The following is a 144,179-nucleotide window of genomic DNA, read 5'->3' as shown; positions in this document are numbered from 1 at the left end:
GGATGGTCCGTCAGAAATTTGTCCTCAAAATTAGCAACGTACAAATTGGCTATATCAGGAGCCACAGAGGAATCCATTGCTGTTCTCTTTATCTGTTGAAAAAAAACAAAAATAGTTATTAGTAAGTGCAATGCTAGCTAGGGTCAAGATCAGCCTGTTAGGAATGTGTTTGAGTGTTATGTCCTCTTTTTTTTTTTTTTTTTTTTTTAGAATAATAATATTTATTTAGCAACAATTTATGGACTGCCGACCAAGGAAACAGATTCTTCTCTCGGAAGGTTTATTTATTTTCCGCCTTTTTGAAGGAATTCACTCAAGGTGGTGTTATTAGATAATGTTTACTTAAGTATGCAGAATCCTCACAGTGTTCCCGATAAAGACTTTGTAGTGACTTGATATCCTCAAAGGTAGTACCATCTGGCAGAGAGGAGATTTCAACTTCTGCAAACGAGTGTTACGTCCTCTTAAAGTTTCTTCTATTACTTGTAGCACTTTGAACTGGGGAATATTGGTATATAAAGAGTCAATATCTAATGTAACCATCAGTGTGTCCTCTAGATCGCCATCAAACTCCTGTAATAAATTAATCATATGTGTTGAATCCCTAATGAAAGACTCTATCTTGGGAATGTATGGCCTAAGGAAAAAATCAGTGAAGATGGATAATGGTTCAAGAACTGAACCATTACCTGAAATAATTGCCCTGCCAGGTGGATTGGTAAGTGATTTATGAATCTTCAGTAATACGTAGATGGTAGGTATAACCGGGTCAGTAGTTAGGAGGAAAGCAGCTTCTTTGTGTGTTATGTATCCAGCCTTAGATGAGAAATCCACTATAGAGCCAATGTCTTTTTGCAATTCTAATGTAGGGTCAGAAGCTAGAGGTACATAATACTCTTTGTCATTAATCTGTTTCTCTATCTCAGTTACATAGTCTGATCGATTCAATATAACTATTCCGCCACCCTTATCGGCAGGTTTGATAATGATGTTTTCGTTTCTTGCCAAATTGCGCATAGTTAGACTGAAGTAACGAGGCCTTTTCTTCTTTTCAATATTCTGAAGATCCTTCTCGACACAGGAGTTGAACGCTTGTATTAGCGGGTCTAAATGACCATTGGGCACCCACGTTGATGGTTTTTTAACAACTGAGGTATCTGTACTGATAGGTGATTTAGAAAAACAATGAATAATTTGAAGTTTCCTAGAGAATTTGAAGAGATCAATCCTTATCTGGAAAGCATTGTATGACTGGGTAGGCACAAAGGTCAAGCCTTTTTGTAGCACTGCTTGTTCCTCGGGTTCAAGAGGAGTATCTGATAGATTGAAGATAGGTACATTTATCTCCAACTGTCCCGGTGTGGTGCCCTGTTCGCTGGTATGTATGGTCTTCTGGTTCCTCTTCCCCTTCCTCTCCACGTATCTCTCTGTGGGAATGGGTATGGTCTCTGTACTGGGCCAAAGGGAGGGTTCTTTAATCGCGGAGGGATCTCTCGCGTATTGCTCGGCCAAATTTTCTCTAAAAAAGACATCGGTGGTTGAGCTGTACTTTGGATTGGCAAAGATCTGATGATTCTTCTGTTGGGTTGTGCAGGAGGGATGGGTGATTCCATAGGGCTATTAAGCGGAGATCCGTATTGTTCACCGGATTCACTTCTAACTCGTTTTCTACTTCTACTCCTTCCTGCGGATGAATGATCCCTTGGAGGTGTAGTGGCAGTCAAGGTGGAAAAAGGATGGTTTGGGTCCTTGTTGTTATGGTCCTTTTTCATATTGTAGGGTCTGGCTATAGTCTCCCTCATCGCGCATGAATTTTTTCTTTTTTGTTTCCTTAAGGTCAGGCTTAATAACTAAAAGTCTCTTTTCTATGTCAGTATTATTCACATCAAAATTAGGGTCTTCTTTTTTAAGGATGCTTATTTTTTCACTATACCTTCCCTTAAGAGACATGCTGTTCTCTGTCTCTGCAATTAAAATCATTAAATCCAAAGCACATTTGTTTAAAATACAACACCTTTTATCTAAAACTTTTTGGTTGTCTAAAAACATGGTAGGTTTCTTTATGATGCGAAGACCTCTAGGGATCTTCTTTGCTCTACAATAATTGATCATACTGATAAAATGTAGGTCATTTCTAATAATGTTCTTTCTGTGCTCTATAACATCTTTCCACATATCCGTAAGTGTATCTTGTGGGTGAGGAACCTCATCATCTGTGAGGTCTGCTTCTTGTATGAGATGATTCAGGTACTCATCATTATAAGTCAATACGTCATCCCATGCTTTGAAGGCCATGGCACCGATAAAAGTACAATCCAAAAAGATACCGCACTGGGTGTGGAGGTACCACACAGAGTGTGGAGGTGCATTTAATCCCCACGAAACAAAGTAAAAGAAAAACAGAGGAGGGGTGGGGAAGATAGGCTCTTTCCAAACAATGGAAAAGACATATGATTTTGAATAAAAAGTAATGTTTATTACAACAAGTTGACTCAGCACAGCCCTGTTTCGGTGCCGTGGCGCCTTCTTCAAGAGTCTATAAACAAATATAAATCATGAATAATGCAAACATAGGCAACCAATAATAAATTTATAAAGCAAACAAATAGCAATCAATAATAAATATATAGAAAAACAATAATAAATATATAAAAAAACATTTTGTGAAAGGAATAGCAAAAATAAAAAAATGGAAAAATAAAGGTCATCATAACATATCAAAGATACAAAAACAAGATCATAAATATTAAAATACACTTAAAAACACATAATATTAGACACTGAAAAAGGTGTTGCAAAAGAAGCAGCCATAAAGAGCCGTCAGAGATAAATTGTATAATATCAAGTATAGTTATAAAAAATTGAGCAATAGTTCACCCATCTAAAGAGGCAGTGCAGATATTCTTCACATAAAAACAATATATATATGGAGTTAGCAATATGTAACAGCTAGGATACAATACTTGTTAGGGTTTAAAATAATGGGTTGAAGATGTAGAATTCTCAGTTGAGAGACTATATATAAATATATGAATATATATTTTTTAATTTTTACATTTGAAACAAAGGTAAAAATGGTAGTGAATACATACGGATGAAGTGTATGAAAAAGGTAATGAACAAGGTAAAGTCATGCATGTGTCTTGATAGAAATGTAATAAGCATAAAGAGTAAAGTTAGCTCATAATATTTCACCAGTATTTCGGACCAATCAAAATTTAAAAATAAAAAAAATAAATATAATGTTATCACCACAAGTGTAACAGGTGTGTGTGTGGGGGGGGGGGGGGGGGGGGGTCTGGGTCTGCCTGCCTGAAGTGCACTGCACCCACTAAAACTGCTCCAGGGACCTGCATACTGCTGTCAGGGAGCTAGGTATGACATTTGAGGCTGGCAAAAAATATTTTAAAAGTTTTTATTTATTTTTTTAGGGTGGGAGGGGGTTAGTGACCACTGGGGGAGTAATGGGAGGTCATCCCCGATTTCCTCCGGTGGTCTTCTGGTCAGTTCGGGCACCTTTTTGAGGCTTGGTTGCAAGAAAAAATGGACCAAGTAAAGTTGGCCAAGTGCTCGTCAGGGACGCCCTTCTTTTTTCCATTATCGGCCATGTGTTAAGCACGCCCCAGTCCCACCTTTGCTATGCTTCCGACATGCCCCTGGGAATTTTGGTCATCCCTGCGATGGAAAGCAGTTGAGGACGCCCAAAATCGGCTTTCAATTATGCCGATTTGGGCGACCCTGGGAGAAGGACGCCCATCTCCCGATTTGTGTCGAAAGATGGGTGTCCTTCTCTTTTGAAAATAAGCCTGTTAGGGACAATAGGATATTGTTGAAAAGCCCATCTGTCTATGGAGGAACACAACAGGTAGAGCCCCCTTTATTTTATGTTGCTCTCCTTGGTAATAAAGCCCCTAATTTTACATATTTGGATTACACAACAGCTTAGGGAAATCAGAATGGGTGAAACTGAACAAAAGACAGATTTGTATATGGATGATATTTTGTGGCATCTTTCAGACATCATGAAGGCCCCATGCCAAAGTTTGATAAATTGGAGGAGTGTAGAAAAATCTCAGAAAACAAAGTCAATAAAGGAAAATTGGAAGTCATGATATTAAATCAGGTTTCATTTTATGAATGATGTTTGAGCAGAGGTCCCACCATTCTATGATGGTATGAATGAGTTTTATCTTTAGTTGGGCAATTTGAGTTCACTCTGAGCATCAACAATATTATTAAATATTATTTTTGTGAAGGATATTGAAAAAATAGGGTTTCTTTTTAAATAGAAAATCAGGGAGAAAATGCTGAGATGAAAAGGAAAGAACTCAGTTGGGCATGGAGAAAGGTGTAAGGCAACTTGGGGTGGGTTTGCCTAAAAGTTGAATTATGAGGTCTTGCTTATTAAACTTAAAGAGAAGGCATGGTAGTGGAAGAGAATTAATATTAGCTGGTTGGAGGGCTAATACGATCGGAAATGAACTGGATCTGTAGTTCTTTATCTATACCCTGTGTTGCCCATTGTTTTGCTTTCATCCTTTTTTCACTCTATTAAGATATTGAGAGGATTCTTATGGAATAATAACAGAGCTAGATTTGGGCTTAGAACTCTTCAGAGACTTACAGGGGAGGAAGGACTTGATTTACCCTACTTTGCTAATTTAGATTTTTTTTAAATTTAAAATAACAAAGATCTTATATGCTGCTTATGGGATTTGTGAAGTGTATATACATAATGTACATTGTATTTATGCCCTCAGTGGTGACTCATTTCATATAGGCATACTTTTTTTTCATATCTCCTTTCTAATTTCCTGTCTTATATCTCAACTTCCTAATCTCCCATTTCCATCCTCTGTATTTGCACCCACCCAAATCATCACCTACCTTCTGACTCTCATTCTTCACCAGCCCCAGCTCCATAGCACCTTCCATGTCATTCAACCCCTCCTGGCATCAAACCCCATTTTTTCTCTTACCTCTGCCCAGCCTACTCCTGCCCCCTTTCACCTCCTTTCCAATCCCATTTACACAGTTTCTTACTCCAGCTCCCATCATTCCTTTACACCATCTCTGTCCCTTATGAGCCCTTCCAGATCCTTTATACCATATTGCCATCCCTCCCTTGACACTTCCCCTCTTCTTATCCACTCCTATCTCTAAAGGCTTCCCCTTTCTCACCCTCTCACTTTGACACAATTCCTCTCTTCCTGCTCACTTTCTTTAGACATTCTTGTTGCCCGGGTGTCACTAACAGCTCTGTAGAATGGGTGTGGCCACAAGGGGGCTTCATTGGCCTGGGCCCTTCAACTTTGGGTTCAAACCCCTTACAAAATTATATCACTGGATGCAGGGATGCCCAAGCTTGGCCAGTAAAAGAGATTCTCTGCCGGAGTCCCCGCCCATGCTGCCTGAATAGCAGGAAGTCAATAGGGTGCTTCAGCTGCCAATACCAGCATTTCCACACATGCTGTTCGGAATCTCAGCCTGGATAGATATGTTGTGGTGGGGGGGGAGGGGGAGAGAATATAGAGAAAATATGTAGGACCCTCCTCCCATGACAAAAATGGAATTCTGGCTACACCCATGCCATAGAAAATGCCACAGATTTTCTTTTCATTATTTTCAGGTAGACTTGCCATATGGCAGCATAGGGTGGATAAAAAACCTAGAAGTTTTCCTGCTTGGTACCCAGGTAGGATGCTCTCAGGGAAGAGTAACTATAGCACTACATTTTGGCACGCCCAACAGCTTTCTGAGACAGGAACAAAGAGAGAGAACACTAAAGAATATTAACAACTATTACTCCTCTTCCATCATACACACTTGATGAACAGGAGCATCCACAGGATATGTAGTACAACAGCAGTTCAACTACAATGTTATACTGACTGGCTTTACCTACTCAAGGGAATGTACAGGTCAAGGTCAATCAGACTGGTTTTGTAGTAGAATGTTAGGAAGCACAGGAAGTATTCATACTATCTTGGATGCAGGCAATACGTCTAGAAAACGCTCATGTCCTGTACTGTTTATCACACCACATGTTACATCAATAAGTCCATAATAGTTGCTGCTTTTACCTAGTCATTTTGTTACCAGTAGGTAAAATAATTAAAATGCCTTTTTTTAAGTGTTTTTTTCTTTATAATGCTGAAATTATGTGAAAAGCATTACAGAAAAATCAGGCTTATCTATCACAATGAGCTCTCCTTGTATTCATTGGCACAATATGTATTCATAGGAGCAAATCCCAGAGTATGTGCTTATAAAAACTCGGTTCAGCAGTTCTGGTAAAACTGACTTAATTTTGCCTTAAGTGTTATGAGAACTACTTTGCCTTTCTGTTTATAAATGAAAATATGACTGATTCATACAAATCATTTTCAAATAGTTATTTTAGTTCAAAGGATTAACACCCTTCTGTGATAAATGTCCTTTAAAGAAATGTTAAAAGAATATGAGTTTACAGTAGATTGTATTTCCTTGAGAAGGTATAGGGCAGTATTTCTCAAACTTTCATCCAGTATGACCCCATCATTTTAACAGCCAAAATTTTATGTGATTCCAGAATATGACAAAAAAACAAACCCAAAATACCAGGTCTCTACTGTTCTACTAAGTAGTGGCTAGTACAATTCACTTTTAACATTTAGGAGGTAATTCTATAAAGTGGGAGCCAATATTTTTGAGCTGATTAGAATAAGTGCATATATATATATATATATATATATATATATATATATATATATATATATATATATATATATATATATATATATATATATATATATACAGTGGGGGAAATAAGTATTTGATCCCTTGCTGATTTTGTAAGTTTGCCCACTGACAAAGACATGAGCAGCCCATAATTGAAGGGTAGGTTATTGGTAACAGTGAGAGATAGCACATCACAAATTAAATCCGGAAAATCACATTGTGGAAAGTATATGAATTTATTTGCATTCTGCAGAGGGAAATAAGTATTTGATCCCCCACCAACCAGTAAGAGATCTGGCCCCTACAGACCAGGTAGATGCTCCAAATCAACTCGTTACCTGCATGACAGACAGCTGTCGGCAATGGTCACCTGTATGAAAGACACCTGTCCACAGACTCAGTGAATCAGTCAGACTCTAACCTCTACAAAATGGCCAAGAGCAAGGAGCTGTCTAAGGATGTCAGGGACAAGATCATACACCTGCACAAGGCTGGAATGGGCTACAAAACCATCAGTAAGACGCTGGGCGAGAAGGAGACAACTGTTGGTGCCATAGTAAGAAAATGGAAGAAGTACAAAATGACTGTCAATCGACAAAGATCTGGGGCTCCACGCAAAATCTCACCTCGTGGGGTATCCTTGATCATGAGGAAGGTTAGAAATCAGCCTACAACTACAAGGGGGGAACTTGTCAATGATCTCAAGGCAGCTGGGACCACTGTCACCACGAAAACCATTGGTAACACATTACGACATAACGGATTGCAATCCTGCAGTGCCCGCAAGGTCCCCCTGCTCCGGAAGGCACATGTGACGGCCCGTCTGAAGTTTGCCAGTGAACACCTGGATGATGCCGAGAGTGATTGGGAGAAGGTGCTGTGGTCAGATGAGACAAAAATTGAGCTCTTTGGCATGAACTCAACTCGCCGTGTTTGGAGGAAGAGAAATGCTGCCTATGACCCAAAGAACACCGTCCCCACTGTCAAGCATGGAGGTGGAAATGTTATGTTTTGGGGGTGTTTCTCTGCTAAGGGCACAGGACTACTTCACCGCATCAATGGGAGAATGGATGGGGCCATGTACCGTACAATTCTGAGTGACAACCTCCTTCCCTCCGCCAAGGCCTTAAAAATGGGTCGTGGCTGGGTCTTCCAGCACGACAATGACCCAAAACATACAGCCAAGGCAACAAAGGAGTGGCTCAGGAAGAAGCACATTAGGGTCATGGAGTGGCCTAGCCAGTCACCAGACCTTAATCCCATTGAAAACTTATGGAGGGAGCTGAAGCTGCGAGTTGCCAAGCGACAGCCCAGAACTCTTAATGATTTAGAGATGATCTGCAAAGAGGAGTGGACCAAAATTCCTCCTGACATGTGTGCAAACCTCATCATCAACTACAGAAGACGTCTGACCGCTGTGCTTGCCAACAAGGGTTTTGCCACCAAGTATTAGGTCTTGTTTGCCAGAGGGATTAAATACTTATTTCCCTCTGCAGAATGCAAATAAATTCATATACTTTCCACAATGTGATTTTCCGGATTTAATTTGTGATGTGCTATCTCTCACTGTTACCAATAACCTACCCTTCAATTATGGGCTGCTCATGTCTTTGTCAGTGGGCAAACTTACAAAATCAGCAAGGGATCAAATACTTATTTCCCCCACTGTATATATATATATATATATATATATATATATATATATATATATATATATATATATATATATATATATATATGTGTGTGTGTGTGTGTGTGTGTGTGTGTGTAGGTGTACCATGTGCATGTAAATGCCAAAATTCCACCTAAGGGCTATTCTATAAATATGCACATCTTACATAAAGCCCTGTTTTCTAAAGTGCTCTAGCATTTTTAGTGTGCAGTAAAAATTAGTGCATGCTAATGCTAGAGACACCCATAGGAATATATGGGTGGCTCTAGCATTAGTGTGCACTAATGTGCAATGTATAAAATACTATAAGTTAACCTCTAGCTTATAGGCATGAGCACTTATACCAGATCTATGGCTGGTCTAAGTGCTTGCACCTAAATGAAAGGAGCTATTTTAAAGGTGACAAACCTTTGTTATAAAATTACATAAAAGTAAGAGGAAAAGAAGGATGCTCTGGTTCTCGAAAATAGCTGAAAAGGTAAGGGAGAGAAGGTTAGTCTTCATACATTACAGGATGATTCAGAAAGAGGTGGGCAGGCAAAAATACCAGAAAAAGCTAAGAGAAGCTGGAAAAGCTGTCAGGAATGTGAAGAGACTGTCACTGAAATGCTTTGATGTTTCACTTATGTATACTGTTATTTACCAACTTTTGTTTATTTCTGATCTGATGAAGAAGGGTTACCTTCAAAAGCTAATCAAAAGTGTGTTAAGCTAGTCCAATAAAAAAGGTATCATCTTATTTTCTTTTCTATGTTTTATTTCTATTGATTACCTTTAAAAGTGGACTAACATGGCTACCACACATCTCTGTTCTCAAGACCTGGGTATGGACCAGAGAGAGTTCTTGTGTCCCTTCTTGATGATCTGCACAGAAACTGTGATAGGGGATCTGCCTCGATACTATTATTGCTAGATTTGTCAACAGTCTTCAGCAATGTGAATCATAATATCTTGCTTACAAGGCTGACAGAAACAGGTATCAGTGGCACAGTATTTCCATAGTTGAAATCCTATTTCACAGACAGACAACAATCAGTTCTGTTCAACAACAGCATATCATTACCTTGGGCACTGAACTGTGGGGTGCCACAGGGATCCATACTGTCTCCCATCTTGTTAAATATCTACCTCAAGTCTCTGGCTAAGCTACCCTTTGAACCAGATCTACCCACAGTCTTGAGTAAACTGCCTGCCTGCCTAACCACACCTCAGGAATGGGCAAACTCTGCCTGAACCCAAGCAAGACACAGATTCTTTGGGTACCTAACCCAAGTGGGCAAATACCTGATTTCAAAAAACCTTTTTGGAAGTATGAACGCCCGTAAATCACAGGTCAGGCATTGTGGGATACTGCTAGACTCATCACTCACTCTGATCCCACAAATTCAAACAACCTTTAAAAATTGTCTTATCACCTGTGGCAGCTATGCAATCTCTCTCCACAGTGGTCATGATAAAATTACAACTAGACTACTGTAATGCCCTGTACACTGGTCAAACAAAAAGAGTTTGCATCAGCTCCAACTAATTCAGAATGATGCAGCATGACTGGTAGAAGGATGCAAATGGTGTGACCACATCACACCGTTCCTGCGAAAACTACACTGGCTACCAGTACCTTACAAGGCTAAATTTTAAACTCTGATTTTCAAGGTCCTTAGACAAAATGAACCAGAGTGCTAAAAGAATAAATTAGTCTTTTACACATCTTTAAGACCTCTAAGATCCTCTCAAGGAGCATCACTATCTGTACCTTAATCAAAAGAACTTGTACAATGTGATACCTTTCAGCGAGCCTTCACAGGATTAGCCTCCACTTTCTGGAATTTACTCCCAGAGTGGCTACATCCAACTTGAGACTACCTCTACATCAGGAAGCAGGTGAAAGCCTAGCTCATCTCCCAAGCCTTTAATATATAGGGTGACTGGCTATACACCGCTCTGCACCTGGACTAGCTTGCTACACACACTGAGGTCCTTTTACTAAGCCACGGTAAAAAGTGTCCTGCAGTAGTGTGGGCTTGTGTTTTGGGTGCGTGATGGATCATTTTTTTACTGCGGCTGGGGAAGAATGGCTTTTAATGGGCAGGTAAATGGGCACTGAAATTAGAACGAGCGCTCGCCTATTTACGGCCTGAGCTTTTACCGCCACCCATTGATTTAGCGGTAAGGGCTTACACTCTACCCATGTGGTAACCATACAGTGTGCACCAACTGCTGATTACTGCCGGGAAAGCCCCCCACGGAAGAAAATAGAAAACTATTTTCTACCACGGGATTCGGTGTATGCCAAACTCAGAATTAACAATGGCCACACGCACTAGCCCAGCAGTAGTACCAATTTGGTACGTGCTACCCACGCATTAGCCCTCCCGCACCTTAGTAAAAGGACCCCATTGTAACTTAAGCCAGTTCCTTATATCTTGTTTAACTGTACAAAGAGCTTGCATTGAGTTTAACCACCCATCTATTTATCCCAACTGACTCTTTACCACCCATCTTGTCCCCATCTATATAGATGCACTTGATCTCTTGGGTACATGGTAAGCTGTATTGTAGAAAATCATTAGCATCATATCTGTGTTGTTTGAATGTTCTAATGTGTGCTTATTAGATATTTCAGCAGTAGTATGCTGGCATCGTATCATATCTGTTACTTGAATCTGTGCTGTTAAATGTGTATATTTTTGATATTGTTTCATGGTAATCTTATTATTAGGTTTTAATTTGCTGTTCTCAGGTTTACCTCATTTACTTTATCTATGTTTATATTTGGTCATTTTTACTATTGTTATGCTGTTAGCAAAATTGTATATTTTATGTTAAGCTGTACCTGCTGTACACTGCCATGGGTGAATCTCTTCATAAAGATGGTTAATAAATCCCAATAAATAAATATAAACCACTTTGGTTGTATAACACAGAAGGACAGCATATCAAATTCATGACTCTTTACATGGACTGCATCTAACGAAAACTGAAACTAAAAGCCAGGTACTTTTTCAATGGCTGACTTTATGCCACACTCGGAATGACAGCTGGTTGTTATAACTCCAAAGAGAAGCTAATTCCTAAGGAGCTTATCATTCCAGACTTAAATTTCTGCTATACTTTTATATCATAAGTGTTATTTGGAGCACTGTGTTTACCATATGAACTACTGTGCAAGACCATAATTGCATTACTTGCAATCTCGCAGTACAAAATAAATACTTGACTTAAAGGATTCTAATGCAGCTTGTCTTGCTCTACCATCATGATATTTAGGTCACCATGGGTTTCATAGTAATGAGATTCAATACATACCTGCACCTGTTATGTGGCTCCAGACCCGCCCTCACTCATGTTAACACACTTCTCCCTAAATGCTATTTCAGAGCAGAGGAGTGGCCTAGTGGATAGAGCAGTGGTCTTGACATCCAGAGGTTCCTTAGTCAAATCCCATTGCTGCTCCTTGTGATCTTGGGCAAGTCACTTAACCTTCCATTGCCTCAGATACAAACTTAGATTGTGAGCCCTCCAGGGACAGGGAAATACCCAGTGTACCTGAATGTAACTCAGCTTGAGCTACTACTGAAAAAGGTGTGAGTGAAATCTAAATAAATAAAATAAAAATAAATAATGGGTATGTTAAATTATTAGCACATGCACACACAAAACGTTTTAGAGCAAGTTTTAGTGAATAGATCTATACTGTCTCAACAAATCAGACTCATTAATACCAAGCTTTTAATTTCATTCTCCCAAATTCTCTGTTTTTATCATAGAGCATCATTAACATCTGGTATACAGTTGTGTCAGGTTATAAGTACAGTGAGGTAAATTCTATAAGTAGTGCCTAAAAATTGGTGCCGATAAGGTGTCACACTTAGCTTGATTCTATAAACAGTATGCATCCTTTATAGAATCGTGCTTAGTAGTAAGCTGCGCCTAACTGTAGGCGCCTGCAATTAGGCCTGCTATAAGCCGGCTTAAATACTGGTGCCTAAGTTAGGTGCACTTTGGGCTGATTCTATATCAGCTTGCATACAATTTTGGCACACCCTCATGAATGTCTGTAACCACACCCCCAATTAGATACACATGATAGGATTTATGTGCACTCTGTTATAGAATTGGATGTGTGCACAAATTCTAATTATTGCCAATTAGTGCTGATATTTGGTTGCTAAATGCCAATTATCATTGCTAATTGGTTGTTTATCAATTAAGTTGTGTGCACAATTTGGGCATGTGCCCAAATTAGTGCATCCAACTTGAGGCACCATTTGGGGCAGTGTCAATATGCACAGGGTGCTGAAATGTTTTAGATAAGTCTCACTAGTTATGGTGGTTTTGTGTATTATTAGAAAACCTGATGGTATGGCTTGAATAAGTTTGGGGCCTGGAAAAAAAAATAAAAAGGAAGATGAGGCCTTGTGGAGGACAGCATTGTAACAGAATTTAAACATGCTAAGGACAGACACAGAAGGGGCAGATAGAAATATGATTGAAAGACCAGAGAGAAGTAATGGGTCAGATGGTATTAGTTTAAGTATGAGAATGTATATGATTAGCTACATGGATTGGTAGAGAACTACAGAAACAGAATTTCATCTGAGTAGATTAGATGGACCAATTGGTTCTTATCTTGCACTGTTTACTCTGCTACAGTATGTTACTATTAAATCTCAAAGAGTGTAATCATTCATCACTTTATTCCCAAATACATGTTGTAGTATTCTGACATTATGGAGGTAATTTTATAACTTGGCACCTTGATTTAGGAGCTACAGTGGGGCGTGCTTAACACCAATTCTATATTGGCACTTAGGTGTGCCTAAGTGGTTATAGAATACTCGTGCAAACTCACAAGTGTATGCCAAAAAACGTAGATGTAACCGTTTACACCATGTCACTGGTGGGTATAAATAGTCATGTCCAAGTGCACCAAGTCACGCATGTCACCTATCCACCCTTACCTATTTGTTTGTTCTTGAGAAAGTCTAAATCCCTGGTTACTTACTGCACGTGTATTAACTTGTTTCTCAAATTTATTGTAATTTGTGTTATATTCTCTATATCATTATGTTTTATTCACTTGTTGTTTGTTCATAAGCCACATTGAACTTGAGTCTATTTCAGGCTAATGTGGTGTATAAATATCATACATAAATAATAATAATAAATAAATGTAATAAATAAATGTAAGTGATAGTATTCTATACGTTGCATGTATTACTTGGTGCCACGTCTATGCTGCGCCATGTTTATACCGACTGTGGCATTACACACTAGAGCACTTAGGTGCTACAGTATAGAAATGAGCCTACTGTACTTATGCACAAAAATGCCAATTAAAGGTGCCTTTGATGCATGTAAGTAGCACATACTCTAGGTGCCAGCTCATAGAATTGCCTTACATTTATTTTGTAATCCACTTTGCACAGAATATGAATTAGGTAGAACACAAAATATGACTAAATAAATAAAAAAAAACACTTCCAAGCTGAAGGAACATCATCTTGATGAGTAATAATTTTGTAAAGAGCTACCCTCTCATTTTAAGATACTTATACCGTGAGTCATTGCAATTTCTAAGCAAGAAATGACAAGTTTCCAAGGAATTTCTCTGGGTGGAACAGGTAATTTTATACAGTCATTTTCATGCATCTTTGGCCTTTGTGAGGGAGTGAGTGGTAAAGTGGCAGATGCCCTAGGAACACTTCTTCACCGATCTTACAGTTTAGCCACCTTAGTACTAACCTGCCATGTTGGAGGCTGAGCCAGAAGGGCAGCCTCAGGCCACGTGGTGGAAAAATGCCAAGGAGCACAAAGGCTTGGGGCAAGAGGTCTCCTGCAGAGGCCCTGAGGGCAACGATCCTCAAAAGGTGATCTGGCTTAGGCTATAGTATCTGGTAGAGTCCCCTAGGCATGAAGGATGGATCATAGCCCAGCCCTTGTATGCTGATTGAGAAGAAATCTGGAGCTTTTGTGTGAAGGAATTCCAGGGTTGAATGCTTGTAAGAGAGAAGACTGCCAAGGTAGGCTCAGAATCCTTTGGTTGCTGAACTATGGTTGTGTGTAATGAAGACACTATATGGAAGAGAGTAGCTATGCCAGATGTGGACTATTGAAAGTGAGATTGTGAGTGAGAGACTCCATGAAGAGTATTGAACATCGGAGGAAATAGGCTTGTCTTCTTCCCTTGTACATAGTAATAAAGTGTTCCTTTTTTACCTGCCACTGTTTTCTGAGGGCTCCATGTCTTGCTTCCTTGCCAAGTCATGCTATCACAGCTTTATATAATACCTTATAAAAGTACACATGTTAATATGAAGGTACATACTTTGCTTGTAGGCCTACAGAGGGGCAGAGTTTGGGTGGAGTTTGCAAGTACATAGGTTATGAAACCCATTAATTTACATGGGTGTTCAAATAATCTATGCAGGACATTTATATCCACTCAAGAGCAGGTGAAAGTGTCTACGCCTGTAAGATCAGTGCAGTTTCTGCTGCTAGTATTTTAGAAAGACACATAGGTGTCTATGAAAAAAAGGTTTAAGTAAGTGCCTACTTGCCCTCTGAAACCAGGTATCATTTTATAATATTCCCCTCAAAGTTTTTTAGATGAATTCTAAGTCACAAAATATGAATCAGATAATGATTTCTAAACCTGAAGACACTTTAAGGTTTATCAAGGTAGAAAAAAAACAGCTTTCCTTTCAGCCACACCTTTCTCCTGTTCCTTTCCCTCAGCTCTTCATTCCTCAGGAAGGAGTTCTCCCTCTGTCACAAATCCTCAGTTGAACAATTTTTATGCATCAAATTTAATGCCACCAGGGCCGGCCCTAGGGTTTCTAGTGCCCTCCTGCAGTCTATTAGTCGGCGCCCCTACCCATCCAGGGGCGGAATCACTATGGCTCCGCCCCCACAGTAGACACACCCCTTTTACCAGCCATGGCATAATTGAAAATATTACACCAGTGTAGAAGAAAAATAACTTAGCACACAGAGCAGGAATTAGAAGAACAGACAGTCTTGCCAACTCTGAAAAACAATGTGTTATCAAAATTTCAGAATCTAACAAACAGATCCCTATTCAGACACTTGGCCTTGCAGTCACACATGTAGAACAGAGATAGCCCCTCTTCAAATTCTTCAAAAATTAACCTGAAATCCTAAGAAGTTAGACTCTGCACGCAGCACAATAGCCTTCCCATCCAGCACAGCTTAGGATCTAGCTAGGGCAGATTTAATCAGCATAAACTAACATTTTCTACAATCTGAGTTGGACAGAATAACAGGAGTTACTGAAGTGGGAATGAGAGATAGGAGATTGGTAATGGTTAGGAATTGAAAGCAGGCATCTAGCTCTCCTGTCCTGTGAGTTGCTGTGTTGGGGGGGGGGTGGGGGGGTGGAAAAGGGTGGGTCAGGTGCAGCACTAAACAGCAGTCTCTGACAAAACAAGGGTCCAGGCTCTGCTGTGCTGTCTCTGAGCCCTCTCTGGGCTGGATTCCAGCTCCTCGTTTCACTCTCAATCCCAATGTGTTGAAGGGGTGGCTGCAGAGAATACTATGCTGCTGCTTAGCTCCTGAGCTCAGCCAGGCAGAGTGAGTGCCTGGGCTGGAGCCTCCTCAGGCTTTCCTTCTTGCCCTGAAGCTGCTTGTCACCGGGGGGGGGGGGGGGGGGGGGGGCAGGGGGCAGAGGTTAGCTGAGCTTCCACAAGTTATTTCGGAGCCAGATTCAGCTGCAGCAGTGACATCCTCTGACAAACACAAGGAGGATATTTCTCTACTTGGGAGGGGGGATGGGACAGGGTGCTTAGGAGCCAGACTGAGATGAGCTGCAGAGATTAGATACTGAAAAACAAAAGCCTCAGCAGAGCTTGCTTGCTTACAAAGTGGCGCCCTTGAAGGCAGGCGCCCCCCCCTGCAGTGCTTACCCTGCTTACTGGGTTGGACTGGCCCTGAATGCCACTACCAAAAATTAATTACCATGTGGATTTTTAAAGACTTACTAATTATTGAAGAGTAAAGGGGCCCATTTTTGAAACAGAGAAACATCCAAAAAGTGGCCCAAAGTGACAGAAGGACTTTTTTTTTTTTTGCCAAAATGTTCAAATCGCTATTTTTGAAACTCATAGCTAAAAGTTAGACATTTTGGCCTAGATCTGTTTCAATCATGAATAAGTCACAAAAAGTGCTCTATGTGACCAAATGACCACTGAAGGGATTAAAACATGACCCCTCCCCTTTTAATCCCCCAGGTGAGTACTTCTCTCTTCTGTGGCCTTCTTCGTTGCACCTACTATTTCTAAGTTTATCCAAATCAATAAAGGAAAATCCTACCTATTACAATGCGCTTTCCCTGTGTTTTCCCTCTGCTGTCACTGTATGTAATTCCATGCTTTCTTTCCCTCCCAATTTTTCCCCCCATAATTTTCAGTCACTTCAGGCACATCTTGGACCTAGAACTGAGTCAAAACTAGCAGAGTTATCTTTTGGCCAATGAGGTCTTAGCTAGTACTTTTCTTGAAGGCAGCTGTGTCACTGAAGGCAGGTTTATGGTGCTTCTGTAACTGTCCTCTAACCACTGAAACATTTAAATGCTTCTGGAAATAGTAGTTACCAGTTTTCTCACATTAGGAATTATGCTAGCAGTACTGGTACTCTGTCTCAAAAGCAAAAGAATTACTGTAGACTTTCCCTGCTTAAGAGTTTTTTTATTTTTAGAACCCTGTAGTCTGGCGTAGGTTCTTTAGTTCAGACCCACAGGCCAGAAACACAAATGCTTCTGAGCTATCAGTTTTCTTCCTGAACTTCAACAATCAGCTTTTATTTTATTAAATTTCTTTCTTTCAAACACTCAAGAGACTGCTATTTCTCACGGGACTTTACAGCTTTGCCTCTCTCATTCACACACCCAACATCTGAGTGTTCCCTGACTTCTCAGAGTATTACTTCTGCTATATTTATATTTATATATTTAGGTTCAGTAAAGAAACGCTCAGCTCTCCCAGCTTTCCTCTCTGAAGATTCCCTCCCAACTGCCAGCCTGAGCTGTTTAGAATCTTACCCCAGCTAGGCAGCAGTCTATGGACGGGAGCACAGGTTCTGCAGCCTGGTACTCCTTCCAGCCCAGCACTGCACTATTCACTCAGGGGCCCTTTTACTAAGCTGTGTAAGCACCTGTGCATACCCAATGTGCGCCATTTCCAAGTTACCGCCCGGCTACCATATGGCCCTTGTGGTAATTTCATTTTTGGCGTGCATCCACTACGTGCATCTGAAAAATATTTTGTATTTTCTGGTGTGCATCAGCTACGCATGCCAAGTGGCATTTGGCGTGCGTAGGTCATTACTACCTGGTTACCGAGTGAGAATTTAACACTAGGTCAATGGCTGGTGGTAAGGTCTCAGACCCAAAATGGACGTGCAGCTATTTTTATTTTGCCACACGTCCATTTTTGGCAAAAATTTTAAAAAGGCCTTTTTTTACAGATGCGCTGAAAAATGATTCTGCGTGTGCCCAAAACCCATGCCTACATTACTGCAGGCCATTTTTCAGCACACCTTAGTGAAAGGACCCTTCAAAGAGACTTTCCAACAAGCTCTCCTTCCTAACTCTTTCCATATTTGCACTCCATGTACCTTGCCACTGGTCAGAATTGCTTAAATAAAAAAAAAATTAATAACATTTAGGGGGTATTTTACTAAGCTGAGAGCATTTTTAGCTTGCGGTAGAAATTCCTATGGCATCTTGGCATTTACTACCAGCTGATTTCTACCGTGAGCTAAAAGTGCTACCATGGCTTAGTAAAACACCCCCTTAGGTAGCTGTGGCTACACCAGTCATAGACGTCATGTAAGTGCGGGCACCTATATGTGGCAGGGATGTGCATAACTTACCATATTCTGTACATTCCAAATTTATTTACACTTTCTATTCTGCTCTACAGACATGTCATCTAGGTGGTTCACAGATTAAAAAGGAGAAAAGAAAGAAAGTGATCGACACAAAATAATACAGTGTTGGGGAGGAAGACAGAACTACAATTCTGATAGAAAAGTTGGGGAGGATCATACAAAAGGCAACAGTGGCGTATCTCGGTGATAAATTGACAAGATCGTCAGCAGTAAGGGTAAATTTAGTAGAAAGCATCCTGAAATAAGAATGTCTTCAAATCGACGTTGAATCAACCACTACTACTACTACTTATTATTTCTATAGCGCTACTAGACGTACGCAGCGCTGCACACTTGAACATGAAGAGACAGTCCCTGCTCGACAGAGCTTACAATCTAATTAGGACAGACAAACAAGAGATAAGGGAATATTAAGGTGAGGATGATAAAATAAGGGTTCTGAACAAGTGAATAAGGGTTAGGAGTTAAAAGCAGCATCAAAAAGGTGGGCTTTTAGCTTAGATTTGAAGACGGCCAGAGATGGAGCTTGACGGTACCAGCTCTGGAAGTCTATTCCAGGCATATGGTGCATCAAGATAAAAGGAACGGAGTCTGGAGTTAGCGGTGGAGGAGAAGGGTGCAGATAAGAGAGATTTACCCAGTGAACGGAGTTCCCGGGGAGGAATGTAGGGAGAGATGAGAGTGGAGAGGTACTGAGGAGCTGCAGAATGAATGCACTTATAAGTCAATAAGAGGAGTTTGAACTGTATGCGGAAACGGATAGGAAGCCAGTGAAGTGACTTGAGGAGAGGGATAATATGAGCATAATGACCCTGGCGGAATATTAGTCTTGCAGCAGAATTTTGAAGAGATTGAAGAGGAGAGAGATGGCTAAGTGGGAGACCTGTGAGAAGCAAGTTGCAATAGTCTAAGCGAGAGGTGATAAGAGTGTGGATGAAGGTTCTGCTAGTGTGCTCAGAAAGGAAAGGGTGAATTTTGCTGATATTATAGAGAAAGAAACAAAAGGTTTTAGCAGTCTGTTGAATATGTGCAGAGAAGGAGAGGGAGGAGTCGAAGATGACCCCAAGATTATGAGCTGATGAGACAAGAAGGATGAGAGTGTTATCCACATAAATAGAGAATGGGGGAGGAGGAGAGGATGGTTTAGGGGGAAAGATAAGAAGCTCAGTCTTGGTCATGTTTAGTTTCAGATGGCGCTGAGACATCCATGCAGCAATGTCAGACAGGCAGGCTGATACTTTGGCCTGGGTTTCAGCTGAGATTTCTGGTGTGGAGAGGTAGATCTGGGAGTCATCAGCGTAAAGATGATACTGAAAACCATGGGATGAGATCAGAGTACCAAGGGAAGAAGTATAGATGGAGAGGAGAAGAGGTCCCAGGACAGATCCCTGAGGTACACCAACTGACAGTGGGATAGAAGCAGAAGAGGATCCACTAGAGGATACACTAAAGGTACGCTGGGAGAGATAAGAAGAAAACCAGGAAAGATCAGAGCCCTGAAATCCAAGTGAGGACAGCGTATCAAGGAGCAGGCTGTGATCAACAGCGTCAAAAGCAGCAGATAGATTGAGAAGGATGAGGATAGAATAGAGACCTTTGGATCTGGCTAGGAACAGATCATTGGAGACTTTAGCAAGCGTTGTTTCAGTTGAATGAAGGGGGCGAAAGCCAGATTGAAGTGGATCAAGAATAGCTTGAGATGAAAGAAAGTCAAGGCAACGGCAGTGAACAGCACGTTCGAGTATCTTGGATAGGAAAGGGAGGAGGGAGATGGGGCGGTAGTTGGAAGGACAGGTAGGGTCTAATGAAGGTTTTTTAAGGAGTGGTGTGACTACGGCATGTTTGAAGGCATCAGGAATAGTTGCAGTGGACAGTGAAAGATTGAGGATATGACAGATAAATGGGATGACAATAGGAGAGATAGTGTTAAGTAGATGGGTGGGAATAGGATCAGAGAAACATGTAGTTAGTTTCGAGGAGGAAAGAAGATCTGTAGTTTCCTCTTCAGTGATTTCAGAAAAGGAAGAAAAGGAGGCAGGGGTTGGAGGGTTCAGAGAATGGACTAAGGGATGGAGAGGTGGAGGTGACCTGGTTGAGATGTGAGGGCAATGAAGTCCATAGTAAGGGACCTTGTACTGAGAAAACAGTCTCTTATTTGTTCATGGACAATCTCTTTATGGTTGGGCATGAATAGGTGATTTTGATGTGGAGGGGCATTTTCAATATGATTAAGTCTGACTTTGGACATTTTGCTCTAAACAACCAAAAGCTGAATAAGAAATATGGCCATTTTCGAAAAAGGAAAACATTTATATTTTTGTTTCAAAAATGGTCATTTGCTAGATGTTTTGTGCTGAAAACATTTGTCTTTTTGGTCCATTTAAAACAAACAAACAAACAAACAAACAAAAAAAGGTAAAGTGAAAAATGTAGAAAATCAAGCCATTGGGATGTAGGTGGAGACAGCATGTTTAGTAGACTGGCCACGCAGACATCCCAGGAGAGCTGTGGGGCACCCTAAGAGACACTGCTGTGGCCTTCATCTAAAAGCTCCTTGGTGCACATCCCATCTTCTCTGCTCAGCCCTCCAAATCCCACCACCCCTAATTGTATACCACTACAATAGCTCTTATGGGTGAAGGGGTCACATATATGTGGGTATAGTAGGTTTTTGGTGAGTGTGGGAGGGCTCACACTTTCTACCACAAGTATAACAGGTAGAGTGGATTATGGGCCTGGGTCTCTCTCTCTACAGTGCACTGCACTGACCACTATACTACTCCAGGGACCTGCTTGCTGCTCTAATAGAGCTGACTATAACAGCTGAAGTTGTCCTAGAGGCTGGTAATATTTTTATTGACATATTTGGGGATGGGGGTGGGAGGGGGGTCACTGATTACTGGAGGAGGACGGGGGGGGGTCATCTCTGATTCCTTCCGGTGGTCATCTGGTCATTTAGGACACCTTGTTGTGCCTTATTCGTTCTAAGAACCGGTCTAGATCAAAACATCTTAGTTTTAGCCCTAGATGTTTTTGTTTTGTTCCATTATGGCTATAAAATAACCTACTGTTAGGAATTCCCCAAGCCCATCCTAATCCCACCTCATCACACCCCTTTGTGATTTGGACACACTGCAGATAAATTGCATAGATACTTGTCTGCAAAATAGGTCTTGAAAATGCCAGTTTGGACATTTTGAGAAGAAACCTGTCCAAATGCTCCTTTATGACACTTTTTTTTAAAGGTTTTTCTCTTTCAAAAATGCCCCTCTAAGGGACCTAAGGGCACAAGTGGGAACATAATGAATGGTATAAGGATTCTTCTGAGAGTAGTGTTTTAAAGACTAATAGAAGCAATTTTGAAGTAATTCTATGTTGGTTGACAGCCAATGAGCTGCTTTCAAGTGTGGTAAGATGTGATTATATTTGCCAATGTATAAGTAGGAGCCCTGCTTACGTCCTATAATCTGCCCAAATACATGCTATGTAAATTAAATGAACCACAATTATGCTCTGCTTGTCCGATATTTCTCGACCTTATATTACGGTGGTCAGTAGGATAAGGGAGTAATGATAGTATCTATCAGATACGCATACTCGCCTCCTCTTTGACTGAATAATTCAATGAGCCAAGCATACAAATGGGGGCGGTACCATAATCCTTATCAATCCAGTTTTACACCTTTTGGCATTAGTCCTTATTTTATTATCAATCGATTTTTTTAAAATAATATTTTTTATTTTTTCAGAAGTATTCTTGTCTTTTCTTTGTATTTTGCATTTATAAACAATTGACATACTATCTTTTAAAATCAAAAAGTACTTAGCTTTTAGCTATGATCAGATATACATGAAAAAATAAAAAATATTATTAAAAACTTGATTGAGAATAAAATAAGGACTAATGCCAAAAGGTGTAAAACTGGAATGATGAAGATTATGGTACCGCCTCCATTTGTATGCTTGGCTCATTGAATTATTCAGCCAAAGAGGAGGCGAGTATGCGTATCTGATAGATCCTATCATTACTCCCTTATCTTAATGACTACCGTAATATAAGGTCGAGAAATATAGGAGAGGAAGAGCATAATTGTGGTTGATATAGCAGTTAGCTCCCTTCACTGTTTAAATGCTGATAGTGCCTTGTTAATCGTGTAAATTAAATGGGCATTTGCAGAGTAGCACTTAGGCACATAGCTGACACTTTTGTGGGCATGTGTACACCTACATGGGTGAGTGCTAGCATTCTAAACATTTCCGTGTGCAAGGGGCGCATAAATGCAGGTGCCTGGATTATAGAATTTCTCTTATAGTATCTTAGTGACATGCTATGGCCACAATAAGATTCTATTGTAGATAGTGCTGTGTTTTGCTAGGCGTGCATATCTTGAACAGACTTGTTACCTTGCCCCATTTTATAGGAGATGAACAGAACTTTGTATGAATTCCTTGCCACTGTCATAAGCAACTTTTATATTCAGGTAGCAGCGTTGAAGAGACTTTTTTTATTGGTTATTAGAGAACACTTCACTGATGCATACAGATTTATCTCTCCCAGGTGATACAAGATATAATAGCTGGGCATGATTTATTTTCTTTTCTTATTGAACTCTTTCAGGGAAAAAACTATGACAACACGCACGTCTATTCAATCCGTGATCAAGTGGATATTTGTACTATTAAAAATCAGTTCAGTCAGTCAGCACTCCACGTATCTAGTAGCACTGTAGAAAAGGAAGAATAATAATTGTTCAGGTGTTTGGATATATCTTTCTATGTTACAGCCTTTAATTTGCCTTGTTTGTGCAGTTGGGCCAGATTCTATATATAGCGCCTAAAAAATCCACGCAGTAAATATTTCCGCCTATATGTCACATTTAGGCGTGGTTAATAGAATACACTTAGTTGATATTCCATCTCCTAAAACTATGTGCATCCATTTACACCATCAAAAATGTGTAAATCACTGCTCATAAATTTGCATGCACTGTGCCTTATTCTATAACTATGCGTGTAAATTTCGGAATGCCTAGAATATGCCCATTTCCCCACCTATAGCCATGCCCTTTTAGAACTGTGGGTATTAGAATTTAGGCGCAATACATTACAGAATAAGCTTAGCGAGTTGTGCGCGTGAATTCTAATTATTGTCAATTAGTGCTCATTATTGCTTGTTAAATGCTGCTATCAATGCTGATTAGATTGTTAAGCCAATTAAGTTATACTCATAGTTAGTTACATAATACACCTAGATTTCAGCAGAGCTGAATCATGAAAGAAATTTGATTGCTCCTTTGGTTGACTGCTAGGAAGTATAATGAGTGGAAGACTTCTTCTGATGTATGACAAATATGAACAAATGAGATGCCAAAGAGCAGCCATTGGATAGCCACAACAGTAGCACAGTTTATACAGTCCAGTCTGTCTGGGAAATGGTAGACTGCAGTTGTCTGTGATATGATCCAGTCTTCTTTGGGTGACTACAATCATACCTTGGACTGTTTTTAAGTTTCCACTGATAGAAAATATATGCATTATCCAACTTCATTCTATAAAATTGGGTGCCCAACTTTACGCTCAGCATGCAAAGTTGCATGCACAATTTATAGAATATGTTCAGTTGTGTGCATAACTTAATTGGAGTTAACAGCCAATTATTGACAAATTTGTGTTAATTGGCATTAATTGGAACCAACTGTCCATCTCATGTCAGGATAAATCCTTCTCTAAAAGACATGTGAGATGGATGTCCCTGTGCTGAAAATGCCCAGCATGAACTTCCATTTTAGAAATTAAAACATCCAAATTATGTCCTGGGGAGAAGGACAAGGAACATGGACATCTGTATGGCTGCACAGGAAAGTCCTTCTTATAAAATGACCCTACAGATGTCCATGAAGAGCAGAGGGGTTGTCTAATGTTTAGACCAGTGGGCTGAGAATCAAGGGACCAAGGTTCAAATCCCACTTCTACTGTTTGTGATTCTTTCTTTCTTTCTTTCTTTCTTTCTTTCTTTCTTTCTTTCTTTCTTTCTTTCTTTCTTTCTTTCTTTCTTTCTTTCTTTCTTTCTTTCTTTCCCACCCTCCCTCCCTCGTCAGCCTTCCAAATGCACAGGACAGCACTTCAATAGCCTTCAGTCATGCAGGTGACTTATATATTCAGATACAGTAGGTATTTTTCTGTCCTTGGAGAGCTCACACACACACAAACTGAAGTTGGATTTGATTCAGGGTCCCTTGGTTCTCAGTCCACTACAGTAACCATTAAGCTACTCCTTAGACCTGCATATTGCTCTGTTCAGCATGTTTCTAATACCTGAAGCTATTATGCTGGTATTCCTTGCCAGTTACACATTCAGAGGAGAGGGAGGGGGCAAGAACCACTGGAGGATTTAGGAGGTGTTGTGCCTTAATCCCTCCAGTGAACAGCTGCTCAATCAGAGTACCTTTCTGTAATGTGGACATACCAAGTACCAGGTCTAAACAACAACTTCCATCATTATAGATATGGACATCCCTTCACCTTCTGTGATTGAAGTTGGACATTCATATTTTGGGCCCTCTCTAGTCCCACCTAAAACATTCCCAAACCAAATGGATATACTGTAGTGTTAGACTTCTATCCTGCCTTTGTAAAACTGGGCTTTGGATATCCGTGCAATATGGATGTCTAAATGCCAGTGTTCAGATGACCAGAAAAAAGAATTTAGTTTCTAAAATAACCACCATTGTATATAAGCAAATTCATTCTGAAAATGCTAGAAGCTTAAAATATTGACTATTGTAATAGTCTATACCTTGGTTCACCCAAAAAAACTTTAGACAGAATCTAATTATTTTAGAACACAGCTGCCATTCATATTTTATATAAGAACCATTTATTTATAACTTTGCATTGGTTGCCTATTGATGCAAATATACAGTTTAAGGCTTTGTGCTTGGCATTTAAGATTACACATGATCTTTGTCATTTGTATTTCTCTTGGTATTTATTACTTCAGTCTTGATCTCATACTTCTCATCAGCTCTGTACATATCAACTTCAATTCCTTTCTGTTTCTATGATGAGAAAAAAGTAATTTATCACAGTTACTGTTCCATGGAAGTTGAGCCTAGAATATGGAACTCTTCTCCAGTATAGAGATGTACTACAGACATGTTTTCATAAGTTAAAAAAATTATTTAAGATGTGTTTTATTTTCTCAGTGTTATTTTTAAAATCTTGGGCTGGGATGAAATTGTTTGTATAGTAGTATATTTATAAAATTATTTTAATTCTGTTCTTGAATGTAATGCTGTAGCATTAATCTTGTTTTTTGTAAATTGCTCTGAACCATTCATGGTCATAGTGGTATATAAGCTGTTATGTTAAAAATAAAATAAAATGGAGAGTTAGAATATATAGCACTAATTGAAAAGATAGATATAATAGGCATCTCTGTGACCTGGTGGAAAAAAGATAAACAATATGACATTGTCATACCTGGGTATACATTATATCACAGTGATAGAGTGGATCAAATTGGTGGAGGAGGTAGCATTACATATTAAAGAGGGCCTTGAATCAGATAGATTAAGGGGGTCTTTTACTAAGGTGTGCTGGAGTTTTTAGAGCATGCTAAAATAGGTGCATGCTAAACGCTAGAGATGCCAATCAGGCTTATTTTTGAAAGAGAAAGACGCCCATATTTCGAAACAAATCGGGAGATGGGCGCCTTTCTCCCGTGGGCGCCCAAATCGGTATAATCGAAAGCCGATTTTGGGCACCTCCAAATGCAGTCTGTCATGGGAACGACCAAAGTTGACGGGGGCGTGTCAGAGGCGTGGTGAAGGCGGGACTGGGGTGTGCTTATCAGCCGAGAAGTGATGGGCGCCTTCGGCTGATAATGGAAAAAAGAAGGGCGGCAGTAGCGAGAATTTGTGCCACTTTTTGGACCCGTTTTTTTTTCACGAATAAGTCCCCCAAAAGTGCCCCAACTGCCCAGATGACCACCCAAGGGAATCGGGGATGACATCCCCTGACTCCCCCAGTGGTCACTAACCCTCTCCCACCCAAAAAAAAGAACTTTAAAAACTTTTTTTGCCAGCCTGTATGCCAGCCTCAAATGTCATACCCAGCTCCATGACAGCAGTATGCAGATCCCTAGAGCAGTTGTTAGTGGGTGGAGTGCACTTCAGGCAGGTGGACCCAGGCCCACCCCCTACCTGTTACACTTGTGGTGGTTAATGGGATCCCTCCAACTCCCCCCCCAAAAAACCCACTGTACCCACATGTAGGTGCCCCCCTTCACCCATAAGTGCTATAGTACTGGTGTAGAGTTGTGGGGAGTGGGTTTTGGGGGGATTTCAGGGGCTCAGCACCCAAGGGAAGGGAACTATGGACTTGGGAGGTATTTAACTGTTTTTTTTTTATTTTTTACAAGTGCCCCCTAGGGTGCTCGGTTGGTGTCCTGGCATGTGAGGGGGACCAGTGCACTATGAATCCTGGCCCCTCCCATGACCAAATGCCTTGGATGTGTTCGTTTTTGAGCTGGGCGGCTTCGGTTTCCATTATCGTTGAAAACCGATACCACCCAGCTCAAATCCGATGCGTTTGCCCGGCACCAACCGTATTATCGAAACAAAAGATGGACGTCCATCTTTTTCGAAAATATGGTCTGTCCCGCCCTTTTGCGTACCCGTCCTCGGAGATGGTCGCCCGTGGAGATGGGCGTCCGCTTTTGATTATGTCCCTCAATGTATTTCTATGTATTAAGTGTTGTGAAGGATCTTCAGACTTTATGCATCCTGGCTGTTAAACTTTGCTTTTCAAGCAGTCAGGTACAACTCCTCATTGATCCTTTGGTGTATATATATTATATACTAGTAAAAGAGGCCCGTTTCAGAGCAAATGAAACGGGCGCTAGCAAGGTGTTCGTCGCCAACACCCCTCCCTCCTTCCCTCCCTGGCCAACCCCTTCATTATTCTTCCATTGCTCCGCCCCCAACGTCATGATGTTTGACGCGAGGGTGGAGCCCGGAGCGATTTCCCACCCCCCCCCCCGCCTCCCTGCCTCCCTCCCTGCCAACCCCTTCATTGTTCTGCCATTGTTCTGCCCTCGAGGGCGGGGCCCGGAGCGATTTCCCACCCCCCCACGCCTCCCTGCCTCCCTCCCTGCCAACCCCTTCATTTTTCTGCCATTGCTCCGCCCTCCACCACGAACCTTCGAACCTTTTTGAAGGAAGTCAGGGCTTGGCTTCACTGACGTCAGTGTCCTCAGAACGTTGAGGGTGAGTTTTATTATAGTAGATATATATATATTTTTAGTGTATATTTTCTTTGAACCACTTTCTTACTTTTAGTGCTCAATTCTTCAGCAGTCTCATATTTCACTTTAAAACTAATTTCTTGTTTACCACAAATTAATATTAAGCATATTCAACTACTTAACTGGCAGCAAGGTGCACAACAACAGGAACCTCAACCGACTTGGCCAGGTTTTGCGACATCGTCAGGGCGAGGTTCTTTTTCACTCTACTGTTTCCATCTTCTTGTTTAACAAAATGGCTGCCATTTTCTTAAACAAGAAGATGGAAACAGGAGAGTGAAAATGGTATATCTGTCGCTTCTTTCTCAATAACATCAGCAAAATTCGCCCTTTCCTATCTGAGCACACCACCCGAACTCTCATCCTCTCGCCTTGACTACTGCAACCTACTCCTCACTGGCCTCCCACTTAGCCATCTATCCCCCCTTCAATTCGTTCAGAACTCTGCTGCAAGTCTTATCTTCTGTCTGGACCGATATGCTCATATCACCCCTCTCCTCAAGTCACTTCACTGGCTCCCAATCAGGTACCGCATACAGTTCAAGCTTCTCCTATTAACCACCAAAAATGCACTCAGTCTGCAGCCCCTCGTTACCTCTCTACCCTCATCTCCCCTTACGTTCCTACCCGTAACCTCCGCTCACAGGACAAATCCCTCCTCTCAGTACCCTTCTCCACCACCGCCAACTCCAGGCTCCGCCTTTTCTGCCTCGCCTCACCCTATGCTTGGAATAAACTCCCCGAGCCCATACGCCCAGCCCCCTCCCTGCCCATCTTCAAATCCTTGCTCAAAGCACACCTCTTCAATATCGCATTCGGCACCTAACCATTATACCTCTATTCAGGAAATCTAGACTGCCCCAACTTGACATTTTGTCCTTTAGATTGTAAGCTCCTTTGAGCAGGGACTGTCCTTCTTTGTTAAACTGTACAGCGCTGCGTAACCCTAGTAGCACTTTAGAAATGTTAAGTAGTAGTAGTAGTAGTATATCAGTGAGTGGATCCATGATGATGCATGAGGCTGATAGACATTACAGATCTAGTTCCTGATGCTTCTAGGTCTGTGTAGTCAAAGGGTCAGATAGATTTCTGTGAGGAAAAAGGAAGAATATTAGCTTGGAGAATGAATGTGGGAGGTGTTTACTAATCTGTAAGCCACTCTCAAAGTGATTATTCTTGATTGTCACAGAAGGTAAGTATGATGATAGGAGCTTAGAAAGTGTGCATGTTATCAACCCAGGCATGTAACGTAGTGCTCATGTGCTATCTGCCCTATGTGTTAAATGCAGGGCATGCTCCCTGCATGTACCACACAGGTTATGCACTTAAGCATTAAGTTTGGTATTAATATATAGTAATTTCAAATAATATCACACTTTTTAGTAAAAACGTCTTTAAGTGATACCCTTAAGTAGTAACCATGGCTCTCTCTCCCACTGAGGCTTGAGAACATGGCCTCCATATTATTCTCAGCTCCACCTTTCCAAGGAGCAAATTCAACTTGGGGTTCCAAATGGGGACCATCTGCATGGTTGGCTATGATCTGTCATGCCTTTTTAATATATGTCAGTGGTCAAGGCTAGCCTGAATGGAAGGGATGTGTACCTCTTTGAACAGATAACTATTCAATAATCATGTTTTAATTGTCCAAAACTTCTTTTTTTGAATTATTTTGCTAAGTAATTTATGATTCTTGTCACTTTCAATTTGAATCTGTTTTATCCTACATGCTTCTTATTCAATGCCTAGGTTAACCACTGTGACAACAGGAATGAATGAAAAAAAAATCTCTGAACCTTGAAATATTTAACAAAATATAATTTTTATGCTATTGCTTCCTGAGCATGACAATAAGGATAGGCAAAATCAAATTACTTCTTCCGATGAAAGTAAGCAATCAATGTCACCCTGATATAATGTTACACTTTCATGCCTATATTTCTGCCTTACCGTTTTCCAAGATAAGTTTAACATTTGTGGAAATAAATTTAAAGTCAGAAAGCCATTTCAATATGAATAAGAATGAAGGGAAAAAGCTATTGGGGAATATGAGTAGAATACTATTTGAAACATTTCTTTTAAAAAATACAGTTTCATTTCATAACTCAGTCTGTTACTAAGCATAGGGAAAGAATAATAAGAATGCTAGAATGGATCATTTATGGGAGTTAATCTATACAGTTAGAGATGCAATGTTATAACACAAAAGTTGGCATATTTCAGAAAATCAAACAAGCTGTAGGTGATACCTTTTCACTGGATTAAATCAATACATCTGTGACTAAGCTTTGCAGAACTGTGCTCTCTTCATTAGTTCAATGAGGGAAAAGCACTATGAACTGGATTTAAATTAATCAAAAGAGGCATATTTTGAAAGCACGTAGACTTACAAAGTTACATGGAGGGGCATTTTCAGTTGGACTTTGGACTTTTTACACTAAACGTCCTAAATCTGAATAGCAAATGTAACCATTTTTGAAAAAGCAAAACATCTATTTTTTTTTTCAAAAATACCATTTGCAATAAGGTTTTGTGTTCTTTGCATTTGTCTTTTTAGGCCATTTTCAAAAATGAAAAATGTACAACTGAAAAGCATAGAAAATCAAGCCATTGGGATGTAGGAGGGGTCAGCATTTTTAGCAGGCTGGTCCCCCAGACATCCCAGGAGAGCAATGGGGCACCCTAGGGGGCACTGCTGTGGACTTCATATAAATGCTCCCAGGTACACACATCTCACTGTTGCTCCCTTATCTTGTCTGCTGAGTCATCCAAAACCCACTACCCCCAACTGTACACCACTGCAGTAGCCCTTATGAGTGAAGGGGGCATATATATATGGGTACAATGGGTTTCTGCTGAGTTTTGGAGGGCTCAAAGTTTCCACCCGAAGTGTAACAGGTAGGGGGAAGTATGGGCCTGGGTCCACTTGTCTATAGTGCACTGCACCCACCACTACACTACTCCAGAGACCTGCATGCTGCTTTAATGGACCTGGCTATAACTACTGAGGCTGTCTTAGAGGCTGGTGAGTATTATTTTTATTCACATTTTGGGGGTGGGAGGGGGTCAGTAACAACTAGAGGAGTAAGGTGGGGTCATCCCTGATCCCTCCAGTGGTCCTCGGGTCATTTAGGGCACCTTTTGTGTCTTATTTGTTAGAAAAAACAGGTCTAGACCAAAACGTTGAAGTTTTCGCCCTAGACATTTTGTTTTTGTTCCATTATGGCTGAAAAATTATCCAAGTGTTAGGCATGCCCTAATTCCACAACATTCCTGCCTCTGAAATGCCCCCAACATGCTCCCTTGTGATTTGGATGCACTTTAGATGAAATGCATTGATAAACGTCTGCAAAAGAGGTTTCAAAAATACTGTTTTGGATGTTTTCAGAAGTAATCCATCCGAATGGAGCTTTATGACACTTTTTGGATGTTTTCCTCTTTCAAAAATGAGTCCCATAGTCCACTAGGCATGAGCCCATCTGCATATGCCAACTTGTTTTTGGACTCTTATTGCTACATATTCAAGTGAACTGACACGATAACCACAGTACTTGGCATATTTTAGGGATATCCACCATAAGGAAAAACAAAGCATGTTTCTGATTTGAGCATAAATTATAGGATAGATCTATGAAATAAAACAAGATTTGAGCTGAAAGCCAGTCAATTCAGGTCTGGAGTCAAGCATTGGGCAATGTGTGCTTTAATATATACTGTAAATACGTAACAAAAATGATTCAAAATTATCCTACTTTGTATGTATTATTGTATGTATGTCACTTGATTTGCCACCTTTCTACTACAAATCAACCAAAGTAGTTTACAATTAAAGTTCAGCACTTATCATAATTCAAAAAGAAACATACACCACAAAACGGTTATCAATCTAAAACTAGTTATCAAACATATATACATAACAAAGTGGCCCGTAACACATGGTTAGTATATGCAAACAATCTACAACCGAAACATGATAAAGCACTTTGCGGTATTTTGCCTGTTTGTGAGTGCTAACCTGTGCGTTACTGATTTAAAAAAAAAATATTATTGGGAAGGGGCCATATCAGTTGGAGAGTCAGTATGGAAGTGTTAACCAGCTAGCACATTATACTTAACAAATGCTAAGGGTCAGCTTCTGTAAATGGCATTTAATATCTACATGCATCCAATTAACGTTCCTAGCGCTATTCTATATAAGTACATATGTACTGCCACACTGGAACAGACCAAAAGTCCATCAAGCCCAGATTCCCATTTCCAACAGTGACCAATCCAGGTCACAAATACCTGGCAAGATCCCAAAAAAGTACAAAACATTTTATACTGCTTATCCCAGAAATAAGTAGTGGATTTTCCCCAAGTCATTTTAATAATGGTTTATGGGCTTTTCCTTTAGGAAGCCATCCAGACCCTTTTTAAACCCCGCTAAACTAACCGCCATTACCACATTCTCTGGCAACAAATTCCAGTGTTTAATTACACGTTGAGTGAAGAAAATTTTCTCTGATTCGTATTAAATTTACTACTTTGTAGCTTCATTGCATGCCCCCTAGTCCTAGTAGTTTTGAAAACAGTAAACAAATGATTCACGTCTACCCGTTCCACTCTACTCATTATTTTATAGACCTCTATTATATCTCTCCTCAGCCGTCTCTTCTCCAAGCTGAAGAGCCCTAGATGCTTCAACCTTTCCTCATAGGGAAGTCGTCCCATTCCCTTTATCATTTTCGTCGCCCTTCTCTGTACCTTTTCTAATTCCACTATATCTTTTTTGAGATGCGGTGGCCAGAATTGAACACAGTATTCGAGGTGCTGCCACACCATGGACCGATACAAAAGCATTATAACTGTCATGTCCCCTACCTTGACACACGTGGTGTCCTCGAGTGGCATGGGGTTCCGTGCTGCCTTAACCGGTGCAGCGCACGTTACCAGCTCTCTCGGGCGGCGCAGCCTTTTGCTTTTTCAGTGCTTTCACACTCGCTAGGCGTTTGATTCAATCCTGGATACTCCGTTCCGCCTCCCTGTCCTGCTGGGGATTGGGCATTCTCTCGGCCTGTTTTCTTTGGCCCCTCCCCCTTTCTTCTCACATGGCCAATCGGTTGCTTCCTTCCCTCTTGTTTTCCCTTGCTCCTCTCCTAATGGCCGACTGGCTTTTCTCTCCTCCTTATCTCTACTCTATGGCAGTTCTTGCTCACCCTGCTAGGCTCCTGCTGATGTCAGATGCCAGCACTTTATCAGCTGATCTTTCCTTTGGCTTCATGCTGCGGCTGCTACTCTGGTAGGTCTTGCTTTGTGCTGCTGTGTGCTACTTTACTTGCTCTCGTTTCTGTAACCTGCTGTCTGTTTTGACTCAGTGTGGACCTTGACTACTCGCTGAGCCTGCTGCATTCTGATTGCCCTCTGTGCTTCTGTCGGGTCCTGTACCTAGATCTCTCTTCCTCTCGGCTCCTGTTCCACTTGGCCCCTGCTCTCATAAGCCCTGTCAGCTGCCTGCACCTAGGGGCTCAACCTCTGGGGAATGGTGGTCATCGCAGGTGAAGTCTCAGGGTTGCCCGTCCGCCGATCTATTTCAAGACACTTCTGGGTGCTGCTTGGCTTAAGGACTCACGAGTCTGACAATAACATCCTTACTTTTGTTTTCCATTCCTTTCATAATAATACCTAATATTCTATTTGCTTTCTTAGCCACCGCAGCACACTGAGCAGAGAATTTCAACGTATCATCAACAATGACACCGAGATTCCTTGCTTTGCATAGCTATAGTTTAGGTTCCTCTTTCCCACATGCATCACTTTGTACTTGCTCACATTAAATGTCATCTGCCATTTAGACTTGTATGCCCAGTCTTGTATGGTCCTCTTGTAATTTTTCACAATCCTCTCGCGATTTTAACAAATTTGAATAACTTTGTGTTGTTAGCAAATTTAATTACCTCACTAGTTACTCCCATCTCTAGATCATTTATAAATATGTTAAAAAGCAGCGGTCCCAGCACAGACCCCTGAGGAACCCCACTATCTACCCATCTCCATTGAGAATACTGATCATTTAACCCTACTCTTTTTTTCTATCCTTTAACCAGTTTTTAATCCACAATTGGACACTACCTCCTATCCCATGACTCTCCAATTTCTTCTGGAGTCTTCCACTTTGTCAAACACCTTTTGAAAATCCAAATACACAATATCAACCGGCTCGCCTTTATCCACATGTTCGTTCACCCCTTCAAAGAAATGTAATAGATCGGTGAGGCAAGATTTCCCTTCACTAAATCCATGTTGGTTTTGTCTCATTAATCCATGCTTTTGAAAATGCTCTGTAATTTTGATCTTTATAATAGTCTCTACCATTTTGCCTGGCACTGACGTCAAGCTCACCGGTCTATAATTTCCCGGATCCCCTCTGAAACTTTTATTAAATATTGGAGTTACATGGGCTACCCTCCAATCTTCTGGCGCCACGCTCGATTTTAAAGATAAATTACATATTACTAACAATAGTTCTGCCAGTTCATTTTTCAATTCTATCAGTACTCTGGGATGAATACCATCTGGTCCAGGAGATTTGCTACTCTTCAATTTGTCAAATTGCTCCATTACATCCTCGTGTCTACATTTAGGTGTGGCCATTTAAGCCACTGAAAACCTGGTGTAAATACCTGCAGCTAAATGTAGGCATGTTCCCACAAATTCTATAACGATGCATGTAAATTTGAGTAACACCCCGACACGCCCATACTACTTCCATAGCCACACCCATATTCCCTTTTCAGCTACGTGAGTTGGAATTTACGTACACCTCTTTTTAGAATATGCCTAAAAAGAAACGTGTAAATTCCAATTATTGCCAATTAGTGATGATAATGTTGTTATTGACCAATTATCATCACAATTTGGCTTGTTACTCAGTTGAGTAACATGTGTAAATTGGCCACATGCACAATTTAACGCGCACTACTCACCACACCTTATATAGAATCTGGTCCTAACTGGCTAATACAAAGTTAATGTTCCCGCATTAATTCTATACAGGAACCTCATGCTAATGACAACATTAAATGCAACATAAAGTAGACGGTGACTCATGTCTGTCAAGATGGGAGTAGCAGATGAAAAGTCTTTATTAAGGCACCAAAGTAAGACCTGCTGTACAATATATTTTAAAACTCCACCGATAGTGCTACGTAGCACACAGTAAAATCCCATTTTCCCACATGATCAGCTCAGATTCTAGAGCATTTTAGTAAAATGGCCCCAGTTTGAAAATTAGAGTATAGCCCCTTTACTATGGTGCCCTCCCAGATTGGTGTCTGCTCACACAATTCCTAAAACTTGATCGACTCATAAAGGCTGACTTGGAAAAAAAAAGATCTTTCTTAAAATAACCCAAACAGGTTTCCAGTCATAGATGTTGAGGGAAGAGAGTTCCACAGATCAGGGGTTTAAAAAGATAAAAGCAGTTTCCCTCTCAGCCAGAAGTTCAGTCGGTTGCATTAAGGTAAAAACTATCTCAGATCCACTGAAGGCTTGTCCTTTATAACTTTTCTTCATTTATGAAAACAGAGATTTACAAGGCAATAGAAGATTTACCTTGTTGGGGCTATATTTCAATAATTAAAACTAATTTCTAATTTAGATCTGTTCCAAATGCAAGCCATAAAGCTGAGCAATGGTTGATTCATCTTATCTTGACCTTGGATGATAAGGAGCTAATTACTTTCCTGCTAGCAATTTTTTTCCCTAGGATACAAATGCAGATATATTATGTCTGTCATGTTCATAAGATCATCAGTTGCAAAGTTCAGCAATATCCAGGAGCAGAGTTAGTGATTTAAAATCTGTACTTTTGATACTCAACAAAGACCAAATTGCTTTTTAGGTGTATTTCATAAAATGTGAGACTACCTGTTGTAGAGAAGCCTGAAGTTGTGACTGAGTGATATAAGGTTTTTAAGAAGAGGGGAGGGAAAGGGGTATAGGAGAGAGGGAGGATAGAGAGTGCAAGGGAGGACAGGGAAGAATAATGGATGAGATGGAAAACATACACACTTCACCTTTATGGTACATTCCTTTCCTTTATTCCCACCATCTCCACAAACACTTGTACCCCTCTCCTGTAGTCACAGACACATCCAGCACATAGGGGTCCTTTTACTAAGGCACGTAGGCACCTACACATGTACAATGTGCATCAAATTAGAAATATCACCCGGCTACCGCGTGCTCTGGGTGGTAATTCTAATTTTTACGCAAGTCTGATACACATGGCAGAAAATATTTTTTTAATTTCTACCTCATGGTGCTATCTGGGCGGTACCTTACTGCTAAGTCAATGGGTGGCGGAAAGGTCTCAGGCCCAAAATGGATTCGCACCAATTTTTATTTTGCCGCACATCCATTTTCGTCCAAAAAAAAGGCGTTTTTTGCAGGTGCACTGAAAAATGGACCTGCGCGTGTCCAATACACACGCCTACATCAGCGCAGGCCATTTTTTGGCGCGCCTTAGTAAAAGGGCCCCGTACTATCTGCACACTTCCCAACCACATATCCCACCTTCCCCCCACAGATGCATACCTATACATACACACACATGCCTTCTACAGTCATAAACAAATGCACTGTACCATACACACACTCGCACTCACAGATCCTACCATCCTAGAGAGAAACACTTCATGCCTCTCCCCACTGTGTCCCCCACACAGACATGTCAGTAGAGGAAGAGGAAACATGCCAGCATGCTAAACTGTAAGCGTGCACACTCTAACTTCTTTATTAGACATTATGATTTCTTTTAACCACAGCTTCTGCAAGTTTTGTGTTGCTGTATTATAAAGACACATAGAGGGGCATAATAGAACAAAAATGTCTATCTCCATGAAGGTTTATCTCCGAGAACGGGTCCGTGAAGGGGCGGACCGAACCGTATTTTCGAAAAAAATAGACGTCCATGTTTTATTCGACAATTTGTGAGCTGGGCGTTTTTGTTTTTCAGTGATAATGGAAAATGAAAGCGCCCAGCTCAAAAATGAATAAATCCAAGGCATTTGTTCGTGGGAGGGGCCAGGAGTCGTAGTGCACTGGTCCCCCTCACATGCCAGGACACCAACCGGGCACCCTAGGGGGCACTTTTACAAAAACAAAAAAAAAGGTAAAAGAGCTCCCAGGTGCATAGCACCCTTCCCTTGGGTGTTGAGCCCCCCAAATTCCCCTCAAAACCCACTGCCCACAAGTCTACACCATTACTATAGCCCTAAGGGGTGAAGGGGGGCACCTGCATGTGGGTACAGTGGGTTTGGGGGGCGGTTTGGAGGGCTCCCATTTACCAGCACAAGTGTAACAGGTGGGGGGGATGGGCCTGGGTCCACCTGCCTGAAGTCCACTGCATCCCCTAATAACTGCTCCAGTGACCTGCATACTGCTGCCAGGGAGGTGGGTATGACATTTGAGGGTGAAAATAAAAAGTCGTGAAACGGCATATTTTGTGGTGGGAGGAGGTTTGTGATCACTGGGGGAGTCAGGGGAGGTCATCCCCGATTCCCTCCAGTAGTCATCTGGTCATTTAGGGCACTTTTTGGGGCCTTATTCGTGGAAAAACAGGGTCCAGGAAAAGTGCCCTAAATTCTCGCTAAAAACGCATATTTTTCTTCCATTATCGGTGAAAGGCGCCCATCTCTGATCGCCCGATAACCACGCCCCAGTTCCACCTTCACCACGCCTTCGACACGCCCCCATCAACTTTGTCTGCATCCGCGACGGAGTGCAGTTGAAAACGTCCAAATTCGGCTTTCGATTATACCGCTTTATTCGTTTTTGTGAGATAAACGTCTATCTCCTGATTTGGGTCGCAATATAGGCGTTTTTCTTTTTCAATTATAAGCTGGATTGGTGCCTAAGGGGCTCATTTTCAAAACAGAAAAACTTCCAAAAAGTGGCACAAAGCGGCATTTGGCCATTTTCCCCAAAAATATTCAAATTAGAGAATTACACGGGGATAAAATTTGTCCTTGTCCTTACCCCATCCCTGCAGGCCCTGTCTCCGTCCCATCCCTGTAGGCCTGGTCTCTGTCCCCGCAGGTTCTGTTCCTGTCCCCGCCCCATCCCCATGAGCTCTGTTCTCATCTGCAGAAGCCTCAAACACTTATGTTTATATACTTTTTATTAAAGTATAAAAAGGATCAATATGCTGTGCAACTGTTATGTATAAATTACAAACAGAAACAATAATAAAAACGAGCAGCTATAATAACCTTTCCACCACTATCGCCACCCTCTACTCTTCCAACCCCAGCAATAGCTGACTTCTACTACCCCAAGGAATCCTAACCCACCCTGTTAAAATGCCCAGGGGTACAAAATACAACCTGTTCTGTATGCCTTAGAGGGTAGAAATATGCCCCTACGAACCACTGTTATGATTTTTGATATGTGTGAATGGATAAGAAGTCATCAACAATCTCAGGATTCAGTCTAGCTCTCCTGTCTTCCACAGTTCCTCCTGCAATAGAAGATGGCTTCTTAGAAGATGTGCTGGTAGCAGGAGGTACAGGATATCCCATGCAAATTTTGCTAGCTGTGGTCAAAAAATAAAAATATTGTCGTCTGTATCAAACATAAATAACAGTCCAGTTCATTAACAGGCTTCAAAGTAGAAAGTGACATGGGGACAAAGCTTGTCCCTGCCCATCCCCATCCCCATGGGATCTGTCCCTCATCGTCCCCGTGGGCTCTGTCCCTGTCCCCATACCCGCGGATACCGTGGGTCCCCGTCCCCGTATCATTCTCTAGTCCAAATTGCTATTTTTGAAACCCATTTTAAGAAGTGTTTCTCTGCAGTTCACATGAAGTGCATCCAAATCACAAGGGAGCATGTGGGGGCAGGATTTGGGTGTTCCCAACACATGGACCTTTCTGTCATAATGGAGCAAATCCAAAACGTCCACGGCTAAAACCCAGATGTTTTGGGCTAGACATGTTTTAATAATGACTAAGTCACAAAAAGGTACCCAGAAGACCACTGAAGGGATTAGGGCATGACCCCCTTACTCCCCCAATGGTCACTGACCCCTCCCCCAAAATATGTAAAAGTAACAGTACATAGCTTTAGATGTTATGGTCAGTCCTATAAGAGCAACAAGCAGATCCCTGGATTATCCTGGTTGTCAGTGCAGGCCCTATTATTTTTTTTTAATGGCCCCAAAAGATAGATACACAGAGCATAACAACGTTTTGCAAATGGCCATTTTTGAAAAAAAAGATAGACGCTTTTCAGGTTTGAAAATGGCCATATTTGCTACTGGATTTTTTGATGTTTTCTGCAAAACGTCCAAAGTTAGATTTAGATGTCATATCGAAAATGCCCATGTGCCTTTCTAAAATAGCCCCAAAATAAGCACCTACTTGGCCTCCCTACCTTGATAACCTTACCCTCTATATGCTGACCACAAGTGAGTGGAAATGAACTTGCAAGGTCTTTCTTTTTAACTCTGTTTTTTGTCTGTTGAAGCTAAACACATGCTGATGAATCCTATTATAAAGAATAATAAATATCAATGGGCTCTGCCTATCTCAACTTGTGTAGGCACAGATGTTAAGAATACAGCTACAGTCATCTGTATCTGGAGAATATAGTAGTTATGTGCATCTCAAGTGTTGATATTTGTGCCCTTGGCAAATTTCCTTTTTTGCAGGGAAAAGCCAATAAATGTTCACATTATGCCTTGTCACTCAACTGAAGCACTTAGTTGATGGATAATAATCAGAACCCCAGGGCTTCCTGTGAAAAAGTCTTCATTGTCACTATGGGCAATGGTTACTGATGAACCTGTAAGGCAGCAATGTAATAGGATACAGAGGAAAGCGAACCATTCCAAAAATATTCATATTCCCAGAACATCTCTAAAACTTATGCATAACGTTCTTCCCAATAAGGAATCTCAGGTGGCAATGTGATAACATTGACAGGATGCAGAAAAATCAGCATTGCATTAATACCATTGTTCTGTGAGCATTATTCCTGCAATTGTGAGGTTTTTCTAAAGGACCAAGTGTAATGTACATTTTATTATCCTATGCATACTTTATTTCTTATCAATGTTTTAAATCATTTTAAATATAAATGTGATGCAATTTCAGTAAATATGCTCTTGCAAGCAAAGCCCACAGCCAACATGATACAATAGGCCCAAAGACATGAAGATATAACAATATAAATCATCAAATATGACATCATAAAAATATGAAGAAAATAAAAAAATATATACCACTATAAAAATCCCCACTGCAATCTGACCCTTCCCCTACTGTCACTAAGGGGCTGGAACAGGTCACATAACTGTAACCCCTAAGGGGTTAAAAAAAATCTTACCTGGGCTCCTCCAGAGAGAAAAAAATAAGGGTTCTGTTCAGTGACATCACTCTGGGACAAAGACTGAGCAAGCTGAGACCTGGTTGCCTTGGCAACAGCTTGCTGGGCAGTTGAGGAAAGGGCAGAGGCAGCTGAGGAGAGAAGCCCTGTGAGTGTGTCTGTGGCTGAAATAAAAGTGGAGGTATTTAAGAAATATTTGAAAGGAAATTCAAAGGTTAAACAGGGAAATAATAACTTTGTAACAAGTGTTGGTGTTTCCCCTGATGAACAGCTCTCAGTTAGAGAGAGACTGTATGCTGATTTAATTGGTGTGTGAGTGATTAGGTGAGTGAAGCTTGATAGAAAAAGTGTAAAAGTACGCTGGCCAAATTTGGGAAGTGTGTAAGGGGTGTACCATTGGGAATGTCTCTGTATCTTTGTGGAGAAAGTGATGGTGGGACTAGCAGTGAGGTATGTAACTTAGAGTTTTGGTTGGAGTGTTGGTTGTGTTTCAGAGTGGTGGTATATGTCATTGCTTCTGCCCATTCTAGTTCAGGGAAAGTAAAGTAAAGGTAGCCTGCCGGGAAGTGAAGGAATTTTTCAATTACTTTTATTTTCACTAGTTTGATTGGCCACAGTGTTTGTATATTCATTTAATGACACCTAGCACAGTTCCTGGAACAGTAACAGGAAGATAGGGTTTTCTCTCCAAATTTAATTTGGTTAAGATAGGTTTAGGGAGAAGATCTACAAGGAAAAGAAGAAGAGAATTGTGAGCCACTACCTCAAATAGAAGATAAATTCTGTTGGCCCCCCACGCAAGAAAGAGTTCTATACCTCAGCTTTCATCTGGAGAATAATTTACTTGACCACAGCTAAGTAACCATGAAATGCAAGTGAACACAAAGAATCAAATTCTTTGGAAAGGAGAAGAACTGTTTTATCTTAATAGGAAAGGGGTGTTATTAATAAGTATTATAACAGAAGAATATGTATCTGATACTGGGGAGAAGCTTCTGTTGTGTGTGGGTGATTCTGTCTAGAAACAAGGGAAGGAAAAGTACAAGGGTTTGCTAATGTTAACAAAGTAATATCCGGGAAATAGAAACATAATTACTAATTTTGTATCTCTTCTAAATGTTTATTGAGTTGTTGTTATAGAAAAGAATGTAACTGGGTATACAAAGGGGTTCAACTGGAAGTATTATTGATTGTCTTAAATAAATTGTTTTACTAGTTCCATCTCGCTAGTTTTATTTGTACCTCTTCTCCGCTTCTGGGTGATACCACCTGGTCCAGACTACATTTACAGCCTAAACCAGAACAAGTTGGTAATTCCAGCTTAAACCAGGAGTGGGGGAGGGGTTTACATAACAAAACTAACATAATAAATATAATTCATAACATAGGGGGCCATTTTACTAAAGGGTGTAAAACCCTTAACACATGGTTAGCACACACATACAGGCTTCCGTAGAGACACATCATAGTGTTTTGCACTATTTTGCCTATTTGCACATGCTAACCCATATGTTACCTATTTATAAAAAAATATTGTTGATAGGAGGCATGTCATGGGTGGAGATTGGGCATGGAAGTGTTAACCAGCTAGCATGTTATAATTAGCATGCACTTACTAGCTAATGTAGGGTTAATTCAGGATCACTTAGCACATCCTAAACAGGAGGCAGTAAGTGCTCCAGCACTAACTTTCTACAGGTAAATCTTAGCTTAGTCCACAGTAAAATCCCGCATTGCCACATATTAAGCTCAGATTTTACCACACTTTAGAAAAAGGCCCCATAATAATAATACCATTACACTTCACTCCCAAAAGCTATATATATATATATATAAATTCAAACAAATATGATTAGGTTTAAGTCTAAACAATCTAATCACCATCAGGAATTCAAATAGCAATAGTAGTAAATTACAATAAAATGTATCAATATCTAATCTATAATACAACAGAACTCAGCAACACTCTATTAAAAAGGGGAAAGCCTACTTAGTGTTCTGTAGAACAAAACTAAAAACATTTCCTTCACGCTCCTTTGTTGTTAACCTGTTGCCCCTTTCTTGGTTGTTTCAACAACCCTGCTACTGGGAAATGACATCACTGTGTGGGTGAAGCCAACTGTCAGGTGACAAGAAAAAACTGTACAATCCAGCCTCTGTCTGAGCATTCAGATCATTAAGAAGAACAAAAGAACTGTTATACTTGGTCAAACCAGTGACCTACCAAAGCTAGCAACTGGTATCCAGTAGCAGCTAGCCTGGATCACTTGATAGTACCCATCCAATACCAAGCAAGAATGCCCATTCCATGTTGCTTCTCCTAGATAGAATCTAAGGCAGCAGTGGGCAGTGGTGTACCAAGGGGGGGGGGGCAGTGGGGGCGGTCTGCCCTGGGTGCATGCCACTGGGGGGGGGGGGGGGTGCTGCGTGCGCCTGTTCTTCGTTCCATGCTTCCTCTGCCCCGGGGCAGAGGGAGCATGGAACAAATGAAGGACAGGCACGCGCGGCACCCCCCCCCCCAGAGGTGTGCACCCGGGGGGGGGGGTCTTTCGCGGGGGGGGTCCTTTCACCGGGGGGTCGCGCTGCACCCGGGGGAGCGGGGCGCATCGGCAATCTGCCCCGGGTGTCAGCCCCCCTAGGAACGCCACTGGCAGTGGGCAACCTTGATCATCCAGGGCTGCAATCCAGTTGGGTTTTCAGGATTTTCCAAATGAATATGCATGAGATCTATTTGTATACCCTGAAAACACAACTGGATTGCCCTCAAGGACTGAAATTGCCCACTCCTGGTCTAAGGTTATTGGTCTCAATAGTAGTTAATGGATCTTCCCTCCAGAAACTTCTCTAATTTGGAAAACTTTTTTTCAATTTGTTTTCTATTTTTAACCAGTTTCCAATCAACAAAGGAAATTTCTTCCCAGCCTATCATTTTTCAATTTCCTTAGGAACATACCATAAAAGTGAGATAAATCTAACCAGAAAAATCAAATGATTTGCCAAACTGAGTATAGAGCAACACACCATAAAGTAAGGAGAAAAGACCTCAGTCTATCTTAAGTCCAAAAATAATGTAATGGTCAATTGGGATTTAAATGACCCATGAGATATATAGAAGCATCCTACTAGAAGGTAACAACAAACAAGTGAGAGCAGTGGGTCCACATACACACAAAAAATCCAGAATACACACAATACACATTTTTATTAAAACTCAGAACTCCACATGTTTCTGTTGATACCCTTTATCTTACTAAACTGGCCACATAAACATCCCAGCAGAGCAGTATGGTAGCCTAGGGGCCAGTGCAGTAAACTTCATATAAAAAGTCCCAGGTACACATCATATCATAACCCCCTATAACAGGGTGTATGTCCCCTCACTAGGAAAAGGATCACCCCAAGAAAAGATAGTATTTTCAGATCCTTACCATAAGACTACTCAGGTCTAGTCCCCACTATTATGTTTAGGGGACGGTGAGGCAGTACTCTTTGGCAGAGGGGAGCCAAGAGGGGGAAGCTAACCTCTTCTGGGGTTGGATTTGACTTGCATTTTTGGCAAGCAGTGCTTGGATAAAATCAGCTTGCACTTCAGCAAGTGGACACCCCCTTATATTTTATAGTAAACCTTCCAGGAATAGCAAAACATGTACTGTATCCAACTGTACACCACTACAATAGCCCATATGCTTGCAGGTGTCACCTATAATAATAATATTATTATAAAAACCTATGTTTTATTTTTATTAGTTACATTTGTACCCCGCGCTTTTCCACTCATGGCAGGCTCAATGTGGCAGGCAATGGAGGGTTAAGTGACTTGCCCAGAGTCACAAGGAGCTGCCTGTGCTGGGAATTGAACTCAGTTCCTCATGACCAAAGTCCACCACCCTAACCACTAGGCCAGTCCTCCACTATGCAACAGTTCAGTAGGTATTTTGTGGGTTTGGGGGCACTGACACTTTCCAACACAAGTATACCAGTTAGAGTGGGATATGGATCTGGGTTACCTTCTCTACAGTCCATGGCACAAACCACTAGGGTATTCCAGAGACCTGCTTGCTGCTTTAAGAGGGATGGCCATTGTATCTGCAGCTGTCATAGAGCCTGGTATGTACTGTCACTTTCATGTCTTAGGGGTGTGTGAGGGGGACATAAGAACATAAGAATAGCCATACTAGGCCAGACTAATGGTCCATCTAGCCCTGTATCCTGCTTCCAACAGTGGCCAATCCAGGTCAAAAGTACCTGGCAGAAATCCAATTAGTAGAACCATTCCATGCTACCAAGCTCAGGGAAAGCAGTGGCTTCCCCCTTGTCCATCTCAACAACAGACTATGGACTTTTCTTCTAGGAATTTGTCCAAACCTTTTTTTAAAACCCAGATATGCCATGTTGTTCTGCAGGACCTGGGGGGAGGGTAGTGGGTAAGATAATGCAGTCTGAGGTGTGGGTAAGGAAGTCATCAAGGAACTGGGTGAGGCAGTTTGAAATGGCAGGCTAGGTCAGGCCCATGTTCAAAGCTAGGACAGTCTGGAAGCTACCAGTGGCCAGTGTTCTGTCTTTTGACAGCCTTGCCTAAGTTACAGTGGAACTCTGGAATGAGTTAATGTTTGTTATTATTTCACTGCTTGGTCATGTGAGCTAGGCATTGTGTGTAGTGTAGTTTGTTAGTGCAACCTCTCTTGCCACCTCATTGACAAGCTCTGTTTCTATTGGTCTTTACCTTCTCCTCTGGGCTTGTGTGTGCCCTACTTTCTGGCCCTCTCTCCGTCTCCTCTATGATTCTGTTTCCATTTTACTTTCGGTCAGCTCATGTCCTGTTAAACGCTCTGAAGAGAACTTGGTTTTTTACCTTGGACATATCTTTATGTTAAGATATAATATTTCCAGCAGACCAGCTCTAATCCTCTCCTGTAAACCCAGCTGTGTTTTTTCACCTGTTCAGCAAAGCTGGGTTTCTCAGATTTCTGTCTCCATCCACTGAAGCAACTGTCAGAATCACAAAGTCTCTGTGCCATGAGGCAATCTTCTGAGCTGCTGACTGTGAGTACATTGTTGTGTTATTCAATAAAGAAAATATCAGAAAAGAAAGAGACCTCAGGTGTGCTGGTATGTCAAGGTTAACTGCAAGATACTGAGACTTTCAGGTAACAGGTCTTAGGAGACTTGTACAGCCAGATAAGAGAGGAAGGTGGTGACCTTCAGGTGGACAGGGATTGGATTGTTCCTACAGGTCCTGGGTTGAAAGAGGAGTTGGAGCTGTTTACACAGGTGCTGGATAGCAGCCCTGTCAAAGCACTGCCATAGCATGGGCCACCAGTGCATTCAGTGGATCCATATCCCACCACCACAGGTGCAACCCACTAACCCCAGACAAACTGCTGGGCGCACCTCTACCTACCTACCTATCTAGTGAAACCCAGCACCAACGAACACCACCCAGCACTCACACTCCTACCACCAGTACACAGTGCATACACACAGCAACAGCAATCACTCACTCTCCCACCACTGACAAACAATGCAGTCACACACAGCAGCAGCACACAGCAATCACTCTCTCAGCAACAGCAAACACTTGTGCCATACCTACTAAGCACTCACTCTCCCAGCAGCAACCAACAGTCCTCATACACGCACAGAAACCCAACAGGTAATGGGGTATAATGGGAGGTGTGTGGGCTGGGTGCAGTGAGTGTTTGGGGGGGGGGGTGGTGGCAGGATACAGAGGAAGGGGTGGCTGTGGCTGAGGAGGTGAGACATAGAGGAGGGAAGTCAGGGATTGTAAGGGTGACAAGGTTCAGACTAGGGAAACAGATAAACAGTAACACAGCAGTCAACAACTCTTTCTCAATAACCAATGCGCTTAGCTCTCCACTCTCCAACTCCACAAAATCACAAGTCAGTCAAAAGACAAGTTGACTCTTTCTTTAAATGCTTTTAAAGCAGGTCTAATTAGAGATGTTTTTCTTCCCGCCAATAGGAAATCAGTTTGCTCTCCATTATGGGATGGAGACCTTCATTCCATAAGACCATGTCACGCCCCTTCTGGAGATGCTCTGATTAGAGGTACTGGCACTTTAGACCGTTTTTTCCTTTTATTTGATTATACACTTCGGACGTCTTTCAGTGAGGAATACATCCATCTGCCTTTGTGCCATGTTTTGGATGTTTGTTTTGAAAATGAGTCCCAAAGGGCTCACATAGTATTCCTGCGCTTACTAGGTAGCAGACACTTATGTGGATGTGCTAACTGTTTAATGCCCACTCTCTTCCCCTTGACATGCCCCCTCCAAAAAAATATAAATATTTTTAGTGCTCTGATTAGCATGTGATAATTTGGCAGTTACTGCAGGATGCTTAAGTGTGTCATGCAGTATGCCATTTTAAGCTGTGTTAGGTGTACATTAGTACCTAATGAAGCTAATGAAATGGCCCCTAAATCAGCTGGAATGCTTTTTTTGAATTATGCTTTGCTTTTAAATGTGTAATTAATAAAACAAGTGTTTAAAATCATACAGGTGGATTTTTCTGATTGTATGTTGCATTGGTTATGATGTATTTGCACATCTCTGTTGGATCCCCACTTCCTTTGAACTGTACTGTGTCTTTTTAAAGACAGCATGCATTTTTTTAGCAACATAGGTTGAACTCTGTTCTGACCATCTAAACAGACCCCTGAGGCAGACACTTTGCCGAAACATGTTGTCGTGCCAGTCTTCCAAGGAATAAAGGGGTCCTTTTTACTAAGCCACGTAAGCACCTAAGCACGCCCAATGCACACCAATTCTAAGTTACCGTGCCCTGGGCGGTAATTTCATTTTTGTCGTGCATCAGAAAATATTTGTATTTTCTGGCATAAGGGTGGTAATCGGCATTTGGATGTGCATTGGCCATTACCGCCCGGTTAACACGTGAAACCTTACCGCTAAGTCAATGGCTGATGATAAGGTCTCAGATCCATAATAGATATGTGCTAATTTTCATTTTTCCACACGTCCATTTTCGGCCCCCCCCCCCCCCCAAAAAAAATGACCCTGCGTGTGGCCAAAACACATGCCATTTTTCAGCGCACCTTAGTAAAAGAACTCCAAAGTGTTATATTTCATCCATTCGTCCTTCTATAGTTCTTCTGAAAGAGCTTTGCTGGCTTCACTACTCTAACCCGGCGGTAATTGGGCAGCACTGCTGGGCATGCCTACTCCTCACCCCCCCCCCCCCCCCCCATGCTTGGAAATATAAAACTATTTTCTGGCTAAGAAAACAGAGCATGACAAATACAAAACTACTGCCAGGCACCTGGGCACATTGGCGGTAGTCCTGTTTTGCTGCGCCCTACCCGCACTGTAGTCCTACCACCAATTGATGAAAGGGCCCCATTGAATAGCAATAATGCGTGTTATATTACCTGAATGCATATCAATATTAGTTACCATGATATATATAGTAGTGAAAGGCAAAGCAAGAAAATGCATTAAAAAAATCTCATTACTATGCAAATTGAATAACACAGCTTGTTGGAGTTACTTTTCTTGACTGGGAGCATCTTAATGAGGCTAGGCAATCAATGACAAATCACCTTCCTTCTCAATTCCCTCCCCCACCTTTATCATCAAACCTCTATTAAGTTCTCAATAATCACAACCTGCCCCGTCCTTTAGAGGCTCCTTTCTAAAAAGACCCGCTACCCTCTTGTAGGCTCCCTTGGGTTTACCTGTGGGCAACCCTGGGGTATGGGCAGTTATAATTTTAGCATGATTATTATTTTTTTTGCACAACACTCCAGTATTTAGCCATTTCCTTCTGAGACTCCCAGCATATGGTCTTTCCAGGTTGTCTTCAATCTGATGGTTAACCATGTGCAATGCTGCTTATTTTTCAAAATCTGACTGTTTAAGGCTTACAGTTGGAGAATGTCAACCTTTTAGAAGACCTGTATCTTTTCATTAGTTGGTGTTATGATCCTAGTTAAGAAAGGCAACTATGCTTCTTTAAAATAGAATTTGGTTGGGAAATTTTGGAATGTCTTTAAAAATAAGACACAATTGTGAACCGTGCAGGATTAAGGCATAGGCAAACTAGGCATTGCCTAGAGCACAAATATTCCAGAGAAGCCTTCTCAAATGTGAATTTCATTGGCTCCCAAGGCAGATATTTACCCTGATACAGAGTCACCACTACTCACAGAGGTCTTTTTCTTCTTGCCACCCCCTGGCATTTTCTTTCAGTCAGAAGCAAGAGGCAGAGCATGGTACTTTATACCTGTTGCTTTCTCCACTGCTGTTTTCCTTTGCAGGCAAAATCATGTGGAGTCCATTTGTGGGAGTTTTAAATGTACTTACAGTACAGTGGGAGAAGGGAAGGGGGCACTCAAAGCACTTGCTTGCCTACGGCCCACCAAAAGGTTAGTCCTGCCTACTAGTGAAATTTGATGGTATGTTTGGATAGAGTAATAGAAGAGAATTTGTAACTGCTGGATTACCTGCTTTTCTTAACATGCTGTTAGAAAGGATAGAAAATGTTCCCATAAGACTGAATGGGTATCATATACCTACTGTAGTACTCTTGACTGATGCTAATGAGCATTACTGCAAGATAAGTGCATAGTTAGTGGTTAGGTCCCATTCAGAATATTGGAACTTGCATTATTTATCATGCATTAATCCACATTAACAAAACATTAATGCAATTTAGTGTCCTTTAACACATTAGCCCAGGTTAGTAAATAGAGTCATAGGAAAAGATGTGAGAGAAGAGCCATAAGCTCAATCATTTCACTTTCAGGTGAAATAGCTACATTAGTATTCTGCTCACATTTAAAAAGGAAATGACTCATTTTCCAGCAAGGGATGACTTCCATGTCCTCAAAAGTTCCATCTTATTTTTGTTTTTCAGAAGGCACCAGAACCTACTAAAACTCCAAATTTCTCTGGAAATAATACAGGGACCCTCTTGCAAAGCTGCCGTAAGCACTAACATTTGTTTACTGAAGTAGAAAATGGCTTACCATGGGGCACGCTGAGGCATCCATGGTAATTTTTGGATGTGTGTGCACTACCCACGTTAAAAAAATGAAACTTATTTTTTAGTGCTGGAGGCGTGTCTAGGGAGTGGAGAGTGGGCGTGTTCTGCACTAATCAGTTAGTACAGCTACATTGCTGCACGCTAACCAATTAGTTTGTGAATCCTTACTGCCTATATAATGGGTGGTGCTAGGCGCTTACACGCTAATGTCCGTGCACTAATGTGGAATATAAGGGGTCCTCTTTCTATGCTGTGGTAAAAGGGGGCCTGTGTTAGTGTTAGTGCGTGCTTTTCATGTGCACTGAGGCCCCCTCTCACCATAGCGGGTAAAAGGCTGTCTTTTTTTTTCCTGAAAAGAAATGGCTGTGCAGTAAGTGGTCATTTCAGGGGGGAGCACTTACCGCCACCCATCGAGGTGGCACTAAGGGCTCCCGTGCTAACCCAGTAGTAACCAGGCAGCATGGCGCTGCCCGATTACCGCCGGGTAAGCACCAGCACTCCAAAAATAGAAAAAGGATTTTCTGTAGCCCCGGAAATGGTGCATGCTGGGGTGGGAACTACTGCCAGGCTCCTGCGGTAGTTCCAGAATGGTGAGCGGTAAGCCCGTGTTGGGCTTACCATTGCATAGTAAAAGGGCCCCTAAATGAATAAACTAAAGTAAGCTAATTAGTGCATGGTCATTAATACAGAAAATAGAAAAATTGTCCATTTTACTCCAGCAGTAAAATTAGCTTTAGCATGCGGGATTGATCCATGTAAAGACACGCTAAGGCCACTTTTTACCGCTGTTTGGTCAAAGGGTCCCATAGATCCTAGAACTGTTGCCCAAGTAAATAAAGAACCTGAAAGTTTATTGGAGATTAGAGAAAGCATCCTATATAATAATTCTCACCTCCAACGTTCTATGCTTGGGACCATGGCTCCCTGGGTGCAAGTGGTCTGCGAGGCAGACACGCACTGACGTCACTGACGTCAACACAGCTGATTCCAAGGCAAGGGGAGGAGTAGGGAAACACGTGCAGCATGTTTCCCTACTCCTCCTACTGCCTCGGAATCAGCTGTCACCCCCCCCCCGCGCTACGGCCCCCTCGAAACCCACCCCTCCCGCGAACCTGTCGATCCCCCCCCCGGAACGCCGAAAACCGCACCCCCCCTCCCGCCGCTGTTGTGCACTACCTTTGGGTGGGTTCCTCAATCATCTTCTCAGAAAGTTTAACTCCGTGCGTCTGACGTCAGATGCACGCAGAGGAACTTCCAGACAAGATGACTGAAGAACCTACGGGAAGGGAAGAACAACACGGCAGCGGTGGTGGCAGTTTTCGCTCGCAAGGGGGGGGGGACGACAGGTTCGCGAAAGGGGGGGGTTCGAGGGAGCCGTAGCACGGGGGGGGGGGGGGGGGGGAATTGCCTGCCTAAGGCCCGTTTCCTTGCCTACAGAAACGGGCCTTTTTTTACTAGTCTTTTATAAGTTTTACATGCTCTAGGGTTTCCCTTAATCCTTTGATGTTTTTTTGTTATCAACAGACCATAAAATGTAATGTAATGCATCACGAGAAATGTGTACTTTAAATTCTTTACTGCTCTACCTAGGAGAAATTAATACTGACGTTTGTAATTTGATGAGTCCAATATGAACCACGCAATGGTTAGAAGCAAGAAATTCAATGTATATTGTCATGTAAAGTAGATTATTAGGACATGCTGTTTTGCCCTGTATCTCATCTTTTGGATCATTTACCAAGAAACAGAAACACTTCAAATTAAAACTTAAGCACCATTGCTAAAGGACAGATATGGCAAAATTATACAGCAAGGCAGAATTTATAGGTCTGCCTCTTCCATTTTTCAATTTGATATGTTGCATCCACACTCTATCACTAGTGCAGAAATTACTTAGTTTTCATATGCATTGAACCTGCTTTCATTTTTTATTCAAGTCTTTAATGCTGTAACCTATCTACTGCAGCAAGGAGGAGAAAATATGCTGTCAAAGATTCCCAATTGAGACATACTTAAATGACAAATTTAAGCACATTTAGAAGCCCTTTTTCTAAGGCATGCTAAGCAGTTAGCATGTGAATTAGCATATGGTAATGGCTAGCACAGAGCCACACGCCACAGTAAGCATTACCGCCCTGGCATGACAGCACGTGCTAATTCATGAAATACACTTTCACTGATGCAGATAGGAAGCAGTAAGGGCATCCACGCTGTAAGAACATGTACTGCATGGTAAAGACTTTCTGTTTTGGACTCTCCTTGTTTGTCTTGAACATGCTAGAAACACCAACAGTTCGCATACAGGCTTTTCACTTACCATATAGTAATTTTGGCACTTACCACATGAGTGGCAAAGCTTTACCACATTTTAGTGAAAGGATCACTTAGGTTAAGTTACTCAGGGGTCCTTTTACTAAGCTGAGGTAAAAAGTGTCTTTAGTGTTCCATTGCACAGGTTTTTCCTGCACGCTAAGGCCATTTTTTATTTCAGCCATAAAAATGGCCTTTTGCATTTTTTCTATTAATGGCCATGCACTAATGTTGGCATTAGCACATGGCCATTAAAAGTTGTACTGTGTAAGCACTTACTGACACCCATTTAATAGGTGGTAAGGGCTCACATGGTATCTGTGCGTTAACCAATTAACGTATGCTAATGTAGCCAGAATGCCCACTCTCTTCCCCAGACACACCCCTCTCAAAAAATATTTTTTAGCATGCAGTTAACATATACAGATTTGACCATTATCAGTGACATTTAAGCATGTCTCGCAGTACACCATTTTAAGCTGCATTAACACCTAATGCAGCTTACTAAAGGTGCCCCTCAGGCTCTAATTTCTATGAACCTTTTTCTTAAATATTTTCTGTGTTCTTTCACAGCAACTTATTCTTCAACGATTGTTCTTCTGTAACCTGCTTTGGTATTAAAATGGCATATACATTTATGAAATAAATAAACAAATAAACAAACAAAGGTTTCTCTAGATACCCAACATTAGAATTTAGCACCATATAGGAAAAACACAGCAATATTTCCAGCAGAGCTGGTATTGAGTACCCTAGGCAAATCTTAAACCTTACATCCCCCACAATTAACATTCATGCCCCTAGCCTGCAGCCAGTGGTGTAGCAAGGGCGGGAGCGGTCCGCCTCGGGTGTCAGCGGGTGGGGGGGGGGGTGCTCCATCGAGAGCCGACAGCTCTCGTCTCCTGCCACCACCCCTGCCTTTCTTTTAAAAATCCATGCAGCGACGCAGGCAGCGCCTTGCGTCTACCCTGTGTGTGCTGTGAAGAGAAAATCGCCTCGCTGGCGTCGGGCCTTCCCTCGCTGTGTCCTGCCCTCTTCTGAGGTAACTTCCTATTTCCTCGAGGGCGGGACACAGTGAGGGAAGGCCCAATGCCAGCAAGGCAATTTTCTCCTTTCACAGCACACAGAGAGCAGATGCGAGGCGCTGCCTGCGCCGCTGCATGGATTTTTTAAAAAAAGGCAGGGTGGTGGCAGGAGAAGAGGGCTCTGTCAGCTCTCGACGGAGAGGGGACGGGACCGGGTCAGGGGGGCTCAGATGGGAGAGGGGGAGCTCAGAGGGGAGAAGGGGACTGGGGAGGGGAGTGCTCAGATGGGAGAAGGGATCTGAAGCTGGAACTGGGGTCTGACAAGGGGGCAGGAGGGAAAATGGGTCCATGCCTGGGGCAGGTGGAAGAATGGGTCAGGGGCTGAAAAGGGGAGATGCAAGGCATGTGGTGGATGAAGGGGGCTGGAACTGGGGGCTGAAAAGGAGGGTAGTTTGGATAAGGGGGCTAGTACTGGAACTGGGGGCTGAAAAGGGGCAGGGGCTGAAACTGTGGGGACTGGGGGCTTTAAAGGGGACAGGGAGAACTGGCTGAGGCTGAAGCTTGGGACTGGTGAGAGAAAAGGGCTTGGGTTAAAACTAGGGGCTGAAAAGGGGACAGGGAGAAGTGGCTGGGGGCTGAAGTTCGGGACTGTTGGGAGAAAAGGGCTGGGGACTGGTGGGATAGTGGGGCTGAAAAGGGGGGGCAGGTGGGAGATGTGGGCTGGGGCTGGAACTAGGGGCAGGTGGAATAAGGGGGCTTGAACTGGGGGCTGAAAAGAGGGGGCAGAGAGAGAGGGGACAGACCCTGGATGGAAGGGGGGAGCATGAGGGAGGGCAAACCCTGGATGGATGGGAGAGGGAGGGCAGACCCTGGATGGATGGGAGAGGGAGGGCAGATGGATTGAAGGGGCAGAGAGAAAGGGCAGATGGTAGGTGGAAGGGGTAGAGAGAAAGAGGGCAGACTGGGGCAAATGGTGGATGGAAGGGGCAGAGATAGAGGGCAGATGTGGATGGAAGGCAGAGAGAGGGCAGATATTGATGGAAGGAGGAGAGAGATGGCAGACTGGGGCAGATGGTGGATGGAAGGGGCAGAAATAGAGGGCAGATGTGGATGCAAGGTAGAGAGAGGGCAGACAGTGGATGGAAGGGGCAGAGAGAGAGGGCAGACAGTGGATGGAAGGGACATTAGAAAGGGCAGACACTGGATGGCAGAGAGAGAGAGAGCGAAGACAGATGCTAGATGGAAGGAAGACAGTGAAAAGAAGATGAGGAAAGCAGAAACCAGAGATGACAAACTTTAAATAAAATATATATTTTTATTTTTTTTGCTTTAGGATGTAGTATTGTAGCTGTGTTAATAAATGTTTATAAACAGAACATGTAAATAAGGTAATCCTTTATTGGACTAATTTTAATACATTTTGACTTAACTTTCAGTGAACAAAACCCCCTTCCTCAGGTCAGAATAGGATACTGTAACAGCATTATACTGTATTGACCTGAGGAAGGAGATTTTGGCCTCTGGAAGCTAAATGTATTAGTCCAATAAAATGGTATTATTTTATTTTCTGTATTTGTTTTATTTCTATTTGTTAATTTGTAAAGTGGTGATTAGTATTTGTTAGTTTTTTCAAATTTACATCTGCTGTCTTTATATTTTGCACAGTACTAGGGGACATTTTCTGTTTTTGTGGTGTTGCATTGTATGCAGAGTCTGGCATCGGGGGTTCAGTTTAATTTTTGTCTAAATAGAAAGTTTATGATTACTTATTCTATAGTGGATTAGGGTGTATCTGTGTTTGTGAAAAAGACATGGCTTTCGGTTGGCATTGACTGTGCAGGATGGACCATCTGTACTAATCTGTCTGTTTTCGTTTTACAATAGGTGAATTGATTTTCTAGTTTTCACTGTAGTGTTTAAGATGCTTTCCTTTTCCTTGTGTGACTCGTACAAATTACTGCTTATGGTATGGTAGAATTGCTCTATAGGTCCTGAGTGTTTTGTATTCTCGGTATGCCTAGTACTGGATTTGAGGGTTGTTAAAAAATGACCGGCCCCGGGTGTCAACTACCCTAACTACGCCACTGCCTGCAGCCACCCCCCCCCCCCCCCCAAGATTTTGATAATTAAACTCAACCATCATGATCACCACACAAAAGTCCTATGAAAATGCAGGTAAGTATGCACTGATAGTTCTTTCAATTTGTGGTTTGTGTGGCTGTCAGCACTTATTGCAGCTGCTGTTTACTTCGCCCAGGAAGCTGCTGCCCTAGGTGCTGACCACCCACTCTTTCCTAATGGTTGGGCTGGCCTTGATTTCCAGTATAGTATCCTATAGAGTCATCCCATCAACCCTTAAAGAAAACGTTTCAATCATAGTGTTATGAAAAGTCCTAATTTATAACTAAATATATTGTGCAAGTATAGTTTTGTAATGGTCAGGAATTTGCAAATAATGGCTGTATAGTCAAACACATCTTAAAAGCTTTATATGTGAACCTGATTACTCAAGCCATTTTTAACAATGGGCAAAAGGAGAAGCTGCCCCGGGCCCCCTTCATAAAGAGAACCCAGTCGACCCTGTTGCCCTGACCTCTTCCCCTATAATTTAGCACTCGGCTGGTGCTTCTTTCCTTTTGCTGCCTCTACAGAACTGCATCCCATCAGTGCTGGTTACCTGAATGCCTGCACCGTGTCCATGCATGGCTACAAATGACCCGCTGCATACTCTGCTGCCTGGCACTACTGAATAGCCCACACTTCTTGTGGCTGCTGTTGCCTGCCCCTCAATTGCTCCGCCCCCTTCTCTCATATCAACTGCATCAGCTTCAGTGTCAGCTTTGGCGGATCATAGAGGAGCATTGAGCAGGCAGCAGGAGTATAGAGTCAGTGGCAGGTATGTAGAGGAGTTTGGAGCAGGGATCACAGCATGGTGGATAACTAATGGTCCTATGGAGAGTTTCCCAAAGGATGAAAGAGGTGGTGTAGGGAGACACTGTATATCATTGCTGCACCCTCTGTTCATTCCTGTGGTAGGCACTCTGCCAAGCTTTGTTGCATTGGAAGTGGCTGTCTGTACAGGAGATGGCAGGGGATGTGGTACTACTACTACTACTTATCATTTCTATAGCGCTACTAGATGTACGCAGCGCTGTACACTTGAACATGAAGAGACAGTCCCTGCTCAACAGAGCTTACAATCTAATTAGGACAGACAAACAGGACAAACAAGAGATAAGGGAATATTAAAGTGAGGATGATAAATAAGGGTTCTGAACAAGTGAACAAAAGCATCAAAAAGGTGGGCTTTTAGCTTAGATTTGAAGATGGCCAGAGATGGAGCTTGACGTACCGGCTCAGGAAGTCTATTCCAGGCATAAGGTGCAGCAAGATAAAAGGAACGGAGTCTGGAGTTAGCAGTGGAGGAGAAGGGTGCAGATAAGAGAGATTTACTCAGTGAACGGAGTTCCCGGGGAGGAATGTAGGGAGAGATGAGAGTGGAGAGGTACTTAGGAGCTGCAGAGTGAATGCACTTATAGGTCAATAAGAGGAGTTTGAACTGTATGCGGAAACGGATAGGAAGTCAGTGAAGTGACTTGAGGAGAAGGCTAATATGAGCATAACAACACTGGCGGAATATTAGTCGTGCAGCAGAATTTTGAAGAGATTGAAGAGGAGAGAGATGGCTAAGTGGGAGACCTGTGAGAAGCAAGTTGCAATAGTCTAAGCAAGAGGTGATAAGAGTGTGGATGAGGGTTCTGGTAGTGTGCTCAGAAAGAAAAGGGCACATTTTGCTGATATTATAGAGAAAGAAACGACAGGTTTTAGCAGTCTGTTGTATATGTGCAGAAAAGGAGAGGGAGGAGTCGAAGATGACCCCAAGGTTACGAGCTGATGAGACAGGAAGGATGGGAGTGTTATCCACAGAAATAGAGAATGGGGGAGGAGGAGAGGTTGGTTTAGGGGGAACGATAAGAAGCTCAGTCTTGGTCATGTTTAGTTTCAGATGGCGCTGAGACATCCAGGCAGCAATGTCAGACAGGCAGGCTGATACTTTGGCCTGGATTTCGGCTGAGATTTCTGGTGTGGAGAGGTAGATCTGGGAGTCATCAGTGTAAAGATGATACTGAAAACCATGGGATGAGATCAGAGTACCAAGGGAAGAAGTATAGATGGAGAAAAGAAGAGGTCCCAGGACAGATCCCCTGAGGTACACCGACAGTGGGATAGAAGTAGAAGAGTACATTTTGTCCAGCAACTGGCAGTGAAAGAGAGGGAGGATTGTTCTGGACTATGGTGAGTACAGCATTGGGGAGGTTTTTGATTTCAGCCTCCCTGAGTGGGATGGTTTTTGGTGGGGGGGGGGGGGGGTTTGGACAGTAAGGTTTTCTTTCTGTATTAGTTAGCAGATATTATTGTTTGTTTTATTGCTTGTTTGTCTTGTTGCAAGTTCCAATAAAGACAATATGACACATACACACATGCAATCCAAACCCTCCACAGTCACCTACCACCCCCTTTCTAAACCCCACCTCCCTTACCCCTCTCTCAACCCTAACACCTGCCCCCCCCCCCCCATTGCGACCCATAGATGGAGAAATCCACCGCTCATTGTGATGGAAGTCCTGAGATCACTCTGGACCTCCGTGCTCACTCCCAAACTAAGGCTATGGCACACAAACAAGTTTCAACCTGAGAATCAACAGTAAAAGTTAAATCAGCCCACTCACCAAATAACAGTGTTTGCCACAAAACATAGAGCATCCCACCTGAAAGCTTCCAAAACCACCTCACTACTGTTCCATGGAGCATCAACTGTCCACAGAAGATAGAGTTCACACAAAGTTCTGAGCTGCTTGAATGGTTTCAAAGACTTCCACTGCTCCTCTGTATACATCTTGAGTTCCGTGGGGTAAAGAAATAAGAAGTGAATCTTGCGGTCGTGCAATGTATTGCACAAGGGGGTAAATCTGTAGCGATGCTCTAATAAAGCAGGAGAATAATCCTGAAAAACGAGGCTTCCTAATGGAAAATTCCATAGACCATTATTAAATTGACTTGGGGAAAATCCACTGCTTATTTGTGGGATAAGCAGCATAAAATGTATTGCGCTTTTTTGGGATCTTGCCAGGTATTTGTGACCTGGATTGGACACTGTTAGAAACAGGATGCTGGGCTTGATGGACCTTTGGTCTGTCCCAGTGTGGCAATACTTATGTAGGATTTGCTCTCCATCATAGACAAACTGGCCCTGGTTTTGCCGGAACCAGTACAGCAATTCCATTTCTTGGGCAAAGTTCAGGATCCTCACTATCATCATATAGTTACTTCTCAGAAGTCTAGAAGCCAGTCCTTAGGAGCGGACCAGGATGCAGATTTAGCTCAATATCTCTGGCTCACAAAGCAATACAAGATGGATTCACAGCAAGGCTGGAGAGAGGAGGGGTCAACTCAGCCTTGCCAGGAGAACATTGAGGCAGGAGGAAGAGTAGCCCCGATGGAGTTTGTGGAGCAGGGAGAGCTCCATCCTGTGTCAGAGTTACCCCTCCTTTTGGGAGAGGAAGAAATGGAAATTTCTACCAAATGAACTAAGCAAACAGGTCAGTGTGTAAATACCTTGGAGCTGCAACTAACCCACACAGCCCCAGCAGGCGGTACTGGGAGTTTGCCAGTTACCAGTAGTTAGGGTTACCATATGGCTCCAGAAAAAGGAGGACGGATTGAGCCAGCCGGGTTTTACTTCCATTGCTTTCAAGCAATGGAAGTAAAACCCTGCTGGCTCAATTACTTCCATTGAAAGCAATGGAAGTAAAACCCGGCTGGCTCAATCTGTCCTCCTTTTGCTGGAGCCATATGGTAACCCTACCAGTAGTAGGAGGGTGAAGGGGCAGGATCCAACTGCAGGGCACACTGGGCCTGTCAGAAAGTGTGTGAGATTTACCAAGTGCACTTTAAACTGGCAGTTTTATTCACCTGTTTTTTTCAGTGTTACAGAGCTACACTTTGGAGAGGGAAAAGTTTAAACTCTTCCTGTGTTTTTCTTTCCTGCTGAACTTGGAAATGGGAACTGGTGAGCTTGAAAAGCTTTGCCTGAGGGGAGGGCTGATCCACATTCTCCCCAGTTTTCTTTTGAGGGTTTTGTGGACTGAGATATGGACAAGCTCTTTGGATTATAAAAGAACTGCATATATATAGAATATAATTATGAGGCTTCCCTTGTTTGAGGAAATTACAGCCAGAGATGTGGAAGTTTGATTGATGCTGGCTTTACTTGGAACTTTTTTTTTTTTGCCATTGGAAATATTCAGCTTGGAAGCCCGGAAATCCTGGATTGGATTGGCATTCGGATCTTTCATTTTTTTTTCCTCTTTTTGTTGCCATTACCATTACCTGTACCCCAGCTATCAGAGGAAACCAGAGTGTCCTGATGAGGTTCCCGAATGGTGTCACACATTCTTCTAGAAGCTTTCTTGTTTACAATTGTGAATGAATTTTCTTTGGTTGCTCTTTTGAGCTGGATTTCATTTTTGTAGAGATTGAGAGTTACCGTGCTCTTCTAATGTGTATACTGAATGTGTGTTAGGCTGTTGTGGTTGTGTATTACTCTGGATATTAAACAGCCTTACAACTTTTTGTACAGCTCTGTTTCATAATATGAAGAATGGTTGATGGAGTTGAGATAACTAATGGAGTATAGGATGATGCAGTTTAGCAGGCTATATTTTTGTGGTCTTATCAAAAGTAATGTATTGAAACTTGTTTTCCTTTTCTTGTGTTGTTACCCTTGTATCATCACACAGAGTGTGGCATGGTCCACGTCACCTTTTCTAATCCCTTTTACACTCTACATCAGAGAAAAAGAACAAAAAACTGACAAATCTAAATTCTAATCTGGTCCAGAATTTCATAAAGCAACCAGTGTTCAAAATATGAAGGCTTTCATTCAGCAAAAAGGAGCAAATTCAATAATTAGAGTTAAGTGCATAAAGTCCTTGGGAAAATCATCAAGTCCCATCTCTGTGGGGTCTTGCCTCCACAAGCATCAGGTGCAGTTTATCAGTATTCACCCGTGAGTCTCAAAACTCAGCACAAGTCCTTATAACATGTTGGGTTAGGGCTCAGAAGGAAAAAACCCAAAAAGTTTCACAACAGCAAGTTCATTATTAAGCATATCACTTATTGCTGTCACTAAGCTTTGCCCCCTCCCCCAAAGGATTTATGCAAAACAGCACAGGAAGAGTTTAACATTTCTTCCAGCAACAAACTTTCAATTTAAGTCTGTGACAATTTATGTGCTTCCTATCAGGGGTGTAGCCAGACCTCACAATGGGAGGGGGCCAGAGCCCGAAGTGAGGGGGGGGGCACATTTTGGTCTGCCGCCCCGCCGCCACCCCCCACCACCTCACCTCCCTGCTGCTCCCCACCCACTGCCACAGCAAATAATTTAGCTGGCTTGGGACCCAACCCCCCCCCCCACTCGCTAAAGCCTTGTCCAGCGCCAATCTCTGGCACTGCTGCGTTGCCTGTCCTGCTTGCTCTTCCCCTCACATCCTGAATGCTCCGTTTAGTGAAATTGAGCATGCATTAGATACAATGCTAATGCTTTTTCTACAATAAAACTTACCATATTATGGGAACAAGATGCGTGGTACATCTTCAGCCTGTTCTCTCAGAGGAAGTTCCTTTCTCCCTCCTCCGTCTTCCGTCCTCCGCGTATTAAAAAAGGAGGACGGAAGACCAATGACAGCTGGCATGGTTAAAAAGTGAGGTGAGGTGAAGGAAGCTATTAGAGCTAAAAAAAATATCCTTCAGATAATGGAAGAAGGAATCGACTGAAAATAATAAGAAACAGCATAAGGAATATCAAGTCACATTCAAAGCACTGATAAGGAAGGCAAAGAGGGACTTCGAAAAAAAGATTGCGCTGGAGGCCAAAACACATAGTAACATTTTTTTTAGGTATATTAAAAGCAGGAAGCCAACAAAAGAATCGGTTGGACTGCTAGATGACCGAGGAGTAAAAGGGGCGATTAGGGAAGACAAAGCCGTAGTGGAGAGATTAAATGAATTCTTTGGGTGGGATACCGGTGCCAGAAATGGTATTTGAAGCTGACGAGTTGGAGAAACTTAATGAATTATCTGTAATCCTGGAGGATGTAATTAGGTAGTTCTACAAACTGAAGAGTAGCAAATCTCCTGGACCAGAAGGTATTCATCCCAGAGTACTGATAGAACTGAGAAATGAACTTGCAGAGTTATTGTTAGTAATATGTAATTTATCCTTAAAATCGAGCATGGTACCAGAAGATTGGAGGGTGGCCAATGTAATGCCGATTTTTTAAAAAGGTTCCAGAGGAGATCCGGGAAATTATAGACCGGTGAGTCTGACGTCGGTGCCGGGCAAAATGGTAGAGACTATTATAAAGAACAAAATTACAGAGCATATTCAAAAGCATGGATTAATGAGACAAAGTCAACATGGATTTAGTGAAGGAAATCTTGCCTCACCAATCTACTACATTTCTTTGAAGGGGTGAACAAACATGTGGATAAAAGTGAGCTGGTTGATATTGTGTATCTGGATTTTCAGAAGGTGTTTGACAAAGTACATCATGAAAGACTCCAGAAGAAATTAGAGAGTCATGGGATAGTGTTCTATTGTGGATTAAAAACTGGTTAAAGGATAGAAAACAGAGAGTAGGGTTAAATGGTCAGTATTCTCAATGGAGAAGGGTAGTTAGTGGGGTTCCCCAGGGGTCTGTGCTGGGACCGCTGCTTTTTAACATATTTATAAATGACCTAGCGATGAGAGTAACTAGTGAGGTAATTAAATTTGCTGACGACACAAAGTTATTCAAAGTCATTAAATCGCGGGAGGATTGTGAAAAATTACAAGAGGACTACGAGATTGGGAGACTGGGCGTCTAAATGCGCATATCCAGCAGATAGCAAAGACCTGTCGCTTCTTTCTCTTTAAGATCAGTAAATTTCACTCTTTCCTCTCTGAGCACACCACCCGTACTCTCGTCCAAGCTCTCATTACCTCTCGCCTTGACTACTGCAACCTACTCCTCACTGGCCTCCCACTTAGCCATCTATCCCCCCTTCAATCCATTCAGAACTCTGCTGCACGTCTTATATTCCGCCTGAACCGATATACTCATATCACCCCTCTCCTCAGGTCACTTCACTGGCTTCCAATCAGATACCGCATACAGTTCAAGCTTCTCCTTCTTACCTACAAATGCACTCAGTCTGCAGCCCCTCATTACCTCTCTACCCTCATTTCCCCTTATGTTCCCGCCCGAAACCTCCGCTCACAGGACAAATCCCTCCTCTCAGTACCCTTCTCCACCACCGCCAACTCCAGGCTCCGCTCATTCTGCCTTGCCTCACCCTATGCTTGGAATAAATTTCCTGAGCCCTTACGCCAAGCCCCCTCCCTACCCATCTTCAAATCTTTGCTCAAAGCCCACCTCTTCAATGTTGCTTTCAGCACCTAACCTTTATACCTTTCAGGAAATCTAGACTGCCCCTATTTGACTGACTGTACATTTGTCCTTTAGATTGTAAGCTCCTTGAGCAGGGGCTGTCCTTCTATGTTAAATTGTACAGCGCTGCGTAACCCTAGTAGCGCTTTAGAAATGTCAAGTAGTAGTAGTAGTAGGTTCCACGTTAGGAGTCACAGACCAAGAAAGGGATCTAGGTGTTGTCGTTGATGATACGTTGAAACCTTCTGCTCAGTGTGCTGCTGCGGCTAAGAAAGCAAATAGAATGTTAAGTATTATTAGGAACAGAATGGAAAACAAAAATGAGGATGTTATAATGCCTTTGTATCGCTCCTTTGTACCGCACCTCGAATATTGTGTTCAATTCTGGTTGCCATATCTCAAAAAAGATATGGTGGAATTAGAAAAGGTGCAGAGAAGGGCGACGAAAATGATAAAGGGGATGGGATGACTTCCCTATGAGGAAAGGCTAAAGCGGCTAGGGCTCTTCAGCTTGGAGAAAAGGCAGCTGAGGGTAGATGTGATAGAGGTCTGTAAAATAATGAGTGGAGTTGAACGGGTAGATGTGAAGCGTCTGCTTACGCTTTCCAAAAATACTAGGACTAGGGGGCATGCAATGAAGCTACAAAGTAGTAAATTTAAAACGAATCGGAGAAAATGTTTCTTCACTCAATGTGTAAATAAACTCTGGAATTCGTTGCCAGAGAATGTGGTAAAGGCATTTATCTTAGCGGTGTTGGTGGCAGGGGGAAGAGGGGTTGATGGTTGAGAGGCTAGGATAGGGGAGGGCAGACTTATACGGGGTCTGTGCCAGAGCCGGTGATGGGAGGCGGGACTGGTGGTTGGGAGGCGGGAAATACTGCTGGACAGACTTATACGGTCTGTGCCCTGGAAAAGACAGGTACAAATCAAGGTAAGGTATACACATATGAGTTTATCTTGGGCAGACTAGATGGACCGTGCAGGTCTTTTTCTGCCGTCATCTACTATGTTACTGTCCTGCTTATAATCGAAAGAGAAAAATGCCTATATAGTGACCCAAATCGGGAGATAGACGTTTATCTCACAAAAACGAATAAAGCGGTATAATCGAAAGCCGAATTTGGACGTTTTCAACTGCACTCCGTCGCGGATGCGGACAAAGTTGATGGGGGCGTGTCAAAGGCGTGGTGAAGGCGGAACTGGGGCGTGGTTATCGGCCGATCAGAGATGGGCGCCTTTCGCCGATAATGGAAAAAAAATATGCGTTTTTAGCGAGAATTTAGGGCACTTTTCCTGGACCCTGTTTTTCCACGAATAAGGCCCCAAAAAGTGCCCTAAATGACCAGATGACCACTGGAGGGAATCGGGGATGACCTCCCCTGACTCCCCCAATGGTCACAAACCCCCTCCCACCACAAAATATGCCGTTTCACAACTTTTTATTTTCACCCTCAAATGTCATACCCACCTCCCTGGCAGCAGTATGCAGGTCACTGGAACAGTTATTAGGGGGTGCAGTGGACTTCAGGCAGGTGGACCCAGGCCCATCCCCCCACCTGTTATACTTGTGCTGGTAAATGGGAGCCCTCCAAACCGCCCCCCAAACCCACTGTACCCACATGTAGGTGCCCCCCTTCACCCCTTAGGGTTATAGTAATGGGCAGTGGGTTTTGAGGGGGATTTGGGGGGGCTCAACACACAAGGGAAGGGTGCTATGCACCTGGGAGCTCTTTAACCTTTTTTTTGTTTTTGTAAAAGTGCCCCCTAGGGTGCCCGGTTGGTGTCCTGGCATGTGAGGGGGAGCAGAGCACTACGAATCCTGGCCCCTCCCACGAACAAATGCCTTGGATTTATTCATTTTTGAGCTGGGCGCTTTCATTTTCCATTATCGCTGAAAAACAAAAACGCCCAGCTCACAAATTGTCGAATAAAACATGGACGTCTATTTTTTGCGAAAATACGGTTCGGTCCACCCCTTCACGGACCCGTTCTTGGAGATAAACGCCCATGGAGATAGACGTTTTCGTTCAATTATGCCCCTCCATGTGTTTTAAAAAGGTGTGGATGGCTTCCTAAAGAAAAAGTCCATAGACCATTATTAAATAGACTTGGGGAAATCCACTATTTCTGGGATAAGCAATATAGAATGTTTTGTACTTTTTTGGGATCTTTCCAGGTATTTGTGACCTGGATTGACCACTGTTGGAACAGGATGCTGGGCTTGATGGACCTTTGGTCTTTCCCAGTATGGCAATACTTATGTACTTATGTAGTAGGATTTCTATAGTCACCTCTTCCTTGAGAGAAGGGGCCCGTCCCTTTCCCCTCTTCAGCCTCACTTTGATTCTCAGCTGTACTGTTTAGTGAACCAGGGGAATTGGGCTGGATCTAAACGCTGGCCCCTCCTTGGCTCTTTTCCCTCTAGGAAGGCACTGCATGTGTGAATTGTCCCCCCCCCCCCCCCTTCCTGAGGATGTGCCAGGTTTTTCTCCCTTCCAGGGGTTCTGTGCCTGTCCTGGGGAAGAATAGAAATAAGCACTATTGAGAAAGGTTTAGAACTTTATAATTACCATGAAGGCAGATATCCAATCTCCCCTTCTCCTGCTGTAGCCTTTTAAGGAGTACATCATCAGCTACCAAGGTAAATTCTTTCCTCCTCCAATAATATTTGTGAGTGGCAATCATGTATGAAAAAGACAACAAGAAGACCAGGAGGGTATCCTATACACCACACCCTATGTGCTAAAAAAGAACCATTATATATTCATAGTAATGTGGTAGTGTAAAAATGGTCTCTCTGATACTTAAGTATGATTTTACACTAACAGGCTTATTTTCGAAAGTGATCACCGGCCATTTCCCGACATAAATCGGGAGATGGCCGGCGATCTCGGAAAAGCGGCAAAATCGGTATAATCGAAAGCTGCTTTTTTGACAGCATTGCCGCTTTCCCGTCGCCTCGCCGGCGAAGGTTCAAAGGGGCGTGTCACCGGTGAAGCGAAGGCAGGACATGGGCGGGCATGGGCGGGGCTACCAGATGGCCGGCTTTAGCGGATAATGGAAAAAAAAGCGTCGTTAAGCAGTATTTCGCCGGGTTTACTCTGTCCTTTTATTTTCACGACCAAGCCTCAAAAAGGTGTCCCAACTGACCAGATGACCACTGGAGGGAATGGGGGATGACCTCCCCGTAGTCCCCCAGTGGTCACCAACCCCCTCCCACACGAAAAAAATAAAAATAAAGCACTTTTTTGCCAGCCTCTATGCCAACCTCAAATGTCATACCCAGGTCCCTGACAGCAGTATGCAAGTCCCTGGAGCAGTTTTTAATGGGTGCAGTGCACTTCAGGCAGGCAGACCCAGGTCCACCCCCCTACCTGTTACACTTGTGGTGCCTACTGTTGAGCCCTCCAAACCCCCCAACACCCACTGTACCCACATGTAGGTGCCCCCCTTAAACCCATAAGGGCTATGGTAATGGTGTAGAGTTGAGGGGAGTGGGCTTGGGGGGATTTTTTTATAACATTTGAAGCTAGCTATTTCAGGCTACACTGATTAAAATATGATATTAATTGTTTCTAAAAAGTAGCTGGTGTCATTCTGTGAAATAATTCCAAACAGAAAATTCAGTGGGAAGCCAGTACACTGATTAGGCCTGTTTTCACACAATACGCTTTATACTTCCTTTCTGGAAGTGTTTGTATCACACCAATAATATAGCCTGAATGACAGGTGGATTGTAATCAGCAGTTGACAAAATAGCAACCCAAGCAAGTAGTCATAACCATAGATATAATGCTTTCAAAAGATAGATTGTACGCAGATACTTGGATTTTTAACAGCTCTGCTTGGCAGCGGGAACTATTGGAAGATATACAGTAACATTATGTTCCTTGAACTAATAACCTCTTGAAAGACATAAGCAGAAGCAAGGAGACTCATTAAATCAGCAGAGCTTCTATCAATATTGACAGCTTTTTGATTCAAGTTTGACAAGAGTAATATCACCTGGCATTATGGCTTGAATTGCAGCTGCACTCTTTCCAATCTACATTCCTTCCAGGCTTACTATGCTGCTATTATATTTTTCTAGTCATCTAAGGATTTAGCATAGCTTATTCCATGGCATATAAATCTGTACAAGGATTGTCTGCATCCTAATTTGAATAGAAAATATAGTAGTGATCAGAGTTATTAGATGCTTTGACTGCATTTTAGCATATGTGGGTGAGACCAAATAAACAATAATATTGAGAGAGTGCAAACTACAGAGTTATCACAAATACTGTAATATATTTAAAAGGCAATTCTATAACAAGGCACCTAGAATTAGGCACCTTGAGTGCCTGCTAGGAGCCTATTCTGAAAAGTAGCTGCATATAATAAATATGAACCACTTTGATTGTACCACGGAAAGGCGATATATCAAATCCCATTACCCTTTATTTTATAAAATAACATATGTGCCTACTTTCTTATATAGAATACTAGCCTGAATATGAATATATATATGCCTAGAAGTTAGGAGCGAGCACTTACATAAACCATAGAGCTGATGTAAATGCTTGCACCTAAATGCTGGAGACACATGCATAAGGTATAGCATTCTCTAAGGTATGTATGTAACTGTGAACTCTGCCCAGGCCCCACCCCTTCAAATACATTCTATATAAATTAAACACATATTAATGGAATAGCACTAGCACATACATGCCAATATTCTGCCTGTCTGTGCACACATAATTAGCTTTATACTAGTATTCTAATCATTTATATGCTTAACAGATGCGTAAGTGTTAGCACCTGTGTTATGAAATTGCACTGTGTGCCAAAAAGCATTGGTCTTCACTCTTAGTACTCAAGGTCTGCCAGTGTGTCAGGTTTTCAGGATATCCCCTAATGAATATGTATAACAAAGATTTGTATACAATGGAAGTAGTATGCATGCAAATCTCCATCATGCATATTCCATAGGGATATCCTGAAACCCTGACCCATTGGTGGCCCTCAAGGGCTGGGAATAAGGACCAAGGTCATAAAATATAATAAGTTATATGTAAAATGTAAATATTTACTGTCTTATTTAAGATATGATTTATTTTAATAAATTACATCTCACTGAAGGATTGACTCTTTGTAGATCATGATACATTTTATTAGGCAAACATAAAAATTAGTAATAGACATTGTAACACATGAGCATTTGACACCAGATCATAGATGATATCAGAAATCTAATGTATAGCAACATTTTTGAATAACTTTGTTCATCCAATGTAATCTAAACTAATCTACATTTTATATTCTGCCAATGCCCCAAGGCACAAAGTGGATTACAAAAAGGTTACATGCAAGATACAAATAAAAAACCAATCCTTAAGAAGAAAAAATTAATTTAAAAAGTCAGTTAAAAATTTGCTAAATAAAAAGGTCTTTAAGGAGTGTTGAAAAACTAGATAAGGCTTCAAAAGTCTTAAATTCCTAGATAAATCACTCCGAATTGCCAATATCTGATGGCTAACAGAGTCTTCAAGTAGTTTTTTTTAGAGCATATTTTTTTTCAGAGGAAGAAAAAATAAGATGGGGTAGAAAATTTGAATGTGATGACACAGGGTTAGTTGAAAAAGAAAACAAATTAATTAAATATTCTGGACCCAAACCCTCTAACAATTTATAGAAAATGCAAGCCAATTTAAATTCTGTTCTTCTAGAAAATGGCAACCAATGCTCTTTAATCGACAATGGAGTAGCCCTTTCAAATCTATGACAATGAAACATTTTGCTGCTGCATTCTACAAGGTTTGCTACATCAATCTCAAATGTTTAGTGATACCTGAGTATAAACTATTACAACAGTCAAGGTGAGACAGAATCTGGACTTGAACCATAGGGGAGAAATAAGTATATAAGTACATATGTGTTGACATTCTGGGACAGACCAAAGGCCCATCAACCTTGTTATCCTGTTTCTAACAGTGTCTAATCCAGGTTACAATACTTGGCAAGATCCCAAAACAGTAAAACAGATTTTATGCTGCTTATCCTAGAAATAAGCAATGGATTTTCCCCAAATTCATCTTAATAATGGCTTATGGACTTTTCTTTTAGCAAGTTATCCAAACCTTTTTTAAACACTGCTAAACTAACTGTTTTTCCCCACATTCTCTGGCAATGAACTCCAGAGTTTAATTACATGTTCAGTGAAGAAATATTTTCTCCAATTTGTTTTAAATTTACTACTTAATAGCTTCATTGCGTACCCCCTAATCCTAGTATTTTTGGAAAGATTAAACAAGTGATTCACGTCCACCGAATCTATTCCACTCATTATTTTATAGACCTTTGTCATATCTCCCCTCAGCTGTCTCTTCTCCAAGCTGAAGAGCCCTAGCTGCTTTAGTCTCTCCTTATAGGGAAGTTGTCCCAGTCCATTTATCATTTTTGTTATCCTTCTCTGTACTTTTTCTAATTCAACTATATCTTTTTTGAGATGCGGTGACCAGAACTGCACACAGTATTTGAGGTGCGGTCACACCATGGAGCGATACAAAAGCATTATAACATTCTCATTTTTGCTTTCCATTCCTTTCCTAATAATACCTAACATTCTATTTGCTTTCATAGCAAAACATAAAGAACATATTGAATGTAACTGAGAAAGATTGAAAAACCTTTTTTTTAATAACATAATTATTGAGATCCCATTTTAAGTATTAGTCCCAGAACTTTAGTGATTCTATCAACCTGGATAGTAGTGCTAGTTGGTAATGTTTCCAACAGTGGCCAATCCAAGTCACAATTACCTGGCAAGATCCCCCAAAAGTACAAAACATGTTATGCTGCTTATCCCAGAAATAGTGGATTTTCCCCCCCAATTCCAATTTAATAATGGTCTATGGACTTTTCCTTTAGGAAGCCATCCAAACCTTTTTAAAACTTTGCTAAGCTAACCGCCTTTACCACATTATCTGGCAACGAATTCCAGAACTTAATTACATGTTGAGTGAATAAAAATTTCCCCGATTCATTTTAAATTTACTACTTTGTAGCTTCATCACATCCCCTAGTCCTAGTATTTTTGGAATGAGTAAACAGACACTTCATGTCTACCCTTACCAACTAACTCATTATTTCATAGACCTCTATCATATCTCCCCTCAGCTGTCTTTTCTCCAAGCTGAAGAGCCCTAGCCGCTTTAGCCTTTCCTCATAGGGAAGTCATCCCATCCCCTTTATCATTTTTGTTGCCCTTCTCTGCACCTTTTCTAATTCCACTATATCTTTTCTGAGATGCGGCGACCAGAATTGAACACAATATTTGAGGTGCGGTCGCACCATGGTGCGATACAAAGGCATTATAACATCTTCATTTTTGTTTTCCATTCCTTTCCTAATAATATCTAACATTCTATTTGCTTTCTTAGCCGCAGCAGCACACTGAGCAGAATGTTTCAACGTATCATCAATGACAACACCTAGATCCCTTTCTTGGTCAGTGACACCTAACGTGGAACCTTGCATGACATAGTTTCAATTCGGGTTCCTCTTTCCCACATGCATCACTTTGCACTTGCTCACATTAAACATCATCTGCCATTTAGTCTCCTAGTCTTGTAAGATCCTCTTGTAATTTTTCACAATCCTTTCGTGATTTAATGACTTTGAATATCTTTGTGTCATCAGCAAATTTAATTACCTCACTAGTTACTCCCATCTCTATATGTTTGTGCAGCGCTGCGTATGCCTTGTAGCGCTATAGAAATGCTAAATAGTAGTAGTAGTAGTAGATCATTTATAAATATGTTAAAAAGCAGTGGTCCTAGCACAGACCCCTTAGGAACCTCACTATCTACCCTTCTCCTTTGAGAATACTGACCATTTACCCTACTCTCTGTTTTCTATCCTTTAACCAGTTTTTAATCCACACTTGGACACTACCTCCTATTGACACTGTAATAATTCGGAATGAGTAGGATCTATACTCAATAATATTTCACTATCCTACCTATTATGCAACATGTTTGAGGGACACTCTGGTAGGTAACACAAGAAAGTGGAGAAAAAAAGACCTCAGGTCATTCGGCTACTCCTCGTTCTTAAAGGACAAGCCTTTTGTATAATGAGGAGGCCTTATCAGTCATAGGTCTTCAAAAAAAACTCCACAAATTGAATTTCTCATAAACTTAACCATGAGTCCCAACAAGCAGATACATAGGAGACACAATTTTCATATATTAAAGCTTGCCAAGAGTACTTATCTCAGTGTGTAAATTCTTGAAAAGTCCAGCCTTCTCCAATGTGCCTACCTCCTATCCCATGACTCTCCAATTTCTTCTGGAGTTTTTCATGAGGTACTTTGTCAAATGCCTTTTGAAAATCCAGATACACAATATCGATTGGCTCATCTTTATCCACATGTTTGTTCACCCCTTCAAAGAAATGTAATAGATTGGTAATGCAAGATTTCCCTTCACTAAATCCATGTTGGTTTTGTCTCATTAATCCATGCTTTTGAAAATGCTCTGTACTTTTGTTCTTTATAATAATCTCTACCATTTTGCCTGGCACCGACGTCAGGATCACCAGTCTATAATTTCCTGGATCCCCTCTGGAATCTTTTAAAAATATTGGCATTACATTGGCCAGCCTCCAATCTTCTGGTACCACGCTCAAGATAAATTACATATTATTAACAATAGTTCCGCAAGTTCATACTTCAATTCTATCAGTACTCTGGGATAAATACTATGCAGTACAGATTTGCTACTCTTCAATTTGTCAAATTGCCCCATTATATCCTCCAGGTTTATAGAGATTTTATTCAGTTTCTCTGACTTATCAGCTTTGAATACAATTTCTGGTGCCGGTATAGCTCCCAAATCTTCCTCAGTGAAGACCAAAGCAAAGAATTCATTAAATCTCTCCGCTATGGCTTTGTCTTCCCTGATCGCCCCTTTTACCCCTCAGTCATCTAGTGGTCCAACCAATTCTTTTGCCGGCTTCCTACTTTTAATCTACCTAAAAAATGTTTTACTATGTGTTTTTGCCTTCAATGCAATCTTTTTTTTCAATGTCCCTCTTTGCTTTCCTTATCAGCGCTTTGCATTTGACTTGACATTCCTCATGCTGTTTCTTACTGTTTTCGGTTGGTTCTGTCTTCCATTTTATGAAGGATTTTCTTTTAGCTCTAATAGCTTCCTTCACCTCACTTTTTAACCATGCCGGCTGTCGTTTGGTCTTCCGTCCTCCTTTTTTAATACGTGGAATATATTTGGCCTGGGCTTCCAGGATGGTATTTTTGAACAGCATCCACGCCTGATGTAAATTTTTGAACCTCACAGCCGCTCCTCTAAGTTTTTTTTTCACCATTCTACTCATTTTATCATAGTCTCCTTTTTGAAAGTTAAACGCTAACGTATTGGATTTCCTGTGTATACTTACTTCAAAGCTAATATCAAATCTGATCATATTATGATCACTGTTATCAAGTGGCCCCAGCACCATTACGCACCAGATCATGTGCTCCAGTAAGGACTAGGTCTAGAATTTTTCCTTCTCTCGTCGGTGGGTGTGGTGGGGTGTGGCAGGGGATGGGGCAGTGGTGTGACAATGGGCAGGGTGTGACAGGGGGTGGGGAGATATTTTGTTTCTTCTTTTTTCTTAGGACAAATATGGTAACCCTAGAAAGAGAAAGAAGGAGTAATGTGGAACCCAGCCTTTACTTATATACGAGTAACAGCATTTTTAGTCCCAAAACTGTCTTTGACTTATATGTGATCATGATTGACTGTATCAAAAGCTGCAGTGAAATCAAATTGCAGGAGCAGTAAATCAATACCTTTGACTATCAAATTCTTGGCATCAGAGGCCAATGCAACTAATAATGATTCTGTACTATGCAGTGTTCTGAGCACAAACTGTGTATGATTCAAGCAATTACTGTTGCAAAGGAAATCTGTTAATTATTTAGCCACTACTGTATCTGACAGCTTTGCCAACAGAGAAGTCACACTGAAAGAGAATTTAGTTTAGTTTTTGTTTGTTTGTTTATAATTGTAGTCATTCTAGTCCTGGAAAATAAATCTGAACTCATTAAAGATTTTAAAAAATTAAGACACGAGGTCCAGTCTTACTTATGAAGAAATATGCTAGCATTTCTATGAAGTATATCTTTCTATCATTTCCAGCCCAAGCTAAAATACAAGGGAAGGAATTTATACCATGAATTGCAGAAAACTGGAGTGCTCATTACAAATAAAGGTGTATTTTCAAAGCCCTTAGACTCACAAAGTTTATTTATTTATTATTCATTTATACCCCACATTTTCCCAACTGTATCAGGCTCAATGTGGCTTACATCGCACCGCAGAGGCGAATGCCAATGCAGTAAATTAATCTAATACAATAATAAATCTACAATTGAAATAATAGGGAGGAAGGGGAAGGAATGAAAAGAACAGGGGAACCAGGGGAGAGAACTTAACCAGGGGAGATATGTAACTTTATAAGTCTATGTGCTTTGAAAATGAACAATAACCCATGGAACTCCTATGGAACTTTGTAAGCACAAACGCTTTGAAAATGAGCCCCATAGAGAGGCATAATCGAACATGAATGCCTATGTGTAAGAACGTCCATCTCCGAGACTGGGTCCGTGAATAGGCGGGCCGAACCGTATTTTCGAAAAATATGGATGTCCATCTTTTTTTTCGAAAACACCATCCAGCTTATAATTTATCTCACAAAAACGATTAAATCAGTATAATGGAAACAAAATATTCAGTACGTCTGGGTCGCTCGTATGGTCAGAGAGAAACGCCCAAATAAGGGGCGTGTCGGTGGCGTGTTAGGGGCGGTGATGCGACCTGGTCGTGTACAACGTATCACGGATAGCGAAATGGATCTGGTTGGGCAGGAGCATGGTCGTCATTTGTTGGACCCCAAATAAAAGTGACCAGAGCAAGGGGGAAACGTCTTTAGACCCAATAGCGCTTGTGTGGAGTTGGAAAGTGGCGAGATCGGTGTTGGGAGAGCTGATTTGTTGGTTGCAGAGAGAAAGTTGAGTGTGTTGAGTACCTGGTACGTTCGTCTGTGTGACCTGCCTCTGTTGTGACTGACCGACTGACCGTTTGACCTTTCCCTACTCCTACTCCTTGCTCTATCAGTACCTTCCCCTTCCCCTCCCTCCCCCTATCCCTCTCCAATAATCACTGTTCCCACGTGTATATTGTATTCCCTGACCTCCGTTTGTCTCTGTGTTGCCTGTGTGAGTGGAAGAGGGCGTGGTGGCTGGCAGTGAGAGGCGTGTGTGTTGTGCGTGTGTTATTACTACTACTAATAATACTTGCACTGCTGGGAAAATGGATGCACTTAATGCACTGGTGTCTGGCATGGTAGAGGAAGAGGGCACACACCGCAGGACGTATGCACGGCCCCGAGTCTATAGGCCCCGCACCACCTTCCTACAACTCACTGACCAGCAATGTCTTACAAGGTTCAGGTTTGATAGGGACACCATTGTGCAGCTTTGTGAGCAGCTGAAACCCCTCCTTCAGCCCCAGACCCGTAGGAATAACCCCATCCCTGTCCATCTCAAAATCACTTCCTCTCTCTCTGTCCTGGCCACTGGGAGTTTTCAATCTGTATTAGCTGCTAACACAGGGCTCACCCAGGCTTCTATTTCACACTGTCTCACCCAGTTCCTGCATGCCTTTCTAACTCACACCTCTCACTACATCACTTTCCCCACCACCCCTCAGGCTCTGCACACCAACATGGCTGCGTTCTATGCTCTTGCTAGATTCCCCTCAGTCATAGGTGTGATTGATTGCACACACGTCGCCCTCAGACCCCCCAGGGCACACGAAGCCACCTACAGAAACAGGAAGGCTTTTCATTCCATGAACATGCAAGTTGTGTGTGATGCCCAGGGGGAGATATTAGACGTGTGTGCCAGGTTCCCCGGTTCCACCCACGATGCATACATCCTACAGCACTCGGGCATCTACCGCAGATTTGAGCGAGGAGAGTTCACCGGTGGATGGCTACTAGGTAAGTTCAACATGGATGGACCCATACCTATACCTCCTCCACTGGGCAGCCCTCCGCCCTGGCTTCCTCCACCTCACTCCACAACCCACTATCCTTATCCTCCCTTCCCCACCCCCCTGTACCTGCTCCAAGCAATACACACTCATCTATCTCATTCTGCTTTTCTCCAAACAAAGGTGACCGGGGCTACCCGCAGAGGACGTGGCTCATGACCCCCGTGGTGCATCCACAACCAGGCCCACAAGAAACTTACAACAGGAGACATCGGAGCACCCGGGGAATCATTGAGCGGACTTTTGGAATGGTCAAAAACCGCTTCCGCTGTCTGGACCGGTCTGGAGGGGAGCTCCTCTACAGCCCTGAAAAAGTGGCCAAGATGTTTGTTGCCTGCTGCATGCTGCACAATTTGGCTCAGCGCAGAGGACAGCCTCTCCCAGAGGAGGCACAGCCACCAGAGGAGGCCCCAGATGAGCAAGAAGAGGAGCCCCCTCCACCCCCAGCCCACAGAGCAGACCTCAATGCTTACCAGCTTGGCATAAGAGCAAGACAAAGACTCATTGAAACAAGTTTTGCGTGAAAGTAAGTGCACATTTATTGTGTATAACTGCATAAGTGCATAGGTGTTCAACCCCCCCCCCCACCCTCACCCTCCAGCATGTGATAACATCACTTTCCCCGTCCCCTCCCCCGTCCCCTCCTACCCCTCCCACGGACTTCCTGTGCAGTTGGTGCTGCAGGGGGAGTATTGTCATCACTCTCAGTGCTGCTCCCACTGTCCTCCTCCTCGGCTTGGGCTACGGAGTGGAAATCTGGCCACTTTGTTGGGTGTAGCCTGGCCACAGGACCCAGAATGGGAGATGGTTTGGTGGTGGGTGCTGCAGTAGTCGGTGCAGAGGCGGCAGATCGCAACGCCCACCTCTTGGCTGGTGGTTGCTGCCCACTGGAGGAGGATGTGGAGGGCAGGTCTTGGTGCTGCAGCACGGCTGGAGTAGGTGGTGGTGAGGGCGCAGCCCTTCAATGGTGTGCTGCAGCTGTTGGAGTTGCTGCAGCACCTCTTGGTGGGCTTCCTTCTGTGCCTGGAGCACCTCTCGGTGGGCTTCCCGGTGCGCCTGGAGCAGCTCTTGGTGGGCGTCCCGCTGCCACTGGAGGGCTTGCCGCTGCACCTGCAGTGCTTCCCTCTGCAGCTGTAGTTTGTCCTGGCGGTACTCCTCCAGGCGCACATTGTGTCTCAGCAACTCAGTGGCCAGCCGCAACAGTTGCCTCCATTGGCTGGATGGCCTGTGACGAGGAGCCGGCCCCCTATAGGCATACTCATCAGCAGAGTCAACCAGTGGTGGAGGTGCCGCCTCTGCTGGTGGTGCTGGTGGAGGTTGAGCCTCTACTGCTGGGTCAGCTGCAGGTGGTGGTGGTGGTGGTAGAGGCTGTACTGGTGCAGGTGGTGGTGGTGGTGGTGGTGGTAGAGGCTGTACTGGTGCAGGTGGTGGTGGTGGTAGAGGCTGTACTGCTGCTGCAGGCGGTGGAGGGTGAGGCTGTGGTGCTGCTGTAGGACTTGGTTGGTCTTGCAGGCCACTAGGGCCAGCCTCCTCAGAGTCATCACCTGTATAGCACAAGGGTGAGCAAATGTTGGTGAAAATAACCCACTTTTGTCTTTCAGCATTCATATACATTGGCCCCCAAACTGTTGACCCAGCAAAGAGATGGTGAGGAGGAGGACAGGAATTGACAGCGATGTGAAAGAGAGCCCCACAGCCAGCTGGGTAGAGGTGGTGGACACCCAGCCAAGAGAAGGACACCGCTCACAACTTTGTGGACAAGCTGTTTGTTGTATATTTGTCAAAATGAAGGACATTTCAGCATGTCTTCTGTTACTACGGACTTGCTAGACTCTCTAGAACTGCATAATCACCCCCATTACAGGCTCCTTAAGTTGCATGCATGTGGCCCACACTCAGTAGAGCACAGAGGTGAGAGAAGAAAATAGGCACGGTTTGGTGATGGGAAAATAGGAGGGAGTAGTAGGGAAGGAAGGGTCCCAAAGTAGTGCCACAGTAGTACCCTACATACACCCATAGGAGCGAACTGTTATGCATTATTGGGGGTGAAGCCGAGTGCACAAAACTCCACCCTGGACACCTACATGATAGTTGCTCAATATTGGGGGTGTTGAAAAACCCACAGCAGCCACAGAGTGTGCTCCTATGACACACCACTACTCAAAGAGACCTTACAATGTAGTTAAGATGCACACACAGGACAAGTAAGAGGGAAGGTAAATGAGTACGGTAGGGATAGAGAGTAATGATACAGAGCAAGTGAGTAGTGGTAGGTAAGAAAGTCAGCACAGCAGCATTAAGATGGTCGTTTATTCTACATATTACCACACCCGCCTGAAACTCCCTCCCGCTTCCCGCTCACCCCACCTCCCACCTCCTGGCCCCAACTTGTATAACACAGTTTAGTGCAGCGGAACACATAAGTGCAGCTTCATAAAGAATGGTCAACCTACCTGAGTCCTCAGCCTGTGCAGAGGTGTCAAGGGCCCCAATTCCATGGATGCCCTCCTGGGGTAGGAGGGAGTGCACCATCAGCTCCAGAGGGGTGAGGTTGGCAGTATCATGTGGTGGGGGATGGACACCAGCCTTGCGCCTCACATCCCTCCGGAGCTTGCGCCACTTGCGCTTGCAGTCCTCCACGTCCCTTGCACAATGGAAGACTGCATTGACGCTGTCACGGACTGCCTCCCACTCCCTCTGTTTGGTCGTTGCAGCCAGCCTCTGCCCTGTGGGAGCAAACAGATGTTGGTGGCGTTGCTGGATCTCCTGGACCAGTAGTTCTACCTCGCCATCCATAAAATTACCCTTCCGGGTTGGTGGTTGACGTGGCGGCATTGTACCAATGGGGTTTTCGAAAATATGGAGTGGGCGTTTATATCGTCACCAAGAACGCCCATTGACACGGGGGAATAGGCGTGTCTGATATGGGCATTTTTTTTTCAATTATACACATAATTCATAAGCGTGCCCAGCTCAGATAGCGATTTGGAGCACATGATTTCGATTATGGGTAGATAATTATGGGCGTCCCCACCTGCCTTCCCTTTCTTGATTGCCATCTAACCCGCCATTTCCTGCACTGGGACCTTGCCTGTTGTTCTTAAGATTCGTTTACAGGGTTTTACCCTCACTTATAATAAGGTTTGTGTTTGCCAATGTATGTTTGGGTACACCTGTGTATTTGGGGGGGGTGGGGGGTTATTGCTGGCCCTCAGCCAACACGCCTTCCGTTTCCACTCTTCCACATCCCGTGAGCCTCCCTTACTTTCTCCCATTCTCTCTGCCTGCTTGTAACAGGCAGTCTGTGGGGCCGACGATATTCCTACACTCGCCCCAAATCAAGCATCCCTCGGTAAGGGACATTTCAATGAGAGAGATGTGCAGCTAATGTTCCAGATGATAGAAGGCGCACTACACAGTCTTGAAACTGACGTTCATGGTAAGCTCTCATTTGTCTGCCATCTCTTCTCTCTGTGCTCATAGTCAAGGAGTGTGCATTCACTGTATGTAGTCTGGAGTCTACTCGTAGCTGGCTGTCTTTTCACCAGGTTCCTGTGCACTGTACTGTGGGGTTGGCAGGTCCTCAGTGGTGTGGGTCAGATGTTGGAGCTGCTGTATTGGTTCCCGGTAGGTTCCATCTTCCTTGTTTATGTGGTGAACCCCAGTCCCCATTTATGCAGTGCCCACCCATTCTGAAACAGCATAGGAGGGGGAGGGGGAATGATATATGCAATGGATGTGTTTAGCACATTATGGCACACCTTCCTAAATTCCTCCATAGGTAGGGAACAAGAACATTTTGTCACAATTGGTAGCCTGGAAAAAATGCTCAAGGTGGCTACAGGTACTGCCACTGAGACCTTAAGACGTGGTGGTGAGGGAGAGGGTTCTGTGTACAGGTTGCAACCCAAAGTACCTGCAGGTGGCTACAACCTGATGGCTGCCGTGGCCTAGTGGTTAGATCACCACCCTTGTAATCACAAGGTTGCTGGTTCAATTCCCACTCCTGCTCCTTGTGATCTAACCTTCCATTGGCTCAGGTATAAACTTACACTCCTCCTGGGACAGGGTAAGACTTGGAAGGTAGGTCACCTTGACCTCCTACTTAAAAAAGGTGTGACTGAACACCATATTTATTTGTGGCCTTCTGTAACTCTTGTATTATATTGCAACTGTGATGCAGTAAGCCTCCATCTAATGGTTTTGCCATTGTTTTCCCTTTTCTCCTCAGCACTATATACCATTGCAGATGCATAGAATGTGAAAAGATGAGGCAGCTGTTTGTAGGTCCTTGGTGCCCCCCCCCCCACCACCAATTTGGTATGCTTGTGGGTAAGGGTGTCTGGTGATCACACTGAGGACACATCATGTATGTGCTACCTAGGGTTATGTGCAAGAGTGTACTTGGCAGATCACAAGTGCTAGACAACAAATCTATTATTAATAACACTCTGTGCTGTGGGGCTGTATGGTAAGGGGGAGGGAGAGAGGCTGGATGGCCATTTGTGTCCCTCAACAGTAAATAACCATCAAGCCTCCACGCCCCAACCCCCTGTACATAGGGCCATGGAGGTTGGAATGAACAGGTGGGCTTCTGTATGGGCACCATTATCACAGACATGCATCAGCTTTCAAATTCACACTTCACATTTCATGCAATGCATATTGCTGCCTCCTCTCACATCAACAGCACCATGTGGTTATATGTAATGCACAACGCACACACTGTTAGTTAAAATTTGACACATAATCTTTATCTTCAAACATATTCCCCCCACACCCACCCCTACAAATCCCCCCCACAAAACTCCCCCAAAACCCCCACAAATATTCCCCAACACCCCTACATATCCCCCCAACCCCCCTCCAACATTTCCTCCCCCCAACATACAAACACCCCTCCCACCCACCCACCCAACAACCCCCCCAATATACACACTGTCACCCCCTCCCCTCCCTCCCCCCTCCCCCCCCCATCTAGGACAGGTGGCCAGGGCCTCTACTCAAGGCCCTTTGTAGCAGGGTAATGAGCAGCAGCACCACCACCCTGAGTGGGCCCTGCAGCTGCTCATTACCCTGCCGTATGTGTCTTAGCTCCTGCAGCAGCTGGTTCTGGCCATCTACCAGGTGCTGCAGCAGCTGGTTCTGGCCATCTACCAGGTGCTGCAGCAGCTGGTTCTGGCCATCTACCAGCTGCTGCAGGAGCCACACAACTGTTGCAGGGCCAAGGGCTGGAGGTGGGCCAGGGGACATAGATGATGGCCCAGGGGATGGAGGTGGGCCAGGCGATGGCGCTGCCTGAGGCGATGGAGGTGCCTCAGGGGATGGAGATGGCCGAGTGGAGGGAGATGCCTCATAAGGAGCTGCAGGTGGGGAGGGGTCCTCATGAATGTCCTCATCAATGATGAGGACCCCCTCCTCCGAGTCTGAGTCCTCCTCCTCCTGGTGGCCCGATTCCTGGCCTGGCTGCTGCTCCTCCTCCTCCTCCTCATCCAGGTGCCCCTCCTGGCCTGCGTCCTCCTCCTCCTCCTCCTCCTCCTGGGCTGGCTCCTCCTTTGGCAGGTGGGCCTCCTCATCTGCCTGCTCCTCCTGCTGGTGATGGAGCCCTGTGTATGTAAACAGAGTATGGATGAGATGAGCACATGCAACATGGCTTGCATAGTGCTGTAGCTGGGTGACCTGAGCCAGGGGATGGGGGAAGGTGTGAGGAGGTGTGGCCTATACCCATGGGGGACTGAGATGCATCAGATGACATGACAGGGAACCCTGGAAGCTGCACTGAAAAAAACACACAGGACATGTTGGCAGATCACACTCATTGGGGACCAGCATGTTTGCATTGTGACATGCGACGAGGGATTGGTGACGTGTTTTTGTTGTTTTTAGGGGGGGGGGCAGTGGGAAGGGTGTTTAGCACATTACTTTTATGTGAGGGAGGCCATGACATCCAGTAAAAGTAGGGCCTCAGGCAGGTCTACCAGGACACACTATCCACCCACCCCAGAAAGGGGGAGACTAAAGTGAGGCATGTCATCTCATTCATCTGGGGGGGGGGGGGGGGGGGATGGTCGATGGAAGTTGCAGCCACAGTCATGGGAGGGCACCTGCAACCTTGATCTGGCACCAATAACTATGTTATTACTTATTAGTTGGCTATTAGCCACATATTGTACAGGACGTTTGCATTAATCAATAAATATATTTACAAATCAGTACAGGTGTCCTGTTTTTGAATACTTACGGCGAGCCCTGAGGTGCCGTCGCACTGCCCGGATGAGGTCGGGCCGCTCCCGCCGCACACGGCGGAAGCGCCTCCTCAGGGACTCCAGGTCCCGATGCACTCCGAAGCGTCTGTAAGAAGATATAAGTTTGTAGAGCAGGGGTCAGGAGGGGATGGTCCTTTTTGTCCTCTGCACACATTGATTTGTTATTCAAATAGCAGAGAGAGAGGGTCAACAGTGTTTGGGGGGAGGGGGGGACCACCTCCATTGGTACTGAATCATACATAGGAGCCACCTTTTTACCATTTTGGGGGGGGTCCAACCCCCAGTGGAGATTACCCATCCCTCCCTCCATACATACAAGACATTTCTTTTATATTGGGGGTGCTGAAGCACCCACAGCAGCCACCACCAAGTTGGTTCCTATGCAGATGATGCCATAGAGGTGGCCATGAGGCCCGAAAGTACCGTTTGTATGCATTATAATGTATGCTTGTAAATGTACTTTATATGTGTTATCATTACCATGTTATAAAGTATGGTATACGTTTAATTGGTATCATGTTTCCACTATTCGGATGTGTTGTAAGCCACATAGAGGCTGCAAAGAGGGATTGGAAATCTGGCGTTCACAGGCAAGATATACATAACTAACGAAATACATTCTTGTATGTAGGGATGTGGGAATGGTCGTCCTTTCAATAACATACATTTTATTAGTGATATTGTGCATATTCCTATATTACTCATTATCCTTGCATGCACACTCCAGTTACTGGTGGTAACATTGATGACGGAGCTGTTATATGTGTAGGTACAGGAGGGGGGGTGGGCCATAACCTTACCTTTCAAGCCTGTCCCTAATACGGGACCAGGCTCGCATGGCTTGGAGCCTGGGGGGCAGGTGGTGGTGTTGCACAAACAGTCTATGCCGGTGCCTTAGGCAGAGGCGGACGAGCAGCAGGCTTTCCTCCTGCCCGAAGTTGGGCTCCTGTCTCTGCGCCATTTTTCCACGTGTTGGAAAACAAGTGCCTTATATAGACGACCTTGCGTGAGGGACGTCGTTTCATGCACAGCTCCATATATGGAAGACCATCCCATATATGGCCCTATCAGCACGTGGACGCCGTCGTAAGCATAGATGTCTTTGACGTGCACATGCCTGGTTATGTGTGCGGAACGTGCCTTATATAGATGAGTTTGATGCACCCCACCCGACCCTTTTCACATGTACACAATATGCATATAGCTGCATGTTCAGTAGGTGTACAGTGCATGCAGGTCCGGACATGCAGATGGGCACATATGCGTTCCTCATATTTTCCCGTACCAGGATGGCCAGAACAACATGTACTGTACTTGTGGTACACCTATGTACATTCTTTTACACACTTTGTGATTTGGTCGTTTGCACCTGCAATAATCGACCGTGTTAGGGCGCCCAATTTAGTCACGCTTATGCGCTCGTCATTTGATTGTTTTCCTACAAGGATAATCGATTATCGAAAAACGCCCATACTATTTTCCGATTATACATGTCTATTTTTGGACGTTTTCGTAAGAACGTCCTAATGTGTACTTGGACGATCTTTCAATTATGCCCCTCTATTTGTACCAGACGAATGCATTGGATTTGGGCGTTTTTGAGCTGGGCGTTTTCATTTTTTAGCGATAATCGAAACCGAAGTGGCCCAGCTCAAAAACGAACAAATGCAAGGCTTTGGGTCGTGGGAGGGGCCAGGATTCGTAGGGCACTGGTTCCCCTCACATGCCAGGACACCAACCGGGCACCCTAGGGGGCACTTTTAAAAAAATAGAAAAAAACATTAAAATACCTCCCAGGTGCATAGCTCCCTTTCCTTGGGTGCTGAGACCTCCAAATCTCCCCCAAAACCCACTCCCCACAACTCTACACCGTTACTATAGCACTTAATGGTGAAGGGGGGCACCTAGATGTGGGTACAGTGGGTTTTGGGGGGGGGGGTTAGAGGGCTCCCATTTATCTCCACAAGTGTAACAGGTAGGGGGGGGGTGGGCCTGGGTCCAGCTGCCTGAAGTTCACTGCACCCACTAAAAACTACTCCAGGGACCTGCATACTGCTGTGATGGAGCTGGGGATGACATTTGAGGCTGGTATACCTGCTGGAAAAAAAAGTGTTTAAAGTTCTTTTTTTTGGTGGGAGGGGGTTAATGACCACTGGGGGAGTCAGGGGAGGTCATCCCCGATTCCCTCCGGTGGTCATCTGGTCATTTACGGCACTTTTTGGCACCTGTTTGTGAAAAAAACGGGTCCAACAAAAGTGGCCTAAATTCTCGCTAAAAACGCCTTTCTTTTTTCGATTATCGGCCGAGCGCGCACATCTCTGCTCGGCTGATAACCACGGCCCAGTCCCACCTTTACCACGCCTCCGATACGCCCCTGTCAACTTTATTCGTTCCCGCGACGGAGTGCAGTTGGAAACGCCCAAAATCGGCTTTCGATTATATCGATTTGGGTGCCCGCGAGAGAAAGACGTCCATCTCCCGATTTAGGTTGGAATATAGGCATTTTTCTCTTTCAATTATAAGGTGGACAATGTTTCCCAACCCAGCCCTTGGGCTTCATTAAATGATTTCATTTTTATATGTACAAAAAATAGACTTGTAATAGTAGAGTGCCTTGTTTTTCACAATCTTCTCCTGCCTCAGGAGGATGCCTTTTTGTAGGAGAACAACAATGGATTTATTGGTTGAGCACAATGGAACCAAACGATCTCAATAGGCAAGTGGAATAGAATGCTTTCTACTGAGGGGAGCAGCCCTTTAAATTTGGTCCCGATTTGGATTGGTTAGTTCTCAGCTTGGTGTCTGCTTAATGCCTGCAGCCATCTTGGCTCTGACATTTGAGGATAAAAGTTCTATGGAGAGGCTTCTTCCTGAGGCATCAGAGGATTGTGAAACAAAGCGCTCTTGTTGAAGACATGAGTGGAAGTTTAGTGGATCAGCAGTGCACTGTGTTCCTTGAAATATGAAGAGAGCTGTAATAACGGTGGATTCATTAAGCTACACATGGAGCTGTAGTAGCGATTTCTTTTGTCAGTTAAGTAATATTTCTTTTTTTTTTTGGCATGCCTGCTGATATTTTGAAGTTGAACTGCGGGTTTATTTTAATATTCACTCCAGTAGCTTCTGCTAGTTTAAATATAGGGGAATTTTTGAATCAATTATTTGTCTATCGTAGTGAGAGTTTTTTTTTTTTTTTACATTGATTCTTTCCCCCCCTGTGATAGTGGAACCAATGATAGGAATGGATCCCTGACACCGTAGAGGGTTACATATTAAGCATGAATTCTCCCACTGGGAGGGTTGAGGTTCCCTTTGTTTAATTTATAATGTACACAGCACTGAGAGTGAACACTCGTATTCAACAAACTTTATTGATTTATAGCATTGTCATTATTGGCAGTTGGTCTTACTTTAGCATTTGTATTAATCAATATTTTTTTCTTCATTTTCCTCTGTACCTTTTTTTGTCCTCCCCCTTTGCCCTTTCCCTTCTGGACCCTCTACAGTATTTGGTCAGCACTGTCTCAAAACATTTTAGTTATGGTGTAAACCACTTAGAGGGGCATTTTCGAAAGAAACGTCTAAGTCAGAATTTGGACGTTTTACAAAGATGTCCAAATTCTGAAGTGGGAAGGAGGTCAATTTTGAAAAAGATGGACGTCCATCTTTTGTGTTCAAAAATATCATGGACGTCCTGCGATTTGGACGTTTTGCGATTTGGACATCTTTGATTTTCGGCCATTTTCGAAAAAAGACGTCCAAGTCTAAAACATCCAAAGGCAAGCTATTGGGATGTGGGAGGAGCCAGCATTTTTAGTAGACTGGTCCCTCTGACATGCCTGGACAGCAGTTGGGCACCCTAGGGGGCACTGCAGTGGACTTCATAAAATGCTCCCAGGTACATAGCTCCCTTACCTTGTGTGCTGAGCCCCCCCAATCCCCCCCAAAACCCACTACCCTCAAATGTACACCACTATCATAGCCCTTACGGGTGAAGGGGCAGCTATATGTGGGTACAGTGGGTTTTGGAGGGCTCACAGTTTCCTGCACAAGTGTATCTGAAGTGCACTAAACTACTCCAGAGACTTGCATGCTGCTTTCATGGACCTGAGTATGACATCTGAGGCTGGCATAGAGGCTAGCAAGTAATGTTCTTCAGCACACTTTTTGGGGGTGGGAGGGTGTTAGTGACCACTGTGGGAGTAAGGGGTGGTCATCCCTGATTCCCTCCAGTGGTAATCTGGTCATTTGGGGCAATGTTTTGTGCCTTATTCATAAGAAAAACCGGTCTAGCTCAAAACGTCCACGTTTTAGTGCTGTACGTTTTTGCTTTGTTCCATTATGGTTCAAAGACGTCCAAGTCTTAGGAACACCCAAGTTCTGCCTTGAGATTTGGATGTCCTTCCGATGGACTTCTGAGAAAGACGTCCAAAATGCGGTTTCGATTATACCAATTTGGACATTTCTGTGAGATGGACGTCCAAATGCCTATTTATGTCACATTTTGGATGTCCATCTCTTTCAAAAATGAGTCTGCTAGTCTCCTTTCTAGGCTCAATTCTGCGGTATATGAAATGTATGAAATAAATAAAATAAAAACATTAAAACAATTGGAATCAAAAATAGTTCTTGGGTACAGCCCTCCTTTATTCAATGTGGAGGTTAGAATCATTGATTTGACAATATGACATACAGAGTACCAAACAAAGAAAAACAGGGTAATTTTATAAAAGTGTGTTTCCAAAGGGGTTGCATGTGTATACATAGATACAGTGGGGGAAATAAGTATTTGATCCCTTGCTGATTTTGTAAGTTTGCCCACTGACAAAGACATGAGCAGCCCATAATTGAAGGGTAGGTTATTGGTAACAGTGAGAGATAGCACATCACAAATTAAATCCGGAAAATCACATTGTGGAAAGTATATGAATTTATTTGCATTCTGCAGAGGGAAATAAGTATTTGATCCCCCACCAACCAGTAAGAGATCTGGCCCCTACAGACCAGGTAGATGCTCCAAATCAACTCGTTACCTGCATGACAGACAGCTGTCGGCAATGGTCACCTGTATGAAAGACACCTGTCCACAGACTCAGTGAATCAGTCAGACTCTAACCTCTACAAAATGGCCAAGAGCAAGGAGCTGTCTAAGGATGTCAGGGACAAGATCATACACCTGCACAAGGCTGGAATGGGCTACAAAACCATCAGTAAGACGCTGGGCGAGAAGGAGACAACTGTTGGTGCCATAGTAAGAAAATGGAAGAAGTACCAAATGAATGTCAATCGACAAAGATCTGGGGCTCCACGCAAAATCTCACCTCGTGGGGTATCCTTGATCATGAGGAAGGTTAGAAATCAGCCTACAACTACAAGGGGGGAACTTGTCAATGATCTCAAGGCAGCTGGGACCACTGTCACCACGAAAACCATTGGTAACACATTACGACATAACGGATTGCAATCCTGCAGTGCCCGCAAGGTCCCCCTGCTCCGGAAGGCACATGTGACGGCCCGTCTGAAGTTTGCCAGTGAACACCTGGATGATGCCGAGAGTGATTGGGAGAAGGTGCTGTGGTCAGATGAGACAAAAATTGAGCTCTTTGGCATGAACTCAACTCGCCGTGTTTGGAGGAAGAGAAATGCTGCCTATGACCCAAAGAACACCGTCCCCACTGTCAAGCATGGAGGTGGAAATGTTATGTTTTGGGGGTGTTTCTCTGCTAAGGGCACAGGACTACTTCACCGCATCAATGGGAGAATGGATGGGGCCATGTACCGTACAATTCTGAGTGACAACCTCCTTCCCTCCGCCAGGGCCTTAAAAATGGGTCGTGGCTGGGTCTTCCAGCACGACAATGACCCAAAACATACAGCCAAGGCAACAAAGGAGTGGCTCAGGAAGAAGCACATTAGGGTCATGGAGTGGCCTAGCCAGTCACCAGACCTTAATCCCATTGAAAACTTATGGAGGGAGCTGAAGCTGCGAGTTGCCAAGCGACAGCCCAGAACTCTTAATGATTTAGAGATGATCTGCAAAGAGGAGTGGACCAAAATTCCTCCTGACATGTGTGCAAACCTCATCATCAACTACAGAAGACGTCTGACCGCTGTGCTTGCCAACAAGGGTTTTGCCACCAAGTATTAGGTCTTGTTTGCCAGAGGGATTAAATACTTATTTCCCTCTGCAGAATGCAAATAAATTCATATACTTTCCACAATGTGATTTTCCGGATTTAATTTGTGATGTGCTATCTCTCACTGTTACCAATAACCTACCCTTCAATTATGGGCTGCTCATGTCTTTGTCAGTGGGCAAACTTACAAAATCAGCAAGGGATCAAATACTTATTTCCCCCACTGTATGTGTTCAACGCTGTTATGAAGAGAAGTAACAAGTGTATATATTGGTAACAGAAAATGAAGCACATGCCTCCAAATAGGGTGTGTTTTGGGTAGAGGATAGGCATGTACTGGGTGGAGCATCCACTTAGTTACATAAGGATTCATACTCAAAAGAAAAAAGTCCCGAAAATGACATAAGTGGCAGATGGACGTGTTTCTCACACGGAATTATTTAAATCACTAGTAAGAAATGCCCGTTTCGTGGAAAAATGAAACGGGCGCTAGCAGGGTAATCCCCCCCACCATCCTCCTTCCGTCCCTCCCTCCTGAGTTCCAGACACCCCCTCCATGCTTCCCTTCTGAGTTCCACACCTCTCCTCTCCCTCCCTCCGTCCCTCAATGACATGGTTGCGAGTTTGCGAAGTTCGGTGCGCTCTCCCAGCAGCTGTCAGAGAATGTGTGGAAGTCGTCCGTTGTGTCTTCGCCGCCCCGCCCTCTGCGTCATCGCGTGTTGACGCGACGGTGTAGGTACACTGATTGCAGGCCCGCCCCGCCCGCAACGTCATCATGTTTTGACGCGAGGACGGAGCTACAGTGACTGCAGCCTGCAGGCCAAACCGGATATCTCGGGCGTCTCAAGTTTCCGGCTTGAGGCTTCAATGGAACGTTGGAGGTGCCTTTTATATATATAGATATAATCAAACATACCAAAAAAAAGTGTCCCCGATATTTTCTGAAAAGAAAACTTTTTTTAGAAGGGGCATTTCAGGGGCGTGAGATGGGCGGCATTATGTGATGAACATTTTTATGTGATAACGGATAGCAAAACAACTTCCTGGTGCTGGAAAGAAAAACATTGTGATTTAGACTTGCTTTAAAAGCGTCTAGGTCAAGGCCAAACCCATTTGTGAATTTGCTGAGTTGGAGTGTGGAGAGGTGGAATTGGTCTTCCGTTGTCTCTGTTCCGCTGATCAGAACCTTCTCTTTCTTCCTTTACTTACCGTCCTTCACCACAAAATTTCCCATGACTCTGCCTTCAAATACATTGGTCCCAAACTCTGGAATGACCTTCCCCTCTGGATCAGGAACCAACCCACCTTCGCAGCCTTCAAAATAAAACTGAAAATTCACTTGTTCCTAGAATTCTTCTCCTCTGCACAATCTTAATCCCATGCTCCTCTCTTATCCTGCTATAATGTTGTTTTTACTGTGTTAACCACTTTGATGCCTATGTGTAGGCCTATAACCGTATATCAAACATGATGAATAAATAAATGTTACAACAATGCTCTTATTTTAGAAGTCCTATTTGTGATCTACATGTGCAGATCTGGGGAAAGCTACTGCTTATTCCTGGAGGCATGGCATCTTGCTACTTTTGGGGATTACTACTACTTAGCATTTCTATAGCGCTGCCAGGGTTACGCAGCGCTGTACAAGTTTAAACATTAGGCTGGATATATATGACCTGGATTGGCCACCGTTATAAGCAGGAACCTGGGCTAGGTGGATCTTTGCTCTGACTCAGTATGACAATTTTTATGTCTTCCTATGTCTTATAAATGTGGAGGAGAGATCCAGCAAAACTGCCAAGGTGGCTTCCTCCCCATTGAGAAAGCCATGGATCTCACTGAGGAGAGTAGCCAGAATTGTTTCAGTGCTGTGGTCTTGTCTGAAACCAGACTGACATGGGAGAAGTACATTGGTATTAAGAACATAGTTGGTAAGCCATGAAAACAAACTTCAGAAAGTTTTGAGAGGTAGGGTAAATTAGAAATGGGCGTGTAGCTCACTACTTCAGAGGGACAACAGTTATTCAGATCTTCCAAGTTTCCTATTCCAGGTGGGAGACTTTTTGCCCAGTCCTGGATTTCTGCCAACCTCATCCTGGTGCAATATAGGACCTTTAGCACTGTTTTCAATGGAGCAATCATGGACTACAAATCCCAGACTGTTTTGTTATGTAAGTTTAAAACCAGGACTGGTCAAAAAGTTTCCCTCTTGGAATGGGTAACTTGGCAGCTCTGGTTATTTATTTATTTATTTTAAAGATAGGATGAACTAATCTTGTTTTCAACAGTCAGGAACAGATTGAGATATAAAATTCTGATTTATGATCATTTGCATGAAAACAAAAAGTGCTATAGTAAGGTCTTTGACCCATTCAGATGGTATAGGAGCAAAGATACAGGTGGTCAGTTTAGTAGCAGTGACAGTCTTAGCTAGAGAGAAATTCATGACAAAGCTGAATCACAACGAAGACTACACCAAGATTATATGGAGGTAACAGAGGTAATGGCAGGGAAAGACTTTTGACCAGGCTGAAACAGGGATCTCAGGAGTAGTTCTAATTTCTTCTTTATTTCAGCACTTGATATACTGCAGGTAATTCCTGAGCTGAAAAAGTGGTTTACAATTTCTAATACAATTACTTTGCACTGTCCCTTATGGGCTCACAATCTAAGTTATATAGAGGCATATCTTCAAAACACTTAAACTGATAAAGTTACATAGCAAATATGGAACTTTGTAAGTCTAAGTGCTTTGAAAATAAGACCCATATTGTACCTGGGGCAAGCTTAAGTATCTCTACTTCCTTAGCAGTGCTTAAATAACTAACCAATTCACCAATACTAAGATGCAGACAGCAGTCCAACAGCAAATGGGGACTATCCAGTCTTTTGCAATGAAGGCTACAGGCATGATCACTACCAACTTAGAAAGAGGCTGAATAGGTGCAAGGAACTCCAAGCTCTCAGGGAATGATTTCTAGAGTAGCAGAGGTAGAGACAAGTATATAGAGGAAATCTTCAGGGACAAGTTCAGAAATCCTACCTATAGTCTGGCAGCCTGTGACAACATGGAGGAGAAATAAACCTTACTGGCAAACATCACTTTGGTGTGGCAGGAGGTATCCTGTAGCCAGGACCTGCCCTCTAGGTGATGTATATCTTCTCTCACCAAGGATGTGTCTCCAGGTGCATGTGGAAGGGAAGGGCCAGGATGCCATTTGTAGCTGGTGATTCAGGCAATAGAAATGTAGATAGCTGGGTAGCTGGTAGACAAGAGGATCACTAGGTAACTTGCCTGCTTGGTGTGAAGATAGAAACATAGAAAAAAAGTAGGCAGATAAAGGCTATATGGCTTATCCAGTCTGTCCATCCATGCCATCTATTATCCCTATCACTCCTTTAGAGATCCTATGTACTTGTCCCAAGATTTCTGGAGTTCAGATACTTTTGTCTCCACTACTTTTACCAGGAAGCCGTTCCATGAATTTACCACCCTTTCCATGAAGAAGTATTTGCTCAGGTTACTTTTGTAAAGAACTTTACTAGTAAGATTAATGTGTAGTCCCGTAGTCAGATATGATTTTAGAAAGTGCTAGGAACTAGAGCCAGCTATCATGATGCATATGGGTACCAATGATCTAGGAAACCATGGGAGGTTCTGGAAGCCAAATTTAGGGACTGTTTATTAAAGCTTAGCGCACACTAACATGTACTATTTGTGTCAGAAACTAGTTAAGCAAAATTTTATTTTATACCTCTGGGCCACATGGCACCTAATGCAAGCTAAGTTTTAGTAAAAGAGTCCCTTAGGCTTTTAAGTAGAATATAAAACACTAAGAAAAATCCACTGACTGCATCTGCATTTAACTTTCAAAAGGGATACAGTGATTGAAAAAAAGGAAAATTAAAAAACAACCCCCCCCCCAAACAACAACAACAAACCAAAACAACAAAAGGGCAAACTGCAAAAGTTAAGAGTTTACATCAATCCAAACAAACAGTGAAGAGGCCCTGCAGATGAAACAACAGCTGGAGGTGGAGAATGTAGAAGCCAAAGTTTATTCAAGGACCTATCAGGTGATTACTTACTTCAATACTCCCTTTATCATCTGGGGTTCCTCAAGGGTTGCTTGTGGTGCTGACATTATTAAACATTTTTCTTTTCCTCCTAGCTTTGCTAATTCAGGACTTAGGGCTACACACTAATTTCTGTGCTGACAACATTCAGTTGATAGCAGCAAGTGATTTTTGGGATCTGCTGCACAGTTAGCTTCAGATTATAAATTAACACAAATAAATCAGTGGTTAGTTGACCATAAGATGCATTTGAATCCCAATTGCTGAAATACCTACAATTACATTAATGGGGGTTGTACAGACTTCAAGATAATTCAACATTCTTTATTATTATCCATAAAATTATTTGTCCGTGGAGTGGGCTGTAAATACATGGAATAATCTCCCAATGTCAGTGGTGGAGATGAGACTAGTGTCTGAAATATCGAAAGCATGGTAAATGTACAGAGGATCTCTGAGGATAGGATTGTAGAGCTCAGTTGATGTAGATGGGGAGACTGGATAAGCTGTATGGTCTTTATCTGCTATCATTTTATATGTTTCTGTTTCTATATTGTGAAGATGAGGCTTCTCCTCCCGCTCTCCAACTGGGTCTCTTCCCAGTATCCTGGGCACTCCAACCACAAGATCCTCCAACCTCAAGATCCTGGGCCCCTTTTTTACTCAGGGTGAGCTCCAGGGAATATGCAGATTAGATGCAAATTACTCAAGTCCAATACAGTATATTCATCAATCAGCTCTTTATTCCAGCCCCCTGGGGCACACTTCTTCCAGCTTAAAACACTTTCCTTCTTCCAGCTTAAAACATTATCACAAGCTTCAAACACTTTCACAGATCTTCCCACTGAGCCTCACACCCATAGACACCTGGGCTCAGTGCTAACAGCCTTCTGTCCTCCAGCCCCTGGCTGCTAGATCCTTGGTCTTCTTACACAGTTCTATATACAACAGATTAGCACAACAGTCTCTCTAGAGCCCAGCCAGTACCTTCAGGGAATCCTCTTTCCTCAGCTGCCAGCTCTCCAGTTCCTTTCTCTTCTCCTTCTCCCTTTTCAAACTCAGGCAGGTATAAAATGGGTGACCAGCTTCTACACCCCTTTAGGCTCTTCCCCCTAATTCCAGGCAGGACCCAGCCCATAACAACCTTCACCTGTTTCCAACCCAGGACTCTCCCAGGTCCTAGCGACCTCCATTGGACCTTCTCCTACTGGCTCCCTCTAGTGACTCATCCTAAGCATAAGCATTTCCCCCCATTACTATGGGAACAGCACCACCTAGTGGCCTACCCAGGATAGGACAGCCCCTTACTCTTCACAATATATATATATATATATATAGGGTGTGCATTTATCATTTATTGTTGCTTTGAATTTTACTTCCCTGCTGTTTTCTTTCCACATCTCTTAGACCCATATAGCTAGTGGAACTCTATGTTAGAAAAACAAACCAAAGATAGACTAACTTGACTTCCACTGCTGTCAAGGACCGAGGATATAATTTATCTGGTGTGTATTCAGAATGAATTTTAGATGCTGCTAGAAATGTTGTAACTAGCTGATAAGCCAGCTGAACACAGCAAATATCAAATGATTGACATTTCAAAGATAAACATAGAGGATTTTCATCCAGAAGGTGTTACTGCTACAGATGCTTTGGATACATCTTCTAATACTGACAGTGATGAGCAGTGCATGATGTCAACTCAAGATAAGCAGCTAAGTCAAAAGGAATCATAAAAATGAATTCACAGATCTAGAGTAATACCTAGATTCTTAGCCTTTATATTTGGGAGATGACTGACTAAAAGGCCAGAGAACTTCAAATTGCCATTTATCAGACTGAAGAAAGAAAAATGGGATCAATTTCACCAATTTGACTTCGTACCAACTGTATGTACCTTGAAATACAAGACCATCATTTTTAGAATAAACTATGAAAAGGAAGGAATACAGTTGAATATGAATACACAAGATCAGGAGAAAAAAAGCTTTAATTTTATGCTATTGATACAGAACCACAGAGAGGTAAAGATAATTTTTGATTGTAATCATCTAAAGCAATTTTGGTCTTCCATATGGACAACAATATGTAAAATAATACAATTAGATGAATACTGACTTATGCTATCATAGTGATAGGAGTGCAAGCTCTATCTCATACAATAGATGTACATAGCTGTAAATTGTTGCTTATATTGTTACACACTGCAATAAAATTGATACTACAACATTGGAAAGTCTCCTCTAAATTGGAATATATATCCACTGGTGGAACTCTGTATGTTTAATTGCTAAATTTGAAAGAGTTGCAGTGGAAAAAAATAGACGTATGTTGGCTTATGAAAAAATCTGGATACCTGTAATGAAATACACTAGTATATAATAAGTTCAATATTGTAATTTTCAGTACAGAGACACACTTTACAATATTTTTTTTTTACTTTCACTGGACACTCGTGTTGTTTTTTTGTGTATTGTAATTGTTTTGTTATATTACTGATATGTATTAGTAAGTTTGTACTTAAAAGATTACAATTTCAACAACATTTCCAGTTTCCTACATGTTAAAATGAGAGCCAATCTCCAAGTAATGTATCAACAGTGTGTCAAAAAGAACCATGGCAAGGCAGCTATTGTATCACAGTTTTTCCTTCTCCTCCTTTGAATGACAGCTAATCCCGATCAGGGCAGGATCAGATACAAAAAATTTTAAATCTGGATGCTAGAAAACCAGCTTGATTAAAAAAAAAAAACACAACTCTCCTGTGTTCCACTAACCTGGATATCAATTTTTGTTTCATTTTTTTACAATGTATAGCAAATTATGGGGCCAAATGAAAGATATCACCTTTGTCATACTACAGTTTGAGAAATTACACAAAATTTTATTGCCAGTGGTACCTAGAGATTTTAATTTTGTTTTATGTATTATGTGCAGCAATGTTCATTTTGTTTTATTTTGATTAGACTTCATTTTTATTTGGTGAGAAATGTTGTTGGGATTCTGAGTTTTTTTGCAAAGAATATGTATTATGTACAACGAGTGCACATGATTTCATTATAGTGCAGGTGTGCATCAATTGTTGTTAGCAAGGCCGCCAAGAGGTGGGGGACGGGGGACAGGGGGGGGGAGGGGGAGACAAAATTCTCCAGGCACAGCCTCCAAGGGCTGGGGGCCGGGCCCAGGTTTGCAAGGTTCTTCATGCCTGCTTCAGGGTCTGTCTTGTCCAGCTCCTGGTGCTGCCCATGATCCTGATGATTGCATTAACATGACAGGAGCAGCACAGGAGGGGACAGAGTGAGGGACCAGATAGAAAGGTGTGGGAGCATGGTACAGTGGCTGCCCAGGTTGGAGGGGGTGGGGGGAGGGGGTGCACGCAGCAGTCCAATCCTGCCCTGGGCCTGGCTGTGTCTCTCGGTGGCCCTGGTTGTTAGCATATGCATGCACTAACATGAAAGAGTGTACACTATTACTGGCAAATGAAAAAATACAAAATCTTAGTTTCTTTTTTCTTTTCATTGTTTTGTTTTCTGTTCTTTGAATTTCATCAACATGTCCTATGTTGCTGCAAATGACAGCCCATCCCTCATGGTACCTGATGAAGCAAAGCAATCTGTGAATATCATTTGCCAGCATGACCCCTAGCAATAATACTGTAAGATATTTCTAGCAGTCACAATGGGCAATGTTGAACCCTAGGTTATAAGAACAGGAGCAATTAAGGATTCTGATTGCTCCCATCAGTACCAGGGACCCACAGTAAGGCTGAAGAAGAGGATTGGGTAGGAGGGGGCCATTGTTGTATTATGCCTAGGTGGATAACTAGGGATGGGGAGGCCTCTACCTTGGAATTAGCACCTGTCATTTATGTATGCTTCAGGGCAAAGTTTAGATAAGGAAAATCCAAGTAGATGTAAAATTGTCAGATGGGGAATCCATGTTGATATGTTGGCTCACCTAAACTACTCTCTTTCCCCCTGCCCCTACTGCACCTCCTGGCAAGAAAAACATGATGAGTATCACCATGTGTATATAGCCCTATTTTTTAAATGGCTTTTACATGTGTATGCCAATGTACATGCATAAAATCAGATTTTTACATTTGAGATGCCTCTAAAATGAGGGTTTTTCAATCTGCTGTTGGTGGGAGTAGGGACCTAGGAGCTTAGGAACCCAGGAGGCTGAATGATCATTTACAGCAGGTTGCAGAATGGTTAGAGAACCAGTGATTGAATATGAATATACTGAAAACCAAGGTCTTATGTATGGGTTGTCAGAGCTATTGCATAAATTGGAAAGTTAAATTAGAAGTTAGGGATCTGATTAGATTCAGAAATGTCTAAAGAGCCCCAATTGGCTGTTCAGTCAGTATTTTTAGGTGCATTTCATTCTACCAATAGCACCTGTTGGGGAGAGCCCATCTCTCAGTCTATCCATCTGTATGCATAGATTTGTTTGGGTTAGCCTTCTAATAAGAGGCCACGGTGCAGAAAAAACATTAACGGGATGATGGCAAAGTCAGTCCAATAAGGAAGCTGGTGCATGAAGAACCCAACCCCCACAGCACAAAAATTAGAAATGTCATGGTGGCAGAATGGCACCACTGGAGACCCCAAACCCCATCAGCAGAAGAAATATGGAAGTTGGGACTACTGGGGACTCACACCTGGGAAGCATTGCCAGGGACCTAACCCTCAACAGCAGCAGCAGCAGCAGCAGCAGCAGAAAAAAGGGCTATAGACACCACTGGGGACTTAATCTCTAGTGGTAGAGGATAACAAGGGTTGTGGCCAAGGTACGTGGATGTTCTGCCACTGGTGATCCAACTGCATGTGGCAGAAGAAAAGGACTACAGCATATGGAAATGCCAATGCCAGGGACCCTACGGAAGAACAGAAGAGAAGCCACAGGCTACTGTCTACTGTTGTAGACTCAACTCAAGTTAGTAGATAAGAATTGATGAAGGTGAAAGAGAGGGGAGGGGTAGTATGTGAAGGCAGAAGGGGAAAAGTACATGGGAGACAGAGTCTTGGGGAGGGGGAAAGTAATTGGGAGAAGGGAAAAGAAGGGTGTGAGGGGGATGGAATGGGAACAGACAAGAGGAGGAGGGAATGAAGGCGATGAGGGGGAGATAAGAGGTGAAAGCCAGATAGTAAGCAAGAAGGAGAAAAGTTGGCAATTGAAAATGCAAGGGGCTAGAAGAGAGCATGAGGGGATAAGTTTGCTTCATGTCATTCTTGGAACTTTGTTAGGAATGAAAATGTCTTTCAGAAAGTCTAGCAAGCACAGATGCACTTGGTTTGGGCACATTTTCATAATATACTGCCTTCCTAGAGGTAGCTGTAACTTTCATCAGCTATCATATATTTATATTCCTAACACATTTGCAGGCTTTCTGGCAGTGCAGCCACAAGCAGTAGCATAGTTTAATAAATGCAGTATTGAACACCTGGCTGTTGCAGTCGTGCTGAAGATGTCTCCAAGCTGCTTGGTAGCAGATGTTGCTGATGATAATGATATAAGTTGGAAGACAGGCAATTCTGAGACTAATGAACTGTGTTAATGCCGCTTTTTAATACCTTTTAAGGTGCTTATATCCAGATTGATCCATATATTCAAGTGGCAGCTGAGAAACTTTTAGCCCACTTAAAATGAAAAATTGTGACTTTTGAAGGAGCAATGAATTAAAAACAGTCAACCAAAAGGACCACAAGGGTATTGCTTATGAAAGAGAGAGACAGAGATTGGTATTAAAGTTAAAGCTTCTAAACTAAGCTACATTTTAATATATTGTGAAAAACTTGATTTTGAGATAATATGTAAACACTAGTAAAAAAGCCCCGTTTCTGATGCAAATGAAACAGGGGCTAGCAATGTTTTCTTCTGTGTGCATGTGGGAGTGTGTGTGTCCCTGCCCCCTGCCCTCTCTCCCCTCCCCCCTCTGAGTCCTTCACTGTTACAGAGCCAGCGATTTGATTTCGTGCTCTGCTGTTTTCCTTCACTGACTGTTTGTGTTACAGAGAGGGCGGGGCAGACACTCATAGGGAAACCGGATATCTCGCCCCCTTCACACTTCCGGCTGGAGGCTTCATAGAACGTTGGTGTTGCCTTTTATATAGAGAGATTTTAAAGATGTGGAGGGTTTCCAACCCTATAATTTCTCTTGTCCTTTGCATTTTCAACTCCAGTCAAAAACCAGCCTCTTGATTGTAGTACCATGGATTCATTTCTAACTACCAGGGAGTTTTGATACTTTTTAATTTAAAAAATATTTTTACATCCTTTCTCATCTCACTTAGTGGTCCTTTTCCTAAGCTGCACTTTAAAATGGCCTTAGTGCATCCTTATGTGGGTCTTTTCTGTGTACTAAGGCCATTTTTAGTGCAGCCAGAAAAATGGTTAATGGCCATACACAAATGTGGGAGTAAAAAAGAGAGGGTTCTAAGTACACCAAGAAACCAAACCAAGTCAAAAAGAACAAACGGACCTCCAGGAACAGTACAGAGGTAGACTTTATTGTAAAGACCTGACACGGGCCGTGTTTCAGCATCCAATCACCTGTATCAGGGGTTCTACAAGAGGTCGGAACACGCAGAGTGGAGGAGTGGTGCAGTCTAATTCTGTGCAAGAACCCCTGATGCATGCCCTTGGATGCCGAAACACAGCTTGTGTTGGGTCTTCACAATAAAGTCTACCTCTGTCCTGTTCCTGGAGGCCCATTTGTGCTTTTTGATTTGGTTTGGTTCATGCACAAATGTAGCCATTAGTGCATGACCACAAAGCGCAGCATTTACCAACACCTATTTTATAAACAGTATGGGCACACACACACTGCAGATGAACTAATCAGTTAGCATGCGGTAATGTAGATGCGCTAACTGCTTAGCCCAGAAATGCCCACCCTCTGCTTCAGACAGGCTCCTTCTGCAAAATAATAAAAACAATTTTTTTTAGTGTGTGGTTTGCACGTGTACATTGCAGAATGGAGGAGTAGTCTAATGGCTATTGCAGTGGGCTGAGATCCTGGGAAACTGGGTTCAATTCCCAATGCAGCTCCTTGTGACACTGGGCAAGACACTTAACTCTCCATTACCCCAGGTACATAAAACACCTAAGATTGTGAGCCAACTAGGGACAGAAAATATACCTGCATATAATATATACAGTGCTGCATACATCTAGTAGCACTATAGAAATGATAAGTAGTAGTAGTAGATAAGTACAGAGGCCACAAGCATTTGGCAGTGGAACTATCACTTGTTTGGTGGGGGAGGTGTGGTGCATTGGGACCTCCCCTAATCCCTCTTATGTTCTTATAGTTAAGCTCTGAAAAGTTGCTGGAAGATGTATTAACTGCAGCTAGTGTATCTGGGTTTAAAAAAAGTTTGGACAAGTTCCTGGAGGAACAGTCCATAGTTTGCTATTGAGACAGACATGGGGAAGCCACTGCTTGCCCTGGGATTGAAAGCATGGAATATTGCTACTTAGTTGGGTTTCTTCCAAGTACTTGTGACCTGGATTGGCCGTTGTTAGAAACAGGATAGTGGGCTAGATGGACCATTTGTCTGACCCAGTATGGCTATTCTTATGCCTCAGGACGTTGTGCAGCTTAGTAAAAGGATCCCTTAGTGAAATCATTGCAGGGAGAATCTTCAGCTGAAGGCCACTAAATAAGCCTGCCTTCAGAACCAAGAATTATGGGTCCTAAATCTTGATCACTAGGTGTCACTGCAATACAATGCATAGGCTTCCCTTCCCCAATTTCCTGTGAACTCTGCCTCAGGCCTTTTTTCCAAACACGCTGAAAAATGGACATGTGCGCTGTAAAGGGGTCCTCCTCTTTCATTTTGGGGAGGTAACCAGAAGCCCCATTCAGGGCGCAGGGGTCTGGTGCAGCACCATACCTTAAGCCAAACTCAGTTCAAACAAAACATTTTTTAAATGAAAACCCAGTTCTCCAAAACATAATCCACCACCAATCTTCTCTTCAGTTCAAAAGGTCCATTAAAGTTCAGTTCACTAACTTAAGTAAAGTCAGTTCAACAACTTAAGCAAAGTTCAGTTCAAAAAGCAAAAAAAAAAAACAACATGAACACATCACCTTTCTTCTTGTAGCACTCCCGCCACCCTACAGCAAGTAGGGCTGGCAGTTCACCTCCCTCTCCACAGTAACCAAAAACCTGTGGCCTCCCACAACTGCCTTTATGTGCTGGCAAGGTTGGCTCTTGTATTTTCCCAGTCCATGCTGGCTTGTTCTTCTACGCAGGGAAGTCCTGGAAGCAGGTCCTTTTCCTGATCCACATACACCATAGGCAGGGCTGTGCCAACATGGTAAGCGAGGTAAGCACGGCAGGAGGGCGCCGTCCTCTGGGGGCGCCCCGCCGCACCATGCTTACCTCGCCCTCTTCTCCCCCCCCCAAACAAGATCCCTTTTAAATTTACCTCCGTCCGGCAGCGAAGGCGCAGCGTCAGTGAAGGAGGCGACGCTCCCGACGTCTCTACTAGTCTTCTCATCACTCAGTGTTCCGCCTTCTTCTGACATCAAGGAAATGACATCAGAAGAAGGCGGGACATTGAGCGAAGGGAAGACTAGTAGAGATGTCGGGAGCACCGCCTCCTTCACTGACGCTGCACCTTCGCTGCCGGACTGAGGTAAATTTAAAAGGGATCTTGGGGGGGGGGGGGAGAAGAGGGCGGGCAGTTGGGACATGGCAGCGGGAGGGCAGGGGAGAGAGGAGCGTGGATGGGAGGGCAGCGATCATTTTCACGGGGGGGGGGGGGAGGGGGCGTGCGTGCACCAACTGTGCAGGGGGGCGCTGGGGGCGCCAACTGATCTTCTGGAGGGGGGCGCCACAGACCCTTGGCACGGCCCTGTCCATAGGTTCAGTTAGCTCCCCACAGACTTTCTCCTCTCCCACACTCCTGAGAGCTTTCAGGAGATCCACCCTCTCCTCCTCACAGCTGGGAGGCATTATATATTGATTCTGCAACCATGGAAATTGAGCTTCTTGACTGCAGCTCCCTCTGCTGGTAGCTGGAGTAACTGGCCCCCATTTCCTGGAGTTGCTTCCATTCCTGCTACTGGTAGAGGTTCCTTCCATGTTTTTGGGTCCACCCCTCTCTTTCAGTCTCCCAAAGGATTCTAGGTATGGTAGTTCTAGGGATGGCTGCATCTGTCTAAGGTCAAGTTTACCTGCCTTATCACAGCGCGTCCAAACACACGCCTACACCAGTGCAGGCCATTTTTCGGTGCACCTTAGTAAAAGGACCCCTTATACAGCCAAAAGTTAAACATTTTAATTTGGGTGGGATTTAGAATGGATGGAGAGAAACATTATACAGAGAATCACAAAATTCAACTGCATTCTAAGGGCTCCTTTTACAAAGCTGTGGTAGGTACTTGTACTGTATATGGAGCTGAAAAAGACCTAGAGTGGGATGAACCGACGCATTCCGTGATAATTTAGCCATGTGCACACTAAAAAAAAAAATTTTATTTTACCACAGAGGGGGTGTATCTGGGGACAGAGAGTGTGCGCTTCTGTGCTAATCAGTTAGTGCATCTGCATTACTGTGTGCCAACTGATTATTGCGGGATTAGCACATGAGCCCTTACTGCCTACAAAATAGGTGTTGGTAAGGGCTGAAGAACTAATTTTTAATAATGGCCGTGTGTCAATGGCAATATTACCGTGTACATAAGTACATAAGTAATGCCATACTGGGAAAAGACCAAGGGTCCATCGAGCCCAGCATCCTGTCCACGACAGCGGCCAATCCAGGCCAAGGGCACCTGGCAAGCTTCCCAAACATACAAACATTCTATACATGTTATTCCTGGATTTGTGGATTTTTCCCAAGTCCATTTAGTAGCGGTTTATTGAAAATCAGCTATTTTCCGGTTATGGTAGAAATGGTCTTAATGCATGGGAAAGACCCTGGGGGTGCTCATTTTTTCCCCTTTATTTTGTCACAGAAGCAATGTTGTTAAGAATGTGCACTCTTTCAGAAAAAGCATGTGAATGTTTGAAACTGCTCACACTCTTTGTGAATATTTATTTATTTATTGGGATTTATTTACTGCCTTTTTGAAGGAATTCACTCAAGGCGGTGTACAGTAAGAACAGATCAAACATGAGCAATAGGCAATTACAGCAGTAAAAATATTCAAAAACAATACAATGTATGGCATGGTATACTACTAACAATGTCAACACAATATGTAATAGAGCATTATAATTGATAATGAAGGGTAAAGCAAATAAGTAACATATAAATAAGTAAGAAAGTAGGAAGAATTAGAAAGTAAGGTGATTGATTTAAAGAAAATTGCACATGAGGTCAGAGAGATGGTAAAATATTATCTCAACTAGGGTAGGAGTGAATAAACATATCCTGCTGCAGTATGTGCAGCCCGAGTCACTTCTTGTGTGTGTGAATTAGTTACTTTTTCCATTAAAGGCCTGGTTGAAGAGTCAAGCTTTCACCTGCTTCTTGAAGTAGAGATAGTCATTCCAGAGTGTGGGGGCTGCTCCAGAGAAGGCTCGCTTACGGGTATCACATCGTGTAATGTCTTTTGGAAAGGGTGTGGTTAGTGAAAGTCCTTGGGAGGACCTTAGTGTCCTTGGCGGTGTGTGAAGGATCATCCTATTTTTTAGGTACTCAGGGCCATTTCCTTTTAGGGTCTTGAAGATCAGACTTAGAGTTTTAAATTTAGCCCTCTATTGTACTGGTAGTCAGAGAAGTTTTTGCAAAAATGGTGTGATGTGGTCACATCGCTTGCAATCTTCTATGAGTCTTGCTGCTGCATTCTGAATCAACTGGAGCTGGTGCAGACCCTTTGTAGTCAGACCATTGTATAATGCATTGCATTGTGTACTCTTTTGACAGAGTGCACGCTCTTTCAGAATGTGTATATTCTTTTTGAATAGTGGACACTTTCAAAAGAGTACACACTGTTGATGGCATATGAAGGAAAAACAATGACATTGTGTATTTTTCTTCTGCATATTTTTGTTTTCCAATGACATAGATCCTTGTTATGTCAAACCAATGCACTTCCTTAGTCAATGGAGGGATAACTGACTTACCCAAGATCACAAGGAGTAGTAGTGGAATTTGAATCTGGCTTCCCTGGGTCTTAGCCTACTGCTCTAGCCATTAGGCTAGTCCTCCACAACAGTTTCTCTACAGTATCCTCATGCAAACGTTGCTCAAAAGTTATCTAGCTATTGGGAACTATCAACAAATGTTTCCAATTGTGACTTCATCACCCATTCTGTTAATTTAGTTAGGAAAGGAATGATTACAACATGGCTATGATTTTCTACTTTGGCTACAGTTAATGTTTCCTAAGAAACTCATTTTGAGTTGTGACTATGGTAGGATGACTATTTTTTTTTTGGGGGGGGAGGAGGGGGGTGGAAGCATGCTATGACATCAACTAAGAGCAGGACATCAGGCAAAAATACCATGAAACAGTATCCACCCCAGAAAGGGGGATACAGAAGTGAGGCATGCCATCTCATTCATCTCAGAGGAGGTTAGTTGGAAGTTACAGCTACACTCATGGGATGGTAGCTGCAACCTCAGGCCTTGATCTGGGACAGAGGTGTTATGACTTACTAGTTGCTTATTAGTCACATGGAAACTGATATTGTACACAACATTTGCATTATTAAATAAATACATTTACAAATGAGTACAGGTACCCTGTTTACAATACTTACATGGAGCCCTGAGGAGCCGTCGCACGCTCCTGATGAGGTTGGGGCTGTCCCGCTGTATACTGCGGAACCGGCGTCTCAGGGACTCCAGGTCCCTCTGAATGCCAAAACGTCTGCAAGATACAAGCTTGTACACTAGGAGTCAGGGGATGGCCCTTCTTGATTTCACAACACATTGATTTGGCAGCCAAATTGTAGAGACACACAACACTGATGATTTGGGGGGGGGGGGGGAACATTACATTGGTACAGGTGATGTCATTGAGGTGAACATGAGGACAGAGAGTACCATTTGTGTGCAGTATTGTAAGGATGTGGGAATGTTTTTCCTTTCTAGTACATAGATTCTATTAATGAATGTGCATGTGCACATATCACTGATTACCCTTGAATGCAGACTACGGTTAGTGCTTACATTGCTGAGGGAGCTCTTAAATGTGGTGTACAGGAGGGGGACCTGATAGCCCAGGAACAGTGGGGGGGATGGTGGTGAAAAAAAGCACTTACCTTTCCAGGCTCTGTCTTATCTGTGTCCATGTTCTAATGGACACAGTCCTTGGGGGCAGGTGGTGGTGTTGGTGCATAAAGTGCCTGCTCTGGTGCCTCAGGCAGAGCTGCACTAGGAGCAGACTCTCAGCCATGCTAATGTTTGGCTAGCGTTTGAGAGCCATGTTTCTCAGTGAATAACTGTTGGAAAATGTGCATCGCCCTATATGGATGCCCATTCGTGATGGACGTCCTTACATGTACAGTACCATATATGGATGACCATCCCATATATGGATGGGTCGGCACATGGATGACCATGACGTACATGAACCTTCGTCACTCATGTGGGGCCTTACTTGGATGAGTACATGTTCACACGTGCGGAGCCTTCCTTATATGGATCATTATCAAGTGTGCGAACCTCTTCATATACACAATAAAATATGTATGTTCCTTATATTTCCCATAGCTGCATGTTCTGCAAGTACAGTGCATGTAGTTGTGGACATCTAGGTACGGGAAATGTAAGGAACTTTTCTCACAGAACCGCCGAAAGACGCCCCTCTTACATGCCCGCCGTCCTTCAGTGGACCTAGTAAGATGGATGTCCTTTGGTAGTTCTGTGAGAAACACGTCCTTGTTACTCTACTTTACACTTAAGAATGTTCCTTATATTTCCCGTACCTGGATGTCCACAACTACATGCACTGTACTTGCGGAACAACCAGGTACATCAGAGAAGTCTATAGTATAGTAATAAGGATGTCTTTCTCGTAGAACCGGTGAAGGACGTTGATATGACAGATTGGCAAGTACAGTGAATGTTTTAGGGATGTCCTTTTGTGGTTCTGGAAGATGGCCGTCCCTGATTTGGGCGTTTTGCACTGCGATCATGGTATAAGGACGTCCATACTATTTTTTCGTTTATACCTACCTGATTTTGACCGACTTCGTGAGGGCATCCTAATTCATACTTAGACTACCTTTCGAAAATGCCCCTCTAAGTGTCAGAAGTCTATATGGAAAGCAACAGAGCAGATCAGTGGAAAATCAAAATGAACTTTATGAATAAAATAATATCTAGAGTAAAAAGCTTTTTACTCTAGATATTATTTTATTAATAAAGTTCATTTTGATTTTTCACTGATCTGCTCTGTAGCTTTCCACCTTGCTGTTTTCCAGAAGTCTATATGGACCAGTGAGGAGGCTAGGTGAGCCAAGATCAGCTTACCCTTGTGAAATGAGTCACCACTGAGGTCTGTGGCTTACTCATTATGAAAGGAGTTTCTGCTTCTATGTAGTGCGAAAGTTTGGAGACGCTGGGTCATTATCTATTTGTTGGAGTGGATTAGCCCCATCCATTGAAACTGAGTGAAATAATTGGCTTATTAATTAGGCACATGTGATAGTAGAAACATACTTTTGGTGATGTACACACACCTGGCATTTATGGAATATATCAAACATACATACCATCTGATTCTCCACAACATATGCCTTTTTCCGGCCACAAACACACCCTTTATGATGGAACATACTTGTGGAACCCTTTATTTTTACCTTTATTGACTCATGCTTATCGTGCCTGCATCTCTACTTATGAAACAGTCAGTTTTTGACATCTCTCTACCTTATTTCAATCTAATAATTAATATCAGTAAAGGAGGATAATGATTTAACAAAATAAAAGTTGTATCACAAATTTAAGTGATTCATAGATTGACACAATTATATTATCATAGTTTTACTCTCTGACTGGAATAAAGGCAAAACCAAAGCAAAACATTCAGATGTTACATTTTCTTGATATTTTAAAACATAGCTTTTCCTACTTCTGGTTGATGATTCCAACAGCGCTGGCACCTAGAGAGAGAGGGCTTTTATCAAGGAGTATGACCCATGATTAACCACAATAATTTAAAATGATTACATAGGAAACGTTTTGAGCTGGTGCACAGTGTAAGTTTTACCGTTGGTAACAAAAGATTTAAACCCACTGTGTAAATTATCACATCATAGAGCTTTTCATGCACTATAATCTCTACAACAATATAATAACAATGGTCAATAGTTTCTGATTTATTATATAAATTGCAATGACCTTTCTCACTTTTATACATCTTGTACGGGGGAAAGAAATGTGAAGTGACAACTGTTCTCAAATAAACAAAGACATGGTGCTGCAGGATATACTTACTATAATACTGCATGTATTTACTGTACATCAGGTAGCATAAATGTTTTCAAGAAATATATATGCACATATTATATACAGGTAAAATTATAGCTATCATCATTTGAATTATTATATACATTGGTTATAGTGGATTCTAGTAAGATAAAACCTGTAGGATAGATTACCGCCTTCTCCCCGTCCAAATAATATCCATACAAAACAACTTGATGGCATTGGAAACAGACCGTTCTCCTGCAAATGCATCTGAAGTGTTAACAGATGAAAAATGGCACATGTTGTATACCAAGAATCAAAGGCACTGTCAAAAGATTTTATATGAAGAGAAAGCTTCTTTTGCTGAAGGATTTCCCTCTATTATCAAAGGCATTAACTTTGGAGCACATTTGAGGGAAACAAAAAGGTCAGATACCTAGCAGGAATACAAATCAGATTCTCAGTATTACAGGCAGAGAAGAAAAGAATTCTGAAGTTCATATCATAGCCTACTTGGTGACCCATGACCTATCAAAAATGGAATCTGCATAGAACAGAAGTTCAAGAATTTAGGGGATTGGCTTAGGCACTTGGTAAAGAACAGAGTTATGCAGGCAAAACCATTTACCAATCGATATTCAAAGTAATTTAACTGGAGAGTATCACTGAGTATCAGCTCTAACCACCCTTGTCGAGTAAGTGCTGGGGCACTCTGTAGGCAGAGCTGGGGGGAGATGCTTAGTGACAATATTCACACTGCTAACTGGTTAAGTAAGTGGATAAAGTTAGGATAACAAAAAGGATATCCTAACTTCTTCTGCAGAACAAACTGGGCACTGGACTGAATACCAGCTGTATAGAGGCCTAGGGTATCCTGGACCCCTCCTTCCCCTAATCCAAATACCCTTTCTTCCCCCCCATGCAGCCAGTAGCCCCAGACCCCCCCACATTTCTTATTCCCGTAGGTGCCCCAAGCCTATCTTTTTTATCCTTGGTGTTCTAGCGGGATCCTACATGAAGAAGTGATGCCCACTTGCTCCTGCCCATCGTGGCTGTTTTCACAAAATGGCCACAGTGACCCTTGTAGCAGTCTTTCCATACTCGCTTGTAGTGTGAGGATGTTGCTAGAGGTCACAGAGACCATGTTGTGAAAGGAACCCATAATGGGCAGGAGCTAGTGGGCATTGCTCATTCCTATAGAACCCACCAGACCACCAGATATAAAGAAAAGGTAGGTCTGGGGTCCTAGGGAGTTGAGATGGGAGTGGGGGGCCTGGTCTGGGGCTTACTAGCTTCAGGGGAGAGGGGTGTGTGGAGGTCTGGCTTTGGGGTGGGGGGCCTGCTCTGGGTCTTAGAGACTTCAGTGGGGAAGGGTATCGGAGTGGGTGAGAGAATGTTCTGGCTGACATTCAGCTTGGACCCACATAAGTTCCAACAGCTTCCATGTGCTGAATTATCCCTGAATATATGCTAGTGTCCAGACACAGCCTCATATTGAATATCTGGGGTAATTTGGTTCACAGCTGACCATTGCAGGCTGAATACAGTTAGTTTTATTTAATTTCCTATGTTGTTTGCAAAGGTTATTTTTCCATTGTTTTAAATTTCCATTAAGGGGGCAATTTTGTTGTGTTCACTGTTTTTCAATAGTGTGCACTATCACTTGATGATTCATTAGTCTACAACAGTGTGCACTACAGAGTGAGTGGGCACTATTAATGACATGGGTAAAAACCTACCAAAAGAACATCACCAAAGGTGGAAGAAAAAAAGGACATCATTACAAAAAGTCACAAGAAGGAGCACAGGAGTAAGCTATCTGATGGCACTTCCAACCAACAACAAAAGAAAGACATCAGGTCCAATTTAGTAGAAAGTTTATTGTAGTGAATGCATTTCTGAGGCTCGACATGGTGCCTTGTTTCGGCATTTTCCGCCTAAGTCAGGAGTCTGCAAGTGTATGGCATCCAAATGTTCTGTTGTCGGTCAAAAAAAAAAACAATGAAGCTTTCTGTATGTAAAATAAGCATTGGCACCTGTCAAAAGGCTGCCAAATATAAAAACCACACCATGAAGCATAGTCTGTTCTCTGCATTATTCAATAGGCACCAGCGCTGTTCAGAAGCTATGTTTGTCAAATGCAGTGAAGCCAAGGCATACTTTGGAAGGCTAAGTGCTTTGAAAATATGCCTGCATGGTCTCCACCTGAGTTCTTTGAAATTCACTATTTGGGAGAGGGGGGATTTCTCCTTCTTTGGCTGGATTGAACTAAGTAAATGACCAACTTGAATTTGAACATGTGGATTATAATTTTTGGATGCTGGAGCTTCTTCTCTCATTCAGTTGGACTATAAATTTGATTTTTAGTTGGTCACAGTATACTGATATCTCCCCTTAGCCATCTCTTTTCCAAGCTGAAGAGCCCTAACCTCTTTAGCCTTTCCTCATATGAGAGGAGTTCCATCCCCTTTATCATTTTGGTTGCTCTTCTTTGAAATTTTCCTAATTCTGCTATATCTTTTTTTGAGATACGGTGACCAGAATTGAATGCAATACTCAAGGTGAGATCACTATTGAGCAATACAGAGGCAATATAGTATTATTAGTCATATTTACCATCCTTTTCCTACTAATTCCTAGCATTCTGTTTGCTTTTTTGGCCTCCATCACACACTGGGCAGAAGATTTCAGCATATTGTCTACAATGGCACCTAAAAATCTTTCTTGGATGCTGTCTCACAAGATGGACCTTAACATCAGGCAATTATGATTTGAATTATTCTTTCCATTGTGCATCACTTTGCATTTTGGTGTGGTTCAGTGTTAGATCAGTATTAGGCTGGATTGAGATCTTTAAAAAGTGGAGTTCCTACACTTCAGGAAAGGTAAATTAGTCAAGATTGGGGAATACCTCAAGGAATCGTTAAAAAGATAGGGATATTTGGGGAAAGTAGAAAAGCGGTGGGAAAAACAGAAAGGGGATATTTTAAGGGCAACACACCTTTTTGTTAAGAGAGTAAAAAAAAAAGAAGAAACAAAAGCTGCTATGGATTTTGAAAGTAGCAGCTCAAAAGAGTAAGGAAAAAAAGAGGTTAGCCTTCATAAGTTACATAAAAATTGCAGAAAAATGAAGACAAGTAAAAATATATGGAAAAGCTAAAAGAAGCTGGGTAAATATCGGGAAAGCAAAGATGTAAGGGGAAAAAAACATAAATGTTGCAGTAACATGGGAGGTCAAGAGGAATTGTAAAAGTGGTATTGTCAGGCTCAAGGGTGAAGGGGATGAATCTATAGAAGCTAAGGAAGATAAAGTGATGAATGGCCAACTGTAGGACCTCAAAAAGCAAATTCAAATTAGAATGGAAGTGAAAGAGGCCTCAAACAATTTTATCATTTTTCATGGGTTGATATACCACCATTCAGCTACTTTCCTTCTTTCTTCTTCATTTCTTGCCCTGCATCCATAAGTAAAAGCTGGGTCCTCCTCCATGGAACTGACTGGAGGAGGTATAACGTGGATCCAGCCTATTTTGTCCATCCATGTGCAGTTTTTCTCCTCTCTTCCCTTTCCCTCATCTCCATCCATGTGCAGCTTCTTTTTTCTTTCCCTCCCTCCATCGATGTCTAGCACTTCTCCTCTCTCCTGCCCTCCATCCATGTCCAGCATTTCTCCTGTCTCCTAGCCAACTCCTTCATCCATCCATGTCCAGCAATTCTCCTCTATCTCCTGCTCTCCTCTCCATCCATTTCTAGCATTTCTCCTCTCTCCCCTGCTCTCCCCTCTCATCCATGTCCAGCAATTCTCTCATCCCTGTCCTCCCCTCCCCGTCCAGCGATTCTCCTCTCTCCCCTCCATGTCAGCAATTCTCTCATCCCTGTCCTCCCCTCCCCATCTAGCGATTCTCCTCTCTCCTCTCCATGTCCAGCAATTCTCTCTTCCCTGCCCTCCCCTCCATGTCCAGCAATTCCCTCTTCCCTGTCCTCCCCTCCCCATCCAGCGATTTACCTCTCTTCCCTCCATGTCCAGCAATTCTCTCTTCCCTCCCCTCTCCTCCATGTCTAGCAATTCTCTCATCCCTGTTCTCCCCTCCCCATCCAGCGATTCTCCTCTCTCCCCTCCATGTCCAGCAATTCTCTCATCCCTGTCCTCCCCTCCCCATCTAGCGATTCTCCTCTCTCCTCTCCATGTCCAGCAATTATCTCATCCCTGCCCTCCCATCCATGTCCAACAATTCTCTCTTCCCTGCCCTCCTCTCTCCCCTGCCCTCCCATCGATGTCCAGCAATTCTCTCTCCCCTGCCCTTCCCTCCCATCGATGTCCAGCAATTCTCTCTCCTCTGCCCTTCCCTCCCATCCCATCGATGTCCAGCAATTCTCTCTTCCCTGTCCTCCCCTCCCATGATTTCCAGCGATTCTCCATCTCTCTCCTGCCCTCACCTCTCCCATATCCAGCGATTCTTCGTCCCCCAGCCATCCTCCTTCACTGCCTGCCAGCCAGCGTTGGACTCAGAAGCAAACGGTACAGGCAGCGATTGGCTGGCAGCATCGTAGCTTCCCTCTGCAAGTCCCGCCTACAACTTCCTGTTTCCACATAGGCGGGACTCACAGAGGGAAGGGATGCTGCCAGCCAATCGCTGCCTGCACCGTTTGCTTCTGAGTCCGACGCTAGCTTGCAGGCAGTGAAGGAGGATGGCTGGGGGACGAAGAATCGCTGGATATGAGAGAGGTGAGGGCAGGGGTGAGACGGAGAATCGCTGCACATCGATGAGAGGGCAGGGGAGAGGCGGAGAATCGCTGGATATCATGGGAGGGGAGGACAGGAGGAGAGAAAGGTGCCGGTACGCCGTACCATTGCGTACTGGCACAAAAGAAGCACTGCTTGAAGGACTGGAGAAGGGTAGATGTGCTCTGTTTCACAAAAGGGAAATAAGGAGAAGGCTGGGAACAAATAGCTGGTTAGTCTGACTTCCATGATGAGTAAATTAATGGAAAAGATACAGAAACAGTTTCTAGAATTCAGTGGAGAGGAGGAGTAGTCTAATGGTTAAAGCAGTGTGCTGAGAACCGGGGAAGGCCAGTTTAAATACTCCTTAGCTCCTTGTGATTTTGGGCAAGTCACTAAGGGGCCCTTTTACTAAGCCGCGTAGGCGCCCAATGTATGTCTGTTTGGAATTACCGTCCGGCTACCGCGTGGCCAGGGTGGTAATTTCATTTTTTACGTGCGTCTACTGTGTGTACTGAAAAATAATTTTTTTTTCCGACACACGGCACTAACCTGGCGGTAAATGGCATTCTATGCACGTAGACCATTACCGCCCGGTTAACGCATGAGACCTTACTGCTAAGTCAATGGGTGGTGGCAAGGTCTTAGACCCAAAATGGACGTGTGCCAATTTTCATTTTGCCGCATGTCCATTTTCGGCCAAAATAAAAAATGGATTTTTTACTGGTGCGCTGAAAAATGGATCTGTGTGAGTCCAAAACACACACCTACACCAGTGCAAGCCATTTTTTGGGGCCCTTTTACTAAGCTGTGGGTCTTTCCCAAACGTTAAGCCCATTTCTAGTGTGACCATGAAAAAGAGCTTTTTTTCTTTTTGTTTCATTTATGGCCATGTGCTAATGATAGAATTAGTATGTGGCCATTAAAAAAATGCCATTAAAAAGAAAATATCAATGCTCTTGATAAACAATTAAGCATTCCTTAGTTCTCTACTACACGCATGCCAATATGGAATTTTAATCAACAAAAAGTAAGTCTCTTGGTCACATTGGCGTTGCATAGGGATATGGGATCTTAGGTAACCATGGCTGGAAAACTTTTTCTGTTATGAAAACTGAATTTTCTTTAATGGACACTCAATTTTTCCAATGGTTAAAGATTAGTTCTATGCTAAAAAAAAAAAGCAAAGTGATATCCTGCATGATGCATTGGACTCCCGATATCCTTGAATTAGCTAAGAAGTTACATTCTGTAGGGCATGTCACATCTCATATCTATTCTTTCCTCATAAGAAAATCTTCTGTTAAATGTGCTGGCCTATGCAGATGCTGGGATATCCAGCAAGCTATCACAGACCAAACACAATCCCTCTATTTCTTCACACACAGGTCTCTTTGGACTCTCTCAGGTCGCACACAATTGAGCCTCACATCTCCAGCTTCTGCTGGTCTTGTCAGGCGCAGCAGACAAGCATCTCATTTTTGACTGTATGTGTATTCAAGAATTTTGGAGAGATGTATGGCTCACTTTGACAGATGTCTTTCATTTTACTGGTCCAATGTTATATAAGTATCTGCTGCTCAAGGGTCAATGTTTTAGTAATATGCTAAATCCTGATGAATGTGTGCTTGTCAATAGTATGCTTTCTTTAGCTTTGAAAGTAGTTTTTTCACACTGGAAAACTTTGCATGTAGCTTCTCATCAAGAATGGTGGAATTTGTTTTTTCAAACTTACAAATCTGAAATGTATCTGGCTAAAAAATCACCACGCTTTGTCAGATATAAGAAAAAATGGTTTGCACTAGTGTCATATCTCTCAACAGCAAGATGAGCAGTGTTTCTGTTGCAGACTACTTTGTATTTGTGTTATATGCATGAATTATTCTGTGTACTAAATATATCCTCAATTAATATATATATTTTTTCTCTTTCTCTCTCTCTTTTCCTCCTCTCTTTTTCTCCTATAAGCTCCTGTTAATGTACCTGAAGACTTGTATTTTACTACACTATCCAGCTTATAATCGAAAGAGAAAAACGCCTATATTGCAACCCAAATCAGGAGATGGGCGTCTTTCTCCCGTGGGCGCCCAAATCGGTATAATCGAAAGCCGATTTTGGGCGTTTCCAACTGCAATCTGTCGCGGAAATGGGTAAAGTTGACGGGGGCGTGTTGGAGGTGTGGTGAAGGCGGAACTGAGGCGTGGTTATCAGCCAAGGAGAGATGGGCGTCTTTAGCTGATAATCGAAAAAAAGGCATTTTTACTGCGATTTTGGGTCACTTTTTTTGGACCCTTTTTTTCACGAACATGACCCAAAAAAGTGCCCCAACTGACCAGATGACCACTGGAGGGAATCGGGGATGACCTCCCCGGATTCCCCCAGTGGTCACTAACCCCCTCCCACCAAAAGAAAACCCACTTTAAAAACTTTTTTTCCAGCCTCTATGCCAGCCTCAAATGGCGTACCCACCTCCATGACAGCAGAATGTGTTCTATCCTGTGACAGCCTTTCCCTGGTTCTGATGTGGCTCTTGGGTGAGTGTGACACCTTTTCTGTTATGCGCACTGCAGAGTCACATCAGCAATGCTTTGTGGTGGGTGTAGGGTATTGGGCTCCGTGATTCCACTAGCTTGTGGCAAATGCTCACGATGTTGGTAGTTGGTAGGCTCTACTCCCATGGTGCTTTTCCCTCTGCTTACTGGGTCAGAGTGTGCCCTGTTTTGTTTCCGATAGTCCATGAGGTAGTTGCCATTTTTGTAAGCCAGTTTTAGATCCCTTTTACGTGTTAGCAACGTTACAGAACTTAGTTCTTACCTTGAATGTGGCTGAAAGAGGGCATTGTACAGCATTCTGCCAGCTCTGACCTACTGCTCATCTCAGTACCAGGGAGACTCGTTGCCAGTGGGGCACAACCTCTGATCTGCAGTTAACTGTAAGTAAGCGTGCTTATTCCAATAAAGGATGTTTTCGGAGAGATTAGTCTTCAGGTGTCAACAGGTGTGCCAAAGTTATACAGCAGCAACAAGTTCTAGAGGCCTGCGTGTATGCAGGTCCCTGGAGTACTTTTAGTGGGTACCGCAGTGCACTTCAGGCATGTGGACCCAGGCCCATTCCCCCCTACCTGTAACACTTGTGCTGGTAAATGGGAGGCCTCCAAAACCCACTGTACCCACATGTAGGTGCCCCCTTCACCCCTAAGAGCTATGGTAGTGTTGTACTTTTGTGGGTAATGGGTTTTGGGGGAGGGGTTGGGTGCTGAGCACCCGTGGTAAGGGAGCTATGCATGTGGGAGCATTGTCTGAAGTTCACCGCACTGACCTCTAGGGTGCCCAGTTGGTGTCCTGGCATGTCAGGGGGGGCGAGTGTACTACGAATCGTGGCCCCTCCCACGACCAAATGGCTCGGATTAGGACGTTTTTGAGCTGGGCGTTTTTAGTTTCCATTATTGCTAAAAACAAAACCAAACGCCCAGCTGAAAAACGTCCATTTTTTTGAAAATACGGTCTGGTCCTGCCTCTTCACGTACCCGTTTTCGGACTTAAACGCCCATGGAAATAGGCGTTCGCGTTCGATTATGCCCCTCCACGTATTAGGTTAGCATTGTTACTTGTTGTTGCTTTCTCTTTTATAACAAAACCAATAAAAATATTTAGACACAAAAAAAATGAAAATACCACGGGAGCACTTACCGTCTCCTTTTTACAGGGTGCTGTGGAGGGGCATAATCAAATGTTGCCGGCAAAATAGATCACTGGCGATCTATTTTGGCGGTGGTGCAACAGCTGGCCGGAACCGTATTATCGAAAAAGATGGCCGGCCATCTTTTTTTTCGATAATACGGTTTAGCCCGGCCAAATGCCAGAGTTCACCGGGTTTGAGATGGCCGGTTTTGTTTTTTAGTGATAATGGAAAAAAAATGCCGGCGATCTCAAACCCGGCGAAATCCAAGGCATTTGGTCATGGAAGGAGCCAGCATTTGTAGTGCACTGGTCCCCCTGACATGCCAGGACACCAACCTGGCACCCTAGGGGGCACTTTTAAAAATTTAAAAACAAAATACAAATAGCTCCCAGGTGCATAGCTCCCTTACCTTGTGTGCTGAGCCCTCCAAATCCCCCCCAAACCCACTCCCCACAACTCTACACCATAACCATAGCCCTTATGGGTGAAGGGGGGCACCTATATGTGGGTACAGTGGGTTTTGGGGGGTTTGGAGGGCTCAACACTTAGCACCACAAGTGTAACAGGTAGGGGGGATGGACCTGGGTCTGCCTGCCTGAAGTGCACTGCACCCATTAAAAACTGCTCCAGGAACTTGCATACTGCTGTCAGGGAACTGGGTATGACATTTGAGACTGGCAAACAGGCTGGTAAAATAAAAGGTTTTGATTTGTATTTTTTTAGTTGGGAGGGGGTTGGTGACCACTGGGGAGTAAGGGGAGGTCATCCCCCATTCCCTCCGGTGGTCATCTGATCAGTTGGGGCACCTTTTGGTCATGAAAATAAAAGGACCAAGTAAACCCGGCGAAATACTGCTTAACACCGCTTTTTTTTCCATTATCCGTGAAAGCCAGCCATCTGGTAGCCACACCCATGACCGCCCATGTCCCGTCTTTGCTACGCCGCCGACACGCTCCTTGAGCTTTCGCCGGCGAGGCGACGGGAAAGCGGCAATGCTGTAAAAAAAGCCTGTATCAATTATACCGATTTCGCCGCTTTTGAGAGATCACCGGCCAACTCCCGATTTATGTCGGGAAATGGCCGGCGATCACTTTCAAAAATAAGCTTGAAAGGCTTCCACGTTATGGATGCGCTAACCAGTTAGCACAACGGTGCTGTCAGCACTCTAGCTGATTAGCCCATCCACACCCATTCTCTACCATTAACATACCCCTCCCCCCAAAATAAAGAAAACACAGACCGCTTTAGAGCATCCTGCGTTAGGCCATTTTTGCTGTATTAGGGGAACATTTGCACTTAATACAGCTTAGTAAAAGGGCCCCTTAGATTGTAAGCCCTCTGGAGACAGAAAAGCACCTATTCTACCTGAACGTAACTCGCCTTGAGCTACAAGTAAAAAAGGTATGAGTGAAATTCAGTGGATTACAGGATATGAAGTAGCACAGTTTTATTATAGGTACAGCTTGTCAAATTAATCTTATTAATAAATGGACCAAAGAACAAAAAGGCAGCATTTTTCCCACATGACTGGACTGGTCTTAAATTTGAATTCTATGGTATACAGTACATCCTGTTTTGAAGACATTCTTCTTGAACACAATTGACTTTCAAAATTACCATGTTTCTATATTTAAGCTATTAGGAGTGCTGTTTATAATTGCAGAATGACTTGAAAACCAGTTCTATTCAATGAAAATCTAAATTCATACTAGATTTTTATATAGAAACATCCTTGATTCCATTGGTAGATGATCTTAGGAAGGATTTGGATTGAGCATACACTTGATCCTTGTGCTTCCGGATCTCACATGGAAACACAGAGCCATACAAAATGAGAGCAGATAAAGACCCCCCCCACCCCCCAGCCTATCAAGCCTGCCTATCCATACCAACTACTAAGCTCTACAATCCTTTCCTGTTTCATAGCGATCCTCTGTGCTTATCCAGTTCTCTCTTGAATTCTGATACAGTCCTTGGCTCCACTAGTTTGGCTAGAAGGACATTCCATGGATCCACCACCCATTCATTAAAGAAATATTTCAATAGATTACTCCTGAGTCTATCTCCTTTCACTTTTATTCTGTGATCTCTTATTCAAGAGCTTTCAAGATGAGAAGGAAGAGAGATCCAAGGACTTACATAGTGAAGGATCTGCAAGAGATTTATTTTTTATTTGGATTTAGATCACATCTTTTTCCGCAGTAGTTCGAAATGAGTTACTAGATATTTCCCTGTTCCAGGAGGGCTTACAATCTAAGGGGCCCTTTTACTATAGAGCATTAGAATTGGGGCTTAACGTGTCTTAACACTGAATTTTTCCATGAAATAAGCCCAGATTCAACAGCCCAGATTCAACATGGCATAATTTAAGGCACTTTTGAATATTTTTTTTCAGGTCATTCGCTAATGTTTGCATTAGCATATGTTACCTGTCGAAAGTTAACACAGGAGCACTTACAGTCTCCTATTTAAGAGGCGCTAAGTTCTCCTGCAGTAATTCAGCATTATTCAATTAGCATACACTAATATGAATGCTCTAGCTGGTTAATGCTTCCAAGCCCATTCTTCACACATGACACACCCCTCCTCAAAATGTTTTCTTTTTAATTAGCTAATAAATGAGTTAACAAGTGCTAACAGGCAAAATACTGCGAAATGCTTTTTAACATGTTTTGCAGTAAGCATTATTCCTTGTTTAGGGAGGATGAGTGCGTGAAATAAGAGGGAAAGTCCGGAGGCGGGAAAGGGGAGGCACTGGAGGTAGCGAGAGGGGTAATTGCAAGAGGCAATCGCCATTTTGTCTAGCTGCACCAGTAGTTCAGTTTGCACCACTTTCCATGCTGGCTTTCCTTTTTTTCGAGCCCCACTGTCCTTTCAGGCTGTGAATACTGCCATTGGAACAAGACCCATGGACGAGCTCCCCTAGTAGGGTGTCAATGTGCAAGGCACAGATGTGGTCTTGGTTGGGGCAGTTTCCTGGCTTCCAGTGAATGTTTATCGGGGTCAGTGAGTATTTCTGTGCATGGTGGGCCTTGAGGCACATGCCCAGTGATTTGCCCATCCCGCATTGGTGTCAGTTGCACTTTAGGAACTAGCGGGTTATAGGCCAGGGAGGGAGCACAGGCAAGAATTGTGGTGATACAGTGCTGGCCTCAAATACTGGCATGGGTGTTGTGGGGGACATCATGAAAGCTGCACGTGGTGGCAGTTGCAGCCTGCCTCGGACCTCCAGAGGAGCAGCTGTGTCAGGTGAGCAGGTTGTGGGTACGGCCACCTCCAAAGCCCCCAGGAGGGAAATCAGGGCTGAGGCATGTGAAGTGCCGGTGCTCCCATTTGATTGATGCTGCAGCTGAGCAGAGCTGGGTCCGACGTCAGGTGAACATGCTTGCTCTGATGGGTGGAGCTAGCACTATGGGCTGCTTCAGTGCTTCAGCATTTTTCGAGAGCTCCTGTTGCTACCTTGCTGGAATATAGCTTTGAAATTTGGGGCTAGCCTTGCATTGCCACCCTCATACATGGGTCTATTCATGGCAGATCAGCATACCCTGCGCAGTCCTGCTTGCAGTTTGCTGCACAGCACGGTTGCTTTGTTTCTTGTCCCTGTGACAGCTCCATGTTAAAGGTGGCCACTCTTAGCTTCATTATGGTGGTTGGTTGGGCATTTCCCATCATGGGCAGTTGTGTTTTGGGTGGCATATGGCTTCCTGGCTCTTGAGAGCTCCTGCCATGTTAGGAGTGCATGAAGGGGTGGAGTCCTCTGTTGGGGGTACATGGGGAGAGCCAAGTGCTGAGGGCATCATTCACTCTGGTTGCACTTTCAAGCTGCGTGTGTGCCATGGGGTCCCTAGGTGGGAAGGGCAATAGCGAAGCTGCCATTGCTTCCGGCCGTGTGCAGCCCTCAAATATGCCTTCCCTTCGCTCAGAGTCATGGTCCTCGGATTATGGTGCGGCAACCCCCCTCCTAGGTGGGGACCCCTGGCCTGGCCTTAAAAGCAATAGTAGGAATGTGGTGGCACTCCATTAGATATGGGTTATCTTTATTATTCATCTCCATGGTGAGGTCATGGACTGCCATCTTTGTTAGGGGCAACTGGGTAGCCATATTGTGAATAGGATTGGTGGAATGTTACATACCCAGTCGCATTTCCTTTCTACATGGGTGACACCTTGATTATAAAAAAAAGGAGGGGTGGGACACTGACACTATGTATGTGATAGGTTCCATTGCATATTGTCATGATCTATATGTGGCTAATACCCATTACATGCATTCCTGATTTATTATTAATTGGTTGATCATGTTCTTCTTTTATGATTAATTGGTTGATCATGTTTTTCTTGCATGCATAGTTATTTGATAAGGATTGAATATTTATCACATACACTCACATATTATATCGTAAATTATATCACATACGCTATGTACAGGATTTATGCCTGATTGTAAAGTAGTCCACCGGTGTCAGCAAAAAAAAAAACTTACTCTATTAATAAGAATTATGCTAGATTATAAAGTGGTCCACTGGTGTTAGCAGGAGGTCGTTTGGGCTTGCAATAAGCAAATAGCAGACCAGGGCCCTGATAGTATCTAGTAATAAGCAGTGAATGATCACTACTCCAGTACATATTGTCATGATCTATATTGTTAAGACCCCCTTACCTACATTTTTCAGTGTTAACACTGATTAATCAAATACATGCTTGATGATTATTAAAGAAACCCATACATAATTGATGATTGTGGGCATAGGACAATGATAAGCAAGTTACTTTTCCAGGTTATTGCACTGATTCTTGTCTCTGGTGCAAGGAGTAGCGGTTACAGGGCCGCAGAGAGACTGGGCCGGGCCTGGGGCAAGGCGCCCACACACCCCCAAGGCTGCCGCCGCCGCTCCCCCTCCACCCCCCCCCCCCCCGAGGTCGCCGCCGCTGCCGCTCCCCCCTCCGTCTGCCACCGGGCCGGGCCTCCTGCATTGAAATCACAGCGCCTCTCACCTCCATGTGAAAGCGCTGCAGGCAGCAGATCGCCTCCCTTCGGGCCTCCTTCCCTCCCTGTGTCCCGCCCTCGTATGACGTAACTTCCGCGAGGGCAGGACAGGGAGGGAAGGAGGCCCAAAGGGAGGCGATCTGCTGTTGCCTGTAGCGCTTTCACACGGAGGTGAGAGGCACTGTGATTTCAATGCAGGGGCCCGACCCGACCCGGTGGCAGACGGTCGACAACGGAGGGCGGGTGGGACTGCGGCGCCAGGCCCCCCTTGGAGGCCCAGGCCCAGGGAATTTTGTTCCCCCTGCCCCCCCCTCGGCGGCTATGAGCGGTTATTAGATCTTGGAGTTCGACATTTCTGCTACAGACTCGTTCTGAATTGCTATCGAGTGGAGGGCATACTGTAATTAATGAGTTGACAGATAAGGGAAGGAACTAGTAGTTAATTTTATACAATGCGGTATGGTACAGACACATTTCAAAAATTAAATGTTTTAATCATTTGCTTTCTGTCTTTAATAGGGACATTACTAATTCACACAGCTAAAAGCAAGGTGTAAACAGCATAGGCTCACAGTTAATTTAGAGATACCTCATGGCTATTTCCACATACTTATTTTTTGCTTAGGGAGGCAGCTGATTAAAAGTGATCAAGAATGGCTGGGAAAAAAAAAAAAATGACTCAATAAATTTAACTCCGTTGGACTCGCTGCTATGGCCAGCTGGTCCCTCCTGCAAAGTGGGTCTAGAAAATAATAAAGGACATGTGGCTTGCCAAATGCAGAACTCATTTATTGGTTTATATATTGTATTTTGATGCTGTCATTTAATAGTTCTTTTGGAATTCTTTTGCAGCCATGCCTCATACTGCTGATAGCAGCGCCAGCTGTGGGATCCCAGATAGCGATTTCATCATTCACAGCTTTGCCCTGGCTTGGATATCTCCTCAGGATGGCCTACAGTGCTCACATCTTCCTTGCTGAGGTTTTCTGCAGCTGCAGACACATCTTGCACTGCTGGTATTCCAGGATTACATTCAGGTTGAATACCCATTGAGGTGGACCCGGCAATATTATGCTAGTATTGCTGGCAGTTGAGGGATTGGCTTATGCTAGGCCACATATAGTTAGTTTCCCCGGGTAGAATAGGCTTCAGTTTTGACACACAAAGTACAGATACAACACGGTGAATGTTCATGCTAACTGCAAATGTATGTACACCGCGTCGATAGCCTGGGGGATGGTAGTTCTTATGTTTACTGCACTGGAATGTGCGGGCCTGCAGGTTTCTTGTATAGTCAATGCACCTGAATGTACACTTGAAGTTATCTCAAGCTAGCGTGTCTCCTATATACTGAGTGCACCTGACATATACAAACCAGACCAACAGGTTTATTACATCCCTGCCACTCTTACATGTGCACATTGATTCCACATCATAGGTGCCTGAATTACACGGGTTGGTAGGGTTTTTCGATATTGGATTACAGTACTTAAATGCGCATTGCTTTTATTAATGGTACTTGAATGTACACATTTTTCAGAAATTGGGTCTTGCTAAGACACATGAAAGTGTGCAGACCCTAATAGCCTTCGGGCCCATGAGTTTCTTATATCCTATCTGCAACCAAAAGTACTGCTTAATTACAAAATACCTGCACCTGATTTTCACTGCATCAATAGCCTCACAGGTCCCTTTATGGATTAACAGTATGGGAAGGTCAATGCGTCAATAGCCTCGGACTGGCAGGTGTCTTATACATTGCAGTACTCGAATGTTTGCTGCTTCATTAGCTGCGGGCGCGCAGTTTCTTCCTATAGAATAGCAGAACTGGAACATTCATAGCTTTAGCAGATTGCCTATATATACTAGATGCACCTAAAAGTACCCATTTAAATAACCTCGGGATTGCAGGCCTTTTTTCCTTATATACTAGGTGCTTTAATTGACCAAAGCTTGCAATTTCCTGATCTCCTAATTGCACCTAAAAGTACACCACTTTAATAGCCTCCAGCTTACAGACACACGCCTTCGATAGACTTCGGTTTACAGGTACACCATTTCGACGGCCTTCGGCTGGCAGGCACACATCAGCAGATATCGGTATCGTTCCATAGCTGCCACCAGGAGCAGATTGTTGGCTGTGTCAATAGACTTCAGGTTTGTAGGGTTCTTATATTCCACAGGCGCATTTATTTTTTCATAGTCTTCAGTAGGAAAGTTTTATTATGTACTTCCTACACAAAATGGAACCCTTCAGGTTTGCGGTTCCTAGACCAATCCCCCTGGGAAACAGTGATCATAACTATTCAAGGTTGTTAAAACACGTATGGACTGTGAAATATTGCAGGAAGACCTTAGGAAACTGGAAGACTGGGCATCCAAAAGGCAGATGAAATTTAATGTGGACAAATGCAAGGTGATGCACATTGGAAAGAATAATCCGCATCATAGTTACCTGATGCTAGGGTCCACCTTGGGGGTCAGCACTCAAGAAAAAGATCTGGGTGTCATTGTAGATAATTTGAAATCTTATGCCCAGTGTGCAGTAGCAGCCAAAAAACCCCCAAACAAACAGGATACTAGGAATTATTAGGAAAGGGATAGTAAAAAAGACCAAAAATACTATAATGCCTTTGTGTCGCTCCATGATGCGTCCGCACCTTGAGTATTGTGTTCAGTTCTGGTTGTCGTAGCTCAAAAAAGATATAGCGGAATTAGAAAAGGTTCAAAGAAGAGCAACAAAAATGATAAAGGGGATTGAACTCCTCTCGTATGAGGAAATGCTAAAGAGGTTAGGGCTCTTCAGTTGGAAAAAAGATGGCTGAGGGGAAGTATGATTGAGGTCTATAAAATTCTGAGTGGTGTAGAATGGGTAGAAGTGAATCGATTTTTCACTCTTTCAAAAAGTACAAAGACTAGGGAAGACTCAAAGAAGTTACATAGAAATACTTTTAAAGCAAATAGGAGGAAATATTTTTAACTCAACAAATAGTTAAACTCTGGAACTCATTGCTGGGGGATGTGGTGCAGCGGTTAATGTATCTATGTTTAAAAAAGGGTTGGACAAATTCCTGGAGGAAAAGTTCATAGTCTCCTATTTAGACAGACATGGGGAAGCCACTGCTTGTCCTGGGACTGGTAGCATGAAATGCTGCTACTATTTTGAGTTTCCGTCAGGTACTTGTGACCTGGATTGGCCACTGTTGGAAACAGGATACTGGGCTAGAAGGACCTTTGGTCTGGCCCAGTATGCCTATTCTTATGTTCTATTTGTTCCTTAATAAACATAAAATATGTATCTATTCCTATAAATGTAACCTCAATTCTAAGCAAGTATGAGAATGGCTGGGTGTAATAGGTAGTGAAAAGATTACATTGCATGGTCCTTGAGTACAGTTATTTAAAAAAAATTATAACTAGAAATCCATAATTTAAGAGCTCCCAATAAACATAACTGGTAAAGCAGAATCTTTTAACATTATTATAATTACAACATTGGTATAACACTTGTCCCTTCTTGCAACTCTAGCACAGTTACAGCTTAAATATCTATGTGTGCAGATGATATTAGATGTCTCTGATATTGGAATCCTGTGGTAGAAGAATCATCCAATAGACTGTATGATTGTCTGTCTGTGGTTGCTCCTTGGTTATCATCAAATCAATTGTAATTTACATAGGTACTTGTGTTCTAAATTTGGATGTTTTCATCCTATATAATAATTCTCACCTCCAACGTTCTGAGGCTGCCTGGAACCGTGGTTTCCGGCCAGAGCTGCTCAGGAAAGTGGAGTAGATAAAAGTGACCCAGCCAGCAAGAAACAGCGATCCAAGCAAACAGCGACCCAGCCACCAGCAAACAGCGACCCAGGCAGGGGGAGGAGTAGAGAAACACGCGCCTGCCTAGGAATCGCTGAAGACTGCCTGCCAACCTACAGAACTAACCGCCCTCAATTGGAGAACACGAAGAGGGAGGGCGGCGACATGGCGAACGAGCGTCGGAGAGGACGAAGAGGGAGGGCGGCGAGACGGCAAGTGGAGGAGGCGGGTGAGGGCTCAGGGCAGGGGTTGGGGTCCAGTAGTGGCGAGTCAGAGGAGGGGGGAGGGAAAGCGCAGCGGGTCTGATTCCAGCGCGGCCGTCATCCCCGTTCAATCAAAAGAAAGCAAGCAAACCTATGACATGCTGCAGGACGTTCAATAGACAGGAGTGGAAGTGAACAAAGCAAGTCTATGGTAAGCAAGGAAGCCCATTGGTTAATCTCTGATTCCACTCCCCAAAGCAACCATCATTCCTATACACTCAGAAAAAAAAGGAAACCTAGGAGCTGCTTCTCATTGTCGTTTTTACAGCTGTTTCCACTGGACAAAAGGAGGGGGGAGACACACAGACCCTGCAGCTGGGAGGCGGAGGAGGGGGGCCCTGTAACTGGGGAAAAAGGAGGATGGGAGGAGGGGGGACCCTGCAACTGGGAGGGAGGGAGGGGGGGACACCTCTGTAAATGGGAGACATACCGGGGGGGGGGGGGGGGGGATGACCCTGGCACATACTCTCATTCTCACACACACACTCACACCCAGTCTCTCTCTCTGTCACACACACACACATTCACACACTCTCAAACATACACACTTCAAACAGAAATGGGCCTTTTTTACTAGTTTACTATAAATCACAACAGGATCCAAACATTAGTACATATCTAATAATTCTGTAGAATGGTATTGCATCCAACAAACATGGGCTGTTTGTACTAAACTCTATTAACCACATCAGTGCATTTTTTTTCCCGGAGGACCCATTTTAAGCAATGGAATTAATTTACTAATAACATATGTTAACAGTATTATTGTGTGTATATTTTGGTAAATCTAGGTCTAAACAATCTATTGTCAGCAGGTCTCCCTTCCACTCCTTGGCCACGACCAACCCTACTTAGGGAGGCTATTCCAACACCAGCTCCTGCTCCACCTGACACCAGGTAACTCTTTGTTCTGACCTCCACCTCCGTAGTCTACTTCAGCTAGGGGATCCCCACGGGATTTATAGATAGTATTTCCCCAAAGGATGACCAAAGACTCCAGTCATATCATTAAAAGAATTCCTCTTTATTTCTCACATATCAGAGTTCATCTTTCTTGCAATACTTGACACTATTCCACCCTTCATCATTAACCCTCGTTAACATTCACAGGGTTCCATAAGGGTTCCTCCTCCAGCTTGCAACATAGAGTTCACATTTCAATCATTGACTTTTGTTAATGTTCACAGTGATCCAGCCCGGTTTACCCTCCAGCTTATTGCATATAACTCACAGCAAATCAAAGCTATCTTCCCTTCTCCCCCAGCAGTTTTCATGCCAATCTGATGACAACGTTCACCCACCTCAGGCTCTGGATTACTTTCTGCCACAGCTTCTTCCCCAGCTGCCTCAATTCACCTCTTCCAATTCCCCTTAGTTTAGGAAAGACAGCAGCCAATAAACCCCTCACCTTGGCTCCTCTAGTCTGAACCCATGCAGACACCTCCATTCCTTCCTCCTCCATCTCCCCTGACTCTTCCAATTTATCCCATTCCATCACCTCCTCCTCCACCTCAGGCTCCCCCAGCTGCTCATCATCACCCTGATTGGAAATCATCTCCCAATCCTGTTCCTCCTCCCTTGCTGCTTGCCAGTGCTGTCTTGGGTCAGATGCATTATGGGGACAGTAGTTCTTAGCCTTATTTCTCCCTTCCCCCAATCCTTTATCCACCAGGGGGCGAGCTTCCTGCTCATAAGGGACATGCGCTTGCCTCTTTCGCTCTTTCTTGGGCTGCTCTCACTTTCCCTGCGACCGTTCTCTCAGTAACCCCTCACACTATAAACAACTAGGCAAGAAGACTGTTTTTCAAATCTGCTTTGAGTTGCAACAATATTAGACTGCATTCAGCTCATAATTAACCTCAGCAGAGTCTGAATGCAACTGCAGCATCATAAATCCAATTACAATTCATACTTTGTAATGTTTTCTCTCCCACTAAATGGAATTCCCATAGCAGAAAAAATAGCTTGCAATTGAGAATAGCCCTGGTGATATTGCACCTTTGAAATAATCTATGGGGGTCCTTTTACTAAGGTGCCCTGAAAAATGGCCTGCGGTACTGCAAGCGCGTGTTTTGGGTGCTCACAGATCCAGTTTTCAGCGTGCCTGCAAAAATGGACGTGTAGCAAAATCGAAATTGGCGCACATCCATTTTGGGTCTGAGACCTTACCGCCAGCCATTGACCTAGTGGTAAAGACTCATGTGGTATCTGGGCAGTAATGACCTATGTGCATCAAATGCCACTTGGCGTGCCTAGCAGATGCGCGCCAGAAAATGAAAATTATTTATTGGATGTGTGCCAAAAATGAAATTACCACAAGAGCTACATGGTAGCTGGGCTGTAACTCCATTTTGGCACATGTTGGGTACACGTAGACACTTACGCTGCTTAGTAAAAGGGCCCCTTAGTGCCTTACAAAATTGATCAGTAATTTTCAAGCAACTAGCATTTCTTCTATCCCATGCTAACAATTTTTCAATACTGCCCTTTAGGAGAAACCTTTGACCTACTTCTATACTGCTGCCAAACATAATATTGCATCTGTGGGAAAATGTAGGAGGTGATGCTCCATCACCAGATTTCTCAGAAAAGCTCTGGATCTTTCCTTAGACTAATCAATTATCACGTAGACTAAAATGGGTATGCCATGTTTCAGTGATCCAGATATATAGTTGGGGAGATATATATGCCTCTCTTAAAGGGCCGTTTTACTAATCTGTGCTAAGCTGCTAACACGGGTTTTACTGTGTGGTAGACAGTAGCACAGACCCATGGTAAAAATCCAGAAGCATTTTAAATGGAAATGGGACTTGATATACTGCTTTTCTGAGGTTTTTGCAATTACATTCAAAGTGGTTTATATATATATTCAGGTACTTATTTTTGTACCAGGGGCAATGGAGAGTTAAGTGACTTGCCCAGAGTCACAAGGAGCTGTAGTGGGAATTGAACTCAATTCCCCAGGATCAAGGTCCACTGCACTAACCACTAGGCTACTAGGCTACTCCTCCATTCCACGCTTGGTGTGTTGGAGTGGGAGGGAGAAGATCAGGAACACTTTCTGGCGTCAGGGGCATGGGAAGGAGGGGATAGGGAGCTCTAAGCTGTCAGGGGGAGGAGGTGTGTGTATGGTTGGATGGGCGACTACAGCACACATAGCTCTCTTTTAGGCTACTTTTACCTACTTGTCTGCATGGCAACTTTTAAGGCCCATTTTATGTAGAACATTGAGACTGAAATTCAGACCTCCAAGCTGGGATGTGCTCAATTCTGGGGGTATTTTACAAAAAGCTTTTCCAACTGTGGAGCACTTTTGTAAAGCAAGTATAAAGATGTACATGGAAGTGTCCTTAAATAGGAAGACTTCCTTTTGTAAAAGGAACAGCAACAATATGGAAGTGGCAGGAAAATAGAGATAAATGTGTATCCTTGGTTCACCCACCGTGCCTGGACATCCCTGCATTTCCAAGTGCAAAACATGAATATACTTCTAAAATAATCATTGGTATGTATAGTTGCAGGTAGCATAGGTGCTCCATGTGCAACAGTGATGACACACAGCAAGTGAATGCACGCTAACTGCAGTGTGCAATGCATACCCATTTCTTGCCCTATAATAGTTGCACTTTAATAAAAGGGCCCCTTAGGTATATTTCATTCTATTCTTCTGCAAACATATTGAAGATTGTTTTTGTTTTTTGCTTTCATTAAAACCTTTTGGCATTATTTTTTAAATGTAGTTTCTCATAAGACCTGGCTGGAAAGTGGTCCTGTGAATGAAATACTACTTTAACACAAAAAGGTGTTCAATTTGAGTGGTTATTTTTGACATATTTTCACAAAATGCACCATATCATCTAACTCCCAGGTGTAACAGCAGGTTGCAAATTTGGTGAGATTGCTTTCATTAGTTTTGTCAGTTTGAAACCTTTGCTATACTCTGTAGAGTAGGGCATTTTTGTGATTATATTTTTATGCTATAGACTAAAATAATACAGAATTTTTACAGTGGAAATAGTGGGGATAATTTCATAAGGGAATTAAGCATATATAACAGTGTCATATGTATTTAAATGGATTCTTTTAAAGTTACCCAGGGATATACAACATAGGCACGTAGATAACTTGGGAGTAATTGTATAAAGCATTTTCCATATGTAATGCACATTTTATATGTAGAAATAGTTGTTATAGAGTTCAGTATTAAAGGCCATATCTTGCCAAGGACATAAAGGGCCAGATTCTATACATAGTGCCGAAAACACGGTACTGATAAAATTCAGCATTCAACGTTATTCTATAAAGGGTGCTCTGGGATGAGCATTCTTTAAAGAATAGCGTTGAGTACTGAATTTGGTAATCTACTTTGGGCGTGAGGACTTGAACAAGCTGAAATCTGGTATAAATCCTGGTACATCCTGGCACAGAAACTGGGCACGAATCATCATTATCCTGTAACACTGAGCATAGGAGCCAACTTTTCAAAATTATTGGGAGTGCTAAGCCTAATGGAAATAATCCCTTCCTGGACACATACAAGGAATTTGCTCAATATTGGGGGTGCTCAAGCACCCACAGCACTCACAGAGTCGGCTCCTATGACACTGTGCACATCTTTGGTGAACACCCCATACCTGCCTATGTCCCTCCCATGGCCACACCCTCTACACACAATACAATTTAGATACCCATTGTTACAGAATAGCTCATCGCCAGATCGGCACCCAAATAATAATTAGTGCCAATTAAGTACTTGTTAACTCCAATTAATTAATTGGACTCAATTGGAGTCAATTAACTAATTATTTTTGGCTCTGATCTGGGATCTATGTCCACTTGTGGGCACCAAATTTGTGCAACCTTTATAGAATCGGAAAAAAATGATCAAAATGGTATGAGGTCTGTACCAGAAGATGTGTGAGATGTGACTTGAAGACTATCCAGCTTATTTTCGAAAGAGAAAAATGCCTATAGTGCGACCTAAATTGGGAGATAGACATTTGTCTCGCAAAGGCGCCCAAATCGGTATAATTGAAAGCCGATTTTGGGCGTTTCCAACTGCACTCTGTCGCGGAAACAAATAAAGTTGACGGGGAGTGTCGGAGATGTGGTGGAGGCGGAACTGGGGCGTGGTTATCAGCCGAGGAGAGATGGGCGTCTTTAGCTGATAATCGAAAAAAAAAAGGCGTTTTGGCCGCAATTTTGGGTCACTTTTTTTGGACTTTTTTTTTTTCATGAACAAGTCCCAAAAAAGTGCTCCAACTGCCCAGATGACCACTGGAGGGAATCAGGGATGACCTCCCTGGACTCTCCCAGTGGTCACTAACCCCCTCCCACCAAAAACAACCCCCACTTTACAAACTTTTTTTCCAGCCTCAAATGTCGTACCCACCTCCATGACAACAGAATGTGTTTGATCCTCTCAAAGCCTTTCCCTAGGTCAGATGTGGCTCTCGGGTGCAGTACAGGGTCAATCAGCATTGCATTGTGGTGGGTGTAGGGTATTGGGCTCCGTGATTTCATTAGCTTGTGTAACAGTCTCACGATGTTGGTAGTTGGTAGGCTCTTCTCCCATGGTGCTTTCCCCCCTGCCTACTGGGTCAGAGTGTGCCCTGTTGTGTTTCCTGTTGTAGTCCATGCGGTAGTGGCCATTTTTGTAAGCCAGTTTTAGTTCTCTTTCCTGTGGTAGCCACGTTAGACAACTTAGTTCTTACCTTGAATGTGGCTGAAAGAGGGCATTGTACAGCATTCTGCCAGCTCTGACCTACTGCTCATCTCACTGCCAGGGAGACTTGTTGCCAGTGGGGCACAACCTCTGCTCTGTAGTTAACTGTGAGTAAAGGCGGTTATTCCAATAAAGGACGTTTTCGGAGAGATTAGTCTTCAGGTGTCAACTGGTGTGCCAATGTTATATAGCAGCAACCAGTCCTAGAGGCCTGCGAGTATGCAGGTCCCTGGAGCACTTTTAGTGGGTACCGCAGTGCACTTCAGGCAGGCAGACCCAGGCCCATCTCCCTCCCACCTGTAACACTTGTGCTGGTAAATGGGAGGCCTCCAAAACCAACTGTACCCACATGCAGGTGCCCCCTTCACCCCTAAGAGCTATGGTAGTGTTGTACATTTGTGGGTAGTGGGTTTTGGGGGAGGGGGGTTGGGAGCTCAGCAGCCATGGTAAGGGAGCTATGCATGTGGGAGCTTTTTCTGAAGTCCACCGCACTGACCTAGGGTGCCCAGTTGGTGTCCTGACATATCAGGGGGCCGAGTGTACTACGAATCGTGGCCCCTCCCACGACCAAATGGCTCGGATTAGGACGTTTTTGAGCTGGGCGTTTTTAGTTTCCATTATCGCTAAAAAAAAACAAATGCCCAGCTCAAAAACGTCCATTTTTTCAAAAATTCGGTTCGGCCCGCCCCTTCACGGACCCGTTCTCGGAGATAAACGCCCATGGAGATAGGCGTTTCCGTTCGATTATGCGCCTCTATGTATACCTTGGAGGAGAGGAGGGAGAAGTGGATATGATGCAGACATTTACCCCCTAATTATATAAATAATTTAATGCTTAGGGCTAGATTCTATATATGGTGCCTGAAAAACCTGCACGTTAAAAAAATATGCCTAGGCGTATTCTCTAAATTTAATAGAATTGGCTTAAATTTCCACATAGTATATAGAATACACTGAGCACCTCTCCATATGACCAAATTTGGTCGCATCCATTTAGGCCATGTTTTACTTGGCACAAATCCCGATGCCTAAATTAGGCGCAGAGTGGATGTATTCTATAATAATATGCATAGATTTTTGAAACCCAGCCCCTTTCCTCACCCCTAACCATGCCCCCTTTTCAACTAGGTGACTTGGAATTTACGCACACCATGTTACAGAATACACTTAGGGCTCTGTTTACTAAGCTGCACTGTAGGTGTGTAAACTTTCAGCATGCGCTAATGATAGAGACATCCATTATATTCCTATGGGTGTCCCTACTGTTAGTGTACACTAATTTTTAGTTAATGCTAAAACATTTGTGTGCCTACAGTATGGCTTAATAAACAGGGCCCTTAATAAGTTGTGCATGTAAATTTTAATTAATGCCAATTTGTGCTGATAATTGCTTGTTAACATTCAATTAACAGTGCTGATTAGCTGGTTAACCAATTAACTTACACACGTTGTTGTAAAATATGCTTCGATTTCCACACAGAAATTAAGGCTCGATATGTAGAATTTGGGGGTTAGCATACAAAGTTGCATGCATAAGTTATAGAATGCTATCAGTTGCATGCATAACTTAATTATTAAATTAACTAATTGGCATTAACAAACAATAATTGACTATAACTGGATTTTAATTGATGCTAATTGGCACTAATTTGCAGTTATGTATGTAACTACCGTTGTTAGGTTTTCAAGGCAGAAACTGGACTTGTGAGCCCTTGGACCACTGCCGAGGAGCGGCAGTGGCAGGCAAAACCACCCCATACCAGAGACAAGGCAGAATTCTGACAGGAACAGCTAGACTTCACCTGCGCTTGACCGCCGTTCCCCAGGAGTTGAGCCCCTGGGTGCAGGCGGCCAGCAGGACTTACCGGACAGGGCAGGAACTGGATACGAACTAGACTGAACAGGAACTGAGGGTCAGAGGGGAAAGGAATATACATGGGAAGCAAGGCAGAAAACTGGGCTAGGACTCACAGATAGACAATACAACACTAGGCAGGAAGTGGACAGGCTAAAGGACAAGAACTGAAAGCTGCCAAGCAGCTGTTATGATTGTGGTCAGAACCCCTCTCAAACTTACCTTTTTCCTGGGGGTCAGCTTCTCAGCTGGCTTCTGTTCCTTTTGTCTGTCCTTTCTGAGCTAGCTCTCTCTCTCTATGCTGGAAGCTTCCAGCAGCATGACCCTAATTGTTTCACTTTACTACAGCTGTGTGTGTGGACTGAGTTAGCTCTACCTCTCTTTGGGTGTACTGGCTTCAAGTGCTTCATGGTGCTGCATTGGTGTGGGTTGGGCCTCTCTGGGTTTCAGTGTGCTGTCTGCCTGGGTCTAGGGAGTGTGACATCATCAGGGAGGGCCTTGATAAGTAAGTGGTGTTCTTCCCTTCAGGGCCTTTGCAACATTTGCTTTAGGTAGGGTGGTGCAGTGTGCACTTCTGACTTTGTGTCTAGTTTCCCTGCTTGCTTTTGCTAAAGGTCCAGTTTAGTGTTAGTGCAGTGTGCACTGGTGACTGTGTGTTTAGCTTTCCTCCTTTTCCCTTGTGGTTCCCCTGCTTTTCCCTCTTGGTGTTTTAGAAGCACGTCTGTGTTTAGGGCTTTGGAACCTCTGCTGTGTTAGGTGCTTTAGAAGCACGGTTGGGTCTGGTGCTTTGGAAGCACTTTTGGCTTATGTGTTTAGCTTCCCTGTTCTTCCTTGTGGCTCCCCTGCTTTTCCTTTTGGTGCTGTGAGAAGCACTCCTGTTAGGTCAGTGCCTTGGGGCACTCCTGTTAGTATAGGGCTTAGGAAGCCATTTTGTTAGTTTATTGTGAGGAACACTTCTGTTGGTTTAGGGCTTGGGAGCACATAGGTCAGTTTAGGATTTAGGAGTACTTCTATTTCCAGTCCTGGTCCCTGTGTCATCCAGTAAGTCCTGCCGGCCACTCGAACCCAGGGGCTCAACCCTTGGGGGGCAGTGGCTAAGTGCAGGTGAAGCTGTACAGACCTGTCCAGGGTGCTCCAGTCCAGGGGATTCCAGTCCAGTGTTCGAGTCCAGTGTTCCAGTCCTATGTCCTCCAGTCCGGGGGATTCCAGTCCAGTGTTCCAGTCCTGTGTCCTCCAGTCCGGGGGATTCCAGTCCGTGTGTTCCGGCTCGCTGGGTGGTGCCTGCAGTCCCTGCCGGTGCCGGTGTGCTTGCCCAGCGTTGGCTGGTGGGTTTTGCCTGCTGCTGTCGCTCCTCGTCAGCAGCCCAAGGGCTCACGTTTGCTCCAGAGCCCGGCCCCGCGGGCTCTGAACCTGAGAACCTGACAGCAGCCACTGAAAAGGGTACAAAGACAGGTAACAGCAAGGACTGAGAGCTGCCAAGCAGCCACTAGGGAAAAACACTGACAGACAAGAGGGCAAGAACAGAAAGCTGCCAAGCAACCACTAAGAAGGGAACTGGCAGAAAGCTAATACCTAACCTACACACAGACTAACAAGGGACCTGACAAGGAAATATAAACAAAAAAACAAGACTAGAAAACAAGCAACAAAGTACAAGCTAACTACACAAAGACTAGACTAAAACCAGGCAAGGATTTCAGAAAAGAAACAGAATAACCAGAAGTGCAACAGAGCACACCAACATATCAGGGACCTTAGTCGAAGCAAAGGCAAACACAGAAATTTCCAGGTGGTTAATAAAGCCCATCAGCAGCTGAAGTTCAGCTGTAGGAATCACAAGGCAGCTACTGGTGCTGTTCAGGCACAAACAAGAAAAGCAAGTCTGGCAGCCCGGAAGATCCGGACCGGACTGGGCTGAAGTCTGGAATGCGTGACAGTCCATAGCAGCCACCGGTTCTGGCCACCAGAGGGCGAGGTGAGCACAGACAAGGAAACAGTCACTATCGTGACAGCAGTTAGTCTATATTGTACAAATTGAGCACACAAAATTCATACTGCACAACTGCAAAGGGGTTGTGGACCTGGGAGGGGCATGGGTGAGTCAGGAGTATGCCTAGCAATTAGGCATGCAGGTTACAGAACATGCAGCTGACAGAAACTAGACATAAGTGTTTACTATAGCCATTGAGCTAGAGAAAGTGCATGTGCCTATAATTAGGTTCATAAGTGCAGAATTAGTATTCTATAAAGCCAAACTCATGCATAATTGCCAATATAGAATTCAGTTAGCATGCATCATCCCTGTGGCTTTCTTCAGGCCATCTGTAGAGAATTACCCACTAAAATACTTACAAAATATTAATGAACAAATGAACCATTTCCTAATACTATGGAAGTAATATACTAGAAATGAAGCTGCAAGGAGGGAAAATGAATAGCCAACATTAGGAAATAATTTTTCATGGAGGGGATGGTAGATGCCTGGAATGCTCTTCTATGGGAGGTGGAAGGGAGGAAAACAGTGATGGAATTCAAAAAGGTGGCAGTGGCAGAGGCAGAGGCAGAGACGTAGTTTGATGGGGCGAAAGGGGAGCAGCCACTCCCACAAATGTTTTGTAATTGAAATGGTCCCTATGCAAATAGGGCCTGTAGCTCCATACCAGCACTATTTTGTCCTGCTAACATCGAATCCTGGCTATGTTTCTACACAGAGAATCTCTATTCCAAAAGAGAATGGAATAAAATTATAGAGCATTCCACTCAAAGCAAATTATAAATAGTTTGCAACTTGTATAGAAAAATAAAGTAAAGGGAGTTAACCTGCACAGAGTATCAGCTACAACAGTAATGACAAGGAGTGGGGTGGGGTGAGTTGGGGTTGTGCAACCTTCATAGAGCAGCAAGTACGATTCTGGCCACTTTTCTGGACAGATTGAATGGACCGTGCAGATCTTTATCTGCATCATTTACTATGTTACATTTGAGAATACATGCATTAAAAGTAAGTGCGTTGCATAATTGCACATAGTTTTACACAATTTGGGCTAGATTCTATATATGGCACCTAAAAACTCCACACGGAATAAATTTCTGCCTAAGCATATTCTGTAACGTGCCTATATTTAGGTGTGGTATATAGAATATGCTTAGTTGATATCAGAGTGCATAAAACTACTTGCATCCATTTACACCAAGGGAAATGTGGCGTAAATGCCGGTGTGTAGATTTAGACGCACAGAGGCATATTTTATAACAGTGCACGTAAATTTTGGAATGCCCACAAAATGCCCGTTTCCCTGCCCAGAACCATGCCCCCTTTTGGCTGCGCATTAGAATATAAGCGCAATGCATTACAGAATGCACTTAGCGAGTTCTGCATGTAAATTTTAATTGTTGCCAATTAGTGCTCATTAATACCTGTTATCAATACTGATTAGCTTGTTAAGCCAATTAATTTATGCGCATCATTATAGAATACTCTTGGAGTTCAGCGTGCAATACTAGTAGGTGCGCTATATAGAATCCGGGGGTTTATGTGTGAGCTTTCTAAGGGGAGCAATTTGGATAGAGGACAGAGTAGCAATGTATGTGAATATTTTATAAAATAAAAAATGCATATAGAGGGGCATAATCGAACGGTGCCGGCCATCTATATGGGCGGCCATCTATATGGCTGGCACCGCAAACAGCGGTCCCGAACCGTATTATCAAAAAAGATAGCCGGACATCTTTCGTTTCAATAATACAGTTGGGGCCGGCCAAATGCCTTGGATTTGGCTGGGTTTGAGATGGCCGGCATCATTTTCCATTATCGACGAAAACCCGGCCAAATCCAAGGCATTTGGTCATGGAAGGAGCCAGCATTTGTAGTGCACTGGTCCCCCTCACATGCCAGGACACCAACCGGGCACCCTAGGGGGCACTGCAGTGGACTTCAAAAATTGCTTCCAGGTGCATACCTCCCTTACCTTGTGTGCTGAGCCCCCCAAATCCCACTACCCACAACTGTACAACACTACCAAACCCTAAGGGGTGAAGGGGGCACCTACATGTGGGTACAATGGGGTTTTTTTGGGGTGGGGGGTTGGAGGGCTCACATTTACTACCACAAGTGTAACAGGTGCCTGAACTGCACTGCACACACAAAAACTGCTCCAGGGACCTGCATACTGCTCTCATGGAGCTGGGTATGACATTTGAGGCTGGCATAGAGGCTGGCAAAAAATGATTTTTACTTTTTTTTGGGTGGGAGGACCACTGGGGGAGTAAGGGGAGGTGATCCCCGATTCCCTCTGGTGGTCATCTGCTCAGTTGGGGCACTTTTTTGAGGCTTGGTCCTAAAAATAAATGGACCACGTGAAGCCGGCAAAGTGCTCATCAGAGCCGGCCTTTTTTCCATTATCGGCCGAAGCCGGCCATCACATGACCACGCCCCGTCCCGCCTTCCATACCCTGCCGAAACGCCCCCTTGAAGTTTGGCTGGCTCTGTGATGGAAAGTAGTTGAAGCCGGTGAAAATCGCCCTTCGATTATAACGATTTCGCCGATTTGTGTCGGAAGATCGTCAGCCTTCTCATTCGAAAATAAGCTGGATAGACAAATAAGCTGCATTTCACACTTCTGTACCTGTTTTGAAGGATTTGTAATTTGTGCAACAGAAGTTGTGCACTGCGCCAGGTCATTAAACAAACCTATTTTGTAAAGATACATAAGTGCCAATGTTGCCTTTATAAAATATCAAAACAATCCCATCTCAACAAAATTAAAAAAATGAAATGGCAGCATTATCAGATTTTTCACTCAAAATACATTATAATATTAATTAGGGATCTCAGAATCTGGAGTCAGCCAACCAATTAATTAGTTGGTCATTCAACACAGTAATAGGCAGGCAAGAAATGGATGGATAAACAAATAAATAAATCTCCACCGTGCAATCATCAGTCCAGTTCTATATGCATTTTTAATGATTTTTTAAAATATTTTTAAATTGTAAATAAAACAAATGTGGCAGTGCAGCTTTTGGTTGACTGCAGGACCTAATAGAAATGTGGCACATAAAAACATATATACATTGGAGGTAAATGTAAAAAGTATTTTATTTATTTACACCAAAAAGGCTGTAGTCAGCTCTGTTATGTCACAGACTTAGGGGTCCTTTTTCTAAGGTGTGCTGAAAAATGTCCTGCGGTAGTGTAGGCGTGGGTTTTGGGCATGCGCAGAATCATTTTTCAGCACACCTCTAAAAAAGGCCTTTTTTAAAATTTTTGCCGAAAATGGACATGCGACAAAATCAAAATTGATGCATGACCATTTTGGGTCTGAGACCTTACCGCCAGCCATTGACCTAGCGGTAGCCCTGGAAATGGTATGCACTGGGGGTGGAAACCACTGCCAGGCTGCTACACTATAAGAGTGGGGGATACTGCCTAATATGTGGGGAAAAAAACCTATCTCAAGGAGAGGAGCTGTCAGGGATCCCAGAACTCCTAATACTGGGAATCTTAACCAAGCCACAGACTGAAAGAAGGTACTGGATTCTCTAGAACCTCATTTGTATATGATTGTTGGACAGTTGAAATTGCAGAATTATAAGGAATTGTGTGAGAAATACAAAGTTAAGTTTACCCTATCGTCTTATTCAAACTGATCTCAAAACATACAGTAGTAATGTTGATGTCCTAGTTTGAACTTGTTTGTTTACCCTGAGTGTGATGGTGGCCCAGAACAAGGGCCATAGGAACAGTCAACAGTGTACAGCAGGTATTCAGGGCTGTGGACCTGGCCTGAAGGGAGGCAGAAAATACTTTTTTTCTTGGTGGAGTGCTGAGACCTCTTATTGGATTGCTGTGTGGACCCTAATTGCTCCTGCGTGCCCAGGGCTGTAATTTCATTTTTGCTGCCCACCTAAAATACATGGTAGAAAATATATCCTATTTACTATTGTCTAGTGCTTACCTAGCGGTAATCGGCATTTTACGTGTGCTGGCTGCCTACCACCCGGTTAGCGCATGAGACCTTACCGCTGTCAGTGGGTCTCAGGCCGAAAATGGACGTGCGCTGGTTTTAATTTTGCCGCATGTCCATTTTCGGCCTCCCCCCAAAATGCCTTTTTTTCTAGGCGTGCTGAAAAATTAACCTGTGCACATCCAAAACACGTGCCTACACCAGCGCAGGTCAATTTTCAGCCAGCCTTAGTAAAAGGGCCCCTTTTTAACTGATTTGCCATTATTAAGAAGAACCTGAGATCATTCCAGACGGTTGCCCTGACTATTAGTTAAATATACTATTTGCTTCTGGGCAGGAGGGATCCTTCAGACCTTTTCCAGTCTCTTTACTTTGCACGTGCTCATTATAGCCACACCTCAAAGGCTTCAGATTGGTCAGCTGGGAAAAGCAACATCAAACAGGCCTCATCACTCTCCCACTTTGTCTTCTCCTATAAGAAAATAAAAGTACCTGCTCTATATCCCAATTAAGGGGTCCTTTTACTAAGCAGTGGTAAGCACTAACGTGTGCTTCCCATGTACCAAAATGCACTACTACAGGGTGCACTCAGGCATCCGGCAGTATTTCAGGCATCTGCATACACTTCCCCGGTGCTGAAAAATACTTTGTATTGTTTAGCGTAGCGGTGCGTTTGGGACAAAGAATAGGCGTGCCCAGCGCTAATCAGTTAGTGCAGCTACTTTGCTGTATGACAACCAATTAGTGCGTGGTTGGCACGTGAGCCTTTTCTGCCTTCTAACTAGGTGGCCACACACTGATTTGGAAATTAGAGCCTGGCCATTAATAGAAAACAGGGGAACGTGGCTTCAGCGTGTGGGGAAGCCCAAGCACTAATCTTAGCGCATGGCCCCTTTTAGCACAGCTTGGTAATAGGGCCCCTAAATATCTTATGACTGTCCCATCAAGTTGTGGTACTTTCCCCTACAAGATACATCGAAAAATATTTTAAAGATGGAGTCATGATTTTAAAACATTTTTATAAGCTACTGTTTTAACAAGGATATTACTTCCCTATTGAATATTCTAGTATCAGTAAAGGCATTAGAATGTAGTTTCTCCAGGATATGCAACATGATGAAAATACATGATGACGTTTGTACTAAGCACACTCATGAAGATGATTAAATTGTTGTTATAATACCAATGTGTCCTGTTAGTTGCTCAGAGCACAAAATTTAAAATTACTATGGTTCATGTAATCCCTCTACACCTGACTTTATCACACATCTGATTTACTGCACTTTCTTCAAATAATTATCCTGTTCTAGATAGCTCATCTGATTAACAAAACATTCATTATAGTAATCCATTCTTTCTTAAGTAACGGGGAATCATACACAAGGCACCGCTCACTGGCACAATGTGAAACCTCTAATATTTCATTTCCAGTTAATCACAGAAGAACAAAAACAACATGTTTTAATTAAACAGAAATTGAAAATGCATACTAATCCTCCATGAATCATTAAAGTAAGCCCAGGGCAGTCTCAGGTAGATGAGCATAAAGCTCCTGTCATTAATTACAATGATCATTAATTTGTAACCTGATGCTGCATTTTGTGTTTTCTACACTTGATATTGCTTTGGAATGTTTGTGGTAGTTATGCGATATAAAAAAATATATATTTTTTTATTCTTTCAAAGTTTCAGTAAATCATCCTATTGTAAAAATGATGCTTCTTGTTAAACTGATTTCTACTAGAGGGAAAATTAATGAGTCCAGTTTTTGGACCGAGCCGAAAGATTCAGTCACCTCTTGGATCCCAAATCAAGAATCGGTTAAATCTTTCTGGGATACTAATGTGATTTCTGCTCTGGACAAAATTGCTCCTACCACTACTAAACTTCAGGAAATCACTAAAAGCCAACCTGTTTAAAAAGGCATAACCCACTGACCCAGCATAAATACCTACACTTTGCAACACAGCAAAACCAAAGCTCGTAATGGACACTGTATAATCTTTCCTCTCCTTGATCCCCATTGTACCTGAAATACATGTACCTTTATTTGACCACAATATCACCTTCTATTTGTTTCTCTACCGGACTTGGCAAATACCTTTACGGTACTATCAGGATTATTTTCGAAAGTGATCGCTGGCCATTTCCCGACATAAATCGGGAGATGGCCGGCGATCTCTCAAAAGCGGCGAAATCGGTATAATCGAAAGCGGCGTTTTTGACAGCATCGCCGCTTTCCCGTCGCCTCGTTGGTGAAAGTTCAAGGGGGGCGTGTTGGCGGCTTAGCGAAGGCGGGACATGGGCGGGTATGGGCGTGTCTACCAGATGGCCGGCTTTCACGAATAATGGAAAAAATAAGCAGCGTTAAGCAGTATTTCGCCGGGTTTACTTGGTCCTTTTATTTTCACGACCAAGCCTAAAAAAGGTGCCCCAACCGACCAGATGACCACTGGAGGGAATGGGGGATGACCTCCCCATAGTCCCCCAGTGGTCACCAACCCCCTCCCACACTAAAACAATAAAAATAAAACACTTTTTTGCCAGCCTGTATGCCAGCCTCAAATGTCATACCCAGCTCCCTGACAGCAGTATGCAAGTCCCTGGAGCAGTTTTTAATGGGTGCAGTGCACTTCAGGCAGGCAGACCCAGGCCCATCCCCCCCTACCTGTTACACTTGTGGTGCTAAGTGTTGAGCCCTCCAAACCCCCCCAAAACCCACTGTACCCACATGTAGGTGCCCTCTTCACCCATAAGGGCTATGGTAATGGTGTAGAGTTGTGGGGAGTGGGTTTGGGGGGGGGGATTTGGAGGGCTCAGCATACAAGGGAAGGGAGCTATGCACCTGGGAGGTTTTTTTTTGTATGTTTTTAAATTTTTAGAAGTGCCCCCTAGGGTGCCCAGTTGGTGGCCTGGCATGTCAGGGGGACCAGTGCACTACAAATGCTGGCTCCTCCCATGACCAAATGCCTTGGATTTCGCCGGGTTTGAGATGGCCGGCATTTTTTTTCCATTTTATCGCTGAAAAACAAATCCGGCGATCTCAAACCCGGCGAACTCTGGCATTTGGCCGGGCTAAAACGTATTATCGAAAGAAAAGATGGCCGGCCATCTTTTTCGATAATACGGTTCTGGCCAGCTGTAGTACCGCCGCCAAAATAGATCGCCGGCGAACTATTTCGCCGGCGACGTTCGATTATGCCCCTGTATGTAAGCCACATTGAGCCTGAAAATAGGTGGGAAAATGTGGGATACAAATGTAACAAATAAATATTAAATAAATAAAAAAGTTAAAGCAGTCAGAAAACCTCACTGGTTTTCTGAAGAATTATCTAAGCTAAAACTGGAAAGTCGACATCTTGAAAAGCAATGGAGAAAAAGCAATACTGCTGCTGACAAATCTAACTGGAAGCTTGCTTTTTGTCACTATAAAACAAAGGTAGCCAACACCCAACAAAATTATTTTAGCAGCTTAGTAGGCCACAACACTCTCAACAATAAAAAGCTGTTCACATTAGTAAGAAGTTTGAAAGGTACCACACGGTTGACAATTTACGCCAAGGACATCCGTCTGCTCAAGAATTGGCTGACTACTTCTCCAACAAGATCACTCAAATCTGGTGTGACATATCCAAAACAGAAGAAAACATAACAAATTCTGATATGGTCTTGGATACTGGTATATGTACTACTTAGGGTATCAAGGTAGACCAGATTTGAGATTCTTTTCAACCGTTGATACATGATGAAGTAAAATCGCTGCTGTTGAAATGTTCACGCTCTCATTGTTCTCTTGATCACTGTACTGAATTTTTGTTTCCATCTGTTCCAACTGAGGTAGCTCAAAGGGTGACAACTAGACTCAACTGGCTTTTAGAAACAAGATCTCTTCCTTTAGACATGGGTAAAATTGTTCTTACACCTCTGCTGAAGGACTCAGGACTAGATATAACCTTGGCTGCAAACTACCACCCAGTGGCAAGCATACCTTTTTCCCTGAAGGTGTTGGAAACCTATATCAGCTTGCAATTCTCTATATACATAGAGAGATTTTCTATTTTACATAGGTCACAATCCAGTTTCGGAACCGGACATAATACAGAAACCTTATTGCTTGTTCTAACCTCATATGTTGAAAAATATCTATGTAAGGGGGATCAGATAATTTTACTCCAGTTTGATATTTCAGCAGTTAATCAAGTAACACTGTACATAAGTACATAAGTATTGCCATACTAGGAAAGACCAAAGGTCAATCAAGCCCAGCATCCTGTTTCCAAAAGTAGCCAATCCAGGTCACTAATACCTGGCAAGATCCCAAAAAAGTACAAAACATTTTGTACTGCTTATCCCAGAAATAGCAGATTTTCCCCAATTCCATTTAATAATGGTCTATGGACTTTTCCTTTAGGAAGATGTCCAAACCATTTTTAAACTCCGCCTTTACTATATTCTCTGGCAACAAATTCCAGAGTTTAATTACATGTTGAATGAAGAAAAATGTTCTCAGATTCATTTTAAATTTACTACATTGTAGCTTCATCACATGCCCCCAGTCCTAGTATTTTTGGAAAGTGTAAACAGAATCTTCACATCTACCCTTTCAACTCCACTCATTATTTTATAGACCTGTATCATATCTCCCCTCAGCCACCTTTTCTCTAAGCTGAAGAGCCCTAGCTGCTTTAGCCTTTCCTCATAGGGAAGTCACCCCATCCCTTTATCAGTTTTGTCGCCCTTCTCTGCACCTTTTCTAATTCCACTATATCTTTTTTGAGATGCGGAAACCAGAATCGAACACAATATTCGAGGTGCGGTCGCACTATGGAGCGATACAAAGGCATTATAACATCCTCATTTTTGTTTTCCATTCCTTTCCTAAGAATACCTAACATTCTATTTCCTAACATTCTATTTGCTTTCTTAGCCGCAAGAAGAAATCCGCCAGAAGACGGAGAACTCAAACCGCCGCACGGTAGATACAACAGTACAACAAAAAAAAGTGGGAGAGCGACCAAGGATACCAAAGACAGGAAGATGTACATTAAATGAGAAAGTTTATTTGAAGTATGAAGACTCAACACAACATCATGTTTCGGCCGTTAGGCCTGCATCAGGAGTCTCTTTTGCAGAATGTTTCTGAAAAATGATGAAGAGAAATCTTCAAAGTAGCACAATAGTCTTTCAAAAAACTGTTGTTAGCGTGGACACATTGGTCTAAACAGACTTCTGCACGCAACAAAAGTCAGGAGTTGCCATAGGAGTAACAATGGCCCCCCTCCATAGCCAATTTATTCATGGCCCACTTTGAAGAGCAATATGTATACTGCTCGCCTTTTATTTTGGGCAGCTTGATATGTGGGTGATATTTTTTGTATATGGAGGAATCAGAAGTAGATCTTCGTTGTTTTGTTCAGTATCTTAATGGATGTCATTCAACTTTGAGATTTACTGTACAATACAATAAGATGAGTATTTCATATCTGGCTGTTCAAATCAAGAAGGAGGAGTTGAGGTTTGAGACAACTGTGTTTAGGAAGAGCACTGATAGAAACATCTTTTTAGACTACAGTAGCTGCCACCTGAAAAAACTGAGAGATAGTTTGCCCCTTTCCCAGTTCTTGAGATTTTGTCGGATCTGCACTAGAGAAAAGTCAGTAGGTTTACAAGAATGACTATTGGAAAGGGGTTATCCAAAACAAGTGATTAAAAATGCCTATAGAAGAACGATCGGCAGTATCTACTGACACCAAGGAACAAGGAAGAAGAAGATGACAATATCCTTACTTGTGTTTTCAGATTTACAGCTACTAACTACATCTAAGGCTACAGCAGCGATCAGAAAACACTGTCATGTAGTACAAACGATACCAAAGTTTTCAGAGGCAAAGCTGAAGCTTTCCTGTCGCAGAGGTAAAAACTTGAAGGAAATCTTATGCCCTGCAGTGCTTAAAATGGTTAGAGAGCAGGTTGTTGATGAAATGAATGTACCTGGCCATGCAGTTTGTGGAACGTGTCACATATGTGACATCATGATGGTTACAGCCATGTCTGTAGATATTTTATTATTATTTATTGCATTTGTATCCCACATTATCCCACCTCTTTGCAGGCTCAATGTGCCTGCCATGAGTGGGAAAGCGCGGGGTACAAATGTAACAAAACAATTGTGAATATTGGAAATAGAAAGTAGAAAATGTACTTTTGGTTTATAGAAGGTTTGGGTTATATGGTGGTGAAGTACATGGTTGTATTACAACAAAAGACGTTATAAGACATTACTATCTATAATAAAGATTGTACAGTTACACGTGATGATCTTTGTGATATATTTTTTCGAAGAGATACGTTTTCAGTAGTTTGCGGAAGTTGGCCAGATCATGGACCATTTTCAGGTTGCGTGGTAGTGCGTTCCATAGCTGCGTGCCCATATAGGAAAATTTCCGATCAAGGAAGACTTGCATGTTGGATTTCATGGTTTATTGTATCCAGTGTCCTTTTAACAAATTATATATTGGACAGACTTCAAGAAGGCTGTTGACCCGCTTAACTGAGCATAAGAGTGACGTTAACACTAGGAAAGTATCTTCACCTTTAACGTTACATTGTGATAAGGAACAACAAACGTTTGAATTGTTGCGGTGTGTTGTCCTGCAATGAATGGAACGAAGTAGTAGAGGAGATAGAAGATATATTCTTTTACAGCTAGAGCAAAAGTGGATTTTTCATTTGCAAACATTACAACTGGGAGGTTTGAATTCTAAAGTGGAGTGGTGTCATTTTTATTGAATATTGCTAATACAGCTTTAAAATGAGCAGAGCTTCTGAATAACTATGTATGATTGGCTGCCCTTTTGTATAGGCATCTGACATCAGTTTATATCTTTAGACATCATTTTTGACTCTATGCAGAGCTGAACTAGACAACTGTAGAGTGAAGTGAGGTATGAGAATACACTGATTTGCATGAAATACCTAGTAGAGCGATGTTTCAACTCAGTTTTCTCTGTTTAACAGTTGATGTGCCACGGACCCTGACAAAGTCATCAAAACTTTGGCCACTGTCGCCATGGACAGCAGGAAAGAGTCTGTGCATCCTCATGAGCTAAATTAAGTTGACATTTTGTTTGGACTTTGAAATAAAGTATTTTGGGATTTTTTTTTTGCCTATGATGACAGTGAGTACTCCTATGATTGATTGGCTCTGTAGCTTAGAAGGAGTCTGTTGAGGCTTTTCCTCCTTATTTTTATAATAATTGATATAAAATAGTTAAAAAAAATTGATAATAATCAATTTAGAATAAAGAGTCTCATTTCAGTAGCATTCTGTGGAAGAGGATTATTTTTGAGTTATTTCTTCATAATAATCCATCATGACTTCTACTTCCTAGCATCATCCATTGTCCTTTCCTTTAATGTTTTTAGTCTCATACATTACACCAATGGTCTCTAATGTTTCTCATACTTCACACTAACACTATCTGCTTTTGACTGACCTAGAATGTAAACCGCACTGAACCCTGGAAAGGGGATATTAGCGGTATACAAGAATTGAATTCTTTTAATCCTACCTAAACTACACACAAAGCACACCCTCTTGAAATCTCTGTGTTGTGGATATCCACATGTAGATAGCACCTTTCTGAAATTAGTATTTTTACACATGGATATTTATCTAAAATAATGGCCTATATATTTAGCGGTACCAACTGCCAAATATGTTTGAATATCTGGTTAAAGCAAAACCACATAGTCCAGCTAACTTTGACCAGAAATATTACATCAGGTTGACCACAATGCATATGATAAGAAAGCTACAATCTTATTGTTTAGATAAGGCAAATATAGGGGCCCTTTAATAAACAGTGGTAAAAAGTGGCCTTAGTGCACCCTTACATTGGCCTTTCCTGTACGCTAATGCCATTATTTCCACTGGGGAAAAATGGCCAAATTTACTATTTTTTGTATTAATGGCCATGTGCTAATGTTGCCATTAGCATGTGGCCATTAAAACAGATTAGCACTTGAACCCTTACCACTACCCACCATGTAGGTGGTAAGGGCTCATGACATGATGTATTTTAGTTTCTGTTTTCAATCTAAAATGTATTTATCAATAGTATTTGTTATGTAAGTCACATTGAATCGGAGTATTTTCTCTGGCTAATGCGGGATATAAATGTCATAAATAAAAAGTTGGTTATCTTGCGGCAATGTAACTGTCCAGCTTATTTTCGAAGGAGATCGCCAGCCATCTTCCGACACAAATCGGGAGATGGCCTGCGATCTCCTGAACCCGGCCAAATCGGTATAATGGAAAGCCGATATTGGCCGGCGCCAACTGCTTTACGTCGCAGAGCCTGCCA

The sequence above is a fragment of the Microcaecilia unicolor genome, chromosome 1, assembly GCF_901765095.1.
Source record: "Microcaecilia unicolor chromosome 1, aMicUni1.1, whole genome shotgun sequence".
NCBI lineage: Eukaryota > Metazoa > Chordata > Amphibia > Gymnophiona > Siphonopidae > Microcaecilia > Microcaecilia unicolor.
This window is presented reverse-complemented; position numbering follows the sequence as displayed.